The sequence below is a fragment of the Halichoerus grypus genome, chromosome 1 (genome assembly GCF_964656455.1).
Source record: "Halichoerus grypus chromosome 1, mHalGry1.hap1.1, whole genome shotgun sequence".
Lineage (NCBI taxonomy): Eukaryota > Metazoa > Chordata > Mammalia > Carnivora > Phocidae > Halichoerus > Halichoerus grypus.
In genome coordinates, this window is record NC_135712.1 from 172596830 (window position 1) to 172704851 (window position 108022).

Consider the following 108022-nt stretch of genomic DNA (forward strand, 5'->3'; position numbering starts at 1 on the left):
GACAACCATTCCCCTGCATGAATCTCACCTAGAGCTGCCAAATCTTCCTATTTTTAAAAAAAGAAATCAATATTTGTATGGGTACTTTTCAATTTCTAAATGTTGCCCACAAATTGAAAAACTCAAGATATCACAAAGACCAAACAGAGCCTCCTAATTTTAGCCGGGAGGTCACCAGTATTTTTTATATCTTTTTTAGGAGCAGAGGCCAGAGTCGCGGCACGGACGCAGCGAAGGACTCCGGGAACAAGGTAAATCTGTGACTCACATGTGCTTTTGCGCCAGAGAGTAAAAACTGGAAGGGGTATGCAGTTCCAAAATTAATGAATTAATCTCTTAATTAAAAATGGTAACGGATGAAACACCACCCTTTTTCTACCGGCTCAAAGGGCAGCATGGAGGCTCCCTGGGCTCCATTTTCCCCTGATTCACTGCCCTGGTGGCTGGGCCTCTTGCCTGGGAACTGAAGTGTCAGCTGTGGCCCTTGCCCACGGAGGCTCCACAGTGCCCACCCTGCTGTGGGCAAGACTGACCCCAGGAAATGGCAGAAACAGCAGGAGGGAAGAAGAGCAGCCAGGTGGAAATCTCCTGAGCACAGCGCAGCCTCGAGGAGGCTGCCCTTCCAGCCTCCGGACGGCTGCCCATCCTGCCAGCCCAATGCCAGGTCTCCAGCCAGCTGGGTGGCCGGGGACAAAGGTGCAAGGAGGGGGCACAAACCTGCCACTTCCCCTTGGGTCACCCAGAGCTCCCCTTCCAGCTGGCAGGGCTACCCTCCCTGTGGTGGGCACAGCCTGCCCTCCTGTACCCTGGAGGCCGCTGTCTGACTGGGGAATGCCACTTTGGGCCTGGCCACAGAGATTTAGCAGCAGCTGTCCGCCAGGGGGCGAAAGTGGGCCAAGTTTATGGGCTGGGACTCTGGCCTTCCCACTGCCCTGTCCACGCACCTGGGGGCCTGCCAACACTAGGGCTGTAACCTCCAGGTGACCTTCAGAAGAACCTGGGCAGGCAGGAGGGGCTGGAGCTGAGAAGTAGGACGTGGGTAGCCTGGGCCCCTCTTCCCCAAACGGGCACCCCAGCTGCCAGGCCCCAGTCATGCACCTATATCCACTGATCATGAGGCAAGGGCCCAGAGCCAGTGCTTTTAAACACCATGAAAGAGCTAAATTTAAAAATCTCAGGAAACCCCAAGGAGGGCCTGCTCATCCAGACTGTGTCAGGAGAAGGAACAGAAAGTTCCATTACCATTCCTGTTCCCCTGGGCTTGTCATCAGTGTCCTGTACACGGTCCCTTTCACAGCTGCCTTGCAGAGGGGAGGGGGTCGAGAAGTGGGAGTGGGGGGGTGGGGGGGAGACCAGCACAGCAGAAGCGCAAATTCAAAAATCTTCATTTACCCCAGACTCTTTCCTTGTGTTGTAATTCCAGCGTTCTGAACATTAATAAACAGACATTTGTTTTAAAAAATAACAGAATATAGGGCACCTGGGTGGCTCGGTTGGGCGACTGCCTTCGGCTCAGGTCATGATCCTGGAGTCCCTGGATCGAGTCCCGCATCAGGCTCCCTGCTCGGCAGGGAGTCTGCTTCTCCCTCTGACCCTCCCCCCCTCATGTGCTCTCTCTCTCTCAAATAAATAAATAAAATCTTTAAAAAAAAAAATAACAGAATATAGTTCCAAGTAAATCTCACTTTGCTTTCTCTAAAATCTGTGATTTCCTTTCAAGACTCTTTCGGCTGTTGGGCTGGTTTTAGCCATCAAACTAATTGGAGCTTAGTTTTCATCGCAGTGGAGTGAGCACGAATGAAATCTTATCCCTTAATCATGAAGGAAAATCTTGTCTGGAAGTTGTCTTTGCCTTCTCGGTATGCTCCCTGGCTGCCCAGCAGACTTTCTCTACATCACATCAGCCAATGCCTCGTGGCCACCACTAGCTGCAAAGGATCATGAGGAAGAGGAGGGGGCTATGGGGCTGTCGGGGGCTTGGTGCAAACATGACCCCACAGGGCTGCCCACACTGTTGCCCCAAACAAAATGAGGGTTGTTAGCAAGGAAGAAGAGAGGAAATAATGTCAGGTCAATCAACATGACTGAGCATTTCACTTATTCATTTATTCACTCATGAATAAATATTTTTTGAGCATTTATTAAGTTCCGAGCCCTGTGCTAGGCCTTTGGAACACATGAGTAAACAAAAGAAGCAGAGACATCTGACCTCCCAAGGAGCTTATATTCTTGGAGGGGTGAGGGCAATTTTTAAAATGAAGCCTTATAGTTAGTTTTAGAAGTTGACAAATGCTTTTGAGGGAAAATGCAGCAGAGGAGGAGGATAGAGAATGATGGGACTGGGGGTCAGGTTGCAGTTAGTTACTAGTTAATCTGGGAAGGACTTCCCAAGAAGGGGCATTTGATCAAAGACCTAAATGTACAAGGGAGCAAGCCATAATCTGGGGGGTGGGGGGGCATTCCAGGCAAATGGAACAGCCAGTGCAAAGACTTGGGGTGGGAGTGGCCCCTACTCGGTTGTGAAACATGAAGGCCAGGATTGATGGAAAGTAGTGAGAGCGTGGAGAGAGTAGCAAAGGGGAGCCATAGCAGGATCTAAAAGCCCACTGTGCATTATAAGGCCACTGTTAAGAATTGGCTTACACTGTGATGGGGAGTGAAGGAAGGGTTCTAGGCAGGGGAGTTACATGATCTGACTTGTGCTTTCCTGGGATCATTCTGGCTGCTTCATTAAGAACCAGCTGTAGAGGACAAGGGTGGAAGGCCAGAGACCAATACTGAGGCTATTGCAGTACTCTAGGCAAAAGATAATTGACTGCTTCAACCAAGGTACCAACATTCTGCAACACATTAAAAAACTAGAGAGCTATAATACAAAAAAGGAAGGAAGGAAGAAAGGAAGGAAGTCAGAAATTTCTCTTCCCAGTGTGTGTATCCCTGGCTGCTAATAAAGTGCAGAAGCCAGAAATTGAAACAGCAGTGGGCTTTTTCATTCTCATTTTCTCTCATCTAATACCAGCCTTAATTATGTCCTATTAAAGTCAATTCTTGAGCTACAAGGCAACCATCTATGAACTTATATTTCCTTCCCCTCTGGTTTGCAGAGCTCCTGATCAATGAACACGTTCCATGCAAACAAGAAGAAATGTGAGGGACTCAGTATGATACTTTGTTTCAGGATAAAGTTACTGAATTAAAAATAAGTGGTGAATGATCATGTTTCCCTTTTTGGTTTTAACAACCAAGGCTTAATCCAAGAAACCTGCTTGCATAGATGTTTTTGTTCAGTAATCATTTGTTATCATCCCTACTGAAAGATGTAGCTTTGGATGACTGGGTAGACTCTGGAAAGACGAAATGAAGGAGGGAGCAGATGGTGAATGGGACCGGTCGGGAGAAAAAGGAGGAGAATGGGGAGTAAAAGATCCGCAGATGTAGCATCGATGACCCGGGAGCAGGGCACAAAAGAAGACAGAATGAGCTAATGCTTTTCCAGCCACATCTGCTGACCCCACCAGACTTACAGCTGTCCTTTCTTGTCCACAGGGTTTTTGGTTGACCCAGGGGGCAGGTCAGGGCCTCCTCGCGTAGAGGAAACGTCTTGTGCAGGTAAGCGCAGTTTATTGAAATTCTATAAATCATAGTGAGGTTGATAATGCTACAGCATCAAACATGTACATCTGTACACTTGCTTTCATCCTCCCCCGGTCCACTCTCTCTGACACCCACGCCCCACCCATTCCGTCATCATTCTATCCTGCATTTTCTTTTCTGTCATTCTGGCATAGACTCACCCTGTAATTGACTAGAGTGATCATCTTAACTCCACTAACCATCACAATAATGTATTCTGTGTAATTGCCATTAACCCAAATGTAAAAGGTGATACTGTCATTGCAGACATTTTTAACTAGAACATCTCATTTTGCAAATGGGTAAACAGAGGCCATAAATGACTCTACAAAGGCCACAAAGTGATTTGGTGACAGAAGGCAGGATGACACAGAGTGGATTCCTTAGTATCACTCATTAGGAGCTCTTAGTTTTTAACTTTTCAGTGAGGCACATTTTCTGAACATCTTTTTAAATCTCAGATTTATTATTGTTTTCCCCAGGGCAATGCCGCTGGTTCCTCGTAGCCCCTCCCCTTCCCACCATGTCGAGATTTTCAGCTCTCCTCCGCGGCAGAAGAAATGATGGTGAAAAGACACTACAAAAATTTTTGTCTATTCTCCAAAACAAAAATCTTACCAGTCACAGCCCCACTACTGTAACATAATTATGTTCGTTGTTGCATAGCTTACTTTCTCTTCTGCCATATAATAACCAATTTTTACTTAGTTGAAGTCATAATGAGTCGGCTATTTTATATTCAATCTTACTTACCAGTGAATCACAGGCCTTTTTCTATTCTGTGTAATCATCATTTCAAGCATTTGCTTCTGATTAATACAGGTTAATTTTGGAACACATATGGAAACTACTGAAATTTGTTGAAAAGAGTATCAGCTATAAACTCCCTGTCCTCGGAATAACTCATGCATTTTCCCAGTCTTCTTACGCATGCTTTGTATTTAAAGAGTTGGAGTTAATGCCCTATAAGCAGGTTTCTATTTGCTCCCTGCCCCCTTCGTTCAGCGCGAGGTGGAGACAAGGACCCGAGCCTCAGTTTCCCCACAGGTGAAACGTCACGCCAGGGGCGGGAACCAGGCGAGGGCTCCGCAAGGACCGCGGCGGGCGGGAAGTCACGAGCGACCGGGACAGCTTTCAGCCCCCGCGGTGCGTCCGCCTTCCTGCCGCACCGTTTCCGGCCACGCGCTGTGGGCCCGGGGGCCGCCAGAGGGCGCTGTGGCCCCGGTGCGCGGCTGCAGCGGCGCGGTGCGGACTCTCCCCGGGCTGCCCGGGCGCCGCCCTGTCCCAGCCTCCTCTGCGGGTAAACAGACATGGCCGGCGAGAGAGACCCGCAGGACGCTGCGCACAACATGGGCAACCACCTGCCGCTCCTCCCTGGTAACCTCCCGGGGCCGGTCCCCGGCGGCGGGACGGGGCGAGGCGAGGCGAGGCGAGGCGAGGCTCGAGCCCTGAGCGGCGCGGCAGGGCTAGGGAGACGGGCGGGGGGCACTGAGGCCTGCCGGGGCCCCCGGGGAAGCGGCTGCACGTCAGGCTTCCGGCCAGCAACCGAATCCCGGCGCATCTCTCTCCTGCCGGGTCGCCCCAAGCTTAGGGCGAGGGTTTTGGATCGGGGAGGGGTCTGCATCCAAGGGCAGAGACCCTTCCCTCTCCGTCCATTGTGTGTCCAGAACTTGGCTCCAAGGAAACGGCTTAAAACTGAGGGCGAAGGAGGGAGGGGGTATGGGGGACTCGGACAGGTTAGCAGCCGTTACTTTTCTGGACTTCTTCCGTTTAATAAGAGTGACAGCTAACAAGTATTAAGCACTTATCATGTCAGGGGCCCTGCAGTAAGTGGTTTGCATGCATTTCTCTGTTTAATCCTCCCCACATAACTTTTCTGATCCCGATTTGGTAGGTGAGAAATGAATTAGCGGATTAGTTCAGTGACTTGCCCAAGGTGACACAGTTGCAGAGCCGGAACTTCAGTTCTAGTCTTTCTGTCAGCATAGCCAATGTCCCTTAACCACTTCACTGCCAAGGCAGTATTGGTATGTTTTTCTTAAGGCATGTAGCTCAAGCAGGTAGTAGAATATGCTTGATGAGAGAGACTTAGGAATGTGATGTTGAATTCAGTTTTCTTTTTTTCCTTTATATTTCACGAAAATTTAGACCTTGGCTTTATATTAGAATCCTGGGCAGAAGAAAATGCATGAATTAATTGTACAGAATTGTCATGGAAGACTATAGAAGTGATGCTTTTCAAGAGGTTATCAGACAAACGGGCTGTTAGCTGAGTTCCTTCACTGTGTGCCAGTTAGGTGGCACACTTACTGTGGACTTGAAAAGAGATATGATACACAGTCTGGTACTTGAGAAGGTTTATAATCTCTATGAAGCAAAAGGTAGTTGATTTAGGACCTGATAAATTAATGCTATTATTGTCCTTAAGAGAGATTGAGGTAAAGCATTGTGAAATGGATCTGGAGACATCCAAAAGCATACACTTAGGATGGGGTTGTGGAAGAGAAGGCCTAGGAGGTAGGTTGAGTCTAATTTGTTGGGGAGCTTGCGTCTCTTGCCAGTGGGTTGGGGCTTTTTTCTGTGGGTTGCCAAGAAACAATTGTGGGTTACAGGGAGTTGCCCAAGGAAAGCTTTTCTTGAAGGATTAATTTGTCCCCTGGGAGTTGTGTGGCTTGAAGGAGGAGAAGACTGAATGCATGCCCACCATATAGAAGGGACCTTTTATGTAAAAATAAACCAGAGTCAGAGTCGGTGGTTGTTCCTGAAGCCAACCTAGCTGAATTGACATAAAGGTAAGTGTGTCAGCCTTTGACTGAAGAGCTGAGCTGTTTATTTCAGAGACATCAGCCCCACTCTGAACATGCCAAATCCAGTGTTTCAGGGAGGTTACTGATGTTCTGTTGGCATTCATGTGGTGCTTCTGCATGGGATGAGTCATCAGACTTCACCCTGGTAGTTCTGAACACAGTGTGTGTTTTGTTGAAAAGAATCAGGAGTGAGGGGGTGTCTGGGTGGCTCAATTGGTTAAGCAACCGACTCTTGATTTCTGCTTGGGTCATGATCTCAGGGTCCTGGAATCGAGCCCCTGCATCAGTCAGCTGCACACTCAGCGAGGAATCTGCTTGAAGATTCTCTCCCTCTTTCCCCCTCCCCCCGCTCGCATGCGCTCTTTCTCTCTCAAATAAATAAATCTTTAAAAAAGAAAAAAAAAAAAAAAAGAATCAGGAGTGAGAAGGCCCAGAGAGGTTGTAATATAATAATAAAGCTTTTCTAAATCATATGAGTTTTATTTGTAAAGAAACATTGGATCATCCATAAACCCATGTAGTATGAGTTGTTTTGAAGAGAAATACTCTTTAAGTGATAAGGAAATAGTTCAGTAATTAAGATCCTTGGCCAAAGGAAACATTAGTAAACAACCAAGTAGAGGAAAGTGGGTTTTGGCCATATTGATGAGAAAGGCTACTGTATATAAGGAAATTGGTTGAGATTTTTTGTTGTTTTTACTTTTGGTGAAACTTCTCTGTTTTTAGCAAAAATATGTATGAAGTGTTAGACCACTGACCATTCAAATATAAGTTGAAATAATTATGTTACTTTTTGACCAATCCCTATATCTAGGAATTCCTGAGAATTAATAAAAAGTCCAAGGCAACTACTATATTGAAAAACATTTGTTTTTTTCTTGTCAGGAACCTAGCTGGAGGTAACTTGATTTAAATAGTGACATACACAAAATAAAATGACAATTTTGTAATTACATTTTATCTGTTTAGAAGTGTATTTGGGGCATTTAAAAGTACATGAAATATGAAGTCAAAAATGAGATTCAGTTTGTCTAGGCCAGGATTTCTTAACCTCAACACTTTTGATTTTGAGGGGCTGGAAAATTCTTTGTTGTAGGGGACTATCCTGCAGGATGCATCCTTGTAGGATGTTTAGCAGCATCTCTGGCCTCTGCCCACTAGATGCCAGTAGGGCTCTCCTAGTTGTGACAACCATATATTTCCAGACATTTCCAAATATCCCTTGAGGGGCAAAATCACCTCTGGTTGCGAACTGCTGATCTAGGGTTGGAATTTTACCCACAGCAGGCGTTAACAGGACAGACTCCCATTTAGTAGAATAGCATCTATTTGGTATAGCTTTTTCTATTATTAATAACATCAAGGTTTTAAAGTAGATCAGCTTAGTTTTCATAATTTAAAAACTGTGTGTGAGGGAAGTTTTCTAAGACATTAGCTTTAAAATATGTTTTATGTTCCATGTGAACTTTGTTTTTAAATTTAAAATTCCAAAGCAAATTTGGAAGGAAAATGATTACAGACATTTCATTTTTTAATAGTATAGTGACAGCCAAGGAAGTGATGTCCCTGCTATGAAAATGTTTTTGCTGGGTAATAATGTTAACTTTTTCTATTTTAATTAAAGGGCCTTCCTGCCTGCCTTCCTTCCTTCCTTCCCTCCCTCCCTTCCTCCCTCCTTCCTATCTTCTGTAAGAACTCTTTAAAGTTAAGAGTTTGAAAGAAACTTAGAGATTGTCTTGTTCCTGCCTGTCATTTTTCAGATGTGGAAATTAAGGCATAATCAGGTGAAATGAGTTGTCTAAGGTCCCTAAGTTAGTTACTACTGGCAAGAGAGAAGAAACAAATCTCACACACTGAAGAATTTAAGTAATTTATGTAGATACTTCCTCTTCAAGGAGAAGGGAACATAATCCCTCACCTCTTAAGTGTGTGTTGTGCTGCGTAATTGGCTTCCAGATAGTACAATGTGGAAAGGCGGAAAAGAGTAACTTTACAGTAGAGAAACCTTTCAAAGAATACCTCAGGCGGGTGATTATGGTCAACATCAGCAGTGATAAGTCATATTGATAGTATGCACCCTTGATATGATGTGATGAACACAGCCCTTAACCCCTTGTGGTCTTCTCCCCAAAGTACATAACGTCAGTGTAATCATGGGAAATATATCAAATTCTAATTGAGGGACACTCTACAAAATGCCTAACTAGTACTCCTCACAACTGTCAAGGCCATCAAAAACAAGGAAAGTTTGAGAAACCAGCCCCAAGGAGGCTAAGGAGATATGACAACTAAATGTTGTGTGCTAGCCTGGATGGGATCCTGAAACAGAAAAAGGATAGTAGATGAAAATAAGAAAATACAAGTAAAATGTGGAGTTTAGTTAATAGTAATGTGCCAACATTGATTGCTTAGACAGATGTACCATACTAATAGATGTTAGCTATAGGGGAAAGTGGAGGGGAGATCTACAGGAAAAGGAAATCTCTGTACTATCTTTGCAATCTTTATGTAAATCTTCAACTATTCTGCAAAAAAAAAAAAAAAAGTGGTTAGTGGCAGAACCCGGCATAGACCCCAGCCCTCTGGCTGCCTCTTCACAGGATGTAGAAATCACCACATGCGAGTTGCGTTTAGAAGAAGCCCTCTTCTCATGGGCTCAGAATCCTCGTGAAGGAATTATGCATTCGAAGGGAAACATCACTTTGACATTTTCTTGCATCCATTTTTTTTCTCATAATCTTCTACTTTTACAGCAGAGAGTGAGGAAGAAGATGAAATTGAAATGGAAGTTGAAGACCAGGATAGCAAAGAAGCCAAAAAACCAAACGTCATAAATTTTGACACCAGTCTGCCAACGTCACATACAGTATGTAATGTAGTAACAGATCTTAATAGATACACACATATAACAGTAGATGGAGGTTCCTTACAATAAGACCGAGGTTGGCCTTATTGGATATTACCTCACAGTAGGAATTGTGGATGAGGACATGGGCTATTTGCCAGTAGATACACATTCTTAACTCTAATTTTCAAGCAGTTCAATACTATATCCTGGAATAATTCTTTGAAGAACTGTGACCCTCTGTATGTTTCTACTAATAATGGAGCTACTAAAGTACTTCTTACTCTCCTCAGTACTTGGTACCAGGGTGTTAGTTAACATGCTGACATCTTATGGTCATCATTTGTGATATGTGAACATAGAGATGTTTCTTATCTTAGCCAAAGAAAAATATTTTGAACTAAAAAATGCTCTTGAATTTGTGAGACATTCTTCACAAATAATAGAACTTCCACTCCTAAGAATCAGAATTAGATTTTCATGTGGGAGGCTGATACACCTACTTTATTACTTAAATAAATATTTGTATCATCTGTTTATATTTCTTTTAATCTGATTTGCTCTTTAGGCTTTTGAGTTTGTATTTTTATTATGTATCTAAAATGACAGTGTATCTGTGTGTTCTTAAATAGTATCTGGGCGCTGATATGGAAGAATTTCATGGCAGGACTTTGCATGACGACGACAGCTGTCAGGTTATTCCAGTTCTGCCCCAGGTGATGATGATCCTGATTCCTGGGCAGACCTTACCTCTTCAGCTTTTTCGTCCTCAGGAAGTCAGTATGGTGCGGAATTTAATTCAGAAAGACAGAACCTTTGCAGTTCTTGCATACAGGTAAAATATTAGAATGAATTTGCTTAACACATTCTCTCTCACAGCAGAGTCACAGCAGAGGTCAGTGTTAAAGCCAAACCTGACTGTTATTTTGCATGCACAGGAGACTGGATAAGGATGTGAGGTAAGAAATTTTGATGAAAGATTGAAAGTGCAAGTTAGAGTATTTTTATTGTTCTCATTACCATCGAGATCAGACATTTACTGTCACACACAATTAAACTTTCTGGTATTTGAAATTTTTTTCGTCATTAACGTCTAATAAAAATTTCTAGGATCTTATTTTCAAGCACTGTCCTTATTTAAAGAGAAAGAGGGCTTTTACATTTTAATGTAAAGGATTATTTTTACAAAGGAGTAGCTTGTTCTTTTGTCTGTCTCTCAGAATTCATAAGTTGAATATAGACCAGTGGCAAACTGGTATTTCAGGTATCCTGTGGCAACTGAAGGAAATCAGTGGTAGAGGCAGGAGGTGAATACAGGGATTTCCCACCCCAGTACAATGCTGCTAGTATTAAGCAGCAGAATTGATGGTCTACTGAAGTAAAAGAATGTCTCATTTGGAAAATGAGAGTTTAAACCCTTATCAGTCCTAGATCATTTTCAGTGACTAGAGATCTATTATTTTCCTAAAGTGCTGTAATTGTAATTCTTTTTTTTCTTTTTTGCTCTGTCATTCTGAAGCCTTCTATATCTGCATTCCCCATGTGATTTCAAAATAAAATGATAATAGCTTTGCAATAAGGGCTAACTGCTGTAATTTTTTTTTATTGTGTATATTGCTTTGCCACTTTGCACATTTAAAATTTTTTTGCCAACTTTGCATATTTAAAAATTAAATGTTCAAAGTTATTTTCTTTTAAAATTTATCTTGGAAGTAATATACAGGAGAGGGAAGCACAGTTTGGAACAACAGCAGAGATATATGCCTATCGAGAAGAACAGGATTTCGGAATTGAGATAGTGAAAGTGAAAGCAATTGGAAGACAAAGGTTCAAAGTCCTTGAGCTAAGAACACAGTCAGATGGGTAAGAAATACCATAGATCTTAAAGCTGTGTGTACATCATTAAATGAGGTGGTTTTCTTATATTTTTCCTGTTGTACTGACCCTTCACATTTTGTAACTTTGAATTAGTTGTTCTCTTTCCTTTGAAGGTATAACCTAGTGGTTTCCAACCTGGCTATGCATCAGAACCACTTAGGAAGTTTTAAAACTATAGATGCTTGAGTTTCATCCTCATCTCCCATCCGTAAAGAGTGGTTTAACCTTGGGTGAGGCTGCAGCATCTCTTTTCATGATTTCCAGGTGATTCTCATGCCCCTGCACGTTTGAGATTAATAATATAAACCCAAAGTGCATTGTCTTTGGGGACAGGGCTTCTTTGGGATTGAAGGCCTCTCTTGAGAATGGAGAGGCCACAAGCTTCGGAGCTGTCTGTGTGCACGCCAGGACAGCTGTGGTGTTTGCAGCATTCCTGTGATATTTGAAAACCACACCGGTTACACCTACCAGCTGCTCCATCCGAGCTGCAGAAACCATTTGCAGTTAGCACCCATCTCCGGTGTGAATTTCACATCACCCACAGATGTATTAACTATATAATAAGTGATCAATAAATGCTTGTTGTGTCTATACCTTATAAAGTTTGGCAATTCTCTGAGTATATTGTTTTAACAGTTATTTTGGCATGACTCTCATGATTCGAGCTTTTTAAGTACCACTGACCTCATCAAAAAAAAAAAAAAATTCCAGTTCACCTTACTTCATCCTTTTAAAAACAAAGCAAAACAGAATAAGCATTTGTCCACATGATTGCATATTACCTGTTAAAGGAGTGGTTCTCAACTCTGGCACATAAGAATCACCTGTGAAGTGTTACAAGGATACAGATTCTTGGAGTTCACCCAGTCCTAGTGAATTGGTCTCTTTATAGCCAAGCTGAAAATGTTATCTGACCTCTGTGTTGAACAGATAATATCTTCTGAACACATGGAACTTCAGAAGTTTTATCTTGTTTTGTTCACATGGTGGACATTCACAAATATCACTGAAAATATGGAAGTATAATGGACAGGTGAGGCAACCCTTTGGGGCTAGGGAAAGCATGGAAAAATGAGGGATGAGGTGCCAGAGCCCTCAGTGGTACCCCCAGAACATTCACGATGCAGACTCTCGTGGTATTAACACACTGTACTGTCATTACAGGATTGTGTATCTGTCTCCCTCAATAGATGAGCTGCCTGAGGACAATGACTAACACTTCTATATGTTCTACACTTAATAACTATAAATGCCATGTGAATGAATGAAACCGTGTCCTCCTGAGGGCTCTGCATTCTGATAATTAGCAAGCTGTTTTGTTACTGCAGATTTTACTAACAGTTCCATATTTAAAGTGCTTCTTATCCTCCTGCTTATAAAATTTTTATTATTTGTGAATAGTATATTATAGGAACCAAAGAAGAAAAATGACTTGGGAGAAAAGTATGTTTCTGAGGCTTTCTTGACTTTTGATTGTGGAAAAACTATTTTCAACACAAGGTGGCAGTAGACCATTAACTCTGAAAACCGGTCAAAGACTTATGTTTGACTCTAGTAAAGATAAACATGAAACTGATAGTCAGGTTAGACAAGACTTGGCAAAGGCACGTTCTCTTTATTATTCCATAGACCCACTGCTAAGACCTCTCACAGAGGTGAGTCTTTCTTACTATAAAAGGCTTCCATGGAGTGAGATTTCTCTGGTTGCCTTGCCCCTCTGGCCTGTAACTCCCTTCAGTAGAAATGGTGAGATGGAGATAATATAGGGCAATTTCTTCTTTTTCCAAATAAGACAACTAAATACTAGAGAGATGAAGTGATTTGCCTGCAGTGATGCAGCTAGTAAGCAACAGTTGGTTGGTTCTAGGTCCCCTGACTTCCAAACTGGTGCTCCTCGTACTCTACCTGAACTCCTCCATAGCACCTTGAAACTCAAGCCAGTTTCCTTTTCTCCAGTCAGGTAGTGCTGGATAATAGTCATCTGTCTTTTACATAAATGACCCTTCATTTAAAAACTATAGTGCTGCCTTCTGACCTTTTCTAAGTTAAGAGTCTTTATTTCTTTGGCATTTTCTGAACACATGGAAGGGTTTTTTTTTGTTTTTTTGAAAGGTTAATTAAAAAGTAGAAGTGTGTCATTGAATCACCGTAGAACCCTTCAGAAATAACAGGATTTCTTAGCATGTAGAGAGAAAGAGATTAATACCCTATTTGGAATTACAGGACAAGTTCTCTTACCTGTCATAACTGAAACCAATAATCATCTGAATTATTAGAACTGTCTGAACCTAATTTGAAAGCAGTTTTTATTGCTCAGCTTTATTCATTAAAGCCATTTTATTTAAGTCACATTTCATTGGTTTTTATAATACTTATATAAATTATGTAACTATAATCACAATACAACTGCTATAAACAGGTTGGGAAGAAACAAAAGTTTTGTTAAAAACAGGACCCAGCAGGTGGGAGAACTAGCCCGTGTGTGCAGCAGGCCCCGGGCATGTCTAGCAAAAGCCGCGGAGAGCATTGCTCAGTCCTGCAAGGCAGTTCAGACAGCTGGTACTGCGGACTGATCAGTAAAAGGAGCAGTAAGCCAACCTCTCAGTAACATTGATGTTTTTATCATAATACAATAAAATCATACATGATAGTTGAGTTAAACATCATTCATAATTTAGTTACTGATGACCTTGAAGAAGATACAGATTTCTAAACATTTCTTTAGAAAGGTACACACTTTTGTTCTAAAAATATGATTATAAGTATTTGTGTTCATGTGACAGGTGAAGAAAACAGATTTTGTTTTTAACGAGCTCTAATAATGTAAGGACATTTGAATATAGTTTGAACATATTTGTTTTTTTAACATTTTCAGAAGTTATGCATACATAAATTTGAGCTTCCAGGAAAGAAATGAAGTTAGTGGAATAAGTCTAACCAAGTTAGCAATTTTATTTAATAAATAAATAGAAGTATCAAAATTTCATTCCTAACTTTTTGTGGGTCAAGGCAGTAATTAATATGAAAAACCACTTGAGAATTTCTAAACATAACTAATAATGAAGCAGAGACTTTAATACATTGAATTTTGTCCGTCTGACAGTGATTTGTTCCAGCATTTGAATGTACTAATACATTCTACATTTCAAGAGCTGTACTCCTTCAAAAGAAAATAGCTCATAGGTACAGTGTTCCTATTGGCATTTGTTCCTGATAAGATGTTTGCAGTTACAATATTCTCCAGTAGCAATCTGGAAATGGTGACTTCACTCTCATGGGAGTTTAAGTAATTTTTAGGATTAAAAAAAGATAATATGCATATTTTGATTCTTTGCATTTTCTTTTTTTTTTTTTAAAGATTTTTTATTTATTTATTTGAGAGAGAGAGAATGAGAAAGAGCAAGCACATGAGAGGGGGGAGGGTCAGAGGGAGAAGCAGAGGGAGCCCGATGCGGGACTCGATCCAGGGACTCCAGGATCATGACCTGAGCCGAAGGCAGTCGCTTAACCAACTGAGCCACCCAGGCGCCCTGATTCTTTGCATTTTCAAGTTAAATGTTTGAGAAGGAGAAAAAGAATGCACATACAAATATAGGCTACATGTAATTCTGTAGTCTTATTTTAACTATCCACATAAATGGGTTCTTGATTTTCTATTCCTTTCTCTATCTACTCCTCCAGTTAGATTAGACTTAGGAGAAGGGACAGGTGTAAGAGCCCGGCAGCAGATGGGGAGCTGGGAAGGGTAGGGTATTTAAGGATGTCTAAGAAACTAATTTAGAAGTATCAAGCAGTAGTAGATGGTTGTATATTTATTTTTTTTAATTTTGTTTCATTAATAGACTCTATATTTATCTGAAATGTACAAATGTCCCTTTGCATTTCACAGTGAGACTGAAAATCCATGCTTTAGGTTATCTTTGATTTTAACTTTGGTATGATTTATGAAATATAGATATTCTGAAAATTCTTGCATCTTAACAGTATTTTATGGATGTGTTTAAAAAAGAAAACTGAAAATCTTAGTATTTAAAACTGCCCATAATGTTTAGAAACTTAAAGTTTGAGTTAGTTTATTTTAAAAATGAACACCATGCTTGGTTCTCTTTATTTTAGAATCCAGCAAGCTAAAGTGCAAATTCTTCCTGAATGTGTGTTGCCTTCAACCATGTCTGCAGTTCAGTTAGAATCCCTCAATAAATGCCAGATATTTCCTTCAAAACCTGTCTCATGGGAAGACCAGTATTCATATAAATGGTGGCAGAAATACCAGAAGGTGAGAAACTGATTTTTTTTTTTTGGTGGGAAATAACATTTTTCTTCTCTTTTTTTTTATTATGTTAATCGCCACGCATTAAATCTTAGTTTTTGATGTAGTGTTCCATGATTCATTGTTTGCGTATAACACCCAGTGCTCCATGCAGAACGTACCCTCTTTAATACCCATCAACAGGCTAACCCATCCTCCCACCCCCTCCCCTCTAGAACCCTCAGTTTGTTTCTCAGAGTCCATAGTCTCTCATGGTTCATCTTCCCCTCCAATGCCCCCCCTTCGTTTTTCCCCTCCTACTATCTTCTTTTTTTTTTTTTTTTTTAACATATAATGTATTATTTGTTTCAGAGGTACAGGTCTGTGATTCAACAGTCTTACACAATTCATAGCGCTCACCATAGCACATACCCTCCTCAATGTCTATCACCCAATCACCCCATCCCTCCCACCCCCCACCACTCCAGTAACCCTCAGTTTGTTTCCTGAGATTAAGAATTCCTCATATCAGTGAGGTCATATGATACATGTCTTTCTCTGATTGACTTATTTCGCTCAGCATAATACCCTCCAGTTCCATCCACGTCGTTGCAAATGGCAAGATCTCATTCCTTTTGATGGCTGCATAATATTCCATTGTATATATATACCACCTCTTCTTTATCCATTCATCTGTCGATGGACATCTTGGCTCTTTCCATAGTTTGGCTATTGTGGACATTGCTGCTATAAACATCGGGGTGCACGTACCCCTTCGTATAACTACATTTCTGTCTTTGGGGTAAATACCAAGTAGTACAATTGCTGGGTCGTAGGTTAGCTCTATTTTCAACTTTTTGAGGAAACTCCATACTGTTTTCCAGAGCGGCTGCACCAGCTTGCATTCCCACCAACAGTGTAGGAGGGTTCCCCTTTCTCCACATCCCTGCCAACATCTGTCATTTCCTGACTTGTTAATTTTACCCATTCTGACTGGTGTGAGGTGGTATCTCATTGAGGTTTTGATTTGGATTTCCCTGATGCCGAGCGATGTTGAGCACTTTTTCAGGTGTCTGTTGGCCATGTGGATGTCTTTGGAAAAATGTCTGTTCATGTCTTCTGCCCATTTCTTGATTGGATCATTTGTTTTTTGGGAGTTGAGTTTGATAAGTTCTTTATAGATTTTGGATACTAGCCCTTTATCTGATATGTCATTTGCAAATATCTTCTCCCTTTCTGTTGGTTGTCTTTTGGTTTTATTGACTGTTTCTTTTGCTATGCAAAAGCTTTTTATCTTGATGAAGTCCCAATAGTTCATTTTTGCCCTTGCTTCCCTTGCCTTTGGCGATATTTCTAGGAAGAAGTTGCTGCGGCTGAGGTCGAAGAGGTTGCTGCCTGCGTTCTCCTTTAGGATTTTGATGGACTCCTGTCTCACATTGAGGTCTTTCAACCATTTTGAGTCTATTTTTGTGTGTGGTGTAAGGAAATGGTCCAGTTTCATTCTTCTGCATGTGGCTGTCCAATTTTCCCAGCACCATTTGTTGAACAGACTGCCTTTTTTCCATTGGCCATTCTTTCCTGCTTTGTCGAAGATTAGTTGACCATAGAGTTGAGGGTCCATTTCTGGGCTCTCTATTCTGTTCCATTAATCTATGTGTCTGTTTTTGTGCCAGTACCATACTGTCTTGATGATGACAGCTTTGTAGTAGAGCTGGAAGTCCGGAATTGTGATGCCGCCAGCTTTGCTTTTCTTTTTCAACATTCCTCTGGCTATGCGGGGTCTTTTCTGGTTCCATACAAATTTTAGGATTATTTGTTCCATTTCTTTGAAAAAAGTGGATGGTATTTTGATAGGGATTGCATTAAATGTGTAGATTGCTCTAGGTAGCATTGACATCTTCACAATATTCTTCTAATCCATGAGCTTGGGACATTTTTCCATTTCTTTGTGTCTTCCTCAGTTTCTTTCATGAGTATTTTATAGTTTTCTGAGTACAGATCCTTTGCCTCTTTGGTTAGATTTATTCCTAGGTATCTTATGGTTTGGGGTGCAATTGTAAATGGGATCGACTCCTTAATTTCTCTTTCTTCTGTCTTGTTGTTGGTGTATAGGAATGCCACTGATTTCTGTGCATTGATTTTATATCCTGCCACTTTACTGAATTACTGCATGAGTTCTAGCAGTTTTGGGGTGGAGTCTTTTGGGTTTTCCACATAAAGTATCATATCATCTGCAAAAAGTGAGAGTTTGATTTCTTCTTTGCTGATTTGGATGCCTTTTATTTCTTTTTGTTGTCTGATTGCTGAGGCTAGGACTTCTAGTACTATGTTGAATAGCAGTGGTGATAGTGGACATCCCTGCCGTGTTCCTGACCTTAGGGGGAAAGCTCTCAGTTTTTCCCCATCAAGAATGATACTTGCTGTGGGTTTTTCATAGATGGCTTTTAGGATATTGAGGTATGTACCCTCTATCCCTATACTCTGAAGAGTTTTGATCAAGAAAGGATGGTGTACTTTGTCAAATGCTTTTCCTGCATCTATTGAGAGGATCATATGATTCTTGTTCTTTCTTTTGTTAATGTATTGTATCACGTTGATTGATTTGCAGATGTTGAACCAGCCTTGCAGCCCAGGGATAAATCCCACTTGGTTGTGGTGAATAATCCTTTTAATGTACTGTTGGATCCTATTGGCTAGTATTTTGGTGAGAATTTTTGCATCCATGTTCATCAAGGATATTGGTCTGTAATTCTCCGTTGTGACGGGGTTTTTGTCTGGTTTTGGGATCAAGGTAATGATGGCCCCATAAAACGAGTTTGGAAGTTTTCCTTCCATTTCTATTTTTGGGAACAGTTTCAGAAGAATAGGTATTAATTCTTCTTTAAATGTTTGGTAGAATTCCCCTGGGAAGCTATCTGGCCCTGGGCTTTTTTTGTTGGGAGATTTTTGAATACTGCTTCAATTTCCTTGGTGGTTATAGGTCTGTTCAAGTTTTCTATTTCTTCCTGGTTCAGTTTTGATAGTTTATACATCTCTAAGAGTGCATCCATTTCTTCCAGATTATCTAATGTGCTGGCATATAGTTGCTCATAATATGTTGTTATAATTGTTTGTATTTCTTTGGTGTTGGTTGTGATCTCTCCTCTTTCATTCATGATTTTATTTATTTGGGTCATTTCTCTTTTCTTTTTGATAAGTCTGGCCAGGGGTTTATCAATCTTATTAATTCTTTCAAAGAACCAGCTCCTAGTTTCGTTGATCTGTTCTCCTGTTCTTTTGGTTTCTATGATTTCTGCTCTGAGCTTTCTTATTTCTCTTCTCCTGCTGAGTTTAGGCTTTATTTGCTGTTCTTTCTCCGGCTTCTTTAGGTGTAGGGTTAGGTTGTGTATTTGAGACCTTTCTTGTTTCTTGAGAAAGGCTTGTATTGCTGTCTACTTTCCTCTTAGGACTGCCTTTGCTGCATCCCAAAGATTTTGAACAGTTGTGTTTTCATTTTCATTGGTTTCCATGAATTTTTTTATTTTTTTTTTAATTTTAATTTTTATTTTTTTTTTAGTTTTTTTATTTATTTATTCAAGAGAGACAGAGAGAGAGAGAGAGAGGCAGAGGGAGAAGCAGGCTCCCAAGGAGCAGGGAGCCCGATGCGGGACTCGATCCCAGGACTCTGGGATCACGACCTGAGCCGAAGGCAGACGCTTAACCATCTGAGCCACCCAGGCGCCCTTCCATGAATTTTTTTAATTCTTCTTTAATTTCCCGGTTGACCCATTCATTCTTTAGGAGGATGCTCTTTAGCCTCCATGTATTTGAGTTCTTTCTGACTTTCCTCTTGTGATTGAGTTCTAGTTTCAAAGCATTGTGGTCTGAAAATATTCAGGGAATGATCCCAATCTTTTGGTACTGGTTGAGACCGGATTTGTGACCTAGGATGTGATCTATTCTGGAGCATGTTCCATGGGCACTAGAGAAGAATGTGTATTCCGTTGCTTTGGGATGGAATGTTCTGAATATATCTGTGAAGTCCATTTGGTCCAGTGTGTCATTTAAAGACTTTATTTCCTTGTTGATCCTTTGCTTAGATGATCCGTCCATTTCAGTGAGGGGTATGTTAAAGTCCCCCACTGTTATTGTATTGTTGTCGATGTGTTTCTTTGCTTTTGTTATTAATTGACTTACATAATTGGCTGCTCCCATGTTAGGGGCATAGATATTTACAATTGTTAGATCTTGTTGGATAGACCCTTTAAGTAGGATATAGTGTCCTTCCTCATCTCTTATTACAGTCTTTGGTTTAAAATCTAATTTGTCTGATAATAAGGATTGCCACCCCAGCTTTCTTTTTGGTGTCCATTAGCATGGTAAATGGTTTTCTACCCCCTCACTTTCAATCTGTGGGTGTCTTTGGGTCTAAAATGAATCTCTTGCAGACAGCATATCGATGGGTCTTGTTTTTTAATCCAATCTGATACCCTCTGTCTTTTGATTAGGGCATTTAGCCCATTTACATAACTATTGAAAGATATGAATTTAGTGCCATTGTATTGCCTGTAAGGTGACTGTTACTGTATATTGTCTGTGTTCCTTTCTGGTCTATGTTGCTTTTAGGCTCTCTCTTTGCTTAGAGGACCCCTCTCAATATTTCTTGTAGGGCTGGTTTTGTGTTTGCAAATTCCTTTAGTTTTTGTTTGTCCTGGAAGCTTTTTATCTCTCCTTCTATTTTCAGTGACAGCCTAGCTGGATATAGTATTCTTGGCTGCATATTTTTCTCATTTAGTGCTCTGAATATATCATGCCAGTCATTTCTGGCCTGCCAGGTCTCTGTGGATAGGTCTGTTGCCAATCCAATGTTTCTACCATTGTAGGTTACAGATCTCTTGTCCCGAGCTGCTTTCAGGATTTTCTCTTTGTCTCTGAGACTCGTAAGTTTTACTATTAGATGTCAGGGTGTTGACCTATTTTTATTGATTTTGAGGGGCATTCTCTGTGCCTCCTGGATTTTGATGCCTGTTTCCTTCCCCAAATTAGGGAAGTTCTCTGCTATAATTTGCTCCAATTTGCTTCTGCTCCTCTCTCTCTTTCTTCTTCTTCTTCTGGGATCCCAACTATTCTTATGGTATCACTTATCTCTTGAATTCTGGCCTCGTGATCCAATAGTTGTTTATCTCTCTTTTTCTCAGCTTCTTTATTTTCCATCATTTTGTCTTATATCTCACTGATTCTTTCTTCTGCCTCATTTATCCTAGCAGTTAGAGCTTGCATTTTTGATTGCACCTCATTAATAGCCTTTTCGATTTCGACTTGGTTAGATTTTATTTCTCCAGAAAGGATTTCTCTAATATCTTCCATGCTTTTTTCAAGCCCAGCTAGTATCTTTAAAATCGTCATTCTGAACTCTAGTTCCGACATCTTATGTCCGTATTGTTTAGGTCCCTGGCAGTAGGTACTGCCTCTTGTTCTTTTTTTTGAGGTTATTTTTTCCGTCTTGTCATTTTGTTCAGAGTACAATAGATGAATGAGAGAACAAAATGCTAACAGGGTAACAACGACCCCAGAAAAATATACACTAAACAAATCAGAAGAGACTTGAAACCGGGGGAAAAGAAAGGGAAAGAAAGAAAAAAGAAAAAAAAAGAATATGATCAAGTATGATCAGACTGGTGCATAGATCATTGCCACACACTAGATTTTGGGCATATTTTGGTCTGTTAGAACAAAGTGCCTCCCAAAATTTTAAAGAAAGAAAACTTGTATCTGTACAAAAATAAGGGTAAATACAATGAAGGGATGGAATATGACTGTAAAGATGATAATTATAAAAGATTTTATAAAAGGAATTGTAAGTTGGTTGAAAAAAGAAAGAAGAGGAATTAAAAAAAAAGGGAGAGAATGTGATCAGGCAGGAGACTAGAACACTAGAGATTTAGGGTATATTTTGGTAGTTTTTGGTCTGTTAGAAGAAACTGTATCCCAAAATTTTAAAGAGAGAACAACTTATATATATATATACCAAAAATAAGGTTAACTACTATGAAGGCATAGAACATGACTCTAAAAATGAAAAATAAAAAAGATTTTTAAGAAAAGGGATTGATAAGGGCGCCTGGATGGCTCAGTTGGTTAAGCGACTGCCTTCGGCTCAGGTCATGATCCTGGAGTCCCGGGATCGAGTCCCGCATCGGGCTCCCTGCTCGGCAGGGAGTCTGCTTCTCCCTCTGACCCTCCTCCCTCTCATGCTCTCTGTCTCTCATTCTCTCTCTCAAATAAATAAATAAAATCTTTAAAAAAAAAAAAAAAAAAAAAGAAAAGGGATTGATAAGATGTTGGTTGAAAAGGGGAAAAAGAAAAATAAAAAAGAGAATTAAAAAAATTAACTTTGAAAGACTACAGAATCATGGTAAAAAAGCCATGAATTCTATGTGCAGTATTCCCCTAGCGCTGGAGTTCTTCCGTTCTCATTGACAGGTAAACTTGGTCTTGGCTGGCTGTTCTCGCTGATCTGCTGGGGGACGGGCCTGTTGCCATAGTTCCCAAATGTCTTTGCTGGAGGCGGAATTGCCCCGCCCTTGCCCAGTCGGGGCTAAGTAACCTGCTTGGGTTTGCTCTCCGGCGCTTTTGTTCCCTGCAAGCTTTCCGTACAGCTTTGGAGGCGGAGATTGAAGATGGCGGAATCTCTGCCCCGGAGGAGCCGAGAACTCGGGGCCCTGCTCCTCAGTGAGCCCCCAGAGAAAAGCAGTCAGTCACTCCCGTCTCCTCGGTCTCCGGCCGCACTCCGTGCTCACCTGCCTGTGACCGAGCATTTCTATCTCTGGCCCCTGACTCGGTGTGGAGTCTCCAAACGCAGCAGATCCCTGCGGTGCGCTCCCGCGCCACTCCTCCTGGGGGAGGAAGGGGAGTCTCCCCGGATCTGCCGCTTGTTGGGTCCCTGCTGGAGGAGCAGTGGCCCGACTGTGCCGTGGATCATGGTTTATGGCAACCCCGAGCTGAGAGCCCGCGCCTCGGCTCCGTCTCTGCAGCCGGCTTCCCCACTCCGATCCCTGGGAGCTCTGCCGCACTCAGGCACCACCGGTCTTTCTGTGACCCCGAGGGTCCTGAGACCACACTGTCCCAGCGACGGTCCCACCCTTGCTTAGCCACTGGAGCGACGTCCTTCAGCAGAGCCGGCTTCTAAAAGTTCCAATTTTGTGCTCTGCTGCTCTATCACTTGCCAGAAGCGGCCGACGGAGGCCCCCTCCCCCACCGTCTACCCTCCCGAATATCACCTTGGATTCACTTCTCCGCACGTCCTACCTTCCAGAAAGTGGTCGCTTTTCTGTTTTCAGAGTTGCTGCTATTCTTTTCTTCGATCTCCTGTTGTGCTCATAGGTGTTCAGAATGGTATGATCCCTATCTAGCTGAATTCCTGGGACCAGATGAAAATTAGGTCTCCTACTCCTCCGCCGTCTTTCTCCTCCCCCCGGAAACTGATTTTTTATGCATCTTCAAAAAATGAAGACAGGTTGCTTTTTTTTCCTGTATGTAAGAAAGGAACACAAACAACTCTCATGATTTATTCCCCAGACACCTTCTGTGGTAATACTCTAGCTGCATTTGATCAAAGGTAGAGCTTCTGAAAATTTCATGGGCAGCCATTTATGTAAAAGCAGTTTGCAAAAATAGTAAAAATGTCACAATACTGTAAGGTGTTCTTGCTTTTATGCCTTTCAGTTTTATATTAGTTAATAGCTTGTGATTTTTAGTTCTGGAGGAATTTCTTTCTAAATCTCTTAGCATCAGATCAGATGTTTGGCTCTTGAATCACAAACACATTACCTTAAAGAAGAGTTTCGAGTAGCACATCGTAGTCATGTGTTTCAATTCTTCTGGACTTCTGAAAGAAAAGTTTTTTAGCTATCTTTTTATACAGTGTGGTTGACACCACAAAAATTGGCTTGAGACTGTGTACTCTGTTAAAACACTGCTTGTTTCGGCATTAATTCTTACACATATCCTTTTGGCTAGATCACTCTTAGAAAAAAATTGGTGAAGCCTGTTTCTACTCATTTTTGAGGTGTATCAGTTTTGAGTATAAAATTCCTGCCTACAGGAAATGACTATCCGTTTTTAAATTTAGGAAATACAGGTTCTTTGAGGTTTATCTTTTTAAAATATGGAGACAATTTCTATTTTAACCTGAAAAGTTGTGCATTAATCACCCCTATTCTTTGTCAAGTAGTGCAGGTTTTAATTGTGAGTAAATTAGCATAGAATCCTAGTTTGATATAAATATAGATAATTGAAAAAGGAGTCATACACTAGTCAGTGTACCACCACTTTTAATGTTCTGGAGGTAGAATTCATTCAGTTTTGAGAGAGGACCTTGTGAGGATGGCTGCTTGGCGGTCAGCAGGCTCATAACCAGGTGTCTATAGGCTTCTTGATCTTGTTAATCTGTATCCCAGTTGGACAATCTGAGACATAGTTTTGTGTGTTTTAATGAGTGTTTCTAAGAGGAGTCTAATAAGCATGTTAGTTTGCTTAAGGATTCCCACGCCAGCTTGACACTATTTTTGAAGATTTAACAGATACTGCCTTAAGTTTGCAGGCAACTTTTGTATAGTTAGGCAGTCCTTCTTTTTTCAAACCTGATACAGACACTTTAGATACACTTTTACCCTTGTTTTAGTTTAATGGTAGAACAGTGGAAGATTTTGTCATCATGGTCATTTTAAATATCACTGTTGAAATAAGTATGTCAGAGTCAGCTCTGAGGTAATGGGCTCTAAGGGAGTGGCTTTGGAATTTATTAAGTCATTTAATGCTTAATAGTGTGTTCAGCACCGGGTGGTACTGAGATGTTATGTAGCAAGGAAACTGCACAAGATGCTGCCTATTTCTCATCCCAGTGTTTAAACAGTTGTGTTCATTTTTCTGCACTAAGATTGGTTGTTAAAAATTAACCATTAAAATATCCTAACGTTGTTTTGTGAAGTGGTAAGCATAGGGTGAGCGTGACTGTAGTTCATTTCTGACTTAAGTGCTCTGTGCTAGTTGTGTGTCCTTGTCTGTGGGATCTTGCCATTTTAAGCCTGAACATGATGAGTTAAACAAATAAGACTGCTTTTTTATTCTAATTTTTGTGTGAATTACTGCTTGAATTCTTCCTGTTCTGTGGCTAAAGCACCTTAGCTTGTTCACAGTAAATTCTGAATTAGGGCTTTGCGACAGGGCTGTCCCTGGCTTACCGCAAGCAAGGAGAGCCAGACACGCAAAGACCAAGGATGCGTATGTTTGTTTGGAACTAGGTCCTCTTTTCCGTATTGTCTTACTTCTCTAGTAATAATAATAATAATAATTCTAGACTCTCAAACATTAGCACCCAGTTACTTTCATATTTAGAGTTGCCAAGGACTAAACAGAAGGTGCTAAGGAAGGAGAGAGGCATAAAAGGTTTTAGGAAATACAATTCCTTCATCCCATGTATTTTTCAGATTGTTAAATGCGTTCCCTTGCTTAAAATTTGAGTAAAGTTTGTTAGGTTCTGAAATTTGGGTCTCGATCACTAGGCCAAGAAAAATTGCAAGCTGATTTATTTTGGACTGCAGATGACCTAAAAACTCTGTTCTACTTTAGGGAGACCTCTCTGAGCCACTCACAAAGTGTAGGGAAAGGGGATGGTAGATGCCCTTGGCGGGAACTCCATGTGCATTGGTACCGTCTCAGTGGTTCAGCTTACCGCGCCTTTAGCCGGGTGCTAACTCACCACAGGACTGGATCACGTTACACCGCTTGTCTTTAGATGGATCTAAGGCTCAATTCACTCCTCTCTTCATAGAGTTTATTCACATTTGCCTCATATTTCCCACCAGGATCTGAAGCAGTGCATCCATTTGTCTCCATGTCTGAGAAGTAGTTAGGTAGTCAGAATTGGGAGATGCTTACATGATTCTAAACCAACCCAAGCTTCTCAGGTTGCCACACACTTTCAGCAGAAATGATACTTAAAGGGTCTTGAAGTGTAGTCTTCCTGATGTGTATTCAGTGAACCTTGAAACCGTTTGCATACGCTTCCCTTCACATTTGCCGTTGAGAACTGCACATCCCAAATCACATAAAATTAAGCTTCCACAAGTATGCCTGTGTCATCTTCCATTCTGACAGGGCTGCATCAGAGAAGATGTCCCTAATCACTAAGGAGTTAGGCCAGTATAATCTGGAACACTCTTCCAGAACTCACTTCCATCTGGAAATGTTCCTTATTCTGTGATTTGATCTTTAAACTAAAATTTGCTTATTTCCTATCACAGCGCCTTTCACTCCTCGCTGGGTTTATTGTAGTGGGGTTCTCACAGTGAGGAAACTTTTCTTTAACCTACTCGGGAGTATGACGTAAACGTTTTTAAGTGCACTCCCTCCTTACCCAGACTATCTCTTCGTTCCTTTATACAGCCCTACTGTGTTCATCAAATATGAAATGTAAAAAGAAATGAAAGGTGGAAACAAATTAAGAAAGTGATCGAAGCTCATCTTTCTAGTCTTGCTGAATTTATAAGCCATGCTCATACGGAGCAGGGAAGAACTGAACACTGATTCCAAAGGGCAAGGCCCTCCAATGTGGACTCACATGTTAGTTTCTAAGTCTGCCACAGTTTCTCTACAAAGACACAAATGTTCTCATTGCATTCCGTTTTCTTATGTGAAAGGATACACACTGTCCTGGACCAGGAGATTATTCTGTATGGGCTTTTGGAGCACGGCTTCCTTGTTGCTCGAGCTGCACAGTGTTCTCTTGCGTGGCTGCACTGTCACGTAGATAACCGGTCCCCTAAGGATGACGGTGTACAGTGACCTCTCATACATGTAAATATTTATGATAAATTTTGAGACATGGGATTACTGGATGATAGGGAAGCTGCATTTGTAATTTTGACAGCTATTTTCGAAGCACCTCACTAAGGAGGTTGTTGCTGTGTGTACCCTGATGCTGCCTTCACAGACTGTGTTGTGTCCAATGTAATTTTTGATGACCTGATAAGTAAAACACAGAATCTTGTTGGAGGTTTAATTTGAACTTCTTTGGATATGAATGAGGTGTAACATTTTGTGTTGAATAGCAATTTGTATTTCCTTTATTGGGAAGTATCTGTTCATTGTATTTGCCCTTTGTAGATTTTTAGGAGTTTTTCATACGTCAGGAAACTTATCCCTTTGCCTGTAATTAATAGGTTCCAAACATTTTCCCTGGTTTGTGACTTGTCTTTTGACTTTGTCTTTGGCGTATTACAGAAAGGTTTTTTTTTTTCTTATGTAGTTGAATTTACCTTTCTTTGTCAATGCCTCTGTATTCTGAATTATAGCTAGAAATGACTTCCCTGTACAGAGGAATCTTTATTTTTTAAAAAAATATTAAAAATGTGATCTTTTACTTTTGATTGTTGATTTCATTGCTTTTAACGAAATCAAAGCTTTTAAGCTTTTATCCACGTATGGTTTATCCTGGTATGAATTCAATTCTACTTTTTTTCCTGATGGCTCCCTATTGTCCTGTTAGCATTTTCTGAAAAGCTCATATTTCCCTTTACTGATAGGACCAGATATCATATAGACCAAATTCATGATTCTTTTTCTTCTGCTTTGTTGTCAGTCTATTTGTGTACCTCCACAATACTGTTATAACCGTTGACAATTTATAATTTTTATAAATGTAAATATGACTAGTAACCCCTTACTGGTCTTCTCTTTTTTTCAAGGTGTTTGTGAAGGCTACTGTCGCTTCACTTTCCCATAGGAACTTCAGAATCTGGTTTTGTCTTGTCCCAGAATAATAATAGGAGCAGTAAAAAAATAGCATCTGTTGCCTATTTTTATAGTAAAGAAGAAAAAAGTCTTGAAATCTTAGGCTCTGTGTAGTCAGGGACTCCCGCGAACAGAGTTGTGATTTCCCAGGCATACATCTTATCCTTGTAGCTGTGCATCTGCCATGAGGAGTTGAGAACTCTCAGAGCAGGAAAGAGCATATCCTTCCATTCCCCTTTTTACACGCAAGTAGGGATTTGGTAAAAGAAGGAAGGAAACAAAAACTAGTAGCTTTTGAATAAGTTGGATAGATTATTTTCATTATTTACATTGCTGATTGTGATGGGATTTAAAACAATAAATGACCACCTTTGGTCACTGTGTATATCAGTGGTGATGATTTACTATTCATGTTTAGCCTTTTAAATTACTCTTCCAATTTCATTGCACTTCAAAGAGCCATTTAAGTAGAGTTTCACATTTTTTTAATATTCCGCATTGTTGGAAGGCAAAGTTGGAGCTATAGTTATGAAGCTTAAAAATGGAAGAATGTGATGGATTATGTTCAGATAACAGAGATTTCATTCTAAGGGCCTTTCTGCTTGCTTTCGATAGTAAATCCTGTTCCCAGAGTGAATACTCCTTCACGAGAGAATCAGTCATTGGTCACTTTTAAGCACCTAACTTTTGGGCTAGTATTAAAATTTTTTGAGGTATAGCCCTTTTAAGAAGTAAGTCATGGTGTTGATATATGTGAAGAATGCCCATAAATTGCTAGAACTTACCATCACTATTACCCAGATATAAGACAGGAGCCTCTGCTATTGTGTCAGAAGTCTAAATTGGACTTCTAAATTTGAGATATTGAAATGGCTTAAATTTGGGCATGATTTGCTCTGTACAAGCTAGCTAGTCTTCTCTGGTATACTTCTCTTCAGTTTGTGTAGTTGACTGTATAAAGCACATCACAAATATTAAGGCTAAATATATTTAATTGATCTATAAATGGAACTTTAGAATCTGTTAAGATAATCCTTTTAAGAGAATTTTTTTTGCCTTCTCACTTTAAAAAAAGTTACAAGCTTGGTCACATTCACCAAGCGTGCGTGGGCGGCAGGGCACGTGGTAACCATCCTGACCCGCTGCGCTGCTCTTAGTAGACTAGCCAGCCACGCTTTGTTCGCCTTATATTCTCATGGGAAGGAATGTTTATAGATGAATAAATTGGTTTGGTTTCTCTTTATCTTGACATGGGTGCCAAATAAAATTATATGCTTTTGTATTACAAAAATGATCATTCTCACATCATTCTAAGTGTATATTGATAACTGAGCTGGGAGTGTGTAGTGCGTGTCAATCAGCCACACTGAAGCTTCGTTGCATTTTTGTCATTTTGTAATTCTGAGTATACCACTGGGAAGTAAGCTTCTCTGCACTAAAACATAATGCTCCACAGGACAATGATTTTAGTATTTTTTTTGTTTTAATCACTGGTTTACCCCAAATGCGTCAAGATAATGCCTGACACATATTGGGTGTTCAAAATATTTTTTGAATATCTGAGTAATGGTTAGAGTCAGACTCCTGGATGCACAGCCTAGCAACTCCCCATTTATGAACTGTGACCTTGGGCAAGTTTTACCATCCTTCTGTGCTTCTGTTTCCTTATCTTTAGAATGGGGATGACAATGCTAACCAAACGCGGAATTTTTGTAAGAAATGTACGGTGGTTGCCTTTGCTATTACTGAATAGTCAGGGTCACCTGATAGGCTGCTTTAGCATGTTTTTATTCTGTGTTTATTCTGTAGTATTTATTTGTACTGTGACAGAAATCCTTAGCCTTAGTTTTTTTGTCTGAAACGTAAAGAACTGATTGGAGAGTAACTTAAGTGTCTTATGTTCTGGCTCTTTTGGCTTAAATCACTTTTTGAACATGTACTTGGAGGCCATCCCAAACCCATCTTTTGGTAGCTTCAAATACAAGAAGGATTATATTGAACCAGAAATTCTCATTAAAGAATCCAGTGGTTCATGAGCCTTGAAAAACAAGTCTATCCTCATCCATGTAGTAGTTCCCTAAAATACTTAAAAATAATTATCATGTCCCCTTGAGAGGCAGCTCCAAACTGATCATCCCTAAAGCAAACTCTTGACCTCCCCTTAGCATCCTGATCCCTGACCTGACAATTGAAGTTCCCAGTTCTGGCTGTTACAGAAGGGGAACATTATCGTCTCATTTTAGATTCTGGATGTCTTCAAAACCATAGGATTGCGGAGAGAGTAGGGTGTGAGCTCTGCAGCACAAGGGTTAGTTCATAACTGTCAACTAAGTCCCCCAAGTCTTTCCTACGTGTGTCGTGTACCTACCCCATTTCATACCCATTCATTTGGTCTTGCAGGTACAAGCATAGGATTTCCCTTTCATTTTGTTAAGTCTTATAGCTTGCTTTTCTTGTTCCACTCTGGGACAGTCCCCATCTTCTTCCTTTCCCACCTACTTTTCATGTGTCATGCCCGATGTCTGACAGTTTACAAAAGTAAGAATATCTGTACCTCTGTAGGTTTTGTTTTCTTTATTGAGAAAGATGAAATCATTCATTGTACTGTGGGTTTGATATGCCTTGTTTGATCAGGTGCAGCATATCCTCTCTTACATACATACACAACAATCTATTGTTCCTTGACATTTAGGTTGTTTTCAATTTGTTGCTGTTAACAGCACTACTGCAATGCATTCTCTCAGTCATGTTTTGTGTCCTATAGAACACTTCTCTTTCCAGACTTTCTTGGTAGGTTTTATACATTTATTTTTCCAAATCAACTTTAACTTACCCTTCTAAATTCCAATCTCATTGGTATTACATTGAATATATACTTTGAGGACTGACATCTTAACGATTATCGAGCCTTCTCATCAAATATAGAAATTCCACTGGAATTAAGTATAATTCACATTTTTCTATGGTTTTAGGCATGCTTTCATCTGTATTCCAAAATACAACAATTGGAAGACATACCCAGTGGTTCTGGGGACTTAATCATGTTGAGTCTTAAGTGTATGATCATTGTTTTCTTGGAATTGCCAAATTTCTTATGTTTGCCCCTGTGGTAATTTAGTTGAAAGCCATTTAAAGTTTTACACAAAGACCATTTGGATGGTATTTTGAGTTTTCACTTCTTATACTGAGCAAGTAATCAATAGTATAAAAGCAGATAATGTGGTCAACAGAAGTATGTTTAGTCACTCTTTAAGTTCATCTTAATTTTACTAAGTTTGCTTGGCACTGAAATTTTATACTTAAACTTTGCCAATAAGAATGAGGATTCTAGGTACAATATAAAGATATAAAAACATGATCGTCAAATTTAATAGAAAATCATCTGTTACAGGGTTATCTACAAAATGTTCCATATTTTTGAAATTAAAAAATCTTTTCCAGGGCCAAAATCAATTTTCAAATATTTTTCTTTCCACTATAAGAATCTGAGTTTCTTAAGTGACTTTCTTTTTCTGTTTTCAGAGAAAGTTTCATTGTGCAAATTTGACTTCATGGCCTCGCTGGCTGTATTCCTTATATGATGCTGTAAGTATTACCTGGTACATTTTTCTTTCTACAGTAAGCCTTTTCATAATTAAGGGTCATTAGAATGAAACATATGCTTTCATACTCAGTGGTATCTCATTTTCAGAACTAATGCCATCCTTTACATTTAGGTAGAGCATGAAGGAATCGGATACTACTGGACTTACTTTGCCTTTAATCTATAGAATTTTTCATTTTCCCAGTTTCTAATGGCTTATAAATTCAGGACAAGATGAGACATTTTGGGGTCTATTAAGGATTTGAAATGTGGTAAGTGTAGGTAGATTTAGAAAATTAAAGAATCCCATAACAATGTTTTGGGTTTTTTTTCCTAAATGAGTATATGAACTTATTGTCTCCTGATCCCCAGTTAGTCTATTACATCCGCAAGCATTTTGCTCCTCAAATTGTAATACTTCAGCATCACCATGCCTTGCAAAACTTAAAACTGGAATTCTTCAAAGAATCTGGGTTTTAGACACAAACACTGTGTTCGAAGCTTTTCTATCATTTCCTCTGTGGCATGGGGCAAATTACTTACCTAAATAAATTGATTTTAAAAAATGGGGATAATGATAGTCATTGTACTTGGCACACAGTAGGCATTCAACAAATGTCAGTCATTTCCCTTAGTGAATCACCTCACGCACAGATGTAGACTCTTGCTTGGGAAGACTAAACACTGAAGGTTGAACACTTACCACAAGCAGAACACGAAAGGAAACTACAGTTCACTCTGCCCTGCAGCAGCTTTGGGCTATTACAGATAACACAACAGACAAGTGTTTGTGAAAAGATAGTAGGCAGTCTTGTGTACTAAATAGGTGCCAAGTAAGGTATGTAGGTAGCAAGTGCTTATGAAGTTTTTAGGAGCCACTGTCCCTATGAACAGAGTCAGAAAAGCCGTCCTAGAGAGGGGGGAAGGGAGACCAGTTCCACGCAGTTGATCAAAGAACACCTAGAAGGCAGTGAGTCAGGAGCATGTGCCACTGGGGAAAGACAGTGGAGGAGAGAGGCCTGGAAAGCTAACTTAGTGCCGGGCACACAAGCTGGGGCTTTGATCATCTGAGCATAAGAAAACAGACACTTTTAAACTGGGACTCAGATTTTAGTAGAGTGAAGACTTAAATTGCTATTAATATATTAGTTTTATTAGAGTTGAAAATCTAGCAGTATGTTCTAAAAAGTCTGTGAACCTTATTATGGCTGCTTTTACTTTAAACAAGGAAACTTTAATGGATAGAATCAAGAAACAGCTACATGAATGGGACGAAAATCTAAAAGATGATTCTCTTCCTTCAAATCCAATAGGTATGAAAAGTCAGCTTCCTTCCTGGGGCCTTTGATATTTTACTAAATTATTTTTCTGTTTAATGAAACAAAAAATTTTAGTTTAATATTTTTATTCGCTCTGAAAAGCATACATATTTGGGCCTTTAAAAAAGATTTTTTAAATTTATTGTAACAAAGTTCTTAAATTTTGTGAGTACTCTAATCTTAAGCAAAGTTTTTCTGTTAAGTTCAAATTGCAGACAAGATCGGGCACGTTCAGGGTGGTATGGCCGTAGACCAAATTGCAGTAAACGGGGCACATCCAAAAACTTGAGTGTCAGAACTCTCCCTTTTCTTTAAGATGGCTTTCAAAAGGACCCTAATTCTAAGACTTATTTAATCTTATGTACATCATTGCTCTGGTTATTAGGTACAGTTACTGTAGCCATTTTTCTAGTCTTTTAGCAGACTGACTTCCTATACCATGGGTTTGATTTTCATGTTTAAAAGACCAAAAAAAACCTGTTGATAAAAGTCAGAAACCCAAACCCTGGAGCACAGCTCTCTTGGACCTCGCCGCCCTCACATCTTGAGAGTGTAATTTGGCTTCAATAAACTTTCCCGCCTATACTGCTAAAAATAAGTAAATAAAAGACATTTCTAAAACCAATTATGGGAAAATAAATTAATTTTAGAACTTCCTAAGAATATATACTCGATAGCTAGTGTATTTTAGTATTATGTCAAACACATTCTTTGGGAGCCCTGTAGAGAGGGTTTATTTCAAAAAGACACTGTCTGATTCATATGTCATCTGTTACTTATCTGCTTCAAAAACTTGAAAAACCACCATGTCTTTAAGACTTTTCTTACAGAGTAGCTGCTTGTCTTCCTATTGATGATGTATTAAGGATTCAGCTCCTTAAAATTGGTAGTGCCATCCAACGACTTCGCTGTGAACTAGATATTATGAATAAAGTGAGTAAAGTGACCATGTTCGTGACACCTATTTTAGGCTTGATTATCTATGGGACCCAGTCATGTAGTCATGCAATTAGAAAACTAGTTGTGCTAGTTTTACTTTATTTTTTTTCAAAGATTTTATTTATTTATTTGAGAGAGTGAGTGAGCAAGCATGGGGGTGTGCAGAGGGAGAGGGGAAACAGACTCTCCCCTGAGCAGGGAGCCTGACACGGGGCTCGATCCCAGGACCCTGAGATCATGACTGGAGCCGAAGGCAGACGGTTAACCTACTGAGCCACCCAGGCGCCCCGCTAGTTTTACATGATTTAAAGGATAATTCAGACATTTCATTTGGGATCATACAGACACTTAGGTTGTTTTTACATCCCTCAAACATTTAAGAGTTTGTGAAGACACTCCATTTCTACACGGAGCATCTGTGCCTGTATGTATCTGTCACTCCTTGTCCTACAAAGTCAGTAGTTTTATAAGTATGTGTGAGATCTCAGAGGTTTTCTTGGTCCTACTTTAAAACTCTATTTTTGAATGATTGGAAGGAAAACATATTTAGAGGGATCAATACTTTAGAGAAGTTTCTTGATGAGCTATGTAATTACATAATTAAACAAGTGTGAATTTTCCCCACTAATTTTCTCTTAAATTTTTTAGTGTACGTCTCTTTGCTGTAAACAATGTCAAGAAACAGAAATAACAACCAAAAATGAAATATTCAGGTGAGAGCTTTATTACATTTTCAGTATACTTCTAAATACATTTTCCCAACTGCTGTAACAGAGTTATGGTCAAGACCATATTTCCATTTCCCTCTATTAAATAATATTCAGCAAATGCAATGTGGGGAGTTAAGACACCCTTCCTGATTGGGTACTCAGCAGCAATGATTATGTAAGATATTATTCACAGGTAATGAGCACGGTAGAGTCAAACAAAGGGGCAATCCTTTCTTTCCCCCCACTCCTGCTTGATAATCTGTTTATCTTCTTAGTGATTAAGGACCTAACATGAATTCCTCAGGTATGATCTTCCAGGCAGACATAGGGCCCAAAGGTAAAGTGGGACATGCTTCTGAACATGTACTGATGCTGTGTGATGTAAGTGTTTAAGAATTATTTTAGTTAGTACTTATTCATCATAACTATAAATCAGGACAGTAAAGAAACTGTTGCCTACAAAGTAATCAATTGCCCAAGGATGACTAAATAGGACCTTTTCACTGTACTTCCACTCTGAGACTCCTTTAGATGAGCTCCCTGTTTTACAAACATGTAGACTAATGAAACTGGGCTGACTCCCAACCTCCTGTTCACATACTAAAGTTCTGATATTACCTCTTATAACCCCATTAGACATTTTTTTTCCTTCCCATTTTGACTTCTATGCTGATTCTGTCTCGTAGTTTATCCTTATGTGGACCAATGGCAGCTTATGTGAATCCTCATGGATATGTGCATGAGACACTTACGGTGTATAAAGCTTGCAACTTGAATCTGATAGGCCGGCCTTCTACAGAGCACAGCTGGTTTCCTGGGTAATGTGGTGGTTACTTTTTTTTGGAGGGGAGTGGGTTTGCCTTAATTGGACAGCGTCCTAAGCAGAGCTGTTAGAATTGTAATCAAAAATAGTGAGATGAATAATTCTATTTAAATCTTCTTCATTTTATGAATGGCTAGTAACAGCTAGTTTGGCATACTCTCACTAAATATAAAGTTAGAAGGTTGGCAACTGCAGTTATCCTTAAATTAACTATACATTTAATCCAGACTTAGCTCATTCTGAAAACCAGCTGGCTTAAAACCCAGTAAAACTGTATCTGAACCATATTCTGTAATGTCAAACCACAGAATATTTCCCAAGCAATGACAAAACAGCTGGAAAAGCATTGAGTCCTGGTTTTCTTCATTTTTTTTCTTTCTTTAGCCCAGTGGCCTTCAAAGTATGAGCCTAGAACTAGCAGCACCACCTGGGAACTAGTAAGGCTGAGGGAATGTGTTAATAGTCTTTGCTTCCAAATTCTGGGTCAGTCTTTTATTTTGAAAGAGGCCAGCAGAGTATGAATGATTACAATTGTCCTTTTGGGGGCACCTGAGGAGCAAAGCTGGTTAAGCATCTTTTAGTTTCTGCTCAGGTCATGATCTCAGGGTAGTTGAGCTCAAGCCCCCACGTCTGCTTAAGACACCCCCCCCCCCCAAGGCTTTCTCTAAAAATTAAAAATAATTGCCATTTTGGATGTAGGACCATATCACTTGAATTGTCCAAGCTTATTTAACATCCTTGTTAAGGATTAAAACTAGAATTAACTTAATAGATACGTTAGATATACCTAGGGAAGTAAGAAGTGGTTTCAGTTAATATGGTTTGGTTTATTTTTCTGGATGAATTTTCTGACAAAATCATTCTTCAGAAGTAGTTCTTAGAAATTCATATATGTCTCCCTCCCACCCCCATTTTAACTCATAAGTGTATTTCTGGAAGTGGATAGTGTTTTGTAACGTGACTGCAATACAAAACCATGAAGGAAAGGTACCTGCGAGTTAATCCAAGTTTTTCCTCCAATGCCAAGAAAGAAAAAAATAAACACAGCTTAAGAACACAATCAAATTTGTTTCAGGAAACCATATAGAATTTAGCTCTGTCTTGATAACAGCTTTATACAATGATAGGCTTGGGGTACAGAAATGTGTTTCCTTAGCTGATACCTTTCTTTAATTTTGTAGGTATGCTTGGACTATCGCCCAGTGTAGGATCTGTGCAAGCCATATTGGATGGAAATTTACAGCCACCAAAAAAGACATGTCACCTCAAAAATTTTGGGGTTTGACTCGATCTGCTCTGTTGCCCACAATCCCAGACACTGAAGATGAGATAAGCCCTGACAAAGTAATACTTTGCTTATAAACAAATATGGTAGAGATAAAGTTATTTATCTAGTTGGTCTTGCAAAATCAGATCTGCTTTGGAAATTACTGCTTTTGATGCATACCTAAGTAAAAAGCAACATTATGTGGAAGGTTGCAGTTTCTTAGTCAAGGGTATTTGAAGATTTAAATTAAAATATACTATTGAAAAGGATGAAAAGCAGTCTAGAAAACTTGGTTTTTAGGCATATCTAGCTTGGTACCATTATATTCTGGCCTGCTAGGATACGAAGACCTCTCTGAAAGGGAGGAGATGGGTTTTCCTGCACCAAACATATTTGTAATTCCCCTAACTCAAGGTTAATCATTTGCTCCTGATACATGGAACCAACAGCAAGTTTTTAGAAGTTCCCAAAGCTAGGGTGCCAAGTACATGTTCCCTTTGAAAGAGGCAAAGAAAGGCTTTAATTTTCTTGAGTTTCTCTCCTATTGATTTGTAAATTTTGAAAATATTAAAGAGTTAAAATACACAGTTTGAGCCCCAAAATAGTGTTCATTTCCTTATGTATTTGCTCAGTGTTTGTCTGAACACCCTTATTCTGTTCCAAATTTCAATTTGAACCTTAACTAATATGGAACAGAGATACTAAAACATACCTCCCTTCAATCAGGCTACAAGTGACTGTATTTTGTAAGCACCTTTGTTCCATGTAAATTGAAAATCTAAGTAAAGTTTAAGAGCAAACAAACAGTATTACACATTTTCTTTGTCTAAATGTAGAATATTTACTCACAAGCTGATAATTTAAGCATAAAGATGAAGCTCTAGATACTGATTATAGCCACCTACCTCTTTGCTTATATATTCAAGTGTTGTTGTTGATGGATCCTTTCACATTTGTGTAATTAACTTCAGTTTTCATAACTGGGCAAAGTTCAACTGATGGGGAGACTGTTAAATCTCTTGTTTTATTATTTTCTTTTACCAAATGTGCAATGGTTGTGAGTGCCTAGACTAAAACGATCAACTGAAGATCTCACATTGCATATTTACATACAGGAGGCAAATGAAAAGCAATGTAGGACCTCCCCAAGTTGTAGGGTTTTTGTAATACTACTGAGAACCTTGGGTTTACAGGACTATACTAGTTGTTCACATAGTCTTACACTATTCCAGTAGCAGTCACAGAGAGGGCACCCCGCTTTTACTTTTGCCACCTGAAGGGTGTAATCACAGAGTGTTCTATTTTGTTCATTGACACTGGCCAATAAAATTTTCTGATATGTAAAAGAAATGCATATAACACTTTTAAATTGGTTTTATACATAACAAAACAAGACCTCTGAAATAGCGATATCTCTGCATTTTAGTAGGACTTAAATTACTGACTTGTCCCCAGAGAGGACAGAGATGCTAGGACTGGCTATACCAAAAGTCAAATCAATTATAAAATGTTAGAATGTAACAGCTGAAACAATACTTTGCACTGTACACCCCTTTACCTACCGAAAGCATTTAAGGCTCAAGCCTTTAGAAAGCATATGTACAAGCCTGGTCATGGATATTTTAATGTAGGCCATATCTTTTTAATTCGTGAAAAAAATTAACGACTAAGGGTACAGGAGAAACCTGATATATACTGTCACATACCACATAAGCACATTTATCTTCCAATTCCAAAGGGAATGTTTATTAAAGGCTCAAGAGTAACTGTCAAGCCAGTCTTTCTCAGGCTTAGCATGCATAAAGAAATCATTATGACAAAGGAAGGTATCAACTACATACTAAAACTTAGAGCTTGCTAGAACAAGTTTCAGGTGTACGAATGCCAGCCACCCAGGACATACCTAGTCTTCATAATTTTATACAGGATATTCTGTCAACTAATTTCAACACAAGTTTGTGTTGAAATTAAATTCATTTAAATGTGTTAAATTCAAGTAAGAACTAACACTTAAAGACATTGATAAAATAATGTAGTTATTTCAATAGCAAACAAACACTTTTTTCTTAAAGATAGTTACCACTTTTTAAGATCAGTAATGCACTACACCGGAAAAAAAAAAATTAAACCCTAGACAGGGGAAGCCAACTATACTATTCACAGCAGGAACTATTCCAGAAGCAGCAGAAGGTTCAAGGATATAAATGAGATTTAAGAGGAGGTAGACTTGACTTGAGTTTACTGCCAGAAACTCACAAAGACCTCTGTTGATCTGAGAAGGTCCTCCAAGCTGGCTTTCATTCAAGTCTCTTAAATCTCACTGAGACGGAGAGAAGAAAACCTAGCCTTACCCCAAATTTTCTGCTATTTAGTGCCAGCTCTCATCAATTTTCGCTCTTCTTTATGTAACTTAGGAGTTCGTCTTTCTCCATTTGGTAGCCGCTTTTTTTCCATTGTTCTCGCAACTGCTGCAACAGAGCCCCAATTTCTTTTCCTGAAGAAATGCCCACTTTTCTGATGTCATGGCCACTCACAGGAAATGGAGGAATGCACCACTGCTGCATCTGCTGCAGAAGACCATGCTCTCCCTGGTACTTCAGGAGTTCACACACGCGGGGCATTGCGTCAGATTCCCTAGACTAAGGGCCAGAATCAAACATTAAAGTTCCATCTCACGTTAGAATGCTTGCTAATGAGCATATCCTAAAAGGTAAATAAATAACCGAGGTGAAATTTTTCATTTAAAATAAATGAAATCCACGTAACACACTGTAGGTCTTAATATTAATTAGTTCTGACCAAGCCTGTATATACTTACATCTATAATGAAGTCTTGATAGGGTTTCAGTGGCTCTGAACTATCCGTTGCTTTAACTAAATCTTTCCTGTTTTTAACTATGAATATACCAAGGTTCTTCTCTTCTTTTGAAATCTTCAACCTCAAATCCAATTTTGTGACATCATCCTGTACTTTGAATAATGAGGCCAAGAGAGTCATTGGCTTTGGTGAAAAACCATCAGCATTTTTACTAACTTTGTTAAATTCTTCTAAACTTGCACTAGTAGGTAAGCCTGTAGGGACAAAAACATTTTTCACCGATTTTGATTTTTTACACACTCATATCCTCAACCAACCATGGTGTAGTATACAAAATGCCCTGTCACTAGAACTCACTGATTCAATCTGATGCTCCATCTTACAGGTTAACCACTGATAAACACTGTTGCTATTCCCTCCTATAATGTCCCCAAAACCCAGGGGAGTCCTAACACGAGTTTTCATTACTGAGCTACATCAGGAGGTCCTGAGGCAGTGGTGGTGAGACTCATGGGAGATACTTACTTACTCATGACTTCCCACTGACCTACTGTCACAGACCATCCACGCCCCACACTGCCATTCAAAAACTGTATATGACATAGCCCCAAGTTTCCTGAAGTGTGCTCCAGCATAGACCACTGTTCTTTCTAAAATAATATTAATTTCTACGTATGTCACTCTTTCAAGTGCTTTACACGTATTAACTCACTGAATCTTTTAGCCCTTCTATTAGACGGATGCTATTCCTCTCACACCCTTTTGGATTCAGTAACTAATGATCATGGAACTAATCAAATCACAAAGCTGACATCATTCAAACCCAGGTCTGACACCAAAGGCCACTGTGTCCCACCCCCGACCCCGATGTTTATCTTACTTTAAAATACTGCATTTCTCCTTTTGGAATTAGTCAAACATTTTTCCCTATGAAATTTTAAACCAGATGTTTCACTGTAAAAAATTCAAATATTTTATAACTTGCTCTCACCTATGTAAGGAGCCACATCAAGATCATAGAGGAGGTGAATCAAATGATTTACATGGTTACCAACAAGAATTTTTTTCAATTCCACCCAAATCCTCTCTCCTGATATTCCAGCCAAGCCTTTTGCATTTTCTGCAATTGCTTCCAGAGTCTCAGGATCGTGGTCACCAGGTTTGTCTACAATTCTCCCATAAAACCTACAAAACAAAATTCTCAGAGCATGTTACCTCTATGTTGGCATATCACTAGAAAAATCTTGTTTTTCATTTAACTGGTACTATTCCATACATCTAATATGAGACAACACAGATTTAGGTTTAAGAGGGACCTTAGACATCATCTGGTCAAATCCTTACCTTCCTTTTGTTCCCAAATGACAAAACCTGAGCTCCAATAAAATATAAATAACCTTTTTTTTAATAAGTAACTTTCTTCAATTAACAAGAACTAGAAACCTCTACTCACTTTCATTTCCAAATCAGTGACTGAGACATTTAGAATGGCCATCAAATGTACTTCCTGGAACTGGTACCTATACTGGATGAATAATGCAGAACATTCTTGGAAAGACTGGAATGCCATCAACAGAACAGTGTACAAAGCTTGCCTCTCTGTGCCCATCAATACTTTTAATGAAGAGTTTCAAACAGGACTCATCTAGCTGCAGACAACGGAGTATATTTCTAGCAATCTCAGAATTGGAAGACTTAAAATACACCCGTACTAACACATCTTTAAAATTCAGTTCATTAATAATGTAGATTAAGTGACAGTAAATATGGATGTCAGTCTGTGTTCTATTATTTGCAAAGAGAGACTTTTACAAATACTCAAATTTAAAGGAAGAGCATTTACTGACAAAATATGTAGGCTCCGTTACAAAATATTCTAAATATGATCCCAACCAGTGAAAAATATTATTAGACATAAACTAGCCAGTTAGAATCGTTTTTAAAAAGGGTTACAGCTTAGAGTTTAAAAATCAGTGCTATGCACAAAACCATCCAAATTTATTTCATGCTTTTAGCAAGTTCATCTAAGGGTTTCTCATGACCACCTAAAACTGTAAACCATATGAAGGCAAAGACACTCCTCCATATTCAAAGCACCAGGAAGTGGTTGGCCTGTGGTAAACAATTACCTATATAATGAATGATCAGTGCAGGAAATAAAAAGAAAAATGGACATTTAAAAAATGATTTAAAGCTGAATTCTATAAAAGACCATCACAGAATGGAGTAAATATCTATGTTTTGGGAACAATCTCACAGTTAAGTCACATTTTACTAATAAGTCTATCAGAAGCAGACATTTGGGATGTCACCATGTTGTACTCTGACCTGCACATTTCACATGATTGGAATTGTGCTCTGGGATATTAAAATCTGTACTATTATTTTTTAAAAATTCTTACCGGAAATATCGTAAAATTCGAAGATAATCTTCTTGTATCCTCTGTTTAGCATGTCCAACAAACCTAACTTTCTTATTTTTTAAATCTTCATAACCATTGAAGTAGTCAAATAAGGTACCATCAAAACCTATTCATTAAAAAAAAGGGGAAAGATCACTGTTAGCAAGTAAGAACTGGAAAACAAAATTCGCTTTTAAAAACTATTACAACAGTGGGGCGCCTGGGTGGCTCAGTCGTTAAGCGTCTGCCTTCGGCTCAGGTCATGATCCCAGCGTCCTGGGATCGAGCCCCACATCGGGCTCTCTGCTCCGCGGGAAGCCTGCTTCTCCCTCTCCCATTCCCCCTGCTTGTGTTCCCTCTCTCACTGTGTCTCTCTCTGTCAAATAAATAAATAAATTCTTTAAAAAAAAAAAAATAAATAAATAAAAATAAAAATAAAAAAATAAAAACTATTACAACAGTAAAAGCTAAGTGAAGAGTTACAAAGTTAAAATACAGACATGGACAGCATTCATGCATACCTACTATCAAGTGGAAGACCGAATGGAATAAAAGGCTGTATTTACAACAGTAACTAAAAAGATAATGCCCAGGGGCGCCTGGATGGCTCAGTCCTTAAGCGTCTGCCTTCGGCTCAGGTCTTGATCCCAGGGTCCTGGGATCAAGCCCCACATTGGGCTCCCTGCTCCGCGGGAAGCCTGCTTCTCCCTCTCCCACTCCCCCTGCTTGTGTTCCCTCTCTCGCTGTGTCTCTCTCTGTCAAATAAATAAATAAAATCTTTAAAAAAATAAAAATAAAAAATAAAAAGATAATGCCCAGAAATGAACTAAACAATAAATATGTCTCAAGTATGAATTGGGGTGGAGATAAGACACCAGACAAGCTGATTTTCAAGTTAATATGGGAAAATAAACAAGAATAGCCAAGGTAATCTGGGGAAAAAAAAATAAGTAACAAAAAGAATCTGGAAAACTAAAACTATAAACCATAGGAAAAAAAATTTATGACCCTGGGAGAAGACCTTTCAAAATATACAGTTAGGGCGCCTGGGTGGCTCAGTTAGTTAAGCGTCTGCCTTTGGCTGAGGTCATAATCTTGGAGTCCCAGGATCGAGTCCCACATCGGGCTCCCTAGTCAGTGGGGAGTCTGTTTCTCCCTCTGCCCTTCACCCTGCTTGTGCTCTCTCTTGCTCACTCTCTCAAAAAAAAAAATCTTAAAAAAAAAATACACAGTTAATCCTTAAACACAGGTTTGAACTCTATACGTCCACTTACAGGTGGATTTTTTTTCCTGAAGATTTTTTTTTTTTTTAATTTATTGGAGAGAGAGCAAGAGAGAGCACAATGGGGAGAGGGGGCGGGAGAGGGGGGCCGAGGGAGAAGCAGGCTCCCTGCCTGAGCAGGGAGCCCGATTCAGGGCTTGATCCCAGGACCCTGGGATTGTGATCTGAGATGAAGGCAGACGCTTAACCAACTGAGCCACCCAGGCGCCCCTATCTTTTTTTCTTTTACAAGACTATAGGTGTTTTCTCTTACAATTTCCTTAACATTTTTTCTCTATATTGCTTTATTATAAGGCAGTATATGATACATTGAACATAAAAAGTTTGTGTTGTTTCTGTTATCAGTAAAGCTTCCTACTAATAGTAGACTATTACTAATTAAGTATGGGGGGGTGGAGTCAAAAATTAATATGCAGATTTTAGACTGCATGGGGGTTTACCAAACAAAACTAAACACACAAACACACACACACCACCAGAACCTTAAAAGAAATAATTCAACCACCTAAAAATCAAATACGCCTACATGACAAGAACCACCATAATGAAAAGCGTAAGATAACTGACATACTGAGAAAAAGACATGTAGGTCAGTATAGAGCCAAATACCTAACTTCCAGAATACACAAAAAGCTCTTGTAAACAAAAATACCATGTATAAATAGAAGAATTAGCTAAAAATATACTAAGGAAACATAAAAAACCTTTAAAAATGAAGAATTTTTGGAGAACCTGGGTGGCTCAGTTGGTTAAGCTCAGATCATGATCTTGGGGTTGTGAAATTGAGCCCCACATGGGCCTCTGCACTTAGCTGGGAGTCTACTTAAGATTCTGCTTAAGATTCTCTCCCTCTCCACACCATTCAACCGTCCAAATGGGGAGGTCAGTGATCCTGAGAGATACTTCACTTGTGCTCTCCCAGAAGAGAAGCACTGCCACTACTTCTGAAAAACTACTTCTCAATTTAGTTGTGTCTGAACTTTAATGCTTCTTGATATCCTGAATGCAAAAATAATAGTAAGCTCAGGCTTAACACTTCCCAAATTGTTTGGATTTATATAGCATTTCGATATGTATAGCAAATTCAAAAGGCTCCAAATTCAAAGAAATAACAGAATATAGGGGAAAAAAGGAAATAGGCAAAAATATGATTACAAAGTAGCAAGTGCATGTGGTCTATCTGTCTCTTAATGACAAGATTGGACTCTCCCTGGTGAGCATGGAAGTACTACCAGAATTTGGAGGGAAGAAAAAGAAAAAAAAAAAAAACACAGGATAAGACAAGAGTGAAGTTTGAGAAGCAAAGTAACTAGAAATGCCAGAACTCGGAATGCTTCATCCAGTAAGGCTTGAAAAAAGCCTGGATGGAAAAATGGGTTGAAAGTAAAAATTAGTGAGAATATCCCATCAGTGTGCACTTCATCTTTTGCTCTGAATAGCACTTTCAACATATGGTGCATAAAAATAAGTAATAAAGTTGAGCTGTAAGAATAATGTGTAGTGGTTAAGAAAGTGACCTCTGGAGCCAGGATGCTTAAGTTGGAATCCTAATTCTGCAATCTACCAGCTGACTGACTTTAAGCAAATTATTGTGGGTTAAACAGCAGTACCTGCATCATAGGGATGCTGGGAAGATTAAATTTCTGTGATGTGCACAGTGCCCGGCCTATTATAAGGGCTCAGCAAATGTTAGAAAACAGTAGTACCAATAAGAATAGCTTTTATTTCTATAAAACAGTATACTGAAAAGGAATATTAGTTTCTCTCTTTTAGTTAGGTATGCTTAGGAGAAGCCAGTTACAAATTTTATAATTGCACTAGTTGGAGCAGTTTACCCTAAGTCAGAATGAGCCAAGAAGAAACAAACACCTGGAGTTTGATCACATAATGGAGAGAAAACATGTCCCAAACTGGGCTCCCTCTTGTCGTAAATCACCTAGGCTTTGGAAATCCAAGCTTCAATCATGGTAGTCTGTGACTTGAGCTAAGCTCTTAACATCTCAGTCTATTTCCTCACCAAATGGATTTAATACTTAAGTTTTTGTGACAGTTCAAAGCGATAAAGTATATCAAGTAACCGAGAACCTAGTAAGTGCTCTAGAAACACATCATTAACGCAGTTAGCAAGAGAGTCCCCATCTTGGCATACAACCCGCTTCTCCATCCCATGAAGCAAATCCTATTACAGGTTTTCCTGTGATATCTCCAGGTTCACTTTAGGCCGCATCACCTTTACAAAAGACCAACATTAATACCTGTTTTTGTTAACCAAAAGAAATCTGGAAGAGGATTTTCATGTTGATGAAACAGTAATTGCTTCCACACCTTATACCATTTCAACTTGAAAAAAGTTACACAGGATACTTTTGGGTAGCAAGGAACCTGTCCTTCATCCTTTCACTATTACTGCTGCCACAACTAGGTTATGAAGAGTGGTTGCTTCAGCTCTATTTTCTAATCCAGTCTTAAACACAAAGGGCTTGACTACAATTTATAGGACAAAAAATAACGCTTCAATAAAGCACTAACTTAATTCACCTATTATGAGTCTCACTGGTTTCATTAACAAAAAAATCAAGTTGAGATGATAAATAGGTTCTCTCTTGCATGCCAACTCTGATTACAGGTGAGTCCTAAAATGTAATGCTATGAAAGAATCGGACCTTGTGTCTGGGCACGGCCACAGAAAAGGTGCTGAGGTCATTCACAAGTGTGTGCCATGGGCACCAGAAAAGAGGAAAGAAAGGCTAGTGTGGGCATGCACAAAAGACAGTGCAATGGAGAATGATTTGGGGGATGTATGTGGGTGCATTTTCCTTACCTGAAATGTTAACCATTTTTAGATGCAATTAATAAGTGAACACGGAATGTGTACATGTGCCAAGCACTGTTCTAAAGACATATAATTATTAACTCCGTTAATCCTCACGACAGCCTTGCAAAGGAAGCAGATATTAGCATCCTCATTTTACAGCCAGTGAGTCAGAGTCAGAATTTGAATCCAGGACTTTTGGTTCCAGAGTCATATTTTAACCCATACACTACACTCTCAGATGAAACTAAACCTCTCCGGTTGGAGAACATTTCCAGGATGCAGATTCACTTGAAAAGGCAGCTTTCAGGGGTTAAGCATCCAACTCTTGGTTTCAGCTCAAGTCATGATCTTGGGGTCGTGGGATCACACCCCACATTGGGCTCCTTGCTCAGAACAGGGTTGGCTTGGGAGTCTCTCTCCTTTTCCCTCTGCCCCTCACCCCGCTCTCTCTCAAATAAATAAATCTTTAAAAAAAAGGGGGGGCAGCTTTCAGAAAGACTGGATTAAAACATTATCTCCAGATATTACCTAAAAACATAGAATTTATAGTGAGATCTCTGCGTTCAGCATCTTTCTGCCAATCAGTTGTGAATTCTACCTCAGCATGTCTTCCATCAGTGACAACATCAATCCGCAGTGTAGTAATTTCAAAATTTTCTTCATGAAGCTGTAATGAAATGTTTTTTAATTAGTTTTTAGTATCACTGGATGAATTGAAAAAAATAAATGAGTCCTGACAAGTATATCTTCTTTCTTTTCAAAGTCACCTAGTACACATCTGTCTTGAAACAGAAAGACACAAGCAATATTCAAGATAGATCCAAAGAATTTTTTTAAAAAATAAATCCATCTTAATTAAAAAGGATGAGTCTGACATTAAAAAAAAAAAAGACAACTCTAACAAATGTTGTGGCAGAGAACAGAAGAGGCCCTCAAAACAGTGTATTCCAGTTCTTCATTTCTAATTAGGCTACTCTGAAATATTTTTTAATAGCTCCAGTTTGCCTCTTAAGAGCTGAATATCAATTTATAACATATATACCATTAGCAAAGGACTGATAGAGGAAGAAATACAAACCATTAACTCCTTCTGCAACTGGTAACCATCAATGAAGCTGAAATAAAGTACTATATATATATATATACATATATATCGTGGGAAGAGAGATGAGCTCCAGCTGGGAAAAAGCGGAATAGCTTCAGGATAGATGACATGTGAGCTGAACCTTGAAAACTAAGTAGGATCTGTACGTGCACACGTGGAAAGAGCATTTCAATGAAGAGAAAAGATAACCAAAGGCACAGGTGAGAGAAAGAGGGATATATGCACAAGAAAGTACTGTTGACAAATAGCATGTTAGCATTTAGGGTAGACAGCAAAGGGTTTTACATGCCACTGAGGAATCTGGAATCTCTTCATTAAGAACTGAAGGCTACTAATGATCACTGTAAGTCTGTTCTAGAATTCCTCTCAATCTCATTTCTTCTCTAGAAACAAGTTAGATCTCACTATAAGGTTCTAGAACTCAAGAATTTGAAGCACAAGTTTTCTGTAAAGGTAAGCAGTAAGAAAAGGGTTTGAAATATGGGAGACTGAAAATCACTATAGGAAACAGACCCCTGGAATGTCTCCCTTACCCAGGCAAAGAACCAGAGATTAACTCACTAGAAAGGCTGACCTATAAATAGTCACAATTTGGGACACCAGCTACAGAGGATGGTGGGAGTGAAGCACCACAGTGAAAACAAGATTAAGTGAAAAAAATCAACACGACCCTGACTCTCTTTCCCCACTTGGTTTTCCAAATGCTAATAACCAGGCTTGTTCTAACCTGAATGACACTAAAGGATTCTTCTGATTTTCCCTAATGAAAAGGCCTACCGATACTGACATTGGTGATCCCACAACTAACTAGCTGACATTTCCTACACAAACTACAGTAAAGTTCACAAGTCACCTTACAAACACCAGAGGATCACCCAAACTTAAGAACCAGACCACATTTAAGGAAAGCCAACAGCAAAGACAGAAAAAGAGGAAAGAGAGTGTCAAAGCAACGATAACCGATATCCTAAAGAAAGATATTGCATCTGAAACAAGAAGAGAAAGTTTTCAAAAGAAATATTCTGAGAAACACCTCAAAAATTTTTTAAATGGCAAAGGCTGCAAATATAACAGGAAAATTGGATGATCAAGTTAAGGCAATCTCACGGAAAGTAAAATAAAGATATGAGAATATAAAATAGGAGAGGGGCGCCTGGGTGGCTCAGTCAGTTAAGTGACTGACTTCGGCTCAGGTCATGATCTCAGGGTCCTGGGATCGAGCCCTGTGTAAGGCTTAGCGTGCAGCAGGGCGTCTGCTTCTTCCTCTCCTCCTGCCCCTCCCCCTGCTCGTGCTCACTCACTCTCTCTCTCTCAAATGAATAAAAAAACTTAAACAAATATAAAATAGGAGACAAAAGATAAAACTAGCAGATCAGAGTCCCCATGGTCCAACATCCAACATCACAGCAGATTCCAAAGGTGAAGACCCTGAACAAAGGGGATGGAATTATGAGAGGAATACAAGACGGCCCACTAAGTATCCCTACACAGTGAATGAAAAGACACATCCAAACCAAAGCACAGCGTCTTGAAATTAAAAACACTACATAAAAAGCTCAGAAAGCCTTCCTAAGGCGGGGTGGGGGGCTGGGATCCGGTCTCAGAGGAGAAACCTGAATGAGCTCAGGCTTCCCAGGGCAGTACTGGCAGGTGGCGAACAAAGGCTTTCCACTTCTGAGCGCAAATGATTGCCAGCCTGGAATTCCACAGCCAATAAAACTATCAGACCAGTGTGAAGGTAAAATAAAAATATTTGCAGACATGTAAGGCTTTTTCAGGTTTCAGACTATTAAAATGAGAGCCAAAAAAGAAAAAAACAAAAACAAGAAAGAATATCACATAGGACTCAAGAACCAGGCTGTCTAACAAGGAAAAGGCCAGGAAATTCCTAGCATGTGGTGCAGGCAAATCTCAGGATGAGGAGTGGGAGCCAGCCCACAACCTGCACATGTGAGAAGAGGGAATGCACCAGATGAAGTGGCTCAAAACACGGGAACTGAAACTTGATGGGTTTCATCTACTAAGAGGAAGGTCACAGAGTACAGGAACGAAATAATGGCACACAGAAAGCTAGAGAAAAGAAAAATGCTGTTAAGTGCAGGGAAAACCAAAATCACCCCAGAAAGAGATGCAGGTACAATACACTTCATAATCCAGCTGCAACCAATACAGTCAGAAATGAAAACACTGAACATGAATTCAACCAAACATGATGGTCCAGGCATAGTGTGAAGATGAGGGAGGGAGAGCTGCATGCACTGTGGGCAAGAAGCTGCCACTCTCCCGTGCAGCAAGTCAGCACACAACATCTCACAACTGGGAAATCTGAAACAAAGACAAACTCTGCAGCATAGAAATGACTTTTTTAGAAATGTGGGCCTAACAGGTAAGTACCATAAAAACTAGTTGAAAGTGGCTGTAGCAAAGGAGGATGCAGGGTGTAAAAGGGAGAGAGAGAGAGACATATTTTATTAGTTTTTCGTCACTTGCTTTTTAAAACTAGAAAAAACATATTAAACTTCTAAAAATTACAAAACAGACAATGTAATTGCTGTCAAACCTGTCATTTACCCTGGCAGTAATTGTTCCATGCTTTTCTCCTTTGTTGTTTATCATACGAATACCCGCAGCCTGAAACATGTCCTTCATTTGAGCAGGGGTAGCAGTGGTAGCAAAATCCACATCTTGAGGCTTTACTCCATTTAATAAATCCCTCACTGCTCCTCCTGCTATTCTTAATTCATGATTTTCTTTGACAAATAATTCTGAGAGGAGAAAGAATATATTTTACTTCAGTTTATTTAAGAATTACAGAAGTATAAGGTTTTTCCAATCTATTAGGGACAGCAGAAATTATTTAACTAGACTTTTCACATAAAAATTAGAACAAGGCCCACAGAAATGAAGTGACTTACCTAGAGTAGAATGCCTCTCACAACTCTTGAGAGCAGGGAATTTGCAGATTTTTTTCTTGGCAGATTCGGAAGATAATTCAGAATTATCTTCCGAATTATCTTCCACAATCCCCCAAGGTCACCGATATACATTTGAATTATAACCAAAAAGTGAAGAATTCTGCTTTTTCTCCAAGTTTATGTGCATACTTCAGAAACGTCAGGTGTTCTTAGACCTATTTCTCTTTGTGTACTGATGCTGAGGCTGTAACGTTCATGCATGAAACTATGAAACTGTCAAACAACATTAGTCTATCACCCCAGGTATGATAACGTTACAGCTAAGAATCCCTCAAGAAATAATCTGCATACAATGTTTATTTCTGCTCCTCTCTGTGCTCTGTGGGTTGTGCACCAAGACACTTCATGGCCAGCTGCTTAGCGAGGTGAGTAAGCTGGGAAGGTGTTTGGGTGAAGTGATCTTTGCAAGCAAAGTTACAGAGAGAAACTACAGGGAGAGTTTGAGTTTCCTATGGCTCAAAAGCCATAGGAAAGCTCAAACTACTGTGAGGGCCTCAATACAGGAGACCCAGAGTGGACTCCTCTAGGTACAAGATAAGACAAAGTCCATTGTTAATTACTCATGACCAAAGGACATCATAGGGCACCTAGGGAGAATGACATCCAGAAACTGGCCTTATACAACCCCCTGAGCCTTGGTATTGCCAAAAGGTGGCCTGGCACCCACAACTGGGCCCTGGTATTCTCCTGTTGAACCCAAACAATGTCAGAGAACATCCACATCAGACAAGTCCACTCGGTGACCATGATGGATCGGTTAAAACAAGACAACTAGTAATCCTGTCTGAACACAGAAGACATGAATACTATCAAAGACACCACCTTATGACAATTAATAATATGTGTGACTTCTCCTTATTTATCTACCGGTTAACAGAGCAGAGAGCTGTGTTCTCACCTTCTAGGTAAGAATTAAGACACCCATCGCAGATTTATCCTTGCTTCCTGATACCACCTAACCCACAGGAAAACTGTACTTCTTATACCCGCCCCAAAATATGATACAAGCACAAACCCTACAAGAAGTCCTTTCTAAAAACCTTTGGCTGAGATACTCCAAGGTTCTCCATGGTCAGTGTTCTCCTAACAACTCACCTGGTCTCTGGCTGGAGGGCACTGACCTGAGCACTGAGCTAAATACATCAGAGTTCTGGCATCCCTAATCACAAGCCAGTATGTTAACCTCCATCCCTACCCTAAATCTGTGCTTGCTCATCCTCTTCCTCTACCTATTCTTCCTAAACCTTCAGCCCAACTCTCTGGAGATGACCTACAATGATCTGCTACAAAGTAACAAATGCTCCCTCCATTTACCTTCTGGCCTAAATTTCTGGCTGTCCCAGACCATCCTAAATCCTTTCCAAGAGTATGTGTTGTTCATCTTCCTTTCACTCCACATTTCTAATCAAGTCCTACTGACTATATGTCCCTATTAAGGGTTCCTTCATATAGGGTTCATGGTCTCTTAAAATATAAAAACCATGTATGGTAGTCAAAAAAAAAAAAAAAAAAACACAAAAAACCATATATGTTAGTCCAGTTTTCATGAGATTTATAGAGGTCTATGACCCAAAAAGTTAAGGACTGCCAAACTATTTCTGGACTCTATCCTCATTTCTCCCTAGTTCAGGGCCTCTTCACCTCCTTCCTGAACAAGAGTGCTACATCAGCCCCCTTAAATCCAGCTTCCACCGTCTAGACAGAGGGTTCTAAATCACTCGCTTGATTAGGCTATGCCACTGTTCCTCTGACTACTCCCAGCACAATATCCACATTTCTGCGGTACATTATACAAGGGCCTCCTGACCCAGTTCTGTCTCCTCTCTCACTAATCTCTGCATCGTGTTTTATACTCAAACTCTCCCTGTAGTTTCTCTCTGTAACTTTGCTTGCAAAGATCACTTCACCCAAACACCTTCCCAGCTTACTCACCTCGCTAAGCAGCTGGCCATGAAATGTCTTGGTGCACAACCCACACCAGAAAGACATTTTGCATGTCAGTCACTCATACCTAAACCGAACTTTCAGGATGTCATACCACACGATCTCATCTATTCTACCCTCTTTTCCTCTGTTTTTCTAATGCTGGTCATGACCACTAAATTGACTTTAAGGTCGACTAGTGGGTTACTACCCACAATGAGGAAAACACTGATCTAGCACATCCTTATTCATCTTTTGTGATTCAGTTTAGGAAGCCTCTCCTGCTGGTGGAGTTAAATCAATTTCCTCTAAGCTATGAGAGGAGCCTATTTTTTATGCATACTAATTACATTAAAATTACCTGTTCATTCTCAGGGTAGAATACTTATCTTACTTATCTTTACACCAATGTGGCTCACAATGGAACCTAATTGTGATATCCCTGCTTCAAAAAAAATTAAAAAAAAAAAAATCAGAGTGACCTCATTGGAAATGTATTTTTTAAAGGTTTTCTTCCTTCAATACAGTGAGAAACTATTTTGAAATGCAAAAAATGAGTAAGTTTTACTTTCACTTGAACCTACTTTAACAGGATGAAGAAGGTCAAGACTGAATACAAGATCACCTCTGTTTTAAGATTCTCATGCTAGCTCGACCAAAATTTTAAGTTCAAAGTCACCTAATCAATTAACTGCATTACACAAAGAGATACAGAATTCAAAGTAATCTATTCATCATTTTGATTAGCCATATGGAAATAGATAACTATTTCCCCAAAACTCACAATTCTAATATAATACCACTGAGAAAGGCGTATTAAGGCAAAAAATGTGCCCATGTGGAACAGTCATAAAAACTGTAAGAAATGCAATGACTTTATGCTGACCTAAAAGAATAGGGATTATCAAGCTTAGACACTCTTTTTCCTCAATTACTGGTATCTTCAATCTTACAGAAATCCACATTTCAATTAATTTTGTAAACTACATACTCAGAAAAAAAATACCTAATGCAGCTAAATTTAATTGTAAATTTAAGCCTGAGACTCAAGAAATGCATAATTTCATCATTCCAAAGCTATTAATCTGCTTCAACTGCCACAGCTGATAGTAAGCTATTTTTAATTATTATCGTTAGCAATCCAAAGGACCATGACATTATATGTCAGAAAATTTTTACGATTGTCTATTTTTTTATTTTAATTTTCAATCTAATTTTCATTAACTTCTTCCCTCTACAATTTTGAATTTTAAGTTTTGGAGGAAGGGGGTACAGAAAGTGCAACTAAAATGGGAAGACCATTTTATGTCATGACTATTCCTACCAAAAAATAAACGAACTGTTCTTCAGTTTTTCCAGGATCTCCCAAACTTGAAGAGTGATCAGGTGTTCCTACTGTCCCAAAAGTTACAATGATGGCTTTATGACAGCACATACCAAAGCACTTAAAAGCTAACCACTGAGTGCTAATGCCCAGTATTTCTTAAGGACCACAGCCAAGCAGCCAAAGAAGTCCTGGCTTGTCCACTAACCACGTTAACTTAGGAAAAAAATCAATGTTTGGAACTTCCGTCTCACGTATAGAATGGAGAAAAAAATCTCATATGCCCCTAGCATGCCTCTACAATGTTGTCCTCAAGCAAAAGGAAAAATAAATTACATGAAATAAACTGACAAATTATAAAATCCTATACAGTGTACAGATAATCCACTACCCTAGCTTCCCTAAGTCTTGCATACTGGAAACTAATTTCACATGTGGCAAAGCACCTATTAGGATTTGAGAACTGGTATAGTATTCAACTGCACAGTATCACCATACAACAGCCATCATTTGTGTGTATGTGTTTGTGCATTGTTTTCATGCAGAATATCTTATTTTACCAGAACACGCAAGTCTTTAGAAAGTAGCAAAAACCAAATAAAACCAACTATTTGATTTTCTAACTGATGAGCTTTGCACTAAAAGATTCCATTCTTGCCACTTCCACTCTAACCTAAAAAAGTCAACTTTAGAATATGTCCGTGCTGGGGCACCTGGGTGGCTTGGACAGTTAGGCATCTGCCTTCAGCTCAGGTCATGATCCCAGGTTCCTGGGATTGAGCCCCACATCGGGCTCCCTGCTGAGCAGGGAGCCTGCTTCTCCCTCTCCCTCTGCTTCCCCTGCTTGTACACTCTGTCAAAAATAAATAAAATCTTTAAAAAAAAAAAAAAAAAGAATATGTCCGTGCTACCATTTGCCAGGCTTTGGAGGACAAGACCCTGGGGGTAAATAGATCTGTATCTTCCCACCGTACTGAGTTTCTAAATCCATAGGATTTCACCTCTCAAGATGGAGACAATTCAACTCTTGAGGTAAGGGTTAGTAAGCCAAATGAAATTGTTAAAATAAAAGATGTTCAAGAACCTATAGCAATCAATATCCAGAGCCTTGTTTCCAAAAGAAAAATGCAGAAGGACCTGAAACAGGCCACCAAGAGTTAATTACCTACATCCAAGCATTTGGCACCTTTCTTCCAAGAGGCCTCTTGCAACTGAAGGTGGGAAGATTAGGAGCTGGGAAAGGCATATAAAGAAAGAACAAGCTTGAATTCAACTCAGATTTGGAGCTTCTAAACTTGTGCTGTTCAAACAGTAGGCATATATGGTTACTGAACTGAGCACTTGAAATGTGGTGAGTCTGAATTAAGATGGTCGGGATGTGCTAACCACCAGATTCCAAGGACTTGCAAGGAAAGATGTGAAATACCTCATTAATAATTTTACATAAATTTTATATTAAAATGATGGTATCTTAAATGTAGTTGATAAAATGCTATACTAATTACTAAAATTAATTTCACCCATTTTTTATCTTTAATGTGGCTACTAGAAAAGCATACATTGCACATGTGACTGATATTTCTATTGGACTGGAGTTTCTACACTTTTTCACTGTAATTACAACTCAGAGTGAAGTATCAGCTTTAGACCCTCCACTTCAAGATCACATGAAGAATCTATATGAATCAACAAGTTCTGGACCACTGACCTCTGACATGTATCTAAAAAATCATCTAAATTCAAGAATAGAAAAGTAGCTCTGGGAATAAACGAATACAAGGAAAGTCATTTCAACGCTCCTCCACCTTTTGTGCACAGAATTAATGGAGTTCTTACAAAAATTTATGGATGCCCATCCTCCCCAGAGATTCCAGTTCAGTAGGTCAGGGTGGTACCCCAGGATTTGTGTATTTTAAGAGCTCCCCAGGTGAACCTAATGGACAGTCAGGGTTGCATGCCACTGTATAGGTCATGTTTCTACAAACACATAACCTTTGTGTATTTCTTAAGGGCCACTAAAATACCAGAGGCTTTGGAATGCAGCTGTGTGGCTGCTTCAGTAACAGCATAGCTGATTCTGAGGACCAATGTAAGGAATGGTAAGACTGTGACAAGCAACATGAAGCTGCTGTAATCAGGGACTTAGCTTAAGTCATTTCCTGTGCCCCTTCCAGGTAAGTTTTGTATGTGCACAAATGGAAGGGACTCCTATTTCCTTCTGCCTTCAGTTCACTCACAAAGCACTTATGACTAAGGAGGAAATACAGCTTGATAGTTACAAGCTGGGTACTGAAAGCAGACTACCCAAGTTCAAAATGCAGCTCTCTAGTTATTATAAAAATGTTGGCACATTCCTAAGCCTCCTTCCTCATCCACAAAACAAGAAAAAATGTATCTACTCATTAAGTTAGTAGGCCCAATTCTGTAACCTATCTATAAAGTAATTAGCATAACATACAGAAAAGCCATGTTTTTTAATTGAAGTCACTGCCTGAATCTTTTATGTTTGGCTATAGTTTGGGATTACCCATAGTAAACCTTTCTTTTGTTAGCTCAACAGCAAAAAAACAAAAACAAAAAAAAAACCAAACCTGAGTGTTGACTAAAAAACATTAAGCCTCCATTTCTCCATTTACACGGCCTTCCAAAGCAAGAAAGCATCCTAATCTCTCACCTGTCAGACTCTTCAATCCTGCTGTGAACAGTGACTGGAATTCTGGAGACTGCAACTTCATTGTAAATAGATACTGCTTGAAAAGGCACAGCCTACTCCAACTACCGCTCAGTAATGGCCTGTGCCAGGGATTCAGGCACCTCAGCATCTGGGGGCAAGGTCACCAACCACACATCTACAAGACAAACATGCATGTACAATAATGAAATTCACAAGTGAAGGAAAATAAAGGGATATACTGCAATTTTATTTAACATCTGAGAGACACTCAATCTCCTGTTCAGATGAAAAAACTGAAACCAGTGACAATTTGAGGGACAGTCACCTATGACTAGATCTATGCTTGTGGCCATGCAGTTTTGTACTCCTGAAGCACTTACTGCTATAGTCGCGTTATCACCTTTTACTATTACAGTGCTCCCTGGAGAGGTGGGTTTCAGTTAAAGCTTGAGGGGAGCAGGCTGCCAAGAACAGTGGTTGCAGAAAAGGAAACTCAAAACACAAGAAGACCTGGCCTCCTCCAAAACACGGCACAGTCACACGTTTAACACAGTACTTCCCCACCTGCACCTAAGATATATGACCCAGGGACATTTCCTAGGCATTGAAAAACATTTTCCCAAGACTTGTCTTAGCTGCCCGCTTTTTTCCTCATTCACCACTCCTTTCCGTCCTGCCGGCTCCTGAGTCCCACCCACACCGATTTCCACGTGAACTGGGTCTCCGTGAGGGACTGACAGGATTTCAAGTGGCCCCGACGGAAACCACAAGGGAGTCATTCCTTTCGTGGGAAGCAGGTTTCAAAAAGCGGCGTTTCCCACCAGGGGGCGAGACGAGTTCTCCTCACCCAGACCACGTGGGGAAGAAAAAGTGTCCTTCCAACTCCGCCTAAAATCAGAAAAACCCGCTGAGGACCCTGGCCTTGAAAGAGGCGTGTCCCGCCCCTCACACCAGGTGCCAGACCGAAAGCTTAGTGAGACCCTCGGTGGGCCGTCCCCAAAGAACGGAAAGTGCCCGGGGAAGCCCGATGATTCAGCCTGCAGTTAACTGGAACGTGGCAGGGACGCGGCCCCACGACCTGCACGTCGAGCTCTGTTCCGCAGTGGAGAGAATGCCTCTCACCGCCACAGGCTCGCACCCTCCCCAGGAGGCTCCATCGCCCCACTGCCCTCCCTGCGGCGCGCACCCGCACGCCCTCCCTCCCTGCGGCGCGCACCCGCACGCCTCCCCTGTGCGCCCGCTCACCGGCCCCACCGCCGCCGCCGTCGTCGTCGCCACCCCGCGCACTTCCGGACGGCGGACGCCGTGACGTCACCGCCGCGCGTCGGTCGTCAGCGAATGGGGAAATCGCAGCGGGGCGTGGGCGGGTCCGAGTGGGCCCTCTCCGCGCTCCTGTCTCCCTACCACCGGGCTAGAGGCAGAGCGCGGTTTTTCCGCGCCTCTGAAGCCAAGGTACTCTGCAGGCGGTGCTCCTGGGGAATTCGAGGCACCAGGGTCTTGTATTTCTTTTAACTACATCTCCCTACACCTCTCTCTTGCCCTGAGGTGGTCAGACGCCCATCTGCGTTGCATGCCCGTGTGATCTTGGGCAAGTGTCACTCTTTTCCTTTGTAGAATGAGACTGTCAATAAAACCTGTTACAGGGGGTTGCCAGGCTTTAATGTCATGTTACTTCCCAGCAAGGAGGGAATGCTCAGTGAGTATTATTACTCTTCCCTTTCCTCAAGACCTAAGCAGAGGGTTTCAGACACACTAGTTCTAAATTAAACCCTCTAGTTCGTTGAAATTACTGGGCATATTTTATTTTCCCACCTGGTTTTTGTGAAGTCTGAAGGCTATTGCAGCTGCAAAATGAAGAACTTGGATTTGATTCAGTTCTTTCGTTTTTTCCAAGGCTGAGAAGAGTAAATAAAGTAGCAAAGGAGTAGGAGTAAAGCCCTAAATCCTTAAAAAGGGACACTTCCAATTAATTTGCCAATTATCTTTAAAAAAAAAAAAATCAGGGCACCTGGGTGGCTCAATAAGTTAAGCGTCTTCCTTTGGCTCAGGTCATGATCCCAGGGTCCTGGGATGGAGCCCTGCGGTTGGACTCCCTGAGTCAGCTTGTCCCTCTGCCCTTTCCCTGGCTCGTGTGCACGCTCTCTCGCTCTCTCAAATAAATAAAATCTTTAAAAATAAATAAAGTAAAATCGCATCATATGTTTTCATTAAGTGTAGTCTTAATAGCGCTCTAATTTCCGTAAAATTTTCCTAGGAAAATTCATGTGCCGTAGTATTTCTGTGGTTTCCAATGATCAGCCCTCTTATCTTCAGGGCTATTAGGTATCCCATTTTGAGAAGAACAGGCCTAGTTTCCCAAGTTGCTGTTCAGAGGCCAAGCATTGATTTATGTTTCTTCGTGTGGCAATGAATATATTCATATATCCTAACTAGCCTGTGCAAGAAAAAAATTAGAGAATTCAATGTGAAAGAGCATAGCACTACAGATATAAGACATTAACAGGATAATAGAAGACATGGACAATTTTACTGACAATTTGCACTGGGGATGAAATGGACAAATTCTTTGAAACATACATCAAAACTGAAACAGGATGAAATTTAAAAATCTAAATAGTTCTTTACTACTAAAGAAATTGAAGTTTGTTCACAACCAACTTCCCACAAAGATAATTCCAGGCCCAAATGGTTTTAGTGGTCAAATTTATCAATCACTTAAGGAAGACATAACACCAATCTTCCATAATTTTTGTTCAGAAAATAGAGTAGGAAACATTTATCCTCTAATTTGGGGCCAGCATGACAACTGATAACCTGAAATAGATATAACCAAAAAAAGAATTTATACATCAATATCCACATGAACCTAGAAACACATATATTTAATGAAATATTAGCAAACCAAATCCAGCAAGCTGGATTTTGATCAAGTTTGGTTTATCCCAGGAATGCAAGATAGATTTAATATTTGAAAACCAATCATTGTTATTCACCATATTAGCAGACTAAAAAAGAAGACTGTATGATCATCCCAATAGATGCAGAAAAAACACTTAAATTCCACACTTATTAATGACTATAACTCTCAGAAAACTAAGATCATGGAGTGATCTGTGTTGTATGGTGGTGTATGGTGACTAACAAAATTAAATTAAAAAATAAAGTTAAAAAAAAAGAAAACTAAGATTAAGAGACTTCCTTAATCTGGTAAAGGGCATCTATGAAAAATGTACAGCTGCCATCATACTTAAAGTATTGACTACTTTTCCTCTGATATCAAGAACAAAGATGCCCAGTCTCATAACTTCTTTTCAATATTTTACCGTAGTTCATAAACATTAACATGGGAAAAAGAAATAATAAAAGATGTCATAATCAGGAAAGAAGCAACACTGTCTTTTCAGATGACATAATGGTTTGCAAAGGAATCGACAAAACTACCTGAATAAGTGGATCTAGAGGTCTTAGGATTCAAGGTTAATAATTTAAAAACAAACGTATTTTTATTCAGTGGCAGCAAATATAAATAAGTTTTAATATTTTAAAGATTTTATTTATTTATTTGACAGAGAGCGCACAAGCGAGCAGGGGTGAGCACAAGCAGGGGGAGCAGGAGACAGAGAAGCAGGCTCCCCACTGAGCAGAGAGCCCGATGCGGGACTGGATCCCAGGACCCTGGGATCATGACCTGAGCTGAAGGTAGACACTTAACCAACTGAGCCACCCAGGCGCCCCAATAAGTTTTAATTTTAAAGCATTTTTTTAAAGATTTTATTTATTTGACAGATAGAGACACAGCAAGAGAGGGAACACAAGCAGGGGGAGTGGGAGAGAGAGAAGCAGGCTTCCCGCTGAGCAGGGAGCCCAATGCAGGGCTCGATCCCAGGACCCCGAGATCATGACCTGAGCCTAAGGCAGACACTTAATGACTGAGCCACCCAGGGAACCCCAGTAAGTTTTAATTTTAATAATAAAGTATAGAGATACAGGTTATAATACAGAAACAAATGTAGCAGAAGAAGTTATATGGTTAGCAACCAATCATGTAAAGACAGGCAACATCATCAGTTATTAGGGAAATACAAATTGAAGCCACAGTGAGATGCTATTACATACCTATTAGAATGTTTCAATCAAAAACCTGGGATTATCAAGTGCTGCCAACAATGTAGATCAACTGGAACTCATACACTGTTGATAAGAATACGAACTGCTACAACTACTCTGGAAAACAGTTTGGCAGTTTCTGATAAAGTTATATCTACTCTTAATATACAACCCAGCAGGGCGCCTGGGTGGCTCAGTTGGTTAAGCGACTGCCTTCGGCTCAGGTCATGATCCTGGAGTCCCGGGATCGAGTCCCGCATCGGGCTCCCTGCTCGGCAGGGAGTCTGCTTCTCCCTCTGACCCTCCTCCCTCTCATGCTCTCTGTCTCTCAAAAAAAAAAAAAAAAAAAAAAAATACAACCCAGCAAACCTACTGCTTGATATTTAACGGAGAGAAAAGAAAACTTACGTTCACATTTAAAAATGTATGTGGGGACACCTGGGTGGCTCAGTCGGTTAAGTGTCTGACTTTTGATCTCAGCTCAGGTCTTAATCTCAGGGCCATGAGTTCAAGTCCTGTGTTGGGTTCCATGCTAAGCATGGAGCCTACTTAAAAAAAAAAAAAAAAGTATGTGAATGGTAATAGTAGACTTACTGATAATCATCTGTACTTGGAAATAAGCCAAATTTCCTCCAACAGATGTATGGATAAGTAAACTGTGGTACATCCATACAAAGGAATATCACTTAGCAATAAAAAAGAGTTAACTCCTGATATATATCTAAATCTGAAATAAAGAAAGCCAGACTCAGTTGGCTACATAATGATTCTATTCATAAGACATCCTGGAAGAGGCAAAATTATAGAGATATAAAACAGCCCAGTTGCCACAGGGAACAGCAGATGGAGGGAGGGGCTCACTACAAAGTGGCGTGAGTGAACTTTGGGGGGTGATGGAATGCTTCTATATCTTGATGGTGGTGGTGAGTGCATGACTGTGTCTGTCAAAACACATGAACAGTACACTAAAAAGGGTAAACTTTCCTTTATGTAAATTACACCTGAAAAAAAAACCTGACCAACTATTTTCTTTCCATATATTAGCCAAAAACTAGAACATGAAAGTTTAAAAATATATATTTAAAAAGGCTCTCAAGAAATGCTCATTCAAATAAATTCAACTATTAAAGCATTTCCATATGAAGGTAGAATGAAGAACTTTGAGGCCGTTAAACTAAAGTGGAAGAGACCTCTGTAGACAGATGCTGCCCAACCCTCCCCCCAGGACAATGGTGAGAACAACCAAAGCAATGAAAAGTCCTTTCTGCTGCACATAAGAGGTTTACTATTCTCTCTTAGTGTAGACCCATCCTGAGGGAAATAGAATTTTACCTGCAAAGGAACTGACATTTATTACACAGAACTCCTACAGAAAGTATTCTTATTGTATATTATCTACCCCCAAGTAAATATGAACAGAGGGGACTGTTAGGGTAGGGCAAGTTTCCATTATACTATAGAAACACCACTGCCATGAGTATTATTCTGCAGTTAGAATGCAACATATTATTAAAAAGTAAAGAAAATTAGATAAAAACAGCTTAGAATTACTTATTGTTTATACAGACTTCAAGTCTTAGTTACCAGTGCTGGTTTGAAAACCCATTAATGTTGGTTGGTATGCACTTCAGTGCTGGCTAAAGACTCCCTCAGGAGTGGACAGCTTTCAACTGTCTTCGTAGTGGATCAGATTTTTTTATTCCAACTTATACATCTAGTAGCCAAAATGTGGCTCCCAAATGTTCAGTTGTCTCTGTTCATCTAAGTTTTGGTTGTGTTCCTTTAAAACTGAATCATCTCTGCAAATCAGAGAGAAGTAACAGACTATGTGAAACAGTTGTGAATGCAATGCTGTTTTCATCCATCCATCCATCCATCCATCCATCCATCCGTTTAGTGTCTACTGTGTGTCCATGGCATGTGTGAATGCTCACAGTAATGGTAAGTCTACATAGTAATTTATACTATGCTTAGAATGGTGACAAGCATTGTATTCTTATTAATCCTCAGGAACATGCAATGAGGTATTTTCCAATGAGAAAACATAAGCACAGAGAGGTTAATTTGTCTAAGGTCACACAGGTAGTGAGGAGCACACACACAATTCAACTCAAACATTCCGACTCAAAATCACTAGAGTACTCTGATGAAGCTGAAGAAGCAGGCAGGACAAGATCCTGCAGGGCTGGGCACCTCACATAGTGACACTTGAACTTCATTTTAATGGTAATATGAAAGAACTGAAGGTTTTTTAAGCAGGAGTTTTCATAAACCTACTGTATTTTCATGTGACTAGTCTGGCTGTAGCATGGAAAATGGGTGGAAGGGCCTGGTACATAAACTTATTTTCTCCCTTTCTGACCTTCTCTGGAGGTCACAAGTCTAACATGAGTCCAACAGGCCTGCATTCCCTCTAGAGGCACTTGGGGAGAATCTGTGTTTGTTTTCTTTTTGGTCCTTTCCAGCTTCGAGAGCTTCCCTCCCTCCATCTTCAAAGTCGGCAAACATAACCTCTTTCCTTTCTGACCTTCCTGCTACCTCCTTATATGGACCTTTGTGATTACACTGAGCCCCTTGGGTAATCCTGGATAACCTCCCCATTGAAAGATCCTCACCTTAATTACATCTGCAAATAAGGTGATGTGTGTGCAAGCTCTAGGAACTAGGAGGTGCACATCTTTGGGGGTGGGCTCATTATTCAGCCCTTCAAGTGCATGCTTTCGTGGGTAGGGGGATAGGAAGATATGGGAACACCAAGGATTATCATGTGACAAAACAACTGGTTGATCAACTTGGGATAATAACTGTGTTGACCTTAATGCTGATATTTTCTCCATTTCTTCCTGTTTCTGGTTTTAGGCAGAGGCTTTGATTTCAAGTAAAAACACATGGCTGAACAGAGGTAAAAACCATTAAAAAGCAGAGTGGTAACCCTGAGATCAGAGGTCCCCACCCCACCTGCCAGCACCCAACTGGCATCAGTGTCCTTAAAACATCACTACTCCAAAGAGCATCTGCATTTTGAAATAGGACAGAGAAAGGAGAATAATGCTTCCTATAAAGATAAGATTTTGTAATAGCATTTTAGGCCCTTGAGGAAGATATTTGAAGCAATATTTAGACAAGTCAGATAAAAACATAATTTTGGCCTAATTTTAATATTCTGCAATTTGGGAGTTGATGCTGGTTAAACCTCAAACCCCTCCCCCGCCCCTTTTTTGGGGGTAAGCAACACTGAGTAATTTGTTTAAAAGACATGTTCTCTTTCAAGAATGTCTTCTTTCTTCGAAACAACAAAAAGTACCTCTTTGAAGGAAAAATCATTCACTCGTTTTGTTCTCATAAAAGTTTAATAGAAGCCAACTAAAGTTTAAGATCTCCCAGAGGACAAATAAAGAGATTTCTCAGAAAATGTAGAATCGCAGTTTTCATTGGTGCTAGGGGATTTTACACACAAATGCAATTTTATTTTACATTTAAAAGAGGTAAGTAAATAGACAAATCAATTTTAGCTGTTCTGAAATTTCATACTGGGTCATTAATTTTAAAAGATGGGACTTCAATAATAGTTAAAAGAACAGAGGCCCAAGGGTAAAGACTGAGAATAATCACCTTCAAAATTCTGACTTAGCAGCAGCCTCAGAACAGAACCAAGAGTCTAAACCAGCTTTCTTGTGATATTCTCCATTGCATTTCTACCTTAAAATAGAGAATCATACGGAATTCCCTATTGTAACAACACAAACTCCCTCTTCTTTTCTTAAAACTGGATACTCTGATGGATTCTGATAAAACCAAGCTAGATCAAATTAAGACCTGCCCTTGCATCTAGTGGTGGAGATAGAGATATAAACATACTATTCAGTACAGTATAAAAATAAAATAATCTCAGCTGCAGAATGAACACTCCCTTGGGAGAAAGGGTAGAGTCGGAGAGATCTTCCCATTGGAAATGATATTCAGACTTCACCTGAAATAATTGGAAGTTTCTCCAGAGGTATCTCTTTCCCCCACCACCACCAAGTAGGAGACTTAGTCCTTGTTAAGTACTTGTTACACTGTTTCTCTTAAAATAATTATGACAATTACACAAGTATTGCCATTGTGGGCAATGTGACTCTGGGGAGCATAACAACCAAACTGGGCTAAATTGTCTGAGTTTCAGTTTATTCATCTGCAAAATAGGCTTATAGGATTGTGATATGATAATGTGTATAAAGCAATTGACAGCCCCAGGCATGACGTAAGTTACCTCCTGATTGAAATAGAATACTAATTTACCTTAATAAAGTAAGCTTAATTATATAGTTTTTTTGTTTCCACATTCTGGTTGATTTCCTGTATCTGGCTTTGCAAGTAAAGAATTGGTCCATGCAAAATTATTTTGTAATGTGTAGTTACAACAAACCATTATGTTGTACACCAACTTATATAATGTTATATGTCAATCTTCTCTTAATACAAGTGAAAAAATAATACAAGCAAGAGTAAAAAGAAGAACTGGTTATTAACAACTCAAGATGCTTAAGCTCCTGGGATTCTTTTTTGAATAAAGATATGCTTTTAATTTTAGCTATACAATGGTAAACCTACACATTGATTTTATACTGGAATTGTTCTAATAACTACCTAGGTTTCTATTTAAATCCTGTTAGGGCATCTTTTTAAAAAAATAACAGTTTTAATGAGATGTATTCACATCATAAACTTCACCTATATGAAGTATATAACTCAATGATTTTTAGCTTAGTCTCCGAGTTGGCAATCATCACCACAATTAGGGACATTTTCTTTACCCTCTGAGAAACCCCACCGCCATCAGCAGTCACTTCTCATTTTGCCCACACTCCCCCTACCCAGCCCTAGGCAATCACTAATATACTTTCTATCTCTATGAATTTGCCTATTCTAGGCATTTCATATAAGTGGAATCATAAAATATGTGGTCTTTTGTGAACTGGCTTCTTTTATTTAGCTTCAGGTTTTCAAGGACCATCCATGCTCTAGCATGTGTGGGTACTTCATTTCTTTTCACTGCTTAATAACATTCCATTGCATGGATATTTATTTATTTTATTTTTATCTTTTTAGAGAGAGACAGTGAGCAAGTGAGTGGGGGGGGATAGAGGGGTGAGGGAGAAAAAGAATCTTCAAGGAGACTCCCCACTGAACACGGAGCCTGACACGGGAGCTTGATCTCAGAACACTGAGATAATGACCTGAGCTGAAACCAAGAGTCGGACAGCTTAACCAACTGAGCTGCCCAGACGTCCATCCATTGCATGGATGTACCACGTATTCTTTATCATTGGTTGACAGGCATTTGTGCTATTTCCACTTTTTGGCTATTATGAATAATGTTGCTATGAACACTCACATATAAATTTTTGTGCAGATATAGATTGTCAATTCTTTTGGGTATTTGCCTAGGAATGAAATTGCTGATTCATATAGTAATTCTATGTTTAACTTTCTGAGAAACTGCCAGACTGTTTTCCAAAGCATCTGTACCATTTCACATTCCCACCAACAGTGGTAGAACAGTGGTTCTACCCAGAACCTATGAGGGTTCTAATTTCTCCACATCCTCAACAACACTATTAGTTGTCTTTTTTATTTTAACCATCCTAGTGGATGAGAAGAGGTATCTCCTCATGGTTTTGATTTGCATTTTTCCAATGGATGATGTTGAACAGCTTTCCATGTACTTGCTGCTTATTGCGGCATCTACTTTGGAGACATGTCCATTCAAATCTTTTGTCCATTTTTCATGGGGGTATTTATCTTTTCATTGGTGAGTTGTAAGATTTCCTCATTTTTTTCCTGGTTACAAGTCCGTTACCAGATATGTAATTTGTAAATATTTTCTTCCATTCAGTGGGTTGTCTTCACTTTCTTTCTGGTGTCCTTTGCAGCACAAAAGCTTTTAATTCTACTGAAGTCCAACATATCTACCTTTTCTTTCATTGCTTTTGGATCAGGTTCAAGGAACCACCGCCTAATGTGAGGGTCACTAAGATTTATGCCTATGTTTTCTTCTAAGAGTTTTATAGTTTTAGTTCCCACTTTTAAGTTTTGATTTCTTTGGAGTTAATTTTTGTATGTGGTATGAGGTAGGGGTTGAACACCATTCTTTTGCATATTTATATGCCATTTGTTAAAAAAAAAAAACTGTTCCTTTCTCCATTGAATTATCTTGGCATCCTTGTCAAGAATCCATCAATCATAAATGTGAGAGTTTATTTCTGGATTCTCTGTTCTACCCCATTAATCTGTGTATCTCTAATACTTTTTTTCCTGCATTTATACACAATAAGATATTTGTATATATAGGAGCATAAGAAGAAGATTAAGGGACATGTTAATCCCACTGCAGTAGATGAGCCATTGGTTCCAATTTTTCACTGCCCTCTAGCAGTTGCACACATCCACACCCTTATCATGGCCTTACCATGGTAGGGGGAGTAGACTGTGGCTGGGTCCACTTGACTCTGGGTGTGGCCATGTCATCTGTTCTGATTCTTGGGATGTCAGTGAATGTGACATAAGGAGATAAGTGAAATGGGCTTGCACAGTTGGTCCTGTTCTCTTGCACATTTGCTATCACCATAAAAAGAATCCGCCTTGGGTAGCCGTTGGTTCCAACAGAATGACAGATGTTGAGAATACACGTGATCCCACTCTGTGATCTGGAGCCCAGCCAAATTTAGCCAGAGTCTAGTCAAAACTCAGACACTTGGGCAAGAAATAAATGCTTATCAATACTTACCACTGCAGTGTCTGTGGGTAGTTGTTCTGCAACAATAGCTAACTAAAAACCTACTACTTAGAGATAACCGCTCCTATCGGTTTGCTCTTTTGATCAAAAATGAGATTATGAAAAAAATCTATATATGTATACTTGCTCTATTGTTTTTGCTTAACATTTTCCCGTAATACCCTGTATTATTAAAAGTTCTTGATAAACGTTCCTTTTATTATCTACATATTTCAACCTTTGAAAGTTATCTTTCTCGCAACCATCCCCATATTATTTTTCCTATTACAAGTAAAGGTATAATGAATTTCACTCTTTTTCTCTCATATAAATCTTGGTCTCCATTTCACATTTCCATGGAATGGATTCCTATTTATAGACACATTTAGTAAGCTTTGGGAACCAGAGTCCAAGATGGAACCACCGAATCCTGAGTTCCTTCCTGTTACCCTATTTGTATTTTCACCTATACTATTTGGCTGAACCAAGATTGCTTTTCTTCTAAAAGATACAGGCAAATTTGATTTTACTTAAAAAAAAAAAAAAAAAAAACAATTTGGGGGATTCTTCCAGCATGTTCCATTATACTATCTTTGGACATTTACAGTTTATTCTAAAGAAGAAAACCGTTGCCACAAAAAGTAAACTATACAAAACCATCATTTTCCTTCAGGCTACAGTGGAAATAGGACATGGAGACAAAATATAAGCGCATTTTTAAAATTATTATTGAGAAAGCTGAAAAAAGATCATATATCCAAGAAGATGGTCTCCAGGGTAGTAGCCAGATCTAATTGTCTTTATGTTCTTAACAGTGCCTGGCACTGTGCACAGCTGCATTCAGTAAACACTTCTGGAGTAAAAGAATATAAGAAATGGAACGTGAAAGCAGACTTTGAGGCCAGAAATTATGGCCCTCACAATGATCAATAACTATTTTTAGGGTTTCTATAGTGACAAGTATGCTACACCTAAAATTAGATGTGTGGGACATCCAGGAGTAGGTCAGAGGCTGATGCTCTATCTCAACTTTTCTGGGTGCTTCTTAGCAAATAAATGGATCTCTCTCCCTTTCCCCAGGGAAAATCGCATTTTTTCAGGTCATCCAATAATGACTGATCCAGTTTGGCAACTTCTACAATGGATACCTTAAGAACCCCACTCAATGTTCTTACACATTACCTACACTGAGCCTCCTGGAAGTCTCATTCAGAGTACCTGTGGTTCCTCATCCTGCAAACAGAACTGATCTCACCTGGCAGTTGCCTCTGGGCCCTTGCTCCCCCTCTTCCTGCTTTGGCTTCTCAGAGACCACTGTCACTCAGCTCCTGGGGCTAAGAGTGGAGGTCCCCTTACAAAGGCAACGACTAGTACCTGGCTCAGATGCTTAGTACAATAAGTACTATTCTTTTTTTTTTTTTCCCTAAGATTTTATTTATTTGAGAAATAGTGTGTGAGAGAGAGAGAGCACGCACACAGAGGGAGAGGGAGAAGCAGACTCCCTGCTGAGCTGGGGGCCTGACATGGGGCTCGATCCCAGGACCCTGGGATCATGACCTGAGCGGAAGGTTTAGCCGACTGAGCCACCCAGGCACCCCAGTAAGTGCTATTCTTATCCATTCACACCCTAGGCCACATGTTTTTAATTAGCTTTGCTAGTCAGTCACCTCAAAATTTCTAGACAGAAATGGAACAAAATAAAGGAAAATGCAACTCAGTTTACTTCAATTAAAGCATACTAAGGACAGCGGAGGTGCTCTGCTGGAACCTGAGAGTTGACAGGAGGGAGAAGGTCCTGGGCCGTGCCCGCAGACCCAACTGCCACTGTCTGTCACAATTTGTACAGGACAAGCCAGGCTACAGCTCCCAGCAGTTTATCACACTCAGAAGCTCTCCCTGCCCCTGGCACACACAAGTATTTGCAGGTGCAGGACTTGCTTGCAAAGAAGAGAAAAGGCTAAGGCATTCTCTTAAGACTGAGAAGTGCTGCTAATGCTCAGAAGGCAGAGAGACTTATTCCTCACGCTCCATTCTTCTTGTCCTCGCATGAGCCTGGCGCTGTGTGGGCGGCAGAGACGCAATGCATACATACCTTAACTGAATGGAACATGTAAAGAACACAGAAAGGCAGTGCTTGAGAGTACCCACAGAAAACTTGACCTTGTCACCCAGGAGTAAATGTGACTTTCAGCTCCAGAACAGAGCCAAACATCTTGAAAGAGAATGAAAATGCAGATGAGACCGTTATCAGATAGTGGCTATCTGGACAAGAGAGATCCTTTCATTTCATTCATTGGGGAGCTGCTGTTGAGGGTCGTCCATAACTGCTCTTACAGATGCTCCTGGAGATGTGCTTGGAGAAGCTCTGTTGCCATCCCATGGTACAGCAAACTGCCTGTGAGTTTGTAACCATTACAGCTGTGATGATGAAACAGTAAAGAAGAACCGCCTCTAAGTCAAAAAGTGCACCCAGAGATAAGATTCATTTTCAATGCCCTTGCAGCTGCTCCTGATGGCATGGGGCCACCGCACTTCTCAGTAAGTGGGGATCCAAGGCTGATTCATCGCAAAGTGAGCAAATGCCTTTTTTTTTTTTCTCTAAGATCACCCTATGCTCCACCTCCTAAGAATTTCATTACATGGGGAAGGGCGGGGGGGAGGATAGGAAAAGGGAGAAATAAGTGATTTCTAAATATATGGCAAATTTTTAAATAAAAAGGGGAAACAAAACCCCTTATAACTATTATTAGCAGGGGCAGAACTAATAATGGTGCTATAAAACGTCTATCAGGCGGGTCGTATCGATTCTGGGTATAGCATTCTATTCTTGTGTCCTTGTAACTCAGCTAAGTAACTGAGGAGGGCAAATCCATGGCTAGGTGAGTCATATTAACAAGACACCTAAGGTTTTCGTTGACCCTTATATAGGGGACAGGTTTGCCATGCTGCAGATACTTTAGGGATTAAAAGGAAAATCTATACTCTGCCAAGATTTCTTAGAAAATACCTGAGGTTAGAAAACAGGGTGTAGCAGTTAATGAAATATCTTGGTGAGGACGTTTGAGAGTTAATTAAGAAAGCTACAAATTAAGGAACAACAGCGAAAAGGAGATGATTGCACTGCATCTAATTGAAGGCATTCTGCTTTTTGTCTCTCCTGGGAGTTCTGGGATTTTTCAAGATTGTTTGACTTGATACGAGATGTACAATAATTTGAAGTATCTAAAACAGAAATAGCTGAAATATCTCACTTGGTTTTATTAATTATTTACCCAAAGTGACATAAATTTATTTTATATATACAGGAGAAATGGATTGAATGAAAAATTAAAAAAAAAAGGAAAAGAAAAATCCCTCAGTACCCCATGAGCCTAACATTCATAAACACGTGAAAAGTGACCACTTTTATAGCCATATTGATTAATGTATCTGAATCTCAATTTAATGGATTATCATGCCAAAAATTTCATTACCAGGTACAATTTTTATTTTGCGGGAAAGTTATGTCCTCTTTTGTAGCTATTGAAAAATATATTAAGGTATGTAGCTATTTGTTAAAAGTTTGCCTTTCAAAACATAATGAAGATTTGGAAATCAAATCACCTCATTTGTTTTCATTACGTGAAATGCTACTTGGGGAAATTTTTAGGCAAGGTACCAAATGTATGCCCCAAATGGACCAGGCTTATTAATATGCTCCCAGCCTCCTGTGCTCTGGTCTATCTCGTCCCCATGCTAGATTTTACCCTGCAGAGCTGGGCTTGGTAAGGGTAGCATATTAATTTGCCTCTATTCTATACAGGGCCAGGCACGTTTAGCATCTGCCCTGTGCCTGACACTGTGCTAGGTGCTGGGGCTGCAGCCAAACGCACGGACAGGATGGGTCTGGTCCTGGCCCTCTGATACGGAGCACGGTTGCTGGAAACAAGAGGATCACCAGAGGCAGGTATGCCCCGGAATGGGGGAGCACAGATGCGGGATGGCAAATCATACCACGTGGGATTAGCTGGGAGACATTTAACCACCATTGGGAGATGAGCAGCAAAGTCCTTCTTCCTTCATTTTCCCAATGAAGCACCATTCCTACCTTGGCTAAAGATTGTTTATGAATGTATAGGGCAACAATTTGAACCCATGACTTATATTTTATGACTATTTCAGAAAGTTGACCAAAATCCAGGAATAGTAAGAAAAAATTGCACGCATTATAGGCGGTCCTTATCACTCATTTATATTTTTAGGAAGCTTGCACAGGTTTTCATTTCGGGGGTAATACGATATACCTAAATGCTAAACGTGTCATTTGCATTTTACACCTTGGGTTATTTATTTATTCTTCATCCCTCAAGAGATGAGTTTTATTGCTGATTACGCTGTACAGGAAAAAAAGAGGAAGTAAAAAAGCAAACTCTTTACTTTTAAGAGCCTAACAGAGCATGAATCCTCCCAGTTGCTTGTCAATTTCTGTGCACTGAGGTTGAGCCTGGAACTAGATGTCACCACAAGTGACTCAAAAAAATGCTCTAAAAACAGGGTTGCATATACAACTTTGGTTATAAAACAAATGCCCCAGGCAAAAAAAAAATAAGTTGAAAAGAAAAAAAAAAAAGAAGAGGGGAAAATATTCTTAAGTTTGAACTTCAGTAGAATTTGACCAATTCTTAGGAACACTGGGGAAATCCATTGCCAATTGCCAAAACTTAACCCAACTTTCTACAAACATCTATAGTGCAAGAGGTTGTGCTCCTGTTTTCTCCCAAATTTCCAATATATCACTTAACCAGAAGGCAGATTCTTTGAGGGCACTCGAGGAATTTTAGGTAAACTCAGTGAAATGTCACATGAACAAGTAGCCTATGATATCTCTAAGAAGACTGACTTTGTTTTGTGATGACTGTAAGTAGGCCCATGTTTGCTTTATTCTGCTGAATTTGAATGTTATCTTAACAACTTGATATCTTTCTTGCAGATTTTAATTGGTAGCCATGAGAAGTAGTTGATCATATTGTCATTTTGATATATATTTTTTTAAGCTAGAGAGGTAGCTAGCTCTATTCTTGTACAGTGAAAGGTCTCCCAGTTGACATCTATTTAACAATATACCTTTGGATTAAAAACATGGCCCAGAGAGATTTGGGTTGTTTTTCCAGCAGTGGTAATTGTTCTGCCTGAGACCAGAAATAATAAGGGATCATGGACAAAGGCTGGAGGAGTTTTCAAGGAACAGAGCAGAGAATGAACAGGATTACGGGAAACACGGGTCAACTGCCAAAGCTCCAGTAATACCCAGTCTTGGAGGGAATTTATCTGGCTCACAAAAAAATTGTCATTCTCACTAATATTTTGACTTCTATTTGAATATCTTGTGTCGTCTATAGGACACCTAATTTTGTTGTGTCGCCTTTTTGAATGCAAAATATCACAATGAGATGTGAAAAAAACTGTATGGCTGTTTTACAGCAAAAAAGAAATTAATCATCGGAAAAGTTCTGAGTGATTGAATACAAAACATAATTCCATTTTCAGCAGCTATGATGTTGGAATACGTAACAAATTCTACAGGAGGGTGCTTGGTTATGTAAAATATTCAATTATTCTCCCAACAAATTCTATGGGAGGGTGCTTGGTTATGTAAAATATTCAATTATTCCCCCACTTAGATATTCAACAGTTTTCTCTCTTCAATTACTTAACTTAGAAGGACAAATAAGTGTTTGGTCATAACATACTATTTGCTTTGCTAGTCAGTACCAGTCACTATGGAATATCAATCTTGCATTTTTTTTTTTCTGACCCAGAATTCCTCTTAATGACCATTAGCGCAAAGTTAGAGCATATCTAACATTTCAGGAAATGCTGACGTTTCAAAGACATGACCTTCTTAACTTGCAGAGGAAACTGTCTTTATTGTTATTTGTTAAGGGTTTTTTTTGGTTTTATTTTTGTATCTTTGCTTCTTAGGCTCAGCAAATTAATGTTTCCCTTTAACTCCTTAACATTCTTACTTGTTGAAAAATTTTAGAGTATTAAAATATCTGCTTTTATTGTCCTTGTCATTTTTAAAATTCTGTTTCTACACAATGTGGGACCAGAGTAAGAGAAAATTATTTTTATCAAAAGTAGCACAATTCTGATTAGCAATACTTAAGTTTATTTGAAAAAGAAATTGAATGATTTGTATGATGTTGCTATCTTCTATATTGTGATATTTTACTAATTTCATTACAAAGTTAAGAGTGATAGTCGTAAGGTAAATAATAAGTTGGTTAAATAGTGAGCTAAAAAATAATAAAGGATTTTTTTTTTGCCATTTAGCCAAAAGTCTATCTTCTGTGGTTACCATTATATTTGCCAAATACCAGCCCATTTAAATAAATTTTTAAAAAATATTGTACTTTACATAATCCCTATACCCAATGTGGGCCTCAAACTCATGACCCCAAGGCAAGAATCACATGCTCTTCCAACTGAGACAGCTGGGCGCCCCTTTTTAAATAAATTTTTAAACTGAAAACTAGAAGTCATTTAAATTAGTACAGAACATAGGCTTTGCTGTTGGTAAATCCGAGATTGGGTCCAAATTCCATTTTCTACTAGCTGTTTGATCTTTGGAAAATTATTTAAGTTTTCAGACTCCTTTTCTTCATTGCCAATTGGCTAATAACCATGTGGGCCACCCACTGAATCAAAGGGTCGGGGGGCATGAGAGATAAAAGGAAGAACTGCTTTGTAAAAGCCAGGATAGCACACAACACAACATGGAGAAGCTGTGAAAATTCTTTGTTCCTTAAAATCCAGGCCATGTGAAAAATGCCTTTCAATATCTTCAGAGGAAGCCCTCAAGATTTCTAATCGATAATTCCCAACAAGGGATCCACTCCCTTCTTCGATGTGTCCAACAAGATGCTGATATTAACAACCACACTTTCCAGACTGCCACAACCACACTTCCCAGACGGCCATGCTGAGTTATTATAACGTTACTACTCTAGATTCAGTTTCATTGTCCAGTTGTTTCAAGTAGGTAGCAAGACCGTGTTTATTTTCCTCAGGCCTGTACCTATGTTTTTAATTCCCTTTAATGGCCTGCCCCTATTTGGATTCATCAACATATTTAACCTCTCCAAAGCTCAAAGTGCCATAATATTCCAGGTTTGTGATACGAAATGTCTCTTTCCCACATTAAAATTGTTTTAGATTTAAGTTTCTTGTCATGTTGGCCCGTATTTAAATACTTGTTAATGAATCAGAATGGTGCTTATTTTCAATCTGAATAACAGTGCCTAGAATTTTTACTCTTCAAAGATCTGCTCTGGTCTCCCGCTCAGTACCCAACCTCACCCACTTAATTTCTGCTCTTCTGACTTTACCCTCGCTGTGGATTCCACCAGGACTGCCTTTCCCCTTGTTGTGTCAAGAACTCTAGTTAAGGGACGCCTGGGTGGCTCAGTCGGTTGAGTGACCGGCTCAGGTCCTGATCTTGCGGTCATGAGATCGAGCCCTGCATCGGGCTCTGTGCTCAGCACCAAGTCTTCTTGGGACTCTCTCTCTCCCTCTCCCTCTTACTCTCTCTTTCCCTCTAAAATAAATAAATAAATCTTAAAAAAAAAAAAAAAACCTCTAGTTAATCCTTCTCAATTCAGAAGTCTCTTGGCTCCCGCTGTGCCCCATTCACACCTTTATTGCAACAGTGTTTAACTGGACTACAATTAGTCATTTACATTTCATCCTGCCCCTCAGACTATGGATCCACGTTTTAAAGACAAAACCCAACATTTGTTCATATTTATATTTCTAGCACATAACAGCTAATTCAGAACTGTTAAATGGGGAAAGGACTACATTTTATATTAAAAGGTAGCTTCCAGTTTTTCTTAAAAATGGCGACTGGTGGTGATTGGGATCTTCATCCTTCTGTTTTCTGTAGGATGTGATTATCATGGCACCTGCATTACTGATTCTGTTGTGGGCTATGGTGATACCGAGAGCAGACTTACTTCCTGATAAAAAATGTAGGTACACCATCTATTAAATTCAGTAGTGTTTCTTTAAAAAAAAAAGTACATTACAAAAATGATAGCATTTTTTTCCTAAATAATCCCTCAATTAGGAAATTATGTATGGATTTTTTTAAAAGAAGAATATTTACTCTTTTCAGAATACAAACTTTTTCAACACACTGTACTTTAAGAAAGCAAAGTTGGCTGGAATGCCAATTTTATGCTACACTGGGGAATCATATTCTGAGTGTGGGTGTTTGGGCTCTATGGAATAGAGCTGGAGCTGGTGGCCACATGTGAAATGCCTTCCCATGCAAGGGGTTGGTTACAAGTCCTCACAACCAAAGAATAAAAACTTCCACTACGCTTCAGTTCAGAAACTTGTTGATCTATGGATATGGTATAAGGACAGAGTCTAAGAAAAGAAAGTTATCATATGGTCCATATGTAGTGTTGTCTAAGAGAACTTTCTATGATAAGGACACTGTTCTATATCCCCATTGTACAATGGAGTAGACACTATACATAAGTGACTACAGAGTAGTTGAAATAGGTTCATGCAACTAAGGTAACTTAGTTACCTTACTAAGGTAACTTACATTTAAATAGCCATATATGGCCAGTGGCTACCATAATGGACAGTGTGATATAGACAGAGCCCTGTATGTGGCAAGTACAGACGCAGTTATAGAAGGCTATTCAAAATTAAAGGTCAGTGGAAATATCCTAACCATGTAGTAAAGGAATAAAAGTCAGTTTCCTAATGGTGTGTACAATATTGTCCTAGTTTTAGGAAACAATTTAACAAGTTGTAGCAACATATGCCAAGGACAAAAAATAATGAATATATCACATATTAACACTATTCTCAGTTGCAGGATTAGAGGTAATTTTTCTTTTTCTTTTTGCTCACCTGTGCTTAAAGGAAAGTTTTTATTTTGAAAACAGTGGTTCAAAGAAAAAAAACCTCTTTTCTATTAAAGTCTAAGTAGTTTTGCTCACAAATTGTTTTGACTTTGAATCAAAATGAGAAATAAATTAATTTTACATCAAGAACTAGTACAAATACAAATATTTAAGTACATTCATGTAGTGGAAATAAGAGGTTCGTGAAATAGTAATTATGTTTCATGGACCCTGATATTTTCTATCCTAATATCTTCCATGTCATTAAAAAAAAATTCTAGCCACAAACCAGTAAGTTTTTCTAGCCAATTTATAGATAATGGCCCTCAGCTTGAAAACTAGAGGTATAAGGAATGATATATTAAAATATTCATATTTCAGTAAAAACCTGTATATGCTATAGGGAAATACCTGGGCAAAGTCAGAAAGATAAGGAGTTAAAAGCAGTTTTTTAAAGCAAATTTTCCAAAATTATTTCGGTATTATACACTCTAATAATCATAAGATCCTTACTCCACACTAAAGTCCTTGAAAAATTTAAAAGTGCTGCCTCCGTACAATTGAACATCATGTGGCTCCTTTTCATCACAGCTTTACTTCTCCCACCTGTCAACTTCACCATCAAAGTTACTGGTCTAGCCCAAGTTCTTTTACGCTGGGAACCAAATCCTGATCAAGAGCCAAAGGATGTCGAGCTAGGGTATCACGTGAGAATAAATGCTCCACAAGAAGATGATGTAAGTATTTATTCTGACAGTCGTCTTTATTTAGAGTCACTTTTAACTTTGACTGCATTTTCCCTATCAAATTAACTTTTAAGTTACCAAAAAAAAAAAAAAAAAAAAAAAAAAACCAACTGACCCAAGGGTTTTCCGTTAGGCTCCAAGCAGAGTAGGGTGTCAGTTGAAAGGACCATGAACTAGTGCTGTGTGTTGCTTAGCATTCGACAGCAGCACAGAACCTTTTAACTTTGCCCCGATTCTTTCACCAAGAAAAGAACGTTTAGGGACTTTGAAGGTAAAATGGATTTGATACTTGAAAATAGGCAAAGAGAAAAAGAGAAGAGAGCAGTGGCATAAAATGGGAGGCAGTGGGGTGCTTAACCAGAGAAGCCAAGTTCGAATCCGGGTGCAGTCACTTCTCCTCGGCAACCTTGGGCCAGTCACTGTATGTCTCAGAGACGCAGCTTTGCCGTTTCCCACTGCAGGGATTATGTTAAAGCACCTGATACCTAAGAGATGTGCAGTAAAATGAAATGAAGGGAGAAGCGATTAGTATTAGCTATTTTTTTCAGTCAATATGGAATTCTAGAGAAATTTCCCTTAGAAAGTTACCTCTGGGGAAGAGACTGGGTTTAGAGGTGATGGCTGAAGTGAATGTGAGCCTTAATCATAGTATTTTGTTTGTTTTTATAGGAATGTGTTCATCTATCATTGAGGAATTATTATATATTATTGTACGGTTTTTTTTTTTAACACCCAAATGCTAGAATTGCGTCATTTATTTACTTGCTCATTTTTTAAAATCAACTTCGTTGAGGTGTGAATGGTGTGGAAAAAGCTGTACGTATTTACCTAACTCGATGCGTTTGGGGATGAGCAGATATGTACCTGTGAAATCATGTGCTTAATTTTTTTTCTATCCAAACTAGTTCCCTGAATTTTATTTACATGCCATTTAAAAAGTGGAAGAAAATGCCTATTGGATTAAAATAGCTCTCTTAATGATCTTTCCCTTTTCTGCATCATGACTTGTGGGGTTTATTTTTAGTATGAAACCAGAAACACTGAAAGCAAACGCGTCACCGTTCTTCATCAAGGCTTTTCAGCAAGTGTGCAGACCATCCCATGGAATGGCCACTCCCTGCTGGCAAGCAACTGGGTTTCTGCTGAGCTTAAAACCCCACCGGGTAAGGCAGGCTCCTAACAGCCTTGTATTGTATTCCCGACTTTGGAGATCAGGCAAAGTTGGAAAAGAAACTGGCTTTTCTTTTCCGTAGTCAGTCAGCAGTTCCTGCCAAGTATTCTTCCTCCTCATCAACATCCTAACCGAGGCTGTGATCACTTATTGTCATAACCCACCACATTCCATCTGGTGCATCCCTGCAGACATAGCTCACGCTTCTCGCTCCCCTGCTCCCAAGTCACAGGGTCATCAGCAAAATCAGGGCCAATCAGGTCTTTCATAATTGGGCTGTAAGACATTTTCTAACCATACCCAACATGATTCCTCTGCTTTTCTCAGATTTCTAACATTGACCGCCCCCTGCCGTCCCCCCACCCACACACAGCAGCTTTTTCTTGCCTCAGAGGCTTTGCTCTCTTGGATTCCCCTCTGCCTGCTTTTCTGAATCCTTTCCATACTTCAAAGCACAAATCAAGTTGTACCTCCTCTAGAAAGCCCTTTTACTTTTCATCCTGTACACTGAAGGAGGCTCTTCCTCCTCAAAACCCATTCATGGGCTGTGTTACTCATTCAGCACATATGCCATTATCTTTCACAAATAGCTTTATACCCTGCCACCTCTGAATATAAGCCTTTTGGGGGAAGGGACGGTGTCTCATGCTTTACTGAGCCAGTAGAACAAGCAGTGCACACTTCAGAAGGAGCATTTCCTCCTGTCCTGTTTGTGGCGTTCTGCACTCTAGGACTTGTCATACCAAATTTAAGGAAGCTGCTGGTGGTTCACAGAAGCCACAACACTGAACATCCCACCATGAAGAAAGAGGATAGATAGCATCCACTGTCTATACTGTCCTTTGGTGGGAAATTGGGGTTTCTAATATGTAGAATCAGTGATACTTGGGATTAAAGCCTTGGAAACACACACACCCACACCAGGGAAAGAGAGAAGGATCACCATGTCCCAGGTTACGTGAGTGTTCCTAGTAACTGTTGTCTTGGCCCGTCTGGCCCATGGGTAATCGTCCAACCGTTGTCTCATCACATCACTGAATGAAAAGGCTGTGTGCCCTCTGAATTGTGTCGATGACCGAGAGCAGCCCTGTGAACATCTTTCTGTTTACTCATTTTAACATGTTGCGTAGACCATAGAACAGCCAATTCACAATGGCCTTGATTCCAAGTTCAGAGACTAATCCAAGGTAGACATAAGATCACAAATACAGACCTCTGTGTGCCTTACCTTAAACTACTTTCCCACATCTCAGTAACAGGAGTATACCTGTAATGCATCTTTCAGAATTACATGCCTGCAATTCTAATTATTCTCTGAGCATGCCAATATACAGTGACATGAATGAAAAATTAATTCTCCCCTGAATCAGTCTGAATTTATACCACATAATTCCTTGGAAGAGAGGTGGGAGACAAACAGATTACAGAAGACTCCAAACTATACTTGGGTGTGGAACATCTGGTCATTTAACACACTGAGTACAAGGCATACACACAAGTCTGTGTACGTTTGTTGTATATGAATATAGAGAAAAAAACCTATCTGACGGTGCATGGTAATAACACAAACTAGCCAGTGTCCCTTTTGTCCAACTTCTCTGCGGACACAAGGGGTCTGTCTTTTCTCCCCTGTGAGCTACACTGGCTGACAGTGATAAATATGAACTGACTTTAAGCTAACCTAAGAGACCCCCTTCTATCATTGGAGATTCAATCTCAAGGCTCCCACTTTGATGAGGTCCCCCTTGACCCTCAGCCCAAAGTGTTTTTTCCCTCCTGTGAGCAACCACAAGGCCAGTGTCTCCGCTATGGTGTGTTCTGAAGAGCCCCAATTAACATGGTGACAGTGCAGTTTGAAATGAAAATAAGGCTTTCCAGTCAAATAATCTTCAGAAATCCTGGGTGAAATGAACATAATGAGTTTGGTGGAAAATCACAAGATCCCCTTAATATCTTTGCACAGTAAAGCTGACTTCAACAGACTACTGTGCACGGAGTCTCCAAGGAAGTGTTTTTTTTTTTTTTTTTTTAAGATTTTATTTATTTATATGAGAGAGGTAGTGAGAGAGAGCAAGAGTCGGGAGGAGAGGGAGAAGCAGACTCCCCGCTGAGCAAGGAGCCCGACGCAGGGCTCGATCCCAGAACCCTGGGATCATACCTGAGCAGAAGGCAGATGCTTAACCGACTGACCCACCCAGGCACCCGAGGAAGTGTTGTTTTTCAGTGCTGCTAGAACCCACTTCCTTCGGAGTGGCAATCTATGTTATTCAGGACCATTTGGGTGCGACCTAATGAATCACATAATTCTAGGATGGAAAGTGGCACTAGACACCTTCCTCTGTCAACTCTCCCGTTTACAGCTGGAAAAACTGAGGTCCAGAATAGTGGGGTTCAAAGTGTCACAGCTCATTGTTGAAAAATGTGGCATTAGAATACCAAGCTTTGAACGACAATCTCTTGTACTGCTCTTTAATTTTCATACAAGTATATCACGCAGACACACTCCCTTAGCCCAAAGTAGCCAGAAAGTTTAATGCCAGAAACTCAGGCTTTGTAATCCTAGCTTCATCCCTCCAGTAAGCTGGCCCTTTGCAAAAAGGTTTCTAGAAATTTATGATAACGTTTACTTTTTCATGGTAAGATGTTCCCAATCACTACAGTTTCAGAGGAAGTGCAAGATTTAAAAGCTGTCATGGCAATGTTTTGTTCTTATTTTTGACCCTCTTATTGACCATCTAGGGTCTCCTGGAACCTCGATTGTGAATTTAACGTGTACTACGAACACCACATTAAATAACTATAATCCCTTAAGGCCATACCAAGTTTCTCTTTACTGTACCTGGCTCGTTGGCAAGGATGCCCCTGAGGACACGCAGTATTTCCTCTACTACAGGTGAGTAGCTATGTTTACTTATGAAAAAGCATTGTTGCCTCTCGTCTTAAAAACTTATGAGTGTTGCCATTTAGGTATGGCTCCTCGACCGAAGAATGCCAGGAGTATAGGAAAGACACGCTGAAGAGAAATATTGCATGCTGGTTTCCGAGGACTTTTATCAGTAGCAGAGGGAGTGACTCCCTGGCAGTGCATGCTAATGGCTCAAGCAAGCATGCTACAATCAAGCCTTTTGATCAGCTGTTTGCTCTGCATGCAACTGGTAAGGTAGACTTAACTCAGAGCTGAAATAACCAAATCGCAGAATCCCAGCATTGGAAGGGGTTATAAAGATCACCCAGTTTGACTAATTTTCCGATGCCAAATGCGATCTGTCCCCTGCCTAACAATCACAGGGACCAGCTTTCTCAACCTAGGCACTACTGGTATTCTTGATTGGATAACTGTCATGTGGGAGCTGTCCTGTGCCTTGCAGGATTTTGAGCAGCATTCTTGGTCTCTACGTACTAGATCAGTAGCATCTCTCCCCCCCACCCCCCCACGTTGTGACAACAAAATGTCTCTCAACATTTCTAAATGTCCCATGGGGGACATAATCTCTACCATGTGAGAATCACTGAACCAGGGAATGTGAACTCACTGCTGAAGGGAGCAGCCCTTTCTCAGCTCTGACTCATTTCATGAAGTTTCTGCCCATTGGTCCTATGATGGACTGGTACCAACCCCAAATAATTCTCAACCCTTTCCCCCCCAAATGGTTTCAGAGCTAGTCAAAGACAGCCAGCTTTCTCATCCTGAGATTTCTCTTCCCCAAGCTTCCCACCCCCAATTCCTCTTGCTTTCCTCTTAGGATCATTTACCATTCTGGTCTGTCTCCTCTGGGTGATCCGAAAATGTTTCGCTCAGCATATGATTCTCAGATCTAAACGTATTATTTAAAGTTTCATTTGCTCGGTTCTCAAAATAGAAATAGTCTCCTTCCATCCTAGATACTTGTACTAATGAAATTCATCAGGAGCCTTTCACGTCGCATTCTTGTTACTAATGCTCAAGATTTCAATCGTGGCATATTTACTGGTGTGGGCTGTGGAGTCAGGCTGCCTGGGCTCAGATCCTGGCTCCCCCACTGACTAGCTGAGGGACTGTAGAGAAGCTGGTCATTCCTCTGTACCTCAGTCTTCTCATCAGAAAGAAATGGGGAGAAATTAACACTTCCTGCAAGGCTTTTGTGAGAATTAAGTATGTTAATAACCATACAGTGCTTAGAACAATGCCTGGTAATTATACATAATTATAAATATAAAAAATATTATTTAAAGGGACAGGATTTACCTATATCTCTATCAAATGAACTGTTTAAAGAACCATCTCACTGAAGAGGTTATGCAATTCTATTCAATAGTCTATTTCTCAGATGACCTAAAAATGTCACTTTCCTGAAAATTGGTAATGAAAAAATGCTGAGGAAGACCTAGGAAAAAATATTAATATGAAAATGGACACGACCTGATACAGACCACAGGAATTCCTTTTCCTGTATGATTTTCATTTCTTTGAGATAAATTCCTCATATTACTAAAAGAAATACATTCTTGGTTAAATTTTTTCTGCTTAGGGAATGGCAGGCTGTGGAACCAACAGGTCCCATGCTTAGCTTATCCTTATGATTCATTAATTGTGAGGTCTAAGTCCCATAACCTAAGAGAACAACGCTCACTGAGAAATAATTTCCACCCACATCTCGAAGCTATAAGACAATCAAGTGATAAGTCAGGGAAAAGAACTCTAGAGTTGTAAGTTAAGACAAATGTGGCCCAATCTATTCTTCTTATGCAAGAGAATATTGAAGCTTCCCGCTCCATCCCCCAAACAAACCTGAAAGAAGGCAAAGACGACAAAATGAAACAAAACTGAAGCTCAGAATGAGGAAATTACTACCCGGGGCCACACACGTGGCTCAGGACAGGCAGGGCTCAGTGGAAGCTCCAGAGCAATTTCTCTCCAGGATGAGGTTGACCCTGTTTGGTCCCACTTGAGAAACAGGGATAGTGAGGTGGGTCTTGCAATGAGCTGAAGGGGAAAGGGACTCCACCACTCAGTGCCATTTGGAATAGGAATCCTTTAAGATTCCAGTAGAGATCTCTTCAGTGCTAGAACGTAGGAGTCATCTGTGAGCCACTGGGGTCTTGTGGCCTGGGGATCAGTTAGTTAAATCCCGAGGGTAGATACTTGAGAAGATTGTATCTTAGAAATGCCTTGAGGAGTGTGAGTGGATTGGATTTATCAGCCCAGACTACTGACCTTTCCTTCTCTAACCTAGATCGAGTTAATCCTCCAGTGAATGTCACAGCAGAGACTGAAGGAACCCGTCTTTCTATTCAGTGGGAGAAACCCATTTCTGCTTTTCCAAACCATTGCTTTGAATATGAAGTGAAGATTTACAACACAAGGAAAAATGATTTTCAGGTAATTCTTCAGATCATTCCAATTTTGATGATAGCATTCCCTTAGAAACACTTTAAAAATTCTATTCAGTGACAGCTGTGGTTATAGCTTGGCAATAACAAGGTCAAAGGTAACTTATATCCACCCAAGTTTTGTAAAAATAAACCAAACTTTACTGTCTTTTTGTGTTGAAGGACAAACTTTTGGTTCAAGATAACACAAAGATCAGATAAAAACTCATGAGCACTACTGTTGGTGTAAATATAAAATGTTGCAGCCACTGTGGAAAACAGTATGGCAGTTTCTCAAAAAATCAAAAATAGAATTATCGTGTGATCCGACAATTCCACTTCTTGGTATACATCCAAAAGAACTGCAAGCAGCGTCTCAAAGAGAAATTTGCACATCCATGTTCATAGCAGCATTATTCACAAGAGCCAAAAGAAGGAAACAACCCGAGTGTCCCCTGACGGGTGATGAGCGGATCAACAAAACGTGGTCTATGCATACAATGCACTGTTGTTCGGCCTTTAAAAGGAAGGGAATTCGGACACATACTACAACCTGGATGAACCTTGAGGACACCGTGTTAAGTGAAATAAACCAGTCACAAAAAGACAAATACTGCAGGATCGCACTTACAGGAGATATCAAGAGTAGTCAAATGCAGAGAGACAGAAAGTAGAATGGTGGTTTCCAGGAGCTGGGGGGAGGGGGGCGTAGGGGCTGTTGTTTCATGAGCAGAGTTTCAGTATTGGAGGGTACAAGAGTGCTGGAAATGGTTGCACATCAACGTGAATGTATTCACCACTACCAAACTGTACACTTAAAAATAGTTAAGATGGTAAATTTTATGTTTCCTATTTTTCACTACAACTGAAATATACTCATTAGCACTAAAGAACAAAAAGTTCAAGGGACAAGGAAATGAGAAGCCAGCCAGCATTTATGAAGCATCAGCTCTGGGTCAAGCTTCATTATGCTAATTTATTCCATCCTCCCAGTAACTCCATTAAGTCACTCTCATTCCCATTAGGCAGGAAAGTGAGGCAGAGAGATTAAGCCACTTGCCCAAAGTCACTAGACTGGCAAAGCATAGGGAAGTTAGGATCACCACTGGCATCGTACTGACAGTAGGCAAAGCAAGTTCCATTCCATCCAATTTGATTCAACCAATACTTACAAACTGGTTTCTATGTGGGAAGTATAAAGATAAGTAAGATAGTGTCTCTGCCATCAAGGGGCCTAGTCTAGCGGACACACTCACCACGTCACTGGAAGGGCCAACAGAGGTCCAGAGGAGGGGGTGGGCAACGCAACGCCCGCTGAGGGCCCCCGCTGAGAAGAATTGAGCAAAATCATGCCTGGTGACACGGGAAGAGGAGACTAACTTCTGTAGCCAGCGCTTCCCCAAACACCTATGTTGAAAGACTGGCTTTCTTTTTTTTTAAATTTCGGATCTAATTTCCGATTTCTCATTTAATTTCTAATTGTTCTTTTGTAAATTACAATAAAAATGAAAGGCCAGAAAAACCAAATATGCCCAGAGAGAAGCCCAGCGATCATGGGCTTGGATGTTGTGGCAAAGTCAAATTGCTACAAGAGCTCTGCAACTGTCGTTTTGATTTCTGTGTTTCCCTCACTGTGGCTCAGTAATAAACAGCTCCTGACCCACCCCCATCGGCCAAGCACACTCGAAGTGGCAGGGGGTCTAGGCAGAAGGCAGAACTCAAAGGCTTAAGAGAGCATGGCTCCTCCAGCCAAGTGGCAGTAAGTGAGTCGGCCTGGACAGAAAGCCAACATTGGGATAACAAGTCTGGATCCTACACGGGGACCTTTCCCCGAATGACTGAGATTTTGCTTAAAAAAAAAAAAAAAGAGTGGTTTCTCTTTTTAAAACCAATGCCATAGGGACAGAAAACCACTGAAGGGTTTTATTCAATACAGAAATGCGACTGCATCTGCAAAATCAAAGAATAATTTTGGTAGCAGCATGAAAGCTGGATGCATGTGGAGGGGGCCATGTGGACATAGGCATGTGGGGTTAATGGCTCTGGCAAATGGCCAAGCAAAAGATAACAAGACAAATCAGGCAGTGGTCGTGGGGCGGGGCGAGTAAAGGAGAAACACACCCAGAGGAACGTAAGATGCAGGTGTCAGGGATGCATTTCTGGTCTGGGGCATAAAGGATTAGGTGAACGGTATGGACACTGACCAGTAGAGAGAGTAACGTAGAAAGGCTCATTTGTGAGAAGACAGCCTCGCTGTAACACTGGACAGTGTTAGCCCAAATTCCCTGTGGCAAACTAGCATTTCCTGAGTCCCCGTTATGGTATTGGACTAACCAACATTGCTGTTTTTGCTCATCAAAGATGGGTTGAATATTGGCAGTTTTCATAGGATTCAACCCAATACATCCTTAAACTTGGAATTACAAAGGTACTGTTTAGTTCAATAATTCATGCGCAGGTGTTGTTATTCCCATTTTACAGATGAGAAAACAGGCTCAGAGAGGTCAAGGAATTTGCCTTGCAGGTAGTTTGGAACATAGGATTCAAGGACTCTGCTCTTTCCTCTTCTCTATCATGGCGCCCCCCGGCTCCAATTATTTGAGACATTCCTATACGTCAGGGTTCAGCAAACCTTTTTTTTTTTTTTTTTTTTTGTAAATGGCCAGATATTTTAGGCTTAGCAGGCCATTTGGTTTCTATCACAATCACTCAGCTCTACCACTGTGGAACAGAAGCAGCCATAGATAATAGGTAAACAAATAGGCATGGGTGTGTTCCAGTAAAACTTTACCTGTGGATACTGAAATTTCAGTTTCATGTGTCATGAGATACTCTTTTAATATTTTTCAATCATTGAGAGATATAGAAACCATCCGCGGCTTGCAGGCCCTACAAAAAGAGGCAGCGAGCCAGACTGGCCCACACGTTGTAGTTTGCGGATGCCTTGGAACCAGGTGATATCGTTGAGTAATTTGACCACAATATGGAGGGACGAGATGAGGGGGATTATGCGTTCTACTATCGGCCACTCCAGTCACTTCATCTGGAAACATCAGCTGGGCCCAGATAAATCATCTAGATGTTATGATTGACTTTTTCTTGATTTTGGTCACGAGATCGCTTACCCCAGAGGGTAGCTGCCGGCACATCCATACCGAAGCCTTCTAGAATAAACTAATCAATGTATGTCCTATGGATTTTAAATGGGTCAGGTAACAGTGAGTCACATTACTTAGGTACGGCCTTCCATTCTTCCATTCTGATAACTGACATTACTTAAATTATGTGTCCAGAGATTCTTATAATGCTAATTTTTTTCCTCACTTAGACAGAAAAAATGACGACGAATACATTCATCTCGATAATTGATGATATTTCTAAGTATTCCGTTCAAGTGAGAGCAGCAGTGAGTTCTGTGTGCAGACAGATGGGGTTTTGGAGTGAGTGGAGCCAACCTGTATATGTGGGTAAGTCTCTTCTATTTTAAAGCGAGCGACCTTCCTCATGGTTAAAACTGATAATCCTGGAAAGTGAACACATTCATTCATGGACCCAAAATGCCTCATCTTCTGTCAGTCTACTGCCCTTTTGACCATTGCCGTGCTCTCTCGGCTTCAGACGGCGATCGCATAACCTGGAGCGTGTGGCCTTGCACCTTGAAGACAGAAAATTCACAGCCTGTATTTGTCATTGCCTGGGCATACTGGGTTTCCATCGACGTTTTAGGACAGAGGTAGACAGTGAAAAAGCAGCTAACCTATCTCTTGTGTGCGCTGCAACCATGCAGCCTGAGGATGTGGATGAATGTGGTTAAGTGTTACATGAGATCTACGAGAACTCGGAACAGTGGAAGGAACGTGGGAGTCGTACTTCCATAGCACAGATGTAACACCCAGCTTTGGTACGTAATGACCGCATTCCCTTGGAAAAATCCCTTCTGACTTTGCTTGGGTTCCCAGGACAAAGCACATAATATCCACCTCACCTGCCCCACAGGGTACTATGAAATAAAAAATAATGACCGTAGCTAACATTTATTGATGGCTGTTTGCCAAGCACTGCTAAATGCTTCACGTGCATTACCTTCGTTAATCTTATCAACAAACCTATTTTGCAGATGAGAAAATAGCTTTGAAAGTTTAGGCAATTTGCTTAACTCTGCATGCCCAGCGAGTGGCAGATATGGGATTCAAACTGAGGTTGGCAGAATCCAGCTCCAGAGCTCTTAGATGTAGGCCACGGGGTGACAGGATTCTACAAGCTGCAAAGTGCTGAACAAATTAAACAATTATGAGATCCTGGGAGCTAACTTTGTGGTTATGGCTGGTCGAGCATTTGAATGTTATCTCTCACTCGTCCTCTGGGGCATTCAATGATCATTTGAAGAGCGTACTTAAGGAGAGCTGTCTTTCAGGCCTGTTGTAAAATTTTCTATTTAAGTCATTCACTTATGCTAATGGGTGGGTCTTCAGGAAATTCGTGGGCAGTGACCCATTAGATTATGAGGATGTGAGTCAGATTAGACACGTATCAGGTAGATTTCCATGGAAGGGTGGGTGAGATCAGGAAAGGCCTAAGAACTGCAGAGTGGTTGTGAGTCTGCCAGGGGGCTGGCCAAGCAGAGTTGCAGAGTTTGCAAAGGGGGACGGCACCCGCTAGAGTTGTGCAACAAACAATCATCAGCACAGCCTTATGGGAGGGCCCCCAAATCACCCCACTGGAACTCAGAGGGGCAGCGCAAGCCTTCCTGGGAAGAGGGACAGGAAAGAAGGATAAAAGGACCCAAGATTGGGCCAAGTGCACCTACTTCCCAATTCTGCCAAGGCCAATCTTCCCTGCCTCTTCTTCTCCCTAGGCTGATGCCCCGACCTGGTTCCCCGGACCCAGCACACACAGGACCTCCCTCCACACTGCTGCTTCTGCACAGAGTGGATTCGCTTTGCTCACCAAGAGCAAAACAAACAGAACATTAATCAGTCCCAGGAAATTTTTAACAAGATTATTCCTTTTATCAAATGCCTGTGATAGAAGCTTAATTTTCACTACTTACATTTGGTCACATTTTTTGAACGGTGTATGTTATTCCCCAAGGGCACAAAACTTGTTGGCTCCGAATTACTGATATTTCTGAGCATCTCCCCAACATTACTACACATAGAGCTTCAGAGATTTTTTTTAAATGCTGTCCAAGGACTTCAAACCAGCATGTTGGAAACCAAGAGGAGAACCCTGGTTAAGAAGCCAGTTCTGCTTTCTGAGTGTTTGAAGTTCAGGTCAGCGTTGACCGTAGACGGTTTAGAACTTACAGAGCAAAAGAGACAGATCAGGAAATCTAGGTTTTAGCCATGACTCTGTCAATGTCTAGCTCGCTGACCCAAGCGAGAGATGGCAAAAGATAACACCTCATGAGCCAAGGAATCAGAGCCAGCTTCGCATGCTGTGTTGTGAAGGATTCTCAGGCTACGTGTAGGCCTCTCAGGAGTGGTGATCTCCTGTCACCCCCGGCAGGGTACAGAGTGGTGATGAGTGTGCCCGGCATTTGCCACCCCTGACTAGCGACCCATGCCTAACCTCTCTGGGTCCCAGTTCCCTCACCTCAAAATGTGAAAGCTGCCCCCCAAGTTTCTTCTACACTCCCTCAGCCCACCACAAAAGTGCTGAGAGTGAAATTGTGATCCATAATAAGAATTTATTTTAAGCTTGTTTTTAATTTATTATTCACTCTCCACTTTAGAGCTCTCCTCCCATTATTATTTCCTAAATAACAGCTTCCTAGTTTGGAACTAGGCTCATTATAATTCCCCCCCAGGTATACCTCACTGCCATTATCTATGGCAAATCCCATTTCATTTACTGCCACCCTTTTCATAAGATGAGCTGATTAATATTACCACTCACCTTACAAATCCATCGTTTCTAGAATTTACTCCCCTGCTCAGTTTAGGATCATTAGTGAATTTAATCAATGCAGACTTTCCATTTTCATCAAGATGATTAATAAACATAATAGGAAGTCCGGGCCCCTCTGGGATATGTTGCATGGCTCTTCCTTACCCCTTGAGGATGCAACCATAATTATGCTCAGCTTGCAGTCTCTCAGGCAATTTTGTCGCTACATTCATTTCCTTTAGACAACCTTCCTCCTCTCCTACCTTGTGTGTATGGCGCCCTGAAGCCCTCCCCTTCCATTGTCACTCTGCAGCCCCACTCAAATATCATCTCGTTCTCACGTATTATTAAGTCCATCTCCTTTAATGTAAGGAAATGGAGACCCAGAGATATTAAATAAATCAATAGTTACCCAACAGCCCAAAAGTGGCTATTAATAGCTAATTTTCTCAAATAGGTGACATATTCGTCAATTGGTGAAGTGGAATAGATTCAATTCACTCATTAACCCACGATAGCCCAAGGTTATTCAATAGTGAGACCTGGAAGACTAAATTTTGGCAGTGAGAGGGTCCAGCCGGCAAGGGCCCTGAATCTCGGCCCTAGATGGGCCCTCCTGTGCTAGGATTTCCAGCATATGCAACATGTTTGTTTTCAAATGGAAATAGCGGTTGGTTTCATTTTTATCAATACTCGTTATCAACTGCCCTTCCTCAACTGGCCTCTCTGTCTTATCTTAAGAGCTAACTTCCACTTTTCACATGTCTTTCTCCTTTTTAAGACTTTCTTAACTTCCGGATTCTTCTGTTCCTTTATTATCTCTGCTGTCTCCTGTTTATTTAAACCTCTTCTCTCCTAACCCTGGTCCTATGAAGGCTTCCATTTGCTCCAGTCCATCATCTCTCTCCCCCTACCCCCTCCATGAAGCTCACACAGCATGCATGAAAAAAAGCAATTATGAAAATTAAATGCCCTACAGCTGTAGCCTTCCCTTTGGAAAAGAGTGCTTGTTATATGAGTCTACCCTGTGTTTCTTTCCTGCCGTGTCACTGGTCAGGCTCAGTCCTTCTGAGACCTGCTTATCAGAGATGGGTCTTAACTGCAATCACAGGCACGGCCCTCCAAACCAGCGATTGGGTTTGAATCTGACTTCACTGAAGGCCCTATCTGAAGGCCACCATCTGTGTCATGACAATACCAGGTACCAATTTAAAAAAAAAAAAAAAAACACCTTTTAATTTAAAGATTTCTGTAGGCTTGAGATATGCAGCATTTTTACCTCTGGGAGTAGAGCAAAGTTTCCCCGCGGTCCTCTGTTGCCTTCAGAGGCTTCTCTTTCCACAAGATGAGTTAGTCAGAGGAAATCTGGGCTTTAGCTTTCCTGTCACAGTTTGGGGCAGTGGTTGGGGGTACTGGTTCTTAGAGCCACGTGACCCAGCCGAGAGCCTGTAAGGACTTAATGAAAGTAGGCTGAGGCAGAATATCAGGGATATGTTTAAGAATTTGGGTTGAGATGGAAGTAGGGTTCCCACAGGCAACTCTTGTTGCCTTTGTCCTCCGACTAGACTTTAAGAGGCTGTGATTGTTGAGGAACCAGATACATTGGCCCAGGTCACCTGGACTCAGAAGCCAAGCGCAGGTCCTGCAGCCTCACCCTCAGCCCTGGACACACCTCCTGCGCTCTCTCCTCCTTTATTTTCTGTTTTGTCACCACACACTTTCTTTTTAAATTCTCTCACTGTGGTGAAACAGCGAGAAAACGAGCAATGGTTTTAAAACGGGAAGAGCAAACTTCGCAGAGTTCCCAAATTCAGTTTCCCTAGGTCTTCAAAAAGAATTCTGCAAATGCTAAAGCTTTCATGAGGTAAGAGATTAACACTGACAAAACTGGTTGAAAAAAATAAGAAGAGGTGACCTAATAACCTGAAAAACCCACTTGGGCTTACCTGAGGCCAAGAGAACTTGTGGGGATTCTGGGTTTTCTTTGCAAATGGGGAATTTCAGGTTGGTAAACATGGTAGTCAGGTCAGTCAACTGTGTTCTTAGACCCAGGTTCTTGTGGTTTCAAAGGCTGGTTAGTGCCTGGCAGCCCCACTGCTTGCTCTCAGCAGCGGGGGGGGGGGGGGGGGGGGGGCAGGACCACCTCACCCCTGGGTGGTCCCCATAGCCTGAAGGACAGAAGAGGACTAGCTAGAAGGGAGCTTTCAGATTCTGTCTCCATCTGTCAGGAGCAGGGCATTTTACTGTGTTTTCTGGCATGGCCACCTCTAATGGTGTCCACACTGCCCTTCCGTGCATGAATCCCACCCCACGAAGGGCCCAGAAGATGGGCTCAGAGGAAGGAAGGACTCGACTGTTGAGGCAGGCACTGTGCTAGGCACACTCACCTATGCTATCTTGTGTATCTTCACAAACAAAGGATTTCCTTAATTACGTGGATTTACAGATTATGTGAAAAAAGATGCAGAGAAGTTAAGGAAATGCCCAAAGTGACAGAGCAAGGAAGTGGTAGACCTGGGTCTGGAACCAAAAGCCATAGGACTGGCTCCCCACCCTGTCATGCGTTCACATCCCAGAGGTCTTGGTGCCAGCAAGGGAAACGGAGGCAGGAAGATGGGCAGTGGGAGCCGGGGTTTGTGAAAGGGTGACGCTCTGCCAGCCCATGATCAAGTTGTCAGTAATTTCATTTTAACGTAGACCCTTGAGGATTAGGACCCTACATGCCTTGTGTTCCTATTTCCCTAGTTTCTGGATTATTTGGTGCATTCCTTTCCCCTCCAGGGCTGAGCTCATTACTCTGCATTCTCAGAATTCTGACAGCCCTCGAATTTTAGTCTTGCTTTGATGACTTAGGGAAATCCTCTTGATTCTTCAGTTCTGACACAATGTGTTTAATGGCAATTATAATGACTAATATTTATTGAGCACCTATTGTGTACTAGCACCGGGCTGACGACTTTACGTCTACCAACTCCTTCAGTCCTTATCCCCATTTTACAAAGTAGGCAGCGGCAGCTGGAGAGGACACCTGCTCAAGGTCGTCTTGGCGGCGAGTAACAGAACCAGGCTGACATCCCTTCTGCCCCTCGTTTCTTATTTGTATGCGATGCCCGCAGCCGGCTTGCAATGGTGCTTGCTAGCCAGCTAACCGAACAGGCCCAGCAGCCCCTTAGGGAACAAAGTTCCGGGTGCCTGGGAGTACGGGGAGCGCTGTGTAGGAAAGCCTGCAAAGCAGAGAACAGCAACAAGTTCTCTAGTCCACTTCAGCGCGCCTGGTCCCGCGAGGGGTAAGGAACAGCCCCACAGCGAGCTCTCTAGTGAATCCCGAACACACGGGGGCGCACGCGTGCACAGTCTCCATTTCCTCTCCGTGTTTAAGTCTACTTGAGCCCCGTTTCCACAGAGGAACACGGGGCACGTTTTGTCTGTCTTGCTCTGGGCCCTGGACTACCCTGAGTTTTGTCCACTGGGGCTGCATTTACTGCCCTCTTTTTTTCTCCCTAAACCAGGTAAACCCCACAGCCCACTTGACAGCCGCCTCAGAAAGCTCCCCCGGCTAAAGGGCCGCTTCTGACTTTTGCTTGCATTGGGAGCCCGTGACCTGGTTTGGGTGCTGCTGGTGAACGATGCCGCAGCCTCTCCTTGCAACGAGAGGCGAGCCACGGGTAGCTTCGTAGGCTGACGCATGCGTATCCTCTCCGTGTCCTGGCAGCTGGTGGTGCCGCTTGCCTTCTCCCAGCACCCGCTGGTTCTAGGAACACAGAGCAGGGCTGCTTCATTGGAAGAGTCCCATCAATTTACTAATTAGCTCTTTCCCCTTGAAACCTATTGTTAAGTCTGAAGTCAGATTCAAAATCAATATGGAAGCACTGAGAGCCATACGTGTATGGACAGTTTAAGGTGGAACGGGCTTCCACGCCAAATTGACCCTCCTCGGAGTTATTAGCCTGAGCTCCATAGATGCCAGACTCACGCGCCGAGAGGGGCCGCAGCATGGGGGGGTGGGGGTGGGGGCGGGAAGCGATTGGACTAAGCTCCAGAAACAGCCAGATGCGGATGAAGGGATTAAGTCGGGTCCGGTGCCTAGGTTTTTGTCCACCCACCCACCATCCCATTCCCTCCCCCTCCCATGCGGCGTCCCACCCCCAACCCACAGGCTGCCATGTCACAGAACAGCAGAATTTTCAGCAGCTGGTTTGTTCTCAAGGTAAAATGGGTGAGAAGTCAAAAATGATAGCCAAGGTCACCAGAAGCCGGACAGCTGAGCTCCCAAATGCTCTAAGTTGACAATGTCAGAAGAGCATCCAGGAATGCGGTGGAGGGTCTGGAGGGCTTCTCCTCCTTAGAAGGACCGACGGTGTGACTTCCTCTTTCTTAAACATCTCTGCATAACTAAATAGCAGGGCCCTTCAATTTCTTGAAAAGAAACATCTGTGGCTTCCGTTTTAGGGTAAGAAAGGCATTCTCCTTGAGTCAGAGAAAAGATTCAAGTTATCTGGAAATCCTTTTTCTTAAGAAAATCTCCAAGGCCAGAGACCCCAGAATTCAAATTAATGATATATTCAGGGGCCTCCCAACTTTTCTGTATTGAAATTTTTTATCACTTTGACCCAAAGGACGTATGTACTGCCCTTGGGGCCTGTTCCCTTTTTCTACCTTCTGTGAAATCAGAGTCGATGCTAACTTTAATTCACTATTTATATAACTGACTCAAGACTTTTGTATTAATAATTAAACAGTAGATAATCCACAAGTAATTTCCATTTGGCGGTGAGTATGTGAAAGCTTTTCCTTGTACTAAATTTACCTGCCTGTTTACGTTTTCTTCATGGTAGCGCTGACCTTGGCTCTCTCCTCTGGGGCTGAGCTCTGTTCTCACTTGGTGGTAGGGGGGTCTTTCTAAAGCGCATCAGGAACACTGCAGAAGCCAGGCCAGGAGAAACGACTCATTGGCCAACTCCCTCCAGGCAGCGACCATGACTTTGCTTCCCACGTAGCACCTTGCATGCATCAATAACTTTTTTTTGACTGAATGAAATAAGATCAGTTGCCTTTGTATTTTTTGCTAATTCAGTGAAAAGCTTTGTTTATCAAAGTGAGAGCTGAAGTGAATAGCTGGAGAGTGGCTTAACTGAAAAGATTTTTGTAATCATGGTCAGAAGTGAACGGTACTATTATCAGCGCTCGGCATATCTGACTATGAGGTATTTCACAATTTGAGACACAAATGGAACCAAGTGTGTGACCCTGATAATATTTACAACATGTCTTTTTTTCTGCAGGGCCTACACTTTACCTGTTAAACCTGGTTGTAAACAGGATAACTTTTTTTCTGCTGACATACCCCTTGCTAAATTTATATCCCATGCATGGAATAGGAGTCTGGAGTTTCTGAATGTACTTATTAAGGTACTTGAACAACGGTTAAGAGCATACAATGGTGGGTTCCAGAAATGGGGAAATGAAGCAGAAAAATCCCTTATTCAGGACATCAGACTGGGAAATAAAGCTAGATGGCATTTGATGGTATTAGTTCATCCTAGTTCTTTACATTAGCTATGAACCAGTGCAATAAAAACTAGGTTTAACAGGATGCTCAGTCACAACCCAGACCACTGAGTATTAGTTCTAGAACCTTTCAGTATCTGTGGCATTTGGGAAAATAAAAGTTTTGCCTCCTTGATTATCCCTTTTTTAAATCATTTTACAAAGTATGACTAATGCCTCTTTGTAAAATAATAGGTATAAATACCCAAAACTTGGGGCGCCTGGGTGGCTCAGTCCGTTAAACCTCTCTCAATTTTGGCTCAGGTCATGACGTGAGGATCGTGAGATCGAGCCCTGCATTGGGCTTTGTGCTGGGTGTGGAGTCTGCTGTGGGTTCTCTCTCTCCCTCTGCCCCTCCTCCCCTGCTCCTGAGCATGCTCTTTCTCTCAAAAAAAAAAAAACAAAACAAAAAACAAAAACAAAACCTTAAAACTTAAAAAAGATACAATGGTCATAGGTTTTTAATAAAGTGATTCAGTCCCAACTGCATGCAGCCTGAGGACATCAGGGGGAATGCTAGTTTGCAATGCAGCCCCCTCCTGTTGGAGTGCAGCCCACCAACTTAGCTATGTCCAACAGTGGGGACCCCACAGTGAAAGAGTGCTTCCCTGCAGGGAAGTGGTATCCAGCTGGGAAGATGACTCTCAGGAGAGTGTTCAGTGATAGGGAAATGCTTAGGATGTCCTAAGTGGAGCTCCTGTCTGGGCCGTTTGTGTCCTCAGTTTGGGGATGATGGGCAGTGGAATGGGATCCCTGCATCATGGTTAAGAGCATTACGGCTCAGCCATTCCCAGGCTTGGATCCCAGCTCCCCCTGCGAGCTGTGTCCTCAGTGAACTGAGTTGGCCCTTCTCCGCTCCAGTTTCTCCATCTGCCAAGTGAGGATAGTGGTACCCACCTTGACACACTGTTGTGAGAATTACACTAAAATGCATGCTGAGCACCTTGCATAGTGTCTGGTACCTATGAACACTGAGAAAAAAATGAAAAAGTATGTACAGAAAATAAGCTGTTAGTTACTTCTGATTACTGTTTTTATTTTGTATACTTTATGACAATTTTCAGAACTTCAGCAACACAAACGACTACTTTTCTAAAATCGATTGTGTCAAAGGTAAGTACATAGGAAATGACAGTGGCCTGGATGGAGTCAGTGGTATTAGAAAGAAGCTGACTTGGCACAGATCTTAAGGATCATGTATTTCAACTTGCTTGTTTTTATGGACGAGGGAATGGAGGCCCAGAATGGCGACCTCCACTGGAGGCTGAGAAGAGAAACCAGATTTCCACACCAGGCAAGGATGCATGCATGGGACAAAGGCAGGCCTCTCTTACTTTTATGAGTGGGTATGATGTGATGATCTCCACTGAGTCCGTGGAGAAAGGCTGCAGGGCTGTAGAGAATAGTAAGAATCAGAGTGACTTCCAACGATCCCAGTAGGGAGACCATCATGGGGAAGTCAGTGAGAGAAGGCGTTCTGATGTGAAGGAGAGCATAAGCATAATTTTCAATGTTGTCAGCTTGGAGGAACATCTAAGTGGGTTTCACCTAGGGGCAGTTTCAGATCTACAAGTGGAGCTGTGTTGTTAGGGATGGGCCAGGAATAAAGACCAGGGAGAAGAACGCACGGAATTCAGAGATGCAGCTCTGTTCAACAAGCTTTCCAGTGGAAAAGACCCAAGGGTCCAGAGCTGAGCTGAGAGGGTCAGTTAAAATTAAAAAGGGAAGAAGGAAATGCCGCTGAGGAAGGGCAATATTGGGTAAAAGAGCCAATGACTTGGTTTCAAGGTGGGCACAACCATCATGTCTGAAATTCACGAAGGAGGCCAGGCAAAATAGTTAGAAAAAGAAACCATGCGTCCTTTGGATTCGACTAGGAGGCAGCCACCAGCAAATAAAAAAGCAGTTTCTGAGGTGGGAAATGAAGCAGGCTGAATCCCTTATTCAAGAAATTAGGCTGGGAAATAAAGTAGGAAGGTATTTGATGATAGTTGGGAGAGATGGCAGAGCAAAGTAATGGCTTATTCGAGATAAAGGACTCTATGAATATTTGAAAGCAGAAGGGAAGAGATGAAGGAGGAGAGATTAAAGGTTTGGTAAAGTAGAAGATAAATCCCAAATAAGAGTTCTAAGGAGGCAAAAAAGCAAGAGATCAAGGCAAAGTTGGACTCACTAGCATTAAATCCTCAAGACATCTCTCCCTCTTGATATGTTGAATGTTTTGAGTTTGAAGTTATGTTGGAACGTTCGGAAGGCTTAGGATATTTACAAGGACTTGAAAGTTCCACTCCCTCACTTTTCATTTTATAAAAGAAACAATTAATGGCAAACTGAGGTTTGGGGCCCTTTTCTTCTGGTGCAGTGTAGTTTGACCATCCCCCACACACTTAGCGCAGCCGGCTTTAAGTCATTACCTATGTCATTATTTGCTTAGAGCCTTTCTTCTTCAATGGATCTAAATAGCACACAGCGAGAGCCCACATGTGTGCTTTTAACCCAGCTCCCAGCAACCTGTGCAGTGCCAAACATAGAAACGGAGTCTAATATTTATTAAACGGGTGAATAAAGGAATGAATTAGTGAGTGGCCTCTCCCACAGAAAGCAAACTAGTATCTAGGGAGATAAGGCAAGATTTGCCTTATTCTCTGGAAGTGAATCAGGCAGTTTAACAGGTGCATTACCTCTTTAAAAACCATGTGGTTAAGGACCTGGGGCTTTTCCTGAAAGCATTTCCAGTACCTTAAAAAAATAATCACACATCCCAAAGATATCATCAAAACTAATAGAAGAATCTGTCCTTGAATGCAGATGAGAAGCAAATTTAACTGGAGCGTAAGATGGTATGCAACATATTTATATTGACTTAATGGCAATTTGCTTCTACTTTCCTATCTGTGAAATGGGAATAATGGTTAAGGGGTATTGAGCATAATTAAGATTGCAAAGTACTTCTAGCAGAGTCTGATGCCTTTAGGGTTAACTCTGAGTTTTATTCCATCATTTACTTCCTCTACAACTTAAGTTTCCAACTTTATATACTATTTTTATTATGATGCAATTAGATTACTAAGAGGGCTTATCTTTTATAGCTTTTTTATCTAAAAACCTTACTACTCACCCAAAGCTGATAAGCTTCAAGATTCAGGAGGCAGTATTACATCAAGTGTGGCCCATAAATATCTGCGGGCTGACTAAATAATGTTTTAATATAGGGCACCTGGGTGGCTCAGTCGTTAAGTGTCTGCCTTCGGCTCAGGTCATGATCCCAGAGTCCTGGGATCGAGCCCCGCATCAGGCTCCCTGCTCAGCAGGAAGCCTGCTTCTCCCTCTCCTACTCCCCCTGCTTGTGTTCCTGCTCTTGCTATGTCTCTCTCTGTCAAATAAATAAAAAAAAATAAAAAAATCTTAAAAGTGGCTTCATTTCACCCTCATGAAAAATCTCAGGCTCAGGAAGGCTAAACTACTTGCCCCGCCTCACCCAGCATTGGCAACTCAAGCCCAAGCTTTCTGATGCCTGCCTCTAGTCATTTCGTATATCTGCAGCTGATTCTAGCTCTGATTTCTTTTTCCATCAGGAAATGATGATCAGAAGCCCTCCACAGAATGGTTTCTCATCGTGCTTATGGCAACCATCTGCTTCATCGTGTTAATTTTCACCCTCATCTGTAAAATGTAGGTATTTTTTTTTATTTCCATGTTTCCAATGAGGTCTGAGTATGGAATTTTTACACTTGTGCCCTGCATCCACTAGGGTGCTTGTTACCAGACGGGATTTACAGTGTTTGGTGTCTTCTGTACTGCCTTTCCAAGATGAGTATGGACCGAATTAAAAAGTGAGAAACATCCTTAGGTGATTTATGGAAACCAGACAGAGCACAACACAGCCCCTCAGCCATTACACACCCTTCTTGAATTCGACAGTGTATTCATTGCTGTGAAGCCTTTTACTTTCATGTTCTTTTTACTCCTTTACTGCCTTCCCACTCAGTATTTGGTGTTCTTAGTTGAGCCACTAGCAGACTCCTTCTATAGCTTGGGTAAAGGAAGGCAGCCCCCTAGAGACTGAAATCACCCCAGTGCCTCCCATGGTATGATCTCCAATTAGGAGGTGCCAACTCCTACCCATACTCTTCGTTCACCCAGTCCCTGAGTGGCTGATTGTCCTTTGGTCAAACACAGATTGTAGAAAGGTGATACAGATCTGCTGACCAATCCTCGAACCTGCAAATGGCCCCATAAGATCTCCTCATCCATTTTGGCATTCAGTAAGGCAAAGTGCCATTTAGGAGGCTTAAGAACATGCTCTGTCTCAGTCCTTTCATAATTTAGAAAATTACTTAGGTTTTAAAGAGCTTCATTATTATAAATGTTATATTCTGTGGGTTGGAGGGTGGCAGTTCAAAGGAGAGGAAAAACAAAGCAAACTCTGTGAGCCAGCACGGTTGGGTAAGGGGCTGGAGCCAGCACTGTAGTTAGTGGTGGGGCACAAGGGCTTACACATCACCCATGTTCAGAAATTAGGCCTGAAAACATGGACCAACATGAAGCAATCACTATCATGTCTTTCTTGGATGATCCGGAAGCCACATCATAGTCCAACTAATATTATAATACAGATATTTGTAATCTTGGTCAATAAAGGTTTTGAATTTATAGAACAGCAAGTCCTGAGATTAACTAGGTCAATTTGTAGAGTAGATACTGAAAGACAAGAAAGGATGCTCTTGCTCACCTAATTTTCTGCTTTACGCTGTTTTCAGAGGTCACTTATGGACCAGGCTGTTTCCACCGGTTCCGGCACCAAAAAATAGTATTAAAGATTTCTTTCTAATCGTCAGCCCTGAGGTAATGTTGAAGGTTCTTATGATGGGTCCTATCTGCCCAGGGTTGGGTCTCCAGGGACTGGTCATCAGGTTACTGGTTTTCCATATTCCAAAGCAGAGTGTCTACCCAGGGTGTGTGTGTGTGGGGGGGGGGCTGGCAGCGACTTTATGTCGCTTTAGTCATTCTGCTCTTTGGATCAATGTTATGTTACATATGTTCATTACTGTCTTGGAGTATTAGAAAGGTCCTGCTCAGTTATAAGTGTCCTCACCAGTCAGAATAGAATTTTTTCTATCAGCCATCTCTTAACTGAGCTTGGGCAGCTCCTTCAATCCCATGAGCCCTGACTTCTTTTTCTATATAGTCAAGGGGCATAGATGAGATGGTCCAATGTCCTGTTTAGCTCTGATGTTTTAAGAACCCGTGTTTCTGCACATGGATACCCTAATCAATAATATTTTTCAGAGGAACTTTTCCTAGGTCCTTAGTATAAAGAACCATAGAGAAGGCAAATGACTTCCCCAAATATGCATTTCCTTAGGCCCTATTTGCCATTCACAGCACTTAGGCTTAACTGAATGCTCACTTACCCATGGCTGCCCAATTGTTCTGGCATCATTTTGTGAAAAAAAATCATCCCTTCCCCAGTGAATTGTCTTGGCATCTTTGTTGAAAATCAGTTATCTATATATGTGTGGGTCTACTTCTGGATTATCTATTTGCTTTCATTGATCTGTTTGCCTATCCTTATGCCAATGCAATCTTGATTACTATCACTTTATTGTGAACCTGGGGATCAGGTTAGTGTAAGGCTTCCAAACAGGATTTTTTTAAAAAAGATTTATTTATTTAAGGGGCACCTGGGTGGCTCAGTTGGTTAAGCATCTGCCTTTGGTTCAGGTCATGATCCCAGAGTCCTGGGATCGAGCCCCGTATTGGGCTCTTCGCTCAGTGGGGATCCTGCTTCTCCTTCTCCCTTTCCTTCTCTCTGCTGCTCTGCCTGCTTGTGCTCTATCAAATAAATAAAATCTTTAAAAAAAAAAAGATTTATTTACTTGAGAGAGAGAGCACATGAGCGGGAGGGGGAGAGGGAGCGAGACAGAGAATCTCAAGCAGACTCCATGCTGTGCACAGAGCCCTACTCGGGGCTCGATCCCAGGACTTTGAGATCAGGACCTGAGCTGAAACCAAGAGTTGGAAGCTCAACCAACTGAGCCACCCAGGTTCCCCCAAACATGATTTTTTCCCAAAGTTGTTTTGGTTATTCTAGGTGTTTTGTTTTGCATTCCCATATAAATTTTAGAGCAACTTTATTAATTTCTACCAGAAAAGCTGCTGGGATCTTGATTAGGATTGTGTTGTATTGTAGGTTAACGTGGGGAGAAGGGACATCTTAAAAATGAGTCTCCCAATCTGTAAACATGACATACTCTACAAACACAAAATATCATCGACCTATTTAGGTTTTAATTTCTCTCAGCAATGTTTTGTGATTTTCAGTGTATAGTTATTATACACTTTGTCAAATCCGTCCTTAAATTAAGTGGTTATTTAGATTAGGGATCAGCAAACTTTCTCTATAAAGAGCCAGGTAGTAAATACCTAACAGCCAAATGGTTTCTCTCAACTATTCAATGCTGCCATTGTGGTGTGAAAGCAGCCATAGATAGTATGCAGATGAACGAGATTGGCTCTGGCCAATAAAACTTTATTTACAAAAACAGGCAATAAGCCAGATTCTACCCACAGGCTGTAGTTTGCAGATCCCTCATGTAGATCAAGCTATTTTCTTAACAAATAGAGTTTTCTAATGAAGTGCTTCATGAATGGATGAATAAACTGGTGATTGTTTGTAGGGCAGTTAAGGGTCAAACACTCACTGAAATGGATCATTTCAATAAGCTGTGACTTTTAGAGTTTTCGATTTGGGTGTTTGGAATAATTATAGACCATAGTAGTTATGAAACTAGTCAGGCAAAGAATGGAGTCAGACAGAAGAACCACTCTGTCCTTACCTCCATCCTGAGTTCTCCTTTATGAGGGAACAGGGGCTTTGCTTTTGTTAACCCATAGCTTTTCTGGAAGAAGAGTGGACTCCAGTGTGAAACCTTGTTTTGGTTTCATCTGAATTTGTGCCGTCAATCCCCCCTTGCTCCAGCATACTCATCCCTGAAAAACTACATTTGATTTTAGCAGCCCACTGAAGTCATTTGTCTTGCTTCTTAGTGGAACATCTTAATGCTGGTATCTAATTTCCCTATAGAGCCCCCAAAGGTTTTCTTTAATATTCTGAAGTTGGTGAAAGAAACTGGCTTAAGAGCTTATTGTATAAGCTTGTGGTTTGTTGTTAATTAAAATCAAGTCATGTGTGCAAAATAACAACTTGGGGTAGAAGGCTGGTTTCAAAATAAGCAAAGAATTAATGTCAGAGCTCAGCACTGCTAGGCTCCTCTTAGACAACTTACTTTCTTCTCACGTTGAGTTTCATGTCAAAAAAGACAAGAGACCGACAGATATAGCAAGTAGAACTCAGAAAATGAAGTATTGCCCCATAATGCTGTCAGCCCTATGGCCTCAATTCTCCACCTGGGAGAATATGCGAGCAAGGGCAGAGTTGACCACAGCCTCGGCCCCATGTAGCAGTGCCCCAGCCTGTAGCTCTGAAGGTAAAGCCCTTCGGACTCACTCTTGGGGCCTCTGCCTCTGGCTTTGGTTTTGCATCCCACTAGGAAGCCTTTAGTGAGAGGGAAAGGAAACTTTCTGCTTTCAATTACAACCTGTATCTCTGAGCTTGGTGTGGGTACCCAGAGTCCTGGGATTTGGAGGATATCTGCCATCCCTGAGCTCTCATTAAGCAAGTTTTTGCTTTTCCAGACCCAAGTTAGAAATTGTTTTGTAACATTCAAGAGACAGGTACTGGCAGGGAGAGGTGGGGGCGGGGGGAAGACGGAGGGGCAGAAGTTGACATTTATCAATTACAAAGAAGGTATCTTTTTGTTTAAAAAAAAAAAAGATGTATCCTGTGTTTTAGATTTGTTAGAGACCAGTTTCCAGCTGTTCCTTATTTCTACAATGGTAGCCAGAGAGGGTTCCTTCCAAAATGAAATATAAACCATTTAAATTCTAGTACCTAAGGCAGAGAGCACATCTGCTCTGTCACCACATACTCAATGCACAGCAGTGTCTAAAGTACAGTAGGTATTATAGGTATTAAAAAATGTGTTAAATGAGGGGCGCCTGGGTGGCTCTGTCAGTTAAGCATCTGCCTTTGGCTCAGGTCCTGATCTTGGGGTCCTGGGATTGAGCCTGCATTGGGCTCCCTGCTCAGCTCCCTGCTCCCGCTGCCCCCTTCCCCCCACACCGTGTGCACACATGCGCGTGCACGCTCTCTTACTCTCTCGAATAAATAAAGTCTTTTTAAAAATGTGTTGAATGAGTAAACAAGGTAGAAAAATAGTTCTTGTAGGGGATTTCTGTCACAAAGTTTCTAATTAATAGCATTATATTAGCCCAAATTAGACAAACACATATCTAAATTTAAGGGGAAACTACAATAAACTGTGAATGAAAAATGGTGGAGCTATTCAATGATGCAGCCCAAGAGTATATATTTTAAAGTATTACGTGATGTTACACAGAAAGCAATTTATGAAGCTGACTATCCATTTGCCTTCATTTAACTGTAAAGGTAACTTTGTACCTAGAAAACAAGGCTGGAGGGAAACAGTGGGCTGTGTTTGGGAGATAAGGTGATGGATAGGTTTTCGTTTTCTTCCCATTTTCCCTATTTTCTTAGTGAACATTTACTATTTTTATAAGCAAAATACACTTAAAAAACAATTGTAAAGAAATTCAAGAGAACAAAAAGTGTACTAAAAGACATCTAAGGGAGGATGTTTTGTTTTACAGAAAACTGTTTCCAGTGAAACAGAAACTGAAGTCATAAGTTATGTGGAAGAGCCTGGACTTGAGACCCTGGAAGATTCCGTGTTTTGATTGGCACTGTAACAGTCTCAAAAATGAACTCACACTCACATGCCTCAGTGATAAGAAGAACGGGAACTGTTGTTTCTTGGCTAACAAGAGTTCCTATTTTACTGAACACTCAGTTTAGCTGCAAGGCAATACAGCTGGACAAATCTCTTAAAAGCATGGATGGCTCTTCAAAAACTCCTTGCTCACTCAGGGCGATTGATCAATCTGACCATTCTGCCATGTCTTTTCTTCCCACTCTGCAGGGTACCAACTCCTCACCTGCCAATCTTTGTGATTTACATTACTTGCCTGAAACTTTGTGCAAGAGACAGTTTTTAAGGCTGATGTCAACTGGCAGAGCCCGTTTTATAGCTGAAGCTGCCAATGGTAATACTCAGCTGAAATATCAGCAAGAAAGCATTTTGCACCAGCGTGGAGTTCATTATGAACTTAGATTCGAGGCTCTTTCCTAGAACAAGTGGGAACCGTGGTGCTTTTTTTTCTCCCCTGAGTTCTAGAATACCTTTTCTTTCAAGTAGTGTCTGGGGGGTGGGCGAGCTATCTATGATTTAGGAAGGACGACTTGAGGCAAACTCATTACAAATGTGAAGAGCTAATATATCACTCCATATCAAAGCAGAGAATAGGGTTCTATATTTGAGATTATATTCTTGAAGGCAGCCTTGATATTTGGGAATATACTGAGAAAGGCATTAGGTAGAATTGGGTTGGGAAGGGGACTGCTCAATCAAGAATGAACTTTCTGGAGAGATGTTGGCTTGCACATATTTTGGAGCAACTTGTCGGGTGCTGGTCAAGTAGCTCTGGGTCAATCCTACAAACATCCCATCAAACATCCCAATCTAGACATCCTCTCGACATCCTCCTATAAGAGTCTGCATCTAGATTGGAGGCCTTCTTGATGGGCGATGGGCAATGGGCTATAGGTAGAACCAAGTACATACAGGTGCGTCTCGGGGAGAGAGGAGGTAGGAGAAACAGAACTCGGAAGGACCCCAACAGCGCTGATGGTACCTGGGCCTGGAGTAGGAAGCGTAGGACAGGGAAAGGAGGTCACAGTGTTCCAAACCCCCTGTATGGCAGTACAGTTTCCAAATATTATGGACTGAATGTTTGTGCCCATCCCCCTCCAATTCATGTTGAAACTCTATACCCCAATGTGATGGTATTAGGAGGTGGGGGTCTTTGAGCGGTGATTAGATCATTGAGGGTGGAGCCCTCATGAAGGGAAGTAGTGCTCTTTAAAAGGGACCCCAAGGGGTCTATGTAAAGATATGAGAAGTTGGCATTCTGCAACGAGTACGAGGGCTCTCCCGAGAACCCCGCCATGCTGGCACCTTGAACTGGAAACACCAGACTCCAGAACTGAGAAATAAATTCCTGTTGTTTATAAGTCACCCAGAGTATGATTCTTTATTATAGGAGCCTGAGCTAAGATGCCAAGGGTGGGAACTATACTAGATACTTCACACACATCATCTCCAATCCTGAGAGGCCCACATCATTTGTATCACTGCATTTTACAGGTGCAATCACTGAAGAAAGTGCACGATGAAGGGTTGACTACCAGGCTCAAGTGAGCCCGGTAATGTAGAGAGGACTGCTGGAAAAAAGTTGAAGCCTGCTTAGAGGTGGGACCAGGAGGGCATGGCCCATGGAGGTGCTGCAATCACTGGCAAAATGTTTGATTATCTGACTGATCCAGAATCTCTGTGAATGGCATTCAAGGACCTGTATTTTTAGTGAACATTCTTAGACATTCTGAAACTTGCCAGCACATTAGAGTCACCTGGAGGCATCATTAAAACAGATTGTAGGGCCCCAACATCAGTTTCAGATTGAGTAGGTCTGGGGTGGGGTCTGAGAGTCTGCATTTCTAGTAAGTTCCCAGGTGATGCCGATACTTGTTTCCCAGTCACACTTCATGAACAGTAGCCCTGGGTGTTTCTGACGAATACCAAAATTTGAAAACCAACTGTTGAAGGAGTAAGTGACGGAAAAGTCCTGCCCCAAATTGCCACTTTTTGGGCTTATTGCTCCTTGTCTGATGTCTTTCATAACCAGAACCTGGAAACCTAGGTTTATGGCCACTGCCTCTGCTAGGAGGCTGCAAGAGCAAGAAGCTGCCCCCAGTTTGCCTGCGTCTTCATTGTTGGGTGTGGTGTTCCACATCAGAGATGCCTCCCTCAACCTCAGCGGCCAGCCGTCACCGTACTGAACCAGTACAACCATCTGGATCTTTGTCTATGTGTTTCAGGAGCAACACAGTGTAGACCATGTGGTCTCGCCAGTGCATTATGACCTTCCTCTTCCTCACTGCTCAGCTCCTACCGATTTTTTGGAAACCTAAATCCCATGTCTCCTCTGTGAAGCCTTCAAAAACAGTTTGGTTGATCCTGCCTCTGGGTTTTCATTCTGGGCTTTGCCCCTCTCCCGGAGCTATTGCATTGTAGGATATACCATTCACAGTTTGGATGTCTCCCCAAACTGTGTGCTCCAGGAGGATGGGGCTCATGTGAAATTCATCCTTTTATCTATGGTGTCTAGGACCACTGCACCCTTTAAACCCTCTTTCAACCCTAGCACAGGCCCTTGCATGTAGTTGGAACCGAGGGATATTTGGCAGAGATCACCAAGGCCTATGATAATATCATGGAAAGGAAGACAGGTGTCTAATGAGAACATGATTGGAAATAACCAGGACACACATGTGCGCCCGACCATCTGGCTAGTGTACCCCAGTCTTTTCTGCTGACGATGTGGCTAGGTGGTGACGTATAAACACTGTATACAAGGAGTTAGGCTTTGGATGTGGCATGCTTTGAGTGGCCTGTCCAGTTTTCACTAGCCTTGTCCTGACAAATCAGAGTGTGAACATTCCCTTAACAGTAAATGCCCTCGTCAACAGGTTGATTAGACCTTGGCACCCACCTCTTTCCATCTCCCACCAGGACAGGAGAGAGGGCCAGCTGTCTCCCAAAGAGCCTTCAGTCGCACGCTCAGAACAAACTGTGCTTCTCTAAGACATCCTTTCCAATAAGGATTTTAGTCCAATGTCTTTCTTTGGCAGTTGGAATTCTCTGAGCGCAGCATAGGGAAAGTGCTGGGGAGCCTGGAGGGGAAGTCAGTGTGCCAACAGCACAGCCATCTGAGCCTTACTGAAATGCCTCAAGGCCTCAAGCTATTTATGCAGGCTGGGCAAGAATTCCACTTGGGCAAAGAACATCCTGATTAAAAAATCCAAACGTTTTCATGGTGAGACTTGTATGTGTCAGGACCATCTGTTGGTGGAATTAATAAACCTTAGGTGCTAATTTGTTAAAGAAAAAGTAGGTGTCTAGAAGCAAGAACAGAGAACTGAAAACAATCTTTGGTGGCACGAGGCAAGGTGAAAAACCTAATTAGAACAGGACTTGGTGTTAGCCCAAGGATCTTTGTGACAATGACCGTGTAGCTATTCCTGCCTCCACACCCTGCAAATCAAGTTCCAGGACACAAACTTTTTGAAAGCCATTTTTCAAAGATTATATTGAACCAGAAGACAATCTTATCTTTTTGCCAGTAGCCCTCTGTTTTAGATAATACATGTGAATGTAAATTCACTTCAGAACAAGAACTGTTTCACACAGATGACGGTGAATTGTCTAAGTCCGCAAATCGAACAGGAGTACACTTCTCATTCCCCGCCCCCATCATCGTCTTTATCATCTCTCAGCTAGGACCATTACAACTCAACTAAAATCCTGGCCTCCAGTATGGTCTTTCTTGGAAGGATCTCCATAAAAGGCACATCTGCCTCCATCACCCCTGTCCAAGGCCCTCAGATAACTCTATCACCTTCAAGTTAAAGCTCCTGTCAACGCTAAGGCCCCTGGGACATGGCTCCTCAGTAGCTCGCCAGCCACAGTCCCAAGGAGCACCCCTCCAAAACCAACACCACACTCTCTCAACCCTCCATGCCTCTGCGTAAGCTTTCTCCTGTGGAAAAAGCCTTTTCAATCTTTTTCTTCATCGGTTGACTGTTATCTTCTAAACTTTAGTCCTTTGCCACCAGGAAAACTCTGTATTCCCCAGGTAACTTCGTTTTGATTCTATTTTATCACTTACTGTATTATTTAAAATTTTTTGGTCTCATTTAAAGTTGAGACATGTTGAAGTCAAGAACAATGTACTTAACCACTGAGTTGGAACTGGCTGAATTTAGCTGGACAATGAAGAACAAAGTGAATTTCTCAAAAGTGTACCAGAAAAAGCTACATATATTCAATTTAGCTCTAAAGAATGAAGCTCGAATGGGTAGATTCACCTATTAAAGCTGTACAGCGACAGCCAGAAATTAGACCATCACCAAAGCTTAAAAATGAAGTAATAAGAACTCACAGTTGTTGTGGCTCTCCTTCCCGAAATGCCTCTCTCCACCTCACCAGCCGCTCAGCCCTTGGGTTCCCTGGAGCTCCCGCTGAACTTCGGGAGCCGGTGCGACCCATTTGGCTCTCGATAAATGAGTGGCAGGTGGAACAAAATTAGCCCACGTGGCCCGTGCGCGTTATTTTAAAGTTCTGGTGGACCCTCTTCACCATGAAGGTGTGTTATCAGGTCAGTTTCATTCATTAAAACTAAAAGCAAAGTGCTGTCCCTGCCAGGTGAGAAAATGAAAGAAGACGCAAACCTGAGGAGGGGCGTGGGGAATCGCAGGAAAGAAGTCAACAGTGAAGTACTGGTGTCATAGTTCAAAAGTCAGCACATTTCTTCTTAAAGAGCTAGATAGAAAATATCTTCAGCTGTGAGGGCCATCTGTTCCCCGCTGCAACCGCTCGGTTCTGCCACGATAGCGCAAAAGCAGCCACAGACAGTGTATAAATGAGAGTGGCTGTGTTCCAATAAATCTTTATTTACAAAAACCAGGCAATGAGCCAGGTTTGGCCTGTGGGCCAATATTTATCTGTACGTAGCTTAATGGATCCAAAATGTTACATTTGAGTGTGCTGTTTCTTTCTCTCTTTTTTTTTTAAGCAAAGCAACCAATTTGAGAAATATGTTTAATCAATAAAAACCATTCTATGGTGGAGGGGGGCACCTCGGTGGTGCAGTCGGTTGAGGGTCCAGCTCTTGGTTTTGGCTCAGGTCGTGATCTCAGGGTTGTGAGATCAAGCCCCTGCGTAGGCTCTGCGCTCAGCATGGAAGATTCTCTCTCTCTCTCCCTCTGCCCCTCCCTGCCACTCTCTCTCTCTCTCTCAATCAATCAATCTTTAAAAAAAATCTTTCTATGGGGGGAGGTGGTGGTGAAAAAATATGTTGTGTTTGACTGAACTTAAGCTTGTTATGAGTTGGTTTTGCAAGAAACAAGGGTACAGAATTCTGTTCATACTTTTATCTGTTCACATGTTTTATACCATTTGCAAATAAGTGTTTCTGTCACCTCCAGTGAACCCTGAAGAGGGAAGCCTTAATCTGATTTCTGTGGTTTTCCCGTGCCCAGCACAGTGCTCAACACATAGAAAGCAGTCAACATCTTAACTGTTGACAAACAAAAGAGGAATGACTGGGCCAATTCAAACTCTGTTATTTGGTCTCAGATATTTGGTTC

General features: G+C 40.8%; 3 protein-coding genes across 10 annotated transcripts; 2 read left to right on the forward strand and 1 right to left on the reverse strand.

Annotated features, from left to right (window-relative positions):
- Positions 1–4865: 4865 nt before the first annotated feature.
- On the forward strand, positions 4866–36412 carry CRBN (cereblon). 5 transcript variants are annotated; one of them, XM_078075879.1, is made up of 12 exons: positions 4911–5010; positions 6297–6425; positions 9194–9306; positions 9918–10120; positions 10999–11148; positions 15280–15439; positions 30707–30769; positions 31996–32080; positions 32904–33019; positions 33674–33738; positions 34422–34553; positions 35740–36412. In XM_078075879.1, the coding sequence occupies exons 3-12, from the start codon at positions 9223–9225 to the stop codon at positions 35918–35920; spliced, it is 1239 nt and encodes a 412-aa protein (XP_077932005.1). In that variant the 5' UTR covers positions 4911–5010; positions 6297–6425; positions 9194–9222; the 3' UTR covers positions 35921–36412. The 5 variants fall into 5 exon arrangements, with proteins under 5 accessions (XP_035968339.2, XP_035968342.2, XP_035968340.2 ...); XM_036112448.2 differs by having other exon boundaries at positions 4914–5010; positions 6246–6425; XM_036112446.2 differs by lacking the exon at positions 6297–6425 and having other exon boundaries at positions 4866–5010.
- TRNT1 (tRNA nucleotidyl transferase 1) lies at positions 33727–56438 on the reverse strand. 4 transcript variants are annotated; one of them, XM_078075894.1, is made up of 9 exons: positions 56389–56438; positions 55991–56031; positions 55144–55318; positions 48819–49012; positions 45671–45809; positions 41046–41172; positions 39635–39828; positions 38644–38897; positions 33727–38464 (listed from the first exon to the last, which is right to left on the reverse strand). In XM_078075894.1, the coding sequence occupies exons 3-9, from the start codon at positions 55289–55291 to the stop codon at positions 38210–38212; spliced, it is 1311 nt and encodes a 436-aa protein (XP_077932020.1). In that variant the 5' UTR covers positions 55292–55318; positions 55991–56031; positions 56389–56438; the 3' UTR covers positions 33727–38209. The 4 variants fall into 4 exon arrangements, with proteins under 4 accessions (XP_077932020.1, XP_077932022.1, XP_035968343.2 ...); XM_078075896.1 differs by having other exon boundaries at positions 55882–56031; positions 56389–56434; XM_036112450.2 differs by lacking the exon at positions 55991–56031.
- A 68-nt stretch (positions 56439–56506) lies between these two features.
- IL5RA (interleukin 5 receptor subunit alpha) lies at positions 56507–103832 on the forward strand. The gene is made up of 13 exons (XM_078075902.1): positions 56507–56595; positions 68344–68578; positions 69810–69953; positions 73935–74019; positions 75505–75650; positions 76684–76822; positions 79570–79723; positions 79798–79985; positions 82044–82189; positions 85508–85646; positions 97191–97287; positions 98376–98460; positions 102349–103832. The coding sequence occupies exons 4-13, from the start codon at positions 73947–73949 to the stop codon at positions 102433–102435; spliced, it is 1254 nt and encodes a 417-aa protein (XP_077932028.1). The 5' UTR covers positions 56507–56595; positions 68344–68578; positions 69810–69953; positions 73935–73946; the 3' UTR covers positions 102436–103832.
- Positions 103833–108022: the final 4190 nt, after the last annotated feature.

What these genes read in the sequence shown, in the direction of transcription:
- CRBN (XM_036112446.2), top strand. Translation starts at nt 4,944, where the DNA reads ATGGCCGGCGAGAGAGACCCGCAGGACGCTGCGCACAACATGGGCAAC. An exon ending in TTTGCAGTTCTTGCATACAG is followed by an intron (nt 10,121 to 10,998) that starts GTAAAATATTAG and finishes TTATCTTGGAAG; the next exon opens with TAATATACAGGAGAGGGAAG. An exon ending in TGTATTCCTTATATGATGCT is followed by an intron (nt 30,770 to 31,995) that starts GTAAGTATTACC and finishes ACTTTAAACAAG; the next exon opens with GAAACTTTAATGGATAGAAT.
- TRNT1 (XM_036112450.2), bottom strand. Translation starts at nt 55,291, where the DNA reads ATGCTGAGGTGCCTGAATCCCTGGCACAGGCCATTACTGAGCGGTAGT. An exon ending in CGAATTTTACGATATTTCCG is followed by an intron (nt 39,829 to 41,045) that starts GTAAGAATTTTT and finishes TTTGTTTTGTAG; the next exon opens with GTTTTATGGGAGAATTGTAG. An exon ending in ATCAAGACTTCATTATAGAT is followed by an intron (nt 38,465 to 38,643) that starts GTAAGTATATAC and finishes TCTGGCCCTTAG; the next exon opens with TCTAGGGAATCTGACGCAAT.
- IL5RA (XM_078075902.1), top strand. Translation starts at nt 73,947, where the DNA reads ATGGCACCTGCATTACTGATTCTGTTGTGGGCTATGGTGATACCGAGA. An exon ending in CAGTATTTCCTCTACTACAG is followed by an intron (nt 79,724 to 79,797) that starts GTGAGTAGCTAT and finishes GTTGCCATTTAG; the next exon opens with GTATGGCTCCTCGACCGAAG. An exon ending in CAAGGAAAAATGATTTTCAG is followed by an intron (nt 82,190 to 85,507) that starts GTAATTCTTCAG and finishes TTCCTCACTTAG; the next exon opens with ACAGAAAAAATGACGACGAA.